Source organism: Lynx canadensis, chromosome C1, assembly GCF_007474595.2.
Source record: "Lynx canadensis isolate LIC74 chromosome C1, mLynCan4.pri.v2, whole genome shotgun sequence".
In the NCBI taxonomy this organism is placed as follows: Eukaryota; Metazoa; Chordata; class Mammalia; order Carnivora; family Felidae; genus Lynx; species Lynx canadensis.
In genome coordinates this window covers 92,964,791-93,106,464 of record NC_044310.1, presented here as the reverse complement: position 1 = coordinate 93,106,464, position 141,674 = coordinate 92,964,791, and the positions used below count along the sequence as shown (strand labels likewise).

General features: G+C 45.6%; 6 protein-coding genes and 2 long non-coding RNA genes across 12 annotated transcripts in view; 1 reads left to right on the top strand and 7 right to left on the bottom strand.

The window, feature by feature from the left end:
• Positions 1-36,431, bottom strand: part of GNAI3 (G protein subunit alpha i3) — a 40,913-nt gene extending 4,482 nt beyond the window's left edge. Inside the window, exons 1-7 of the mRNA XM_030323954.2 lie at positions 36,183-36,431; positions 15,242-15,284; positions 14,988-15,129; positions 9,746-9,903; positions 7,426-7,554; positions 3,973-4,102; positions 3,401-3,554 (exon numbers count right to left, since the gene is read on the bottom strand). Coding sequence (XP_030179814.1) covers positions 3,401-3,554; positions 3,973-4,102; positions 7,426-7,554; positions 9,746-9,903; positions 14,988-15,129; positions 15,242-15,284; positions 36,183-36,300 — 874 coding nt within the window. The 5' untranslated portion in view covers positions 36,301-36,431. The remainder of the gene's footprint in view (positions 1-3,400; positions 3,555-3,972; positions 4,103-7,425; positions 7,555-9,745; positions 9,904-14,987; positions 15,130-15,241; positions 15,285-36,182) is intronic.
• Positions 36,432-38,826: 2,395 nt separating this feature from the next.
• On the bottom strand, positions 38,827-42,347 carry GPR61 (G protein-coupled receptor 61). Its single transcript, XM_030323953.1, has 2 exons — positions 40,378-42,347; positions 38,827-39,701 (listed from the first exon to the last, which is right to left on the bottom strand). Exon 1 carries the CDS (start codon positions 41,986-41,988, stop codon positions 40,633-40,635), a length of 1,356 nt encoding a protein of 451 aa, XP_030179813.1. The 5' UTR covers positions 41,989-42,347; the 3' UTR covers positions 38,827-39,701; positions 40,378-40,632.
• A 92-nt stretch (positions 42,348-42,439) lies between these two features.
• On the bottom strand, positions 42,440-46,016 carry LOC115520015. Of its 2 annotated transcripts, none has more exons than XR_003970667.1 (3): positions 45,963-46,016; positions 43,077-43,266; positions 42,440-42,607 (listed from the first exon to the last, which is right to left on the bottom strand). It is a non-coding gene; the product is annotated as an uncharacterized LOC115520015 (long non-coding RNA). The 2 variants fall into 2 exon arrangements; XR_003970668.1 differs by having other exon boundaries at positions 45,912-45,970.
• Positions 46,017-72,629: 26,613 nt separating this feature from the next.
• AMIGO1 (adhesion molecule with Ig like domain 1) lies at positions 72,630-77,953 on the top strand. Of its 2 annotated transcripts, none has more exons than XM_030327070.1 (2): positions 72,630-72,691; positions 73,155-77,953. In XM_030327070.1, exon 2 carries the CDS (start codon positions 73,220-73,222, stop codon positions 74,699-74,701), a length of 1,482 nt encoding a protein of 493 aa, XP_030182930.1. In that variant the 5' UTR covers positions 72,630-72,691; positions 73,155-73,219; the 3' UTR covers positions 74,702-77,953. The 2 variants fall into 2 exon arrangements, with proteins under 2 accessions (XP_030182930.1, XP_030182931.1); XM_030327071.1 differs by having other exon boundaries at positions 72,640-72,757.
• A 3,523-nt stretch (positions 77,954-81,476) lies between these two features.
• On the bottom strand, positions 81,477-87,659 carry LOC115521083 (cytochrome b561 domain-containing protein 1). Of its 2 annotated transcripts, XM_030326044.2 has the most exons (3): positions 86,938-87,659; positions 86,365-86,402; positions 81,477-85,776 (listed from the first exon to the last, which is right to left on the bottom strand). In XM_030326044.2, the coding sequence occupies exons 1-3, from the start codon at positions 87,083-87,085 to the stop codon at positions 85,273-85,275; spliced, it is 690 nt and encodes a 229-aa protein (XP_030181904.1). In that variant the 5' UTR covers positions 87,086-87,659; the 3' UTR covers positions 81,477-85,272. The 2 variants fall into 2 exon arrangements, with proteins under 2 accessions (XP_030181904.1, XP_030181905.1); XM_030326045.1 differs by lacking the exon at positions 86,365-86,402 and having other exon boundaries at positions 87,071-87,659.
• A 638-nt stretch (positions 87,660-88,297) lies between these two features.
• Positions 88,298-97,089, bottom strand: ATXN7L2 (ataxin 7 like 2). 2 transcript variants are annotated; one of them, XM_030326043.1, is made up of 11 exons: positions 96,963-97,089; positions 94,983-95,048; positions 94,716-94,820; positions 94,103-94,310; positions 93,513-93,799; positions 92,838-92,920; positions 92,231-92,481; positions 91,231-91,429; positions 90,966-91,087; positions 89,680-90,475; positions 88,298-88,661 (listed from the first exon to the last, which is right to left on the bottom strand). In XM_030326043.1, the coding sequence occupies exons 1-11, from the start codon at positions 97,087-97,089 to the stop codon at positions 88,647-88,649; spliced, it is 2,259 nt and encodes a 752-aa protein (XP_030181903.1). In that variant the 3' UTR covers positions 88,298-88,646. The 2 variants fall into 2 exon arrangements, with proteins under 2 accessions (XP_030181903.1, XP_030181902.1); XM_030326042.1 differs by having other exon boundaries at positions 88,298-90,475.
• A 3,860-nt stretch (positions 97,090-100,949) lies between these two features.
• SYPL2 (synaptophysin like 2) lies at positions 100,950-112,794 on the bottom strand. The gene is made up of 6 exons (XM_030325984.1): positions 112,737-112,794; positions 112,502-112,576; positions 105,568-105,692; positions 104,286-104,487; positions 102,947-103,138; positions 100,950-101,586 (listed from the first exon to the last, which is right to left on the bottom strand). Exons 1-6 carry the CDS (start codon positions 112,788-112,790, stop codon positions 101,434-101,436), a joined length of 801 nt encoding a protein of 266 aa, XP_030181844.1. The 5' UTR covers positions 112,791-112,794; the 3' UTR covers positions 100,950-101,433.
• Positions 112,795-136,097: 23,303 nt separating this feature from the next.
• Positions 136,098-139,936, bottom strand: LOC115519773. The gene is made up of 2 exons (XR_004343987.1): positions 136,437-139,936; positions 136,098-136,334 (listed from the first exon to the last, which is right to left on the bottom strand). It is a non-coding gene; the product is annotated as an uncharacterized LOC115519773 (long non-coding RNA).
• Between the last annotated feature and the right edge of the window lie 1,738 nt (positions 139,937-141,674).

The following is a 141,674-nucleotide window of genomic DNA, read 5'->3' as shown; positions in this document are numbered from 1 at the left end:
GCCAGGGGGCTTATGCTACATCTCAACTTTTTAGCCCACCACCTCACTTAAAAAGTTACCTGTATCTCCACTTATTTATACCTTTGGTCTTAGAGAGGTCTCCCTTCTGGTTCAAAATTTAACTGCTCTACCAAGACTTTTTTTTTTTTTTTTAATTTTTTTTTTTTTCAACGTTTATTTATTTTTGGGACAGAAAGAGACAGCATGAACGGGGGAGGGTCAGAGAGAGAGGGAGACACAGAATCGGAAACAGGCTCCAGGCTCTGAGCCATCAGCCCAGAGCCTGACGCGGGGCTCGAACTCCCGGACCGCGAGATCGTGACCTGGCTGAAGTCGGACGCTTAACCGACTGCGCCACCCAGGCGCCCCTATACCAAGACTTTTAAGTTGAGGTGAAATTTACATAACATACAAGTGCACAATACAGTGGCATAATGTATTCACAATGTTATGCAACCACCTTCTCTCTCTAGTTTCAAAACGTCTTCACCAACCCAGAAAAACAACCCATTCCCAATAAGTAATCATTCCTAATTCTCCCCACAGTACCTCCCCCCATCTCCTGGTAACCACCAACCAATCTGCTGTCTCTATGGATTTGTCTATTTGGGGAATATCACACAAAACAATCACACAAATGTGAACTGTTGTGTTTGGTTCCTTTCACTTGGCATAATGTTTATGAGGTTCGTATAAGTTGTAGCATGTATCAGTACTTCATTCCTTTTTATGGCTGAATAATAATAATAATAATAATAATAATAATAATAATAATTCCATTGTATGGAATTCCTTGATTCCTTCCTTTCCCACCTGCTTACAAATCTTGCTTCATCAATTACATCCAATTTTTACAACTTCTCTTCTGCTATAAAATCTTACCTCCAAGCTTATGAACATTCTTAAATCTTTCCTTCCCCTGTAATCCAAGTTACAGTAGGCTATACCTATCTTTATTTCTCCACTTCCCACTCAGTAACTCACTGTCCTGGCTCTACTCTTACTGACACTGCTCTCAGTAACATTCACGATCTCCTGGACCGCTAACTCCAGAGGCCATTTTTCAATGTGTATCTTACTTTGTACACAACATTGTTGACCACCCCTCACTCACTTCTTAAACTCCTAGCTTTTGATACCTTGGCTCTCCTGGTTCTCGTCTTTATACCTAATACAAACCTTTCTTTCTCTCCTGCCAAAAAAGTCTGAAATTCTCTCTCATTCTATCCATGGTCCTTTTCTGTTTTCATTCTATATCATCACCCCATGTCATCTGATCCATTTCCATGCTGTATTTATACATGATCTCAAATCAACATATCTAACCCCCAATCTCTCCCAAAACTCCAAGGCCACATATACACCTGCCTATTAGATACCCCCATCTGGATGTTCTTCAGATACTTCAAAATCAATATTCCTAAATATCAATTAGAGACCACAGCACCAGCAGCCAATCAAGACAGAACTCTGGGAGTACCTCTGACTCTTCTGGCTTCTTTACCTTAGCTACCCTCTTCACTTTATTACAGAAAGCATTTACAGTGTCTGCTCAGCTAAAAAAAAAAAAGTTCTCCTTCTCTGAAAATATCCAATTCTGATCTAAAGGTTATAGCGGTGCAGCCCTGGCATTCGTGTTTGCATCCCTGACATTAACTGGGCTAAGTATTTTTACCTGGCTTAACCTTGGCCAGAATCTGTCCCCTAGGAATTTGAACATGGGGCCAACCATTATCAGTTTAGCCTGGTCTTTTATTTAAAAAAAAAATTGTTTTTAAGATTTTATTTCTAAGTAATCTCTCCACCCAACATGGGGTCAAACTTACAACCCTGAGATCAAAAGTCACATGCTCTACCAAATGAGCCAGCCGTGTGCCCGAGCCTTACCTTTTAAATGCAGGAGAGAAGGGTGCCTGGGTAGTAGTTCAGATGGTTAAGTGCCCGACTCCTGAAATTGGCTCAGGGCATGATCTTATGATGGTGGTGGGATCAAGCCCCATGTCGGCTCCACGCTGAGCATGGATCCTGCTTGGTATTCCTTCTCTCTTTCTGTGTGTGTCTCTCTCTCAAAATAAACATACATACATACATACATACATACCTAACTGCAGGAGAAAGACCATGGCAGGGCCATCTTATATCACATAAACTGAGTAGCACAGAAAGTTGGTAAGCAGAGAAAAATAAAGAAGATACACAGAAGGAGAGAAAAGATGGGGAAAGAAGTACTTCCAGGATCCCTGACACTTTTCTATTTCCTAGTTCTAAATGCATTCTTAAGATACGTCTGCGTTCTTGCCCTTGGCTTCTATGATATATCCCTGTATCTTCACCTAAAGTTTTTATTTGCATCCTAAGTGACTCCTTACTAATTCAACTCCCCTACTATCCATCTTTATTGCCATTTATTATATCATCTTTCTTTTCTTTTTCATATTTTTTATGCTTTATTCTTTTTAAATTAAAAAAAATTTTTTTTAATGTTTACTTTTGAGAGACAGAGTGAGAGTGGGGAGGGGCAGAGAGAGAGGGAGACACAGAATACAAAGCAGGCTCCAGGCTCCGAGTTGTCAGCACAGAGCCCGATGTGGGGCTCAAACCCACGAATCGTGAGATCATGACCTGAGCCGAAGTCAGATGCTTAACCAACTGAGCCATCCAAGCTCCCCTGTATCATCTTTCTAAAGCAGTTTCTCCTACATCATGTATCCGAATCAAAATCCTTGGACAGCTTGCCCCTATCTCAGTATGAAATACAAAGCCCTCCGTGAGCATCCCACCCATCACTTCAACAACTCCCTCCCACCACTTTAAGCTCTGACAATACCAAATTCCTTCTAGGTTCCAAAATGTATCATGTCTTTTTTTTTTTTTTTAAACCTCCATATTTTCCTACAGGTTATTCCTTCTTCCTAAAATGCTTTTATTCCTCAGTCTACCTCATCATTTCTAATCATCCTCTCGTTATTCTCACTCCAAGTGTCATTTCCTCTGGCAAAAAGAGGACACTGAACCCACAGCAGTAACCACGTCTTCTGTTAATGAGCATTTCATACTATAATGAAATTCTTTATGTGTGCCCCTCTCTCTACAACTACTGTGTCTTGAGTGCAATGACTGCATCTTCTCATATTTTTTTAACATACTTACACCAAATTTTGATTTTTATTTTTCTCTATTTTCCTCAAACAGTGAGGAAGACAGAAATATAAAATAAACACAGTAAACTCAATTATGTCAAGAACAGCACTTTAGACTTAACTGGTCTTAATCACATGCTTAATGTTAATACCACTACCAGTGAACACTCTCCATAAGGTTATACATGCATTGTTTAAAATAAAAAGGCAGGTATAGGAATGCCACTGAAGTGTGAACAAAATCGTTCATGATCTCTTACCCGTGTATTCTGGATAACAGATAGTTAATGGACTCCTCTTTATTTTTTCCTCAAAAAGATCTTTCTTGTTGAGAAAGAGAATGATTGAAGTGTCTGTAAACCATTTGTTGTTACAAATGCTGTCAAACAGTTTCATGCTTTCATGCATTCGGTTCTGAGGGGGGGAAAAAAAAGGATGTCAGTAACAGAAAGCAAAAGTGGATTAACTGTTAATGAAAAAACAGACCAACAAGTTTTAAAAGCACTGAATGGCATTCATGGAAATAAACCAGAGACTGACAACTCAAAAGTTAATCCAGTCCTCATGTTTGTAATTCTTGGAGGTTGGGAGATGGGAAGAAGAATGGCTACCAAGAGCACTTAATCCTGCCCACATACTCAGTGAGCTGTCATATCTCTTAAGAATTAATAGAGCATGGATCAGTATTTTAAAATTCTAAACCCACTGACAGGAAAAAAATTAAGGAATCAAGTTTTGGTCCAACGAGCAAATGTATGCACTGAATCTTCCTAAGTTATTTTCCATTTCCTGGCTGCATTAGACTGCCTTTTTACCAGAAGACCCAACATACCATCTCCTCATCCTCAGCCAGAACAAGGTCATAATCACTGAGGGCCACACAGAAGATAATTGCTGTCACTCCCTCAAAACAGTGAATCCACTTTTTGCGTTCTGATCTCTGGCCACCTACATCAAACATCCTGAAGTAAAGGGAAAGAAAGCACAAATTCAGCAAGGTCACAAACACACCTCTCCCTAAACTGAAATGGTTAGGGAACCTCCCACTATTGCGTGTGGAACACCCCATTTATAACAGAAAAGACAAACAAGCAGCAGATAAAATGTAGTCAAACTAATAATCCATGGTCAAAAGAGAATAACATGAGCAAATAAAATCTAGGGATAATCAAAATTCTCATTGTAAATAACTAGCTGAGCCTTCTCTATCAAAGCTTCTATCAGATGAAATTATATCTCAAAAATCAGCAGAATAAGCACTGAAATGGATTAAAGGAAGGCGGGGAAAAAAAGACAGGAAAAATGAAGAGCTGAATAATATAACTTAAGATAACAGCAAGAATAACTAATATTTACCATTTACCATGGTGCCAGATACAATCCTAAACATCTTAAGTGCATTAACTCATTTGACCCTCACAACACTCCTGTAAGTACAATTATTATCTCCAGTGCACAGATATGTTAAGTAATTTGCCCAAGGGCACACTACTAACAAATGGGGACTGGGGCTCTGAACCCAGGCACTCTAACTCCGGCGCCCTGGCTCTTACCCACACCACCACTCTACCTCTCGAAATGGTTTACTCTTTAGTTAAAGAGAACACTGAAAAACTAGAAATCTCCAACTTGCATTCTGCTTCCAAAATGTTTGTTTCCCTTACTTTGTAAAAAAAAATTCTTCCTTTTTTAAAGCCGAGGTTTAAAGCTGAGGTTTTTTAAAGCTGAGGTTCCTTATTTTAAGGAAAAAATATTTTAGAGATTAATTATGGAGAAGGTAAATTGTATTTCAGGGTAGGACTCTAAGAACCCAATATCTAAAAACCAAACTTATTTTTTTTTTTTTTTTTTACGTTTATTTATTTTTGGGACAGAGAGAGACAGAGCATGAACGGAGGAGGGGCAGAGAGAGAGGGAGACACAGAATCGGAAACAGGCTCCAGGCTCTGAGCCATCAGCCCAGAGCCTGACGCGGGGCTTGAACTCACGGACCGCGAGATCGTGACCTGGCTGAAGTCGGACGCTTAACCGACTGCGCCACCCAGGCGCCCCAAAACCAAACTTATTTAGCCAGTGTCTCCGAACTCTTAGGTCTCATCTAAAGCTAACTAAGCTGTTGACAAACTTTATGTTCCACTCCAGATGCATTTCATTCCATCACTCCCTTTTGGGGGGCTTACTTAATATCCTGGCTCAACTGCTGTACTTCTGTCAACAGCATCCTCATCTACTTCTTACAGTAAGGGGAACACCTGCAGTGCTTTGTCTGTTAGCTGGTACCAGTGTCTGAGGAGGTATGCAGGTAGGTTTAGTATGTCAAGATCGACAGTGGTGACGAGGGGTCTATTTCCAAAGAATTTTCCCCGAGAAATTGAGAGAAATAAGACATCACTGAGTAATTTCTCAATGTACGTTTGAAAAGAACAATCATATTATCTCTTCATGACTCAGCTTTTTCTTTTGGTTGATTTAGCACCTTTTTTTGTTCGTTTGTTTTTCCAGCCTTTGGTCATGACAACTGGAATGATACAATCACAAGCTGGCTTTGATACAGGGTCATATTATAGGTTTGAGGAAAGCGGACATCATATATATCACCATAAAAGTCTCTCAAGGGGAGACACACTGGTACACCAATAATTTCAGCTTACCCCTTCATTTTCTTCTACAAAGTCCATGAAACTGGAAGAATATTAAGATGTCCCCAAGGTGGGCTTTTAGCACATATTAACATTTACAATATAATTTACTAACAGATGAACATTTTATAAACATTACCTCATAACTGAGAGGCAAGTAAGCAATTACACAATGCCTTGCATATAGCAGATGCTCAATAAATGTTTGAATGAATGGATAGTGGTTTTGCCTAGAGAGAAGAGGAAAAGGAAGAAGTGATAGTACTTCATAACAAGATATCTACATGCCAACAATTAAGTGGGTACAGCACCTTAACGAAGCCTGGCTACTGATCCTGACATAAGAAGACCAACAGGATTTACCCAACTAAAGATCAATCCATGACATCAACAAGAATGTTTCCCGCACTAAAGTTCACCGCATTTAATTATAAATGGATTACTAATCTTACTGTACACAAAAGGCATCTCATTCTTATGGCTTCATGGGTGATAGATAAATCTATATGGTCTTTGCTACTCTAGTTAAATTCATCAGTGCTAAAGAGAAGTAGCTCTCCTATTCTACCAATATTCAGCTGAACTACTATTTTTTTGCACCATGTTTCAAACCTGTTTTGGTTTATTAAGATTTCAAGACCTCCACTGGAATCTAGTAATACCTAAACTCCGTGTGGATTTCACAAATCCTGCGAAGCAAATATTTTCAGAGAGAAAAAAACTGAGAAGCTCCTAGCTAGAAGTTACATTTGCGTTTGACACTGCTGAGTATCACAGGCTACATACAAGCATAATGAAGCAACTGGAAAGAACATCATATATTGAAGGGGAAAAGCTTACTCCTAATCTCAAAGGTCACAAAAGCAGAAAGTGGGAACCAAAAAGACAGTTCTAATATTTACAAAAGACCATTAACACACAGATAAGCTGAAGCCTATTTTAGAATAACTAATGCTAATGAGAAAGTCCTTTGTATTCATATCCTAGAATTCTCTCTCTCTAAAACAACCACTTTTTCTATATCATCATACTTCCCCAAAATACCTCTATCTCCAGATTGATTTTCCATTCTATACTACATTAAAAACTCAGTTGTGCATGATACTGTGCACAATGCAGTCCAAGAGCCATGACAGTATCAGCTCCATTCCATTAAACTTAAAGGGAAATGCACTCCAGTAAGGAAGGATTGACATGGGTGAGTAAAGCATTTCTATTTTAATATCAAAATGGCAGAACAAAGCCACACGACTAAGCCAAAAAACTAGTTTTCTAGCCTTAGTATTGTTGTTACCTTTCTAAACAAACGTTCAATACCTGTTTTGATGATTCCAACAAAAAAGCAGCTGAAAAGAATAAAAATAAAATAAACCGATAACCATATGATTACTTTTATTGATATTTACAATTTAATTTTGAATTTAAATTCCTCCAAATGGACAAAAATATTTGATGTTATCTGGACAAAGAAGAAAGGTTTGGGCCCCCATTCAGTTAAAACATTCAAATACTGGCTGACGAACATGACGGTAGGTTTTTAAAAGAAAGAATATTGCCTAGAGAAATTTTACCCTGATTAAGAGATTAACTAAAGGAAAGACATCTGTCTTTGGCACATCTAGCAAAAAGGCGAATTGAGGACTTACTTGAAGTATAGGTCTTTGAAGGTGAAGTGCGTTTCCACGATGCCTGTGGTCTTCACTCTTGTCCGCAGGACATCTTGCTGAGTTGGAATGTAGTTGGTTTGGGATATTCTATCCAAATCATTTAGGTAACTAAATAAAAAATACATTTATTTTTACCTGGTGAAGCCAACCACGTGCACAGCAAGTCAACAGACTAAACTATAAACTCGTTCCTTACCAAAAGTAGATTCTGAACTTGTCACTAAAGTAGCAGAACAAAATCAGACCTGCAGTATCACAGAAATCATCATGAGAAAAAGCATGAACCTAGCACAGAACAATTAAAGTTCTATACATACCACACAAAAGTGGTTTTAATTCTACCAAAACTAAACTATGAGGGCCAATTAAAAGCAACTATCGAGATGTTATTCTTATTAAAGAAAGATTCCTGAAATTTAATGCTAAATACTGAATCAACTGCGCATTGCACAGCACGAAAACAAAACCAAAACAAAAGCCCTCAGACATTTACAGTTAATGGGTCATTTGTAGGCTCTGATGTTTGATAGGACATTAGAGAATGGTGTCTACATTACTAAAATTAAAATGAGAACTATTTTCCATTTTTCCATATTTCCTGTTTTCATTCATGAAATGGAAAACTTGTGGTTTTCTTAAAAATCTAAGTCCAAAAACAAATTGTAAGTATTCAGTGAAATAATTAAAAGACTGCTTCAAAGCTAAATTAAAATTCTGGTAATTTCAGGGTTTCTAAAGATTTTTTGGCTAGGGGCGCCTGGGTGGCTCAGTTGGTTAAGCATCCGACTTCAGCTCAGGTCATGATCTCACACATGGCTCGTGAGTTCAAGCCCCACATCAAGGCTTGCTGCTGTCAGCACAGAGCCTGGAGCCTGCTTGGAATTCTCTCTCCCTCTCTCTCTGCCCTTCCCCAGCTCGCACACTGTCTCTCTGTCTCTCAAATAAAAATAAACGTTGAAAAAACATTTTAAGATTTTTTTGGCTAGAAAACTGAAGAACAGGTGGCACCATTATAAGTGAATCATTAACGAGCTTCTATAAAACTAAGTACTACTATTAATGTTAAGGAATTAGTCAAGCCTCAACCAAAACTCAGGGGGGAAAAAACTCTATAAATCACATGTTCTCTGGTGTAGTTGGATGATTCAGAGCTCAACGAAGTATGATTTTTTTTTAAAAAAGGTAATAATTACAATCTACCTTTCATGACTATTGGGAGAATTATTGAAACTACCAACATTTGCAACTAAAACATATTAAAAGATCCTTGTTTCTAAAGTTAAGTTTTCATTTAAATAATAACTAAGTTTTTCAAATATAATTTAACTTTTTCAGGGTGCCAGGGTGGCTCAGTCAGCTAAGGGTCCAACTTCAGCTCAGGTCATGATCTCAGCTCACAGCCTGGAGCCTGCTTCAGATTCTGTCTCCCTCTCTCTCTGTCCCTCCCCAACTCACACTCTGTGTCTCTCTCATTTTCTCAAAAATAAACATTAAAAAATTTTTAATTTAACTTCTTCCTAGAACAAATTAGAAGAATATGAAAATAGATTATTGAAGAAAATACCTTAATGCTCAGAAGTGCCTTCAATTAATACAGAAATGCATACAGGTACCAAGAACTCACCAAGCCCCCAAAAGGCACATTCAAAAAATACATCCTGGATACAGGTCGTATAAATAAACGTATTGTAAAAGAAGCAAAATAGGATAGCATGTAATAGCCTAGCACAAGTATCAATTACAAATTCTCCAAATATGTAACATTTAAGAGAATTTCCTTGACAAATAGATGCTTTGACTTCCTTCCAAGACTCAACATTCTCTTTCTGTACAAAGTCTACTATTGTGATCTGGCAAAAGATTTATAAGTGATGACTAGTACCAGAGAAATCCAAAGTGCAGCCCAGTCACAGAGCTGGGTGCATAAAAAGGGATATCACTATTCTAATTTCCCTCACTAGCTGGCAAAGTCCTTATGCAGAGGGAACTTAAACTGCATTGGAAGAGATCCCAGATCCAGCTGCAAAAGATTTCTCTATTTCATTTACTTATTATAAACTAACACGGAGTTACTTTTCATCGTGCCAATTCTCCCATTTACATTTCAAGAGGAAACATTTTTCTCCAAGTCATACAAAATGACCACGGGCTATATAGCCCTAAACTGAAACCATCTTTACAAGAGATACTATAGACTTCTAAGAGTGTCTGTTACTTAAATGTTTCCTTATGGACAATGAACTTTGTTAGGGTCACCAAATTATTTTCTGTTATAGTTTCACAGGGAAAAATTACTTACTATGAAGCAGAATCATTAAGCTGATACTCCCTGGATCTGCTGAAGCAAGCTTGCACCCCACCATCTCGCCATAACCGTTTAATCACTCCTGCTAGTTCTGGAGTCATGACTCCTTCTTCAGCACTGCCAGCCAAAACAAATAATTGCCGGGCATCATCCTGAAAAAAGCAATTAAGAAAGAGAGACAAATGATTCTCCATTTCTTAAAGATCTGACGAGAGTCTCTGTAAAACACACACATACACAGGGCTGCCTGGGTGGCCCAGCGGTTAAGCGTCTGATTCAGCTCAGGTCATGATCTCATGGTCTGTGAGTTCAAGCCCTCTTCAGATCCTCTGTCTCCCTCTCTCTCTGCCCCTTACCTGCTTACTCACTCTCTCTCAAAAATACACACACACACACACACACACACACACACACACACACACACACACACTGTATGTTATGTTATTTCAAGAGAGATATTAAAGAGACCTTTCCAGGCAGGGCAGTCTGAGAGAATTTACAATGAAGTCATTCCCCCTATTCACTCCATTATAGTCAGACGTGCAGAGCTAAGGTGAGGAATTATTTCAGTCCCTCTACCACATACCACCATCCCCTGAAAAGATCTCTTCTGACTACCCTACAAATCACCCTGGTTAATCATGATTTTTAACAGAAAAAACTGGTCTGTGAGATGGGCACATAGAACATATTCCCATTCTGTTAAAGGAAGCCTACAATAAAAACAGAAATGAATAAACTAACATGTAAGAGGTAAAGTCTAAACATGTCAGAGCAAGTAAAACATTAATTGTATTTAAGGAAAAAGTGTTCTCTTCCCCTCCGGCTCAGACAGAAGAACAGGAAGAAGAGGAAATTGAGATAGTTAAGAAGTCTGGAAGCCTAGTGGGGGAAATAAATCCCTCAGAGAAAAATTCAGTTTCTAGATTCCCCAAGGAGTAATAATCCTCTGAGAGAAAGGGGAAAAAAAAAGAGGAAAAAAAAAGTTACAAAGAGATCTGATCAAAACTCATGAGTCAAAGACAGAGCTTTGTAAGTAGTTATAGTTTTTTTTTTTTTAATTTTTTTTTTCAACGTTTATTTATTTTTGGGACAGAGAGAGACAGAGCATGAACGGGGGAGGGACAGAGAGAGAGGGAGACACAGAATCGGAAACAGGCTCCAGGCTCTGAGCCATCAGCCCAGAGCCCGACGCGGGGCTCGAACTCACGGACCGCGAGATCGTGACCTGGCTGAAGTCGGACGCTTAACCGACTGCGCCACCCAGGCGCCCCAAGTAGTTATAGTTTTTAAACCTGAAACATGTGAGCTGCAGAGAAGACAGAAAAGGGCTATGAGAACTCTTGATTGTTTTTGCTTTATTCTACCCACCCTTACTTGTTTAAAACTCAACTAAGTTTAACACTAAACTAAGGTCTCAATCTTAAAAAAAAAAAAAAGATTAAAAAGAAGAATTTGTGGAGTGCCTGGCTGGCTCCATCAGTAGACCATGCAACTCTTGATCTCGGGGTTGAGTTCAAGCCCCATATTGAGTGTAGAGTACTTAAGAAATAAAATTAAATCTTAAATAAATAAACCCAGGTCTCATGGGATGCTTTTCCACCTCAAATCTCACATTTATCTTCCTCAAGAGATTTCCAAATAACTATTAAAATCAGATACTAAAGAACACATATACTGGTTAAAGAAAAAATAAAGGGGGAAGAGGAGCAATCAATTGTATCAGTAAGTAGTCATTATGAAAATAAACTAGCAAGCAAAAAAGCATTTCAGACCACAGGTGAAATCACAACCCCAAACTCCTAAGACCTCTGTGTTCCCAAAACTCATGCACCCACCTAAGCAAAACAAAACTAACCATGCCAAATTTGGGGTCTTCAGCCTTAAAAACTTTTGCCAAGTAACAGCCCTCCTCTATAAGATGCTTTTCTGCATTCTTTCAAGTAATACTTTAGGCCCATCCCTAAGAAACTTCATCTAACATGTATATTACCCTCCTCTCTTTTCAAAGATAAAAATTTTATTTTCTTTTAGGTTGATTGATTTCTTTTTGAGAGAGAGAGGGAGCGAGCAGGGGAGGGGCAGAGAGAGGAGAGAGAGAATCCCAAGCACGCTCTGTGCTATCAGATAAATAAAGGCACCCCATTTATTTAAAATTTTTATTTTTGGGGAGCCTGGGTGGCTCAGTCAGTTAAGTGTCCAACTCTTGATTTCCACTCAGGTCAGGATCTCATGGTTCATGAGTTCAAGCCCCATTAGCCTGCTTGGGATTCTTTCTCCCTCTCTCTCTCTCTCTCTCTCTCTCCCTCCCTCCCTCCCTCCCTCTCTCCCTCCCCCTCTCTCTCTCTCTCCCCCTACCCCTCCCCTGCTTGTGCTCTGTCTCAAAATAAATAAACTTAGGAAAAAAATTTAAATAAAGAAACAAATGACTGAGGGAAGCTGAAAAAGTACACTGATTGGCAAACATAATACTGAGCATGTCCTTCTATGTATATATAGTATTGTGCTTTAACATGTGAAGACTTTATAGTCTATTCTGAAATTTGAACTATACTCATGCAGGTATTCAAAAACATCAATAAGCATTACTTTTTTTTAAAATACTACAATTCTAGCTTTAGAAACTTTACTAACAGAGAGAGAGCGAGCACTATAGCTACATATTTTTGCTGTCCTGACTTTGTAAACACTGCTTTAAGAAGCAACACTTTTTCCTTACCACTTAATCTCTTCCACTGACCTACTCTTGCTTCCCACAATAAACCCTCTTTACAGGCCTTTAAGGAGACCTCTCTTGGGGCACCTGGGTGGCTCAGTCGGTTGGGCATCCAACTTCAGCTCGGGTCATGATCTCACAGCTCCTGAGTTCGAGCCCCACATCAGGTTCTCTGCTGTCAGCATGTAGCCCACTTTGGTTCCTGTCTCCCTCTCTGCTCCTCCCCAGCTAAGGCTTTCTATCTCAAAAATAAATAAAAAGATCAAAAAAAAAATTTTTTTAAAAGAGGCCTCTCTTTACAATGAACTTCATATCTCTACCCTTAAGCAGATATGAAAAAGCAACCTACCCGCCATCCAGCTCTATTCTTGTCCATTCACTCTCTAACCAACCAAAGAAACTGGACAAGGATAAGTGAGGAGTTATAAATATAAACCTTTACATATGGAAGAAAAAGAGAAACTTCAAAAAAATTATGTAGGGTTGTAGATTAGGATGGGTGGATGCTGGAAAGCTAGGTGATTCAGGAAGCCTTAACAGGCATTAAGATGTCGACTACGTCTGGTGACACAGGAGTGTTAGGACCAAACGATTAATGACACAGATCTGACAAAGGAAAGAAATGAAAGGAGGTCATTTAAACTATGGTCTGAATGTCTGTGTCCCTCCAAAATTCATGTGTTGAAAACTTAACGCCCAATGTCATAGTATTAGGAGTTGGGGCCTTTGGGAGGTACCTCGGTCATGAGGGTGAAGGCCCCACGAATGGGATTAGTGTCCTTATTAAAGGGATGCCAAGGAGTTTCCTTCTCCTTCTGCCATGTGAGGACACAGTGAAAAGTCTGCAACTGAAGAGGGCCCTCACCTGACCACGCTGGCACTCTGATCTCACACCTCCAGCCTCCAGAAGTGTGTGTGATAAATATCTGTTGTCTATAAGCTACTCCGTCTGTATTTTGTTACAGCAGCGCAATTGAACTAAGACAGAAATCATCAACTGTATATGGTGACAAAGCAGTGTGAGGACACAAACGTTAATAACAGCTAATTTGACAATGGAAAGAAAAGAAAGGAGGAAGGATGATTAAGAGATATAAAGGACAGATGGTGATAGATAAAGGAAGAAACAAAGAGAAGGAGTAAATAACTGAGATGGAGTAAAAGCCAACAAAGAGAGGGAAGGGACTAAATACAGTAGTACTGACCGGTTATCGTATATGGCAAACATGACAGAGATGGAGAGTTAGGTGCCCGGAAGGGATGAGAAAAGGGAGGAAAAAAAATAAGAACACTGGGGAGAGCTGGGGGGGAAGAGGAAAGAAAGGAAAAGAAATGAAAAGCAGGAGGTAGAGAAGGGATGGAAAGATGTAAGACAAAAATGCTTTGTTTACTCTTGCATTCACTAGCATACTTTCCCCTCTCAGACGCTTAGAGAAACAAAGTCTTCAATTTTTGTGATATGGCAGCTTTTTACAAAACATAAAAGTCGTGCCTCACACATTTCCTCATCCCCTGTTTTGCTACTCTTGTCTCCAATCATTTTACAACCTTCTCCCTGGCTCCTCTTCCCTTACTCCACTTCTAAGATTCCTAGTCAAATACCATCGAATTATGACCATCCTTTTGTAATTTCTCCCATCAACAATTTCCCCACTTATTTACTGAATATTAATCTGCACTAATAACTTATTATTTGATAAGTTGAGAGTAGGTAAGAATTCCTAAGCTAGTTCACAGACACAGAGGCTTTGCTTTTCCAGGCAGAGCCTCCTTTTATTGTCCATAGCACCTAGGAATAACACTCTGAACACAGCGAATGTCTGCCTTAGGTCTAGGAAATCATTCTATACGTTACAAGCCTTCTCTTAGACAATACAGACTTGGACTATATAAAAGATCTCCCACCTTCATTTTAGCCCTCTTCCCACTGCACCAAACATTCTAATTGACAAACAAGAATTACACAGTGCACGAAGTGTTATAATTAATCAACATAACTTTTGAATATCTGACATGTGTAGTTATCATCCTAGGACATCGTATCATCCAATTCTATAGGCTGTAGTCCGATGCAGTATAGGGATATAGTACCATTGAATACCTAAAAATCGCCCCTAAAATTTTGACTTAGTGTCCATGTCCTTATCAAGTTTACTTTGGGAGACTGATTTTGTCTTTTATCTTTACACCTCAGGAGTCAGAGGCACCTCTTTTAGATTATTTCAACTTATTAGCATTTACTACTATAAAATAAAAGTAAACAGTGCTATAAAAGAAGTGAATAAAAGAATTATCACAGAAACCTACAGTATACCCACAGAATCCCATTTCCTTGACTCTTCTTTGTGGTGGTAATCTAATATCTTCTAAAGCTGGTTGCTAATACTTCTCAAATGAGCAACCGTATTTTGATACATCTTATCTTGTTGCTTACGTTCATTTCCCTAAAACATGAAGCAAATTTTGCCTAACTGCATCTACTCAAAGGGAGCAAGTGAAGAGGAAATGAGAAACACTTACTGCTCTGGCAGCTTCCCCAAAGTCAATCTTTAGCCGTCCCATGGCTCTTATGATTGCAATGATGGACTGTATGGTATTGCTGTAGACAACTACTTTATATTGTTTACATTCTTCCTCCGAATAGCCATCCTCATGAATGATTCTTTAAAAAGAAAACCATAGATCATTACCACGGACATAAAATAAAAAGATACTACAGACTTCCACGCATTATGAGGAAGTGTAGTTTTACAAAAGGCCATGTTCCAACTTACTTCATCTGTTTCACGATGGTGCTTTTACCAGATTCTCCGGCACCTGAAAGAAACAAAAACCAGACTTTGAATTCACTTGTAATTGAACAAAGTATGAAATCGACACGAGGGATAATTCTAGACTAATGGAAACCACAGGTCCTAGGGCAAACTTAGGTGAGGCTTTCTATCAAGAAAAACTACTAAACTGGGGTGCCTGGGTGGCTCAGTCAGTTAAGCCACTTCCACTCAGGTCATGATCTCCCGGCTCAAGGGTTCAAACCCCACGTCAGGCTCTATTAGAGCTGACAGCTTGTAGCCTAGAGCCTGTTTCAGATTCTGTGTCTCCCTCTCTCCCCTGCTCATGCTGTCTCTCTCTCTCAAAATAAACATTAAAAAAAAAAAGAAAAAGAAAACTACTAAACTTTCCTATTAGAGTTTTTTACTTTCTTAGCATAACTTAGCAACCAAATATAATCACTGAAAGTAATCCCAGGACCTATTTGATATCATTTGTGTAAAGTAGGCATGCTCAAGGAGATATGGCAACGTAAACACCTCTAGGAACTCATCCTCTACACAAAACATCATGATGTAGAAAATAAACACAGGTAAAAATGAAATGATTAGTTTTTGGCCTATTCGCTTTTATTAATTCCTCTGTCAACATCCATGGATCTGAGGAATGTTCCAAGAGCAATCCTCTCAGCCATGTGGCTAGAGTTCAAAATAGAAACACAGGAGCCGTTGCTTCCACTGCTTTTTTTCTCTATATATGCTCTCAAAACCACATTCCCCCCGTCTGCAAGCTGGAATCACTTTAATGATCACCAATGTCAGATGAGTCCTCCGAACGTGTTATTTCACCTGCATTTCCCACATTTTTTATTAATTAATTAATTAATTAATTCTCCCACCTTCCAAGATGCCTATATCATACCACCTCTTCTCTCTCTCAAACCTTACAAACTCTTTCCCACTTCTGACTCTCTGGTGATGATCTTTCCTCTCCCTTCTTGGAAAAATTAAAGCACTCAAGAAACTAGTTCATAACCAAATCCCATAACCAAATCCACCAATCTACCTGTACCCCTACTAATATTCTCTATCTTCATCAATGGATGAACGGTCTCTGCTAATGTCTAAGACTAATCCCTCCAATTGTACCCTAAACCACCTGATTTTACCTATTGACAGTCTTGGCTACTGCAATTATCCCACGTCACTCATATGTGAAGTTCTCTCTTCCCACTGGGACACTCTCATCAGTATACAAACTTGCTGTAGTATCTTCCATTTTAAATCAACACACACCCCCATTCCAGCCTTTCCTGGACTCTGCACATATTCCTCTAACTACTACTCCATATTCTCTTTTCCTGAGTTGTCTATACCCATGTTCTCCGGTTCTGTACTTCCAATTCTCTCCTTAAGCCACCCCAACCAGATGTTCATATCTACCACTCTACTGAAACCACTTCTCATGGTGTCTAACAGCTTCCATTTTAACAAACCCAATGGTCAATTCTAGGTCCTCATCTTACCCTACCTCTTGCACAGAATTTGTCCAATGATGACTTCTCCCCTTGAAATATTTTCTTCACTAGGCAGGCTTCCAGATCCCATATTCTCCTCGTTTGACCCCTACCCCACTCCTCAGTCTCCTCCCTCTGGTCTCTGAATCCGAAAGGTTATAGTGTTTCAGCACTTCTTCCTTGGGCCCTTTTCTCTACCTACATTCATTCTTTAGGTCATTTCATCAAATCCCCTGGTCTTAAACACCATTTATAAATTGATAGCAATAGTTAATATCTGGGGTACACTGCGTGCCAGACGCTGTTCTAAGCCCTTTGCTTTTATTAACTCGTTTAATCCTCACAATAACCCAGTGAGGCAGACACTTATTTTCTCCATTTCATAGATGAGGTAAATGAAGCAGAGAGATGCCAAGTTAACTTGTCCACAATTAAAGCCAGTAAGTGGCAAAGCTGAAATCTGTATTCACACAACTAGGCTCCAGTTGTTGGATACTGCTTCTATGCTAATGATTTCCAAATTTATATCTCTAACCTTGGTTCCAGAGTCATACATCTAAACCACCTACCTGATAAATCTCATTAAATTTTGAATAGGCACCTCAAACTTAAGATGCCCAAAAGTGAGTTCCTGCTTTCTTACCCTTACCCCCAAACAAACCCTGCTCCACCCTGTTCTCATCTTAGTAAATACTAGCACTCGCCCAGTTGCTCAGGCCAAAAATGGTAGGTCACATGGAACTAATACACAGATGGAATGTAGGTACCAGTACCAACATGTATATCAAATATTAGTAAAGCTTAATTTTTGAAAAATAAATATATAGTTGTAACAGTTTCTTCTTATACCACATAGATTATCATAAGCACATTGGAAACCACAAGCCTGGATCACTATAAAAGCTTCCTAAATGGTCCAATGCCTGAGACCTTGCCTTTCCTATGGTCAGTTTTCCACTCAGTAGCTGCAATGAACTTTCAAAAGGTAAATCAAATCATGTCGCAAATCTGCCCCAAAACTCCTATGGTCTCCACAATTACAGCTGACCCTTGAATAACACAGGTTTGGACTACATAGGTCCATTTATACACATTTTTTTTTCAATAAATGCAATACAGTACTGTAATATTTAAAAAAAATTTTAACGTTTATTTATTTTTGAGACAGAGAGAGAGCACGAATGGGAGAGGGTCAGAGAGAGGGAGACACAGAATCTGAAACAGGCTCCAGGCTCTGAGCTGTCAGCACAGAGCCCGACGTGGGGCTCAAACTCACGGACCGCGAGATCATGACCTGAACCGAAGTCGGCCACTTAACCGACTGAGCCACCCAGGCGCCCCAGTACTGTAATACTTTAATAACATTTTCTTTTCTCTAGTTTACTTTATTGTAAGAATACAGAAAATAATACACATAACACAAAAAATGTGTTTATTATTTGTTACTGGTAAGACTTCCAGTCAATCGTAGGCTACTAGGGAGTGCCTGGGTGGCTTGGTCAATTGAGTATGGGACTCTTGGTTTCAGCTCAGGTCATGATCTCACAGTTTGGGAGTTCAAGTCCCACATCAGGCTATGTGCTGACAGTGCAGAGCCTGCTTGGGATTCTCTGTATCCCTCTCTCCATATCCCTTCCCTGCTCTTGCTCTCTCTCAAGATAAATAAGTAAATAAATTTAAAAAAATAGTAGGCTTTTAGTAGTTAAGTTTTGGGGGAGTCAAAAAGTTATACACAGGTTTTTCAGTATGCAGGGTGGGGTGGGGGTATTAGTACCCCTATGCCATGTCATTCAAGGGTCAACTGTACACTCAAATTAAAATCCATGGGCAGGGGCACCTGGGTGGCTCAATCGGTTGAGCATGTGACTCTTGGTTTCAGCTCAGGTCATGATCTCAGGGTTTCGTGAGTTCAAGCCCCACATCAGGCTCCACGCTGTGGCATCACAGAGCCTGCTTGGGATTCTCTCTCTCTCTCTCTCTCTCTCTCTCTCTCTCTCTGCCCCTCCCCAATTTGTACTGTCTCTGTCTAAATAAATAAATAAATAACTTTAATTTTAAAAAAATCCATGGGCAAGAAGGTGAAACAAGCTCTGGTCCCTGCCTACCACTTTACCCTCAATTCCTATCATTCTCCACTTTGTTCTCTCTGCTCTTGTCAGACCAGCTTTCTTGCTCTTCTTCCAACATACCAAACTGGTCCTCAGTGAGCTAGATCCTGACTCATGCTCCCTGGCATTTACTATTCCCTCTGACTGGAAAGTCTTTGCAAGAGTTTCTTCTTCCCTCAGAACAGCCTTCCCTGATTAATCCATCTAAACAGTCCCCACCCCATCACTTTCTCTCTTACTCTAGGTTATATTTTTTCAAAGCACTGATCAGTTCTTCACATCACACATTTGTTCATTTCCTATCTCACTAGACTATAAACCCCATGAAGGTTTAGTCATCTCTGTATTCCCAGGGCCTAGAACTGGCCATGACATAAATTGGCTAGCAAATAAATATTCTGGAACAGATAAATTACTAATGCTTAATAAGCACAATCCTTTACTAAATATTTCTCCACTCTACCAACCAAAACTGTTAGTTAAAACAAAATTCAAATAATTTGAAAATTCCAGGAATCTACATTTTTACATACTCAAAAAGGACACTTCTGTCCGACTTTATCTCTGCTCTTATCATCTAACCAATAATTAGGGGTAGCACTAAATATTCATATAACACAAAGAATTTTTTTTAATTTTATTTTTTTAATTTACATCCAAATTAGTTAGCATACAGTCCAACAATGATTTCAGGAGTAGATTCCTTAGTGCCCCTTACCCATTTAGCCCATCTCCCCTCCCACAACCTCTCCAGTAACCCTCTGTTTGTTCTCCAATATTTAAGAGTCTCTCATGTTTTGTCCCCCTCCTTGTTTTTATATTATTTTTGCTTCCCTTCCCTTATGTTCATCTGTTCTGTATCTTTATTTTTTTTTTTAATTTTTTTTTCAACATTTATTTATTTTTTGGGACAGAGAGAGACAGAGCATGAACGGGGGAGGGGCAGAGAGAGGGAGACACAGAATCGGAAACAGGCTCCAGGCTCTGAGCCATCAGCCCAGAGCCTGACGCGGGGCTCGAACTCACGGACCACGAGATCGTGACCTGGCTGAAGTCGGACGCTTAACCGACTGCGCCACCCAGGCGCCCCTGTTCTGTATCTTTAATGACACTGTTAGAAAAAAGTGCTTTCTCCCATAGATATCTAAAAAAAAAAACCTGAGGCATCTGGGTGGCTCAGTCAATTAAGCATCCAACTCTTGACTTCTGCTCAGGTCATGATCTCATGGCTTCAGGACTTCGAACTCTTGTGTAAGAGCCTGGGATTGTCCCTCTCCCTGCCCCTCCCCTGCCTGAACTCTGTCTCTCTCAAAATAAATAAATGAACTTAAGAAAATTTAAAAAAATTTTTAAATGATTCAATTCTGGAGAAGAGAATACAAAAGCATACCAGGTATATTTTAAATACTAGTTTAAAACACAGAATTCCTAGATGACCCCATGTTAGCAACAGCTACTAAATTAACTAGGAAAAATAGAAATAAATGAAGTAACGTGCACATTTTTTAATATATTGAAAGCAGGATTTCTATCATTTATGTTGGACTGAATGAAATAATCAATGAGTCTATTATTCTCAGAACCAATTTCTACCCATTTCATTAAGTTCCACCCTATGAAGGTGGTGATTTTATTTATTTTTTAAAGCTTTATTTTATTTTTGAGAGAGACAGAGACAGCACAAGTAGGGGAGAGGCAGAGAGAGAGGAGAGAGAGAATCCCAAGCCAACTCTGCACTGCTAGCACAGAGCCCAATGGGGGGCTTGAACTCACAAACCCTGAGACCATGACCTGAGCCGAAACAAAGAGACGCTTAACCGACTGAATCCACGCGCCCCTGAAGGTGACGATTTTAAAAAAGTATGTTGCCCTGCTTCTCATGTTTCCAAGGTTCCCTGATAAAATGTCAGTTTGTCCTTCTCTTTACTATCACACTACATATATTCACCCAAGCTTTTACTAGGCATCCAGTTCCACCTCTTAAAGGCACCTCTTACTGACCACAGAACTAAACAGAGGATGTATTTTATTGGGTGTTCCAGGGCATTTTGTGCAAAGAATGAATTGCTTTATACCAAAAGTCTTTGACCATTCAGCTTCTAGATCAGCAAGAAAAGTGCCACCATCTTACCTGTCTTCCAAGTACGAAATCTAAGAATCATCTGGAACCCACTCACTCTTCTCTCCTTACATCAAGCTGTAACAAAATCTCTCTTCTTATGCATTTCTCAAATGAATCCTTTCTACTCCTCACAGGGCTGAGCCTGACAGTGTTTACTATTATGTTACTGCTGAAATTTCTCAAACTTCTAGCTCAAAGCCCCTCTTTCTTATCATTTCCAAATGGCACTAATAACTCTCTAAATTCTTCTAACATTTTCTATAACCCTTTCTTATTAGGTCTGAACTCTTAATTTTTTCCTCAATCCTCTTGTGTTCCATTGCTTTGGTAGTAAGTTTCCTCTCTAATAACATCTTGCTCTTAGGCCTTCCCAAAACTGCTTCCCATGTCTCATCTCCCTCCCCCAATACATATTACATGATGTTTGGAACTTTCCTAATTTTATTCACTTTTTTTTTTTTTTTTTTTAAATCTATCTTCCTTTAAAACTCATCACAAATTTGGAGCGCCTGGGTGGCTCAGACGGTTAAGCAGTTCACTTCGGCTCGGTCACAATCTCATGGTTCATGAGTTCAAGCCCCACATCAGGCTCTCTACTGTCAGAACAGAGCCCACTTTGGATCCTCTGTCCCCTTCTCGTTCTCTCTCTCTCTCTGTCCCTCAAAATAAATAAACTTAAAAAGAATTCACAAATTTAAGCAGATATTCATTTTCCCATCTTCAATCTACCACAATAAAAATATTAAGGAAACAAAGAATGGAATAGATACAAAGGAACTGCAAAGATACAACCTATAGCTTGGAGAGGGAGAAAGTAAAGAAGACTCTGTAGGCAGGAGGGATGGTAACGGTCAAGGTATAGGATACAGAGGGGAGAAAAGTCAGGAGGGAATGGAATCATTTCGACTTAGAAGACTCATCCTTAAAACAGTATGTATCTAAAGAACATCTCCTATAAAGAGGAAGAAAGGATTGGGGAGGGGAGGGGAGGGAAGTATGGAGATTTTTGAGAGAAAAAGGAGAAAAGGAGCCAAATTAGATGGTCTTATACAATAAAAGGAAGACAATCTGCAGAGGATAAAGGAGTAGAATTAATTTAGAAAATCTTATAAACAATCAAATAGAACAAGGTCAGATGAAAAACAATTCACCAGTATATACTCTACCATAAAATCATTATATTTACCTAAATACATCCCACATTTCATTCTTAAGGAGCTCCTGGTGAGGAGACACCATCACATGTTCCCCCTATTTCTTCCCATAACATAAATTATGGGCATGAAAAATGAGAGACAGTGACAATGTCTTTGCAAAACTTTTAAAGGCCAGTGAAGTGCTAATATAAGTAAATAATTATCATGAGCAAATACATTCAACTTACATACGCACTGATTTTAAAAAATTAATTAACCCTAGGGCACCTGGGTGGCTCAGTCAGTTGGGTATCTGACTTTGGCTCAGGTCATGATCTCAAAGTTTGTGGGTTCAGGCCCCACATCAGGCTCTGCGCTGGCAGCACAGGACCTGCTTGGGATTCTTTCTCTCTCTCTCTCTCTCTCTCTCTCCCTCTCCCTCTCCCTCTCCCTCTCCCTCTGTCCTTCCCCCACTCTCAATCTCTCTCAAAATAAACTTAAAAAAATTTTTAAAGAAATTAACCCTAAAAGATGGTTGATATTCAAAAACACAGTCACCCGATATCTTCTCTTTCTTCTTTCATTTTGACTAAAAGAAATCTTACAGCCAGTCCAAGCAAGGTACATGAGTATATTATGCTTTTTTATACTCCTGTGCCTTCAGGCACAATGAATTTCCTTATCTGTAAAACAAGGGTCAATAGGAGATGTTCAGAACAGTACCTGGTACATAGTAGGCATTCAATAAATGTTAACCAGCTATTATTCGTGAATGCTGTTTTCACTGTTTTGAATACTACCAAGTAATATTAAGTCCCCAAAAGTTTAATTTAATAAAAACTCCCTAGATAGTGTATGTTGGTTCAAAATCCAGCAGAAATGGTATAACTACTTAGCAGCTATTTCACAATAATAAAACCCTAGATGGAGGCTGGATTTTCACACTACAACCGAAACTTAGAGCCTAAATGCCACAGCAAACTGTGTCAAAGCATTAATCATTTTCTCCACCCTACCATGAGGAACAAAAACACTCTCTTCTTTAAATATATTTTCAGCCCTTAGATACTCCTAACTACCTCTCCTCCCACACTTCTCACCCATCTGCACTTCTTACAGCTTTTCTTTGAACGTTCCTCAAAGGTTTTTGTACCACTATCATGGGTACTAGCAGTTATTCCAACAGCAACCCAAACATCTCCTTTTCCTTTTTCCTTTGTGGAGAAATCTTGAACTCCTAAAAGTTCAGCATTTTAAGTAGGGCATAGCCCCCTTTCTAGAGGTCTGCATAGCTAAGTCCCAATATGGCACTATTTTTAGACAATCTTCTAGCCAGTGCTAAACCAAGATACTCTTCTTGGTCTTTCTACAGCCCACCCATGCCCTCCCTTCCACCCCTTCCAGACACATGGGAGCATATGACTAGATCATGCATAGACAGCCTCCCACCCACAATAGGCTGAAAGCCTGATCAGAAAATATATTTGATTTTTCTAACTTCACTTAAAAAGATTTTTTTAGTCAATGATACCATGTCGTAATAAATTCAGTGGAAAAGCAGATTTTAGTGCTAGCTCTACAATGACTAGCTGTGTGACCTTGGACAAGTCACCTAACTTCACAATGCCTGTCTGTCTCCTTATACATAAAATGTGAAGGGCTTTGGCCTAGATTGCACTCTAACATTCTATGATTACAATTATTATAATGCTAAAAGTAGATTAAAACTCTACTTCTGACACACAGAGGCTTCAGATCAAACCACAGATCCACATCTTCCTATTTAACCCAACCATTCAAAATAGCTGCCATAATACAGTGATCAGCATGCTCTCCAATCACCCACTCCTGCTCAAGACTGGACAAAAAGTACAAAGAATTAAAGAGTGCAGCAATGTAAAGAAGTAAGAGTTATCTGCAGCCAACCTTCTATATTTGTGTTTCAGGGTATTCTATAATTACACAGGCTCAAACTAACAGAACATTCAAGTTAGCAATTCAAGTTACATTGCTTTTCTTAAAAAAAAACACAAACAAAAAACAAAAACAAAAACAAAAAAATATGAGTACCTCTAACTAAAGATCACAGCAGCAGTCCATGCTGTTTCTAATAATAAACTTATCTACTGCTCCCATTGATTTCTTTTTATTAACAGGCATAAGTAACTAACAAAATGAAAATTCAGATTAAAGTTAAAAATGACATTCGTTCAAAATGCTTTTCGAAGTACCATACTTAATACAAAAACCAGTTGCTCCCGAATCAGTAAAAGAAAAGGTTAGCAGAATTACAGACGGGAAAAACATTATGTAGCAAATAAAGATTGTTATTCATTCTTTTTTTTTTTTTTTAAACAAACATTCTCTCAAATGTGCCTGGAACTGGTGGACACAGAGACTTCAAATACAAAAAAAGGAATGTGTGGTCTCATGGAAAAGTTAGATCTATTTTTCTTATGAAATTAGTAAGTTTCCATAGCCTAAAATATCAGAATAATCACTTCACCCAGCCCCCTGTCCCTCCAAGCAAGCCATGCCTCTACATATGAACACCCTTGAAAACCTACTCAATTCAAACTACAGCTCTCTGCTGAAGCCGTCTCCATTCCCTCTCCACGGAGTTACTACTCCCACTCTGATGGCTGACACAGATTCTACCCTTTCGGCATGAGTCCCAGAGGTTAATTTCCAAAACTAAGTCCCAAACTATCATTCTAAGCCACTTCACCTCATTATCTCTAGCCAAGTCTGTCTACTCTAAAAAAAATTATTTGCTTGTCTTTCCAACTCCTAATCTCCTTGCTTTTCATAAACTGCTAATTGGTTTTCTTGATTTTGATTAAAATGGTAATGAAACTCTTTCTAGTAGGATCTGAAAACCCTTCCACATCTGTGTACTTCTCCCTTAAGGGCACGCAACGACGCTCAACCTGGTCCTACAGCTTAGTGTCAAACACCATAACACTAATATTTGGTCAAACTACTGTAATTACTTGGGTTTGAACCTGTTTAGGACTCCATTAGTCCTAAACTCAAAAGCACACTCCTAGAAAGCACAAAACAGTGCCTTCCTTCTTTTTGTGTTTCTACTCCCCCACCCCATCTAGGACAGAGTAGGCACATAATAGCTGTGGGATGAATGGCTTGAGTTTCTGTGAGATTCAGTAGTTGCCTAATCACATTTTGTAAATGCCAGCTGCAATGGATGGAATTTTCAATGTGGGCAGTTAACAGAAGATTTCCATTCCTTTGCTATCTTTACTCAGCCCTACACCCATGCCTGGCTAGGCCTTCAACTCTCACCCCACAAGTATACCTGACAATAAATCTGGACTCACCCACAAGGCTTCTATTCTTCTTATTCCCCTCTAAGCCTTACTCTCAAATTCTACCCCAGCACCCTTGCACCCACCATCCGCTTCAGTGAAATAAACTGCTATGAATATGTCCTGAACATCCTGTGTCCCAACATCTAAAAGAGCGCATGAAACATAGTGAGTACTCAAATATTTGTTCAGTGAATGGATGAATGAATATCTTAAAGGTAAGAGATGACAGTAAGTTGTGACTGGGACAGAGATAATGGGTCTTGTCTGTGAAAAAGATTTTTCTAGGAAGCAATCACGTACCCACAACCAAAAAGGCTTAAAGCACATTTAAGAAGTTTCTGATAAAACTAAACTGACATAGTAGACATAATTTCAGAATATATGCCTGCCTATATCCCCTAGAGACATCCCCACCTAGCTTCCTCAGTGGGCAACTGCCTACAAGACCTAAGCCACTCCCCAATCTGTGATTGGATCAGGAGTAAATACCTGACACAGGAATCACCCAGTCACAGGCTGACAAATGGCCTACACCCTGTGTGACCTAGCTCCAAAAGATGAGTAGGACCAATGAGATTATCTGAGGAATCTGCACTAGAGGATACAGAAAAAAGTCATCCTAAACTATAAGATCATAATGTGTAAAATCCTAGATTAATGAGGGGGGGAAAAAAAAAGAGGCAGCTCAGTCACTTTAGAATAGGAAAATGGTAACTTGAGTGTTGCTAAACATCATGTGTCCCCTTTGGGCAGCTGGCCAATCAAGAGGGAGAAGTGGGGTTTCTTCTACACTTTTGTGGAATATAAAAAGAATGCTTAAGGGAGCAGTTATTTGTAAGCAAGGAGGGGAGGATTATCATGACTGCCTCAATGTTCTGATTTTGGACCTGGTGAGTAAATTTCCTTTTATTTCTTTAAAAGCAGAGCAACAGGGGCGCCTGGGTGTCTCAGTTGGTTGGGCGTCTGACTTCAGCTCAGGTCATGATCTCACAGTTCGTGAGTTCAAGCCCCGCATTGGGCTCTGTGCTGACGGTTTAGAGCCTGGAGCCTGCTTCAAATTCTATGTCTCCCTCTCTCTCTGCTCCTCCCCCACTCATGCTCTGTCTCTCTCTCTCCTTCAAAAAAATAAATAAAAACATTAAAAAAAATTTCAAAGCAGAGCAAAAATTATCATTTTAGTACTGATGCTAAATTATATGGTATGTATATCTGACATGATTGAAAACTATTTTTGCAAAGGTGTATTTCTTTCTAGCTCTGCCTCAAAACTTTTCTTGTGAGATAGAAATGTAAAATACTCATTTTTAACCCATACAAAAAACTTTTTATATATAGTGATGTCCTCCAAAGTTAACTGGAATATCACATCCATTCATCAAAACCCACATTTTACATTTAAAAATTTTACATTTAAAAACGTTAGAATCAGATCCCTACTTAAGTCTCCTAAACATTGATGGCACATACAGCACTTTTCTACACGTCTATTTAATCAAATATAAATGCCACATCTAAAAAATTCACAAACAGAGGGGTGCCTGGGTAGCTCAGTTGGTTAAGTGTCTGACTTCGGCTCAGGTCATGATCTCATGGTTCATGGGTTTGAGCCCCAATCGGCTCTGTGCTGACAGCTCAGAGCCTGAAGCCTGCTTCAGATTCTGTGTCTCCTTCTCTCTCTGCCCCTCCCCTGCTCACGCTCTGTCTCTCTCAAAAATAAATATTTAAAAAATTTTTTTTAATTCACAAACAGTAAAATACTATAAACTGAGTTGTCAGGTCACAAAGATGCCTACAATTCCAATTTCCTCTACCACATAAATGTTCACCAATACTGAAAGTCAAAACTCAGAAGTGTGGAGTTCATATACATATTTACTTTTACTAACCTTTTGCTACAGCATGAATAGCAGTGGAATGGCAAAAAAGGCAGCTAAGAGGGAGGAGAATGCAAAGTCCCTAGATGATTTACCTCCAAATTATATCTATATTCACCTCTATAAAATAAAAATATGGCTTAAAAGACAGCTACTAAAATTTAGAATCAACCTCTCCAAAGCCCTTGCACACCTTTCCAGCTTTTTCTCCCACATTCCTCCTATACCAACCCTTCATCCCAGGCAAATCTAACTAGTTGCTCACTCATGTTTCTGAGCCTTTGTATATACTAGTCCCTCTGTGTGGATGCACTTCCCTCTAGTCTTTGTCTTAAGAGTTCCTATTTATTCTTCAAGGTCCACCTCAAATGTCGCCTCCTCTAGGAAGACTTCCCTGGCATGTTTCTTTCTCCTCCTCCCAAAATTGGTTACTCCCTCTGTAACCACATTCCACATATATTACCATGGTTTACTTGTATATCTCTACAACTTTAGCTGCTTAAGAGTTCTATTTCTCATTTATCTCCAGGCTAAAAAAGTACCTGTGCACATAAAAGATGATCTCAGATACCTAATCATAAATAAGCTCATAAATGAGCCTCCTCTGGATAGTGCAACACTAAAAACCAAAAAGTTCAATAAAAAGCAGCCTTGACTAAACGCAATGCAGTGTCCTAGATTAGATCCTGGAGCAGAAAAAGAACATGAGTGGAAAAACTGATGTAATCTAAATAATTATGTAGTTAACGTTAATGCACCAATACTATGCACTATTGTGCACCAATATTATACATTGTTGACCAACATACCACAGCTATCTAAGATGTCAATATTAACAGGAACCAGGTAAAGAGTATACAAGAACTCTAGGTACTATCTCTGCAACTTTCCTATAAATGTGACATTATTCCGGGGCATCTGGGTGGCTCAATCGGTTAAGCAGTTTTCTTCAGTTCAGGTCATGATCTCGCAGTCTGTGAGTTCAAGCCCCGCATCAGGCTCTGTGCTGACAGCTCAGAGCCTGGAGCCTGCTTCAGATTCTGTGTCTCGTTCTCTCTCTGTCCCTCCCTCTCTCCCTCTCTCTCTCTCTCTCTCAAAAATAAACAAAAAAAATTTTTTTAAATAAAATGTGACATTATTCCAAAATAAAAAGTTTATTAAAAAAACTTTTAAGTAGTCTAGAAAAATCCAAAAAAGTACAAATATTAATGAGAATGTGAATGTGGATTTTAGTTATAACCACAATAAAAAAAATAAAAGGATGAGAAATATACTTCTCAGAAGCAGAGAGGGGAAGGACATTAGTTTTTAACAACCTGATATGAACCAAAATACGTGATTTAGTAATGCTGAAAAATGGTCTAAGAGATTGGTATTTTTAAACTGAAGTAATTCAGTGTTTAATTTCAAAAGTACATAACTCAACATTGAAATAACTTCCATGGAAAGTTTAAGACTGTACTATCCTAACACATACATCAGAACTACATTATCTATAAAAATCATGATAGTGATTATATTATTACATCAAACAGAACCTTGTTTTGAAGTTAATGATTCCGATGTTCTAACTTCAGGAAATAGAGGGGGAAATGTTCTATCAAAAGTGTGTCACTTTAAAACAATCCTTCTGTAATTTACAGTAATCTGTAAAACATAATTTCCAAGAGCCTGGGCAAAATTCATTTCCATACGACACTATCTATTTAACAAAAAAATATAAAAACTAGAGATACCAATATATGACTACAACAGAAATCCAAACATAGTGTAACATAGTAAGTTCTTAGAATTCAATGGAATACTATTTAATTTTAAAATCCAACCACTGGGGCACCTGGGTGGTTCAGTTAGTTAGGCGTCTGACTTTGGCTCAGGTCATGATCTCATGGCTTGTGGGTTTGAGCCCCATGTTGGGCTCTGTGCTGATAGCTCAGAGCCTGGAACCTGCTTCGGATTCTGTGTCTCTGTCTCTCTCTGCCCCTACTCCACTCATTCTCTCTCCCTCTCCCTCTCTCTCTCTCAAAAATAAATAAACATTAAAAAAAAAATTTTATATCCAACCAATACAGGAAATTAGAAGATAACAAGAATCAAACTACCTTGCTAATTAATTTTAAAGAAGTCTGGTTTAGGGGTACCTGGGTGGCTCAGTCGCTTAAGCGGCTGTCTTCAGTTCATATCACGTTCTCCCGGTCTGTGACTTTGAGCCCCACATTCATGAGTTCAAGCCCCCTATCAGCGCAAAGCCTGCTTCAGATGCTCTGTCTCCCTCTCTCTCTCTCTGACCCTCCCCTGCTCACTCTGTCGCACTCTCTCTCTCTCAAAAATAAACATTAAAAAAAAGTCTGATTTAAATGGTCCCTATATCACAAGAGTAATAAGTGTTAACAGCAGGCCACATAAATAAAAGTAGGAGATACAAGCACAATTTAAATGTAAGAGTGTATGTTTTAATCATGGTGAGACACCTGACTGTATAGCTGTAGATTTATATGAGCAACTAAAAAAATTTTTGAATAGTATCTACTTCAAAGTTAAGCAACAAAACTTTTTCAAGATATAAAACACTAACATCATCCAAAAAACTCAGTCTTTTTGTATTAATATTAAAAATATTTACCCATTTGTGAATTAGACTTGGTGACAAAAAGAGGCCCAAAACAGCAAAATAGTAACGGAACAATGAACACACGAACGTCTCTACTAGCCCTGAACAAATCTATTAAACTTTTAAGTATCTTCCAAGTCTAACTTGAAAATCAAAAGAAATCCATGTGTAAAGACTATACCCTTCTGAAGCTTGTTTCTAAGATCAACAAGGCCATTAGTCATATACAAGTCAAAACAAATTTGGTCTTTTTGGTCCTTCTTGTTTTGGTTCATATCAGATATATTCATTTCTGTTACAACTTAATAGTAGTAAGACATGAAAATAGGATAGTTCCCTTACATAGAGCACTGTATAAAAACTGGGACAATTAAACAGTGATCCTAACACAATGTTATACAGTTCAAGCAGCTTGAATTACAGACATGATACAGACGACTGCTAAGCAGGTAACAGGATAGCCCAGGTAGATAAAGGCTTAAAGATAACTCTAACTTGCTAAACACTGAAAAAGAATTTTACCAAAATGAAGACAATTAAAACTGGAGGGGAAATCAATCACTACAACGCTTTTCCTAATATTCTCTTGAAAATTTACATTATGGGCACTTTATGAATTTATGTCTTCCTAAACAGCTTTATTACATTAAACTAATTTCTTTTTTTTTTTTTTTTTTTTTTTTTTTTTAAATTTTTTTTTCAACGTTTATTTGTTTTTGGGACAGAGAGAGACAGAGCATGAACGGGGGAGGGGCAGAGAGAGAGGGAGACACAGAATCGGAAACAGGCTCCAGGCTCTGAGCCATCAGCCCAGAGCCCGACGCGGGGCTCGAACTCACGGACCGCGAGATCGTGACCTGGCTGAAGTCGGACGCTTAACCGACTGCGCCACCCAGGCGCCCCACATTAAACTAATTTCAGTCAAACTCAAGAATAAGAGAAATAACAACAAAAACAGCCCTCCTTATAACTCACTAAAATATTTTATCTGGCCGATAATATTAATATCACAGACAAGAAACCCCTAAGATTGGACCTCATTGTACAGAAAAAGTAAAATGAAGCTCAAAGATTAGGATGAATCCCCAATTTTCAGTATCTTTGTTCTTTAACCCTACACTACATGGGATCATCTATTTATGAACTCAGTTACCAGTTCAAAGAACTGTCTTTTATTAGTGCTAGTCTATTACATTCTGCTGACTAGAAAACAAGTTTTGAAACAAACTTCAGTTATCTGAACCAATTTAGTGTCTCCTGCTCTATACACTTCTTATGAGACCCATATTTCTATTTTTTGGACTTTACTGCTAATCTTCTAGTTCCTGAGTACTTAAAATATCTTTTCCTCTCTACTTTCCCTGACAAGCCCCATTCTCCAATAAAATAAAACTAAACTAAACATAAGAAGACAGCATGGACAGTTGCAGCAATGATTCAAAGGTTACATGCCTTGTCAAATCTATTAAGTACTAAGACCCTACTCTAAGGTTATCTCTGTACTTACTTGAGAATTAGCATACATAGGGAAGATTACAATATTGTAACTCCTGAAAAGGACCATAATTTCAGGCTGAAGAAGTGATAAATGCATTTAAATAAAAGACACAAGAGACACAAAAAAGTGCTTATAAAAAACTAACCTATTTTCGAAATGGGACTTTTTATTTTTTATGCCAGTTTCTTCTTCTTCTTTTTTTTTTTTCTTTTTGTACTGACACAAGATGCATCCTCACAAGAAATGAAATAACGGTCTATGAATCTTAGGCCAAAAAAATGGCAAACATTATAAAGAATATCATCCTATGAGAATCTAATGAAACTATGAAAGTATTACTGTTATTATTAAAGCAAAATGAATGCTACAGATTATAGGTACTATGGAAATTCAAATTAAGAAGCTAGTGTAAGCTAAATTAAAGGAAAAGTTCAGTATTATAACTCTCTAATCATCAAAAAACACTACTTTCAATAATAAGCATATTCAGCCAGTAAATGCAGGTATTTAAATGTGAATAAATTGTATAAGATTTAAGTGAATCAGATGATTCCAATCCTCTGCATGCAACTTAATTTTTGCCATACCACCCCCAGCAAAATCCTAAAGAACAAAGCATTAATCTCGTTTTGTATAAAACTATTTTCTCAAGATCCGCTAAGGGATCTTGATGTAAATGTAAATCTTTCTTTATATCAAGAAATATAAATCTAAAGATAACACAAAACTAAACAATAACTTACAAAACTAAATGATAATATTTAATTTCTTTTACCACAAGAGTGTTATTTATTAAAATTCCTTGAAGACCTCCGAAAACATAGTACTTGAAAAAATCAAATTAACTGTCTGAAACAGCCCTGAAAAAAGTAGCATTTTAAAATGATAAGCTTTCACAGACATTACCATAAAAAACAGAAGTTACCAATATCGAATACTTGCTTGCTAAGGATTTTACATACATTACCTTAGTGCATATTATGAAACAGGCATCATCATCCCCACTTTATATATGTGAAAAATAAGATTCATATAGTTAACTTATATGCTCTGGGTCTCACAACTAGGAAATGAAAGTGGGAATTGAATTCAGTTCTCTGTGACTCTGTAAGCAGTGCTCTTACCCATTCTTACACTAATGCTTCCCAACTTTTGTCACATGATGGCACACACTAAAAATTGTATTTGTAAGGCTTACTAAGGTAAACTGGTGGAGCTTGGTGAAAATAATATATATTTTCCTTAGATCAAACACTTATGACATGAAAAATAAAATGCCAAGTATTACAGATGATATTAAACACTAATTGGCATAATAAAATATTTTCATGTGCCGTGTTTCCAAAGTTTACAGAAGGAATCATACTAAAAATGTTCCAATATCATTTCAACTGTTGTGAAATTTTTAAGTTATGAAAATGACTTAAAGTTTCAAAACTATAAAAAAATTTACAAACAGCACACTTATATGCCATCCTATGCACTGCACTCTGGTTGGGAAGCTTTGCATAATATAATTTGTCTTTCCACAGAATATTATGATTAATTTGGCATTATCAAGATCTTCCCAATAACACACCTAAAGGAAATTCAAATCAAAGGTAATAAAAAAATTTTAACATTCAAGTATTCCTTCCATTGAAGTATAATTCTTCCATTGAAGTATTACTAATTTGGCCCACACCAGGTTCTTAATTTGAATTTCTATAGTACCTATAATCTGTAACATTCTTTTTGATTTAATAATAACAATAATAGCTAGGGGTGCCTGGGTGGCTCAGTTGGTTTAGTGTCTAACTCTTGATTTCGGCTCAGGTCATGATCTCAGTTTAAGGGATCCAGCCCCACGTTGGGCTCCAGGCTGAGCATGGAGCTCTCTTGAGACTCTCTCTCTCCCACTGCCCCTCTTCCGCACTCACACTCCTCTAAAAAAATTTTTTTAAATAAATAATAGCTAATATTCATTGAGCTAATCCTATGTGCCAGGCTGTGTTTCACTTCACATTATTATCATATTTAATGCTCATAGCAGTATGAAGTAGCTCTATTTTCTCCATCTTACAGATGAGGAAACAGAGGCAGAGAAACTGAGTAAGTAACTTCCTTACAATTAGTAAATGGGAACTAGAATTTGAAACAGTTTGGGGCGCCTGGGTGGCGCAGTCGGTTAAGCGTCCGACTTCAGCCAGGTCACGATCTCGTGGTCCGGGAGTTCGAGCCCCGCGTCAGGCTCTGGGCTGATGGCTCAGAGCCTGGAGCCTGTTTCCGATTCTGTGTCTCCCTCTCTCTCTGCCCCTCCCCTGTTCATGCTCTGTCTCTCTCTGTCCCAAAAATAAATAAACGTTGAAAAAAAAAAAAAATTGAAACAGTTTGACTTCATAGCCCTGGTTGTTAATCACTATACTAAACTACATTCCTCCAGATAGAAAATACAGTAATATTTAATGAACACATATTACATGCCAGGAGAAACAAAAGTAAATATATCTCAACTTAGATTAAGTTTGACAGTTTCACAGTGATGAAGTAAAAATGACTACATCAAAAGAGGTATTCTACAGAAAAAGGAAAAAAAAAGGTATCTGCATACTGTGATGAGTGCATTCTGCTTACAGAAAAGAAGGGAAAACTTTAACTTCTGCTCATAATGATATGGTTCAAGCAAGAGCATCTGTGTCTGCAACCTATTTGAATTTGTTGATTTAACTTGCTCAAGAATATAAAAAAATCTTACTTAAAACAATGAAATTGATAAAAATTAAAAGCAAATGTTTTAGTACTTTGATTTTTTACTTCCTGCTTTTGAAGTCCCTAAGTCATCATGTATTTAATGTTGTTTTTAATTAAATGCACTATTTATAAAGTTCTGAACAAAGATTTTTCCAGACATTTGCTTGCCTAAATTCTGCCTGCCAAATCCTGCCATTTGGAAGAAAGCCTCACAGTTTACAACTGTATTACACTAGGCTAATGTCCTAAGGGGATCTCTGATGGCCAATGTAAATCAAAACTTATAAAGACACCTTTAATTTCATAACCAATCAATCAATACAGACAACATTAATGCCTTGGGTATAATGGTTTATATTAAGTGTCTAAAAAAGCCCAAAGAGCCATGTCCAACATTAGCTGGTTCATGCTAGTTAATAGCAAATATTTAAGGAGCACCTACTATATGCCATGGACCATGCTCATCCACAAAAGATACCTGTTCTATAGAGAGTGGCAGTCTAGAACTACAATTCGAATTCACATGTTATGAAAGGTCAGATATTGAAACCAAAAAAAGCTCAAGCTCCAATGCATAACTTTCCCCCTAGATCCAAAGAGCTGTTCCCAGTCGTCTGCAATCTACAAACCACTAGATACATTAACATCAAGAGACTAGCATGGGCACCCAGCACATCCTGGAATACAAAATATGCCTTGGGTTATGGTGGTGCATTCTGCCCTCTGGAGCTTTACACCCTGAAAATCTGGCAATTCTCCTAAAGCGACTCATTTTCCTCAAAAACCAATTGTTTTAAAAAGTTCTTTTGCTTACAGAAACCAATACCCCTACTTACTCTTCTCTAAAAGAATTGTAGAAAATACTAATAGTAAAGGAATCGTGGCTTAACTTATCAGTAAGCTAATACCAGGGTCTATGACTTACTGAGTCTCTAAAAGCCAGTCTCCAAAATGTTTAAACTAATCGTGTGGAGCAAAATGCATCTGACTGTACCTAAAAACTGCTCAAAATGAATGTCGGGTAAAATAAACAGTAATTTTCTGAAGCCAGTATTTTTAGTTTAAAGAAACCAAAAAAGATTAAAAAGTTCACCAGAAGTTTGTCACAGCTTTTATACTGTGTCCAATTCCATAATTTATCCTAAGATAACTCCATTCCCACTGCAGTCACCCCTAGCAACTATTCAGCAGCTCCCAAGTATGTAATCTTTTGTCCGCTGTATCTTTTGCCACAAACCTCAAACAAGCCAGTCCTTAAATTTCCTCAGCTCACACCACCTCCCCCCTTTATAATAACAAAGGAAAGAGTTATAAAACCTTAAGGGAGTAAAAATGATAGAAAAAGGTGGAAAAGTATAGACAGCCTCTGTACCCAAGCTCTTTTCTTTTATATCTGAGAACTTACAATTTTATCTCAACCACACATCTTCAGGTTCCAGGATAATCCAGGGTTCCTTCACCCTACCAACAGTTCAAAATGTCCACTCGCTAATAAATGACAGGGCCCTTATGTGACCACTCTGTCCCTGCCCCTTTATTTACATTAATCATTCAAGCATCCCAACTACATCCTGTCAAAGTAAGTTATCACCACGCTCCAAACTCATAAGCCATTCTACAACCCCAACAAACTCTATCCCGTCTTCTTTGCTATGAACACACCCTAACCCTCTGCAAAACCTTCCCTAATACCAGCTCTTCCTTTATGAGCCTTTCCCATATTCCTAACATGGGCCTCAATGTCCCACTGCCCCACACTCCCAAGCTCTCTTCAGTAAACGCAATTCCAGCACGGAGTCACACCCTCCCTCCAGCTTAATTCCTACAACTCCAAACCCCACCCCCTCCCCTCATCACGCCCTCCAGAGCTTCAGCCACCAACGAACACCCCGCCCCACGGCCGTCACGCCTCCAGATCCCTTCGGGGTCCTTTCCGCCGACTGGGCCCGACCCTCCTCAGGGCTCCTGAGTGCCTAGGCCCTCCCGTTCACCCTGCCAGCTCCGCCCTCAGCCCCTCACCGAGTAGCAGCAGCTTCACTTCTTTGGCCGCTTTCTCCCCGTCCTCCCGCAAGTTGCGGTCGATCATCTTGCTCCGCTCCACCGCCGCCTTGTCCTCGGCGCTCAACGTGCAGCCCATGGCGGCGGCGGGAGAGGGGACAGAGCCCGGGCTCACTCACACACCGCGGAAACCGCGACTCGGCTCGCTGAGACAGCGTCTACTGCTGGGCGGCGGCCCTCTCCGTCAGCTCCCTGAGCGCCCGAAGGAACCGGATATCCGGCGTTTACGACACTTCCGGAAACGCCCCGCGACGGTTACTGCTCAAACCTGTCCAGCTGGGGTAGAGGAGGAGCAACGAAAAGCGGAAGTACGGGGAGAGGGCCGGTGAGGCAGAGCGGCGTTTCCGCGGAGTAGCCAGGTCTGCTCGAGCTTCTGTTACGCCGCTCGACCTTAGTGCCTCTTCTCCTTTTCGGCTGCCTTATTTGGATAAATGGAGGAAAACCAGGGACTGGCTTCTCCCGTTCGTGGCACCCTCCTGAGGTCACACAGCAGGCTTTGGATTGGAGGTGGGGGAGGGTCCCAAATTAAGAGGCCACAGCCCGCGCCGGAATTTCTGCTGGGGATTTCTCACTGGTCGGAAAGCCCCTTTGATCTCTGGCTATGGAGACCCGGAGCCCCTTCCCAAGTGTAGGAAACTTTCTCTGCCAGGGTTGTCTCAGCCCGATCTACGGGATGAGAACAAACTGCAGAGCCTGGGGCCCGGCCACGCTTCAAATCTGAGGTCTGTAAGACTGACCGTGCCTGGGACCTTAGCGATCCCTTTCTGCCCTCCTTTGGCCCACCGCTTCCTGCTCTCAAAATGTGCCTTGGTCCTTGTGCCGTTAGCTACGAGTTGCCAAGCGACTATGTTGGCAAAAGGCCACTTGAAATCGCCAAGATACTCTGTTACCTGAAAGGTAAGCGTGTAGTTCCTCCAAAAAATTTCCATGCCGCCTTTCTCCAATAAAAGCCAGTTTTAGTGCCGATAGATGATCCTGCGTTAAGGGGCTTCGGACTTCTACCAAAATCAGTTAGCCTCAGTCCCACACCCCGAAACAAACCAGTGCATCCTGCGAAACTCCTACTAAAATTTCCCGTTGAAGTATCACACAAAAAGGGAAGTTCTAGTAGATTTGTTTCTCAGCTCTCTCATCACCTGAAAATAAATCCACTGCAAAAGCTGGAGACTCAGCCCTTTCACTCCTAATTCTGGGTACTACCGTGAAAGTGGTCCTAACTCACCCTTACTACCAAATAGCTGCACAAATACTCTCATCATACATTCTAGAGACGAAAACTCTCGTAGTCCCCCAAACTTTCCCCTGGGATTAAAAACTATTTCCTTAATAGAATTTAAACCTTAGAAAATAAGGCCCCAACAGAAAGCTCTCTGTGGTGATGATTCATTAACTGGGGGGATTTCCTGAGAGCCACAATAAACAACTTCATCCACTATAATTTAGTAATGCAGGTTCTTCAAAGTTTAAAAAGCCTCCTACTCATTCCCAAATGACTGTTAGAATAAAAGGGATGGCTTTCTCATAATCAATACTTATGGGGAATAGGGCAAGAGGAAAGGGAAGAAAAACCAATATTTATTGAGTACCTATTTGCCAGGTATGGCTAGGTGCTTCCACATGGTCATCTCTTTTAATCCTCACAACAACCCTGTGAGGTAGGTAATGTTACCCCCATTTTACAGATGAAGAAATAGGCTCAGAGAAATTAAGCATCTTTCCCAAGGTCACACAGTGAGTAAGTAGATGTCTGCCTCCAAACTCACCCCTTTTCTACCATGCCACTATAAGATGTTACTTGGGGAGACCTGATGACACAAGGTTTTCATCTAGGCTTGAGGGTTACCCCAACGCCACTGGGGTGCAGGAAAAGTAACTGACAGGAAAGTTGTCTCAACCTGTTGATTCTTGAGCTGACTAGAGAAGTCAAATTTGGTCCAGGAACAGCTTGCACAGTCAAGGATTACATAGCCAACTTTACCAAGCGATCCTGGTAACTAGAAAACAACTGGAAGGTGGTCATGGCAGAAATTGTTGGGAGAATTCTCAGCATAATAGAAGAGAAATATTTGTTTCCTTCATGATCCACTCAAGCAGGGAAAAATAAATGGCAAATGAACCAGCATGTGTCAAATTCTGTAATAAATGCCAGTGAGATCACAGTGTCAGGAGATTTCAGCCTGAATTAGAGATATCCTTGCACTTAAAATTCTTTTTTGATATATTTGAAGGAAGGGTTGGAGGGCAAAGTCAAAGGAAAAGGAAAAATAAATTAACAAAATGGCTGCCAGGCAATGTTTAATGTCCTCCCCTGTCCCCATTCCCTCTCCCCACAGCCCCCCTCCCCAACGCACACCTTTCCTGTTTCCATTGGACTCACACTGCCACCTGCTGGCAATGCTTAGGGCCTACTAGCTGATCAATGATGTTTGAAGAGGTTTTTTCCTGTTATCTAGGAATGAGGTTCCTCCCTTAACAGGTTTATCTTAAAAGGGAGGAAAGCGAGGAGAACTTATTTTTCAGTCACAAAAGATTCTCCTTGGTATATATACTATCTAAGGGATTTCCTCAGTGTAATGGGTCCTAGACTAGAGTAAATCTGGTGGTAGGAAGACAGAAACCTGTAAATTTTCCTAGATCTAAAGGGAGATTTGCTCAGTCTCAGTAAGTAAATTATTTTCCTCAACTGGGGTTTCATTTACAACCCTCACACTTTCCACAGCCCACAGGAAGTTTCCATGTAAGTATCTTGCTGCAGTGGACTGAACTGCAATGTGTTCTTTAGTATATTTCTCCAACATTCTTTAGTGTTTTACCAGATATAAATGCTCTGTAAAAATACAAGGTGCCTGATCAAATTAGACTATGAACTCCTCAAAGGCAGTGACTCTGTGTGGGTCCCAGAGAATACTGGGTATTCAACTATTATGTACTGAATTGGACTAAAATAGGAAATGTTGATATCAGTATAACTTTTTATAATAAAAATTATTTATTGGCCATTCAAAGGGCCCACTCCCACCAGCCCATCTTACCCTTTAATGTTCAATGAGTCAAGAATTTGTTAAATACAGATCAAACCACCCTCTGGTCCTGCCTCAATCCTTTAGTGTTATTTGATTCAACAGAGGGAAGTGGATGGACAGGTAGTCCCAGATGAGTGTCCTGTCCAATTTTCAACTATTCCCCCTGCTTGAAAATACCACCACCAATACCAACCAACAAGTTCCTATAGTCTCAATCAGTAAACAGCTGAACCCAACTCTTGTGCCCTCTCTCCAACCCAGGGCTTCGGGTAGGAGAGAGATTTAAGTCTTTTGTCACTGAAGCTAATTTTGAGAGCGATGAATGGGAGAAGGGAGGCATTTAATGGACCATGGAAACCCCACCCTTCCCATTCCCAACCTTAGTCTCTTGTACCCGATTGTCCAGGGGGCTGGAGGTGGGTCACTGCCATGAGGAGAGAGATCAGGGAGGCCAATCCTAGAAAGGGAAAAAAAAAAAAAAAAAAGATTTACAGTTTTATTGGTCAAGGTGATTATCTGGACTCTCTGTATCCAACCATCTTAGCCATTCAAATGCTAACCCCCACCTTCAGCCATCCAACTCCCAATCTTTCCACTTCTTCATTCTAAAAAAATGAGGAGAAAGAGCCATCCTGTCATATCCTTGCCTTTGCTGAGATCAAGCCCCAAGCTTGATCTCCCATGTGAAGTAGAGCGACAGAAGAATAGAACAGAAGGGCTCTTCCTCGAGGGTGGGAGAGAGCTGCAGTCAGCTTTCCTGCCTTCTACTCTCTGTACCCTGGCTGCTATTTCCCCCTTGCTTCTGGCCAAACTCAGGAAAGGAATAAATCCAGCTGGCCCTCAGGTCTAAAACTAGAAAAAGAGCCATTAACTCAAATGGAAACATTTGGCTGTACTTTATTTCGTTCTTCTTAAACCTAGCAAGGAAAGGAGAAGACAAAGATCATTTTCTTACCTTGCCTGAGTGCAGTTACTGCCCTGGACAATTGCACTGAAAGATGAAATATCCTAAAGGACCCCCAGTTTAACTCCAAACCTGGCCTGCTGCTCTATACCCTCCAACTCCTACCCTTAGAGAGTTTCCCTGCTTCCCAAGGCTTGGAAAGTTCACTGGTTGAAAGGCATTATCTCACCTTGGTGACCGTTTATTCTCATTACCATCTCACCAGGTTCCCTCCCCCAGTAGTCAAGGATCAGAGCCATGTCCAAGGCTTTTGCCACACGTCCATCCTGTTGGCATTGTTCCTGACCCAGAAAAAGCTAAGCAAAAGCTGTGTGCAGAGACCCCAGCCCCAGCCCCTGCTAGCTGGGAAAAGGTGATCCCACAAGATGTTCCTTCAGTCGTCAATGGCCCCAGCCCCATCTCCCTCCAAGTGTCCAGAAGCCCATCAGGATTCCAGTCGAGGTGAGGGGGCGGGCCGGAGGTAGCTGTCCGACATGATGATGTCGCTGGTGAGTTGTTGCTCCAGGAACTCGGAGGTCTCCTCAGCTATCTGGCCTGGAATTCGAAAGTCAACGGCAGGTGGCTCCTGCTTGGGGCTGGGTACGGGTCGGGAAACCCAGGACTCGGAGGGACAGCCAGTACCCTGAAGGAACTGCAGGAAGTTCTCCTCAATGGAGCCCTCCCGGCTAGGTAGCCTCAGCTCCTCCTCCGGAGCCGGCTTGAAGAAGCAGACAAACTGCTTGCTGAGCTCGCCCCGGATCTGCCGGTTGAGACATCCATAGAAGAAAGGGTTGGAAGTGAAGCAGAAGTAGCCGATCCAGGTCACCACGTTCTCCACCTGCCCGGTCGAAATGGGCTGAGCACTCAGGGCCACGTAGAGGTGGAAAGAAAAGTAGGGCAACCAACAGAGCAGGAACTGTCCCCCCACAGCTAGGAGGACCACGGCAGCCTTCCCTCCCCCGAACGTCCGGTGCGGAGTGGTCTGGGGAGCCCCCGAGCTGGTGACCATGGTGGAGCGGCTGCTGAGAGACTCGGAGCGTTGCCGGGGCGTCTCCATCCACGTGGGCAGCGGTCCGTGCTGCATGGCAGCCACTCGAGCTACTCGGAACATGCTGCAGTAAACCACAAGGATAAGGAGCAGAGGCAACAAAAAGTAAAGGGCAGCAAAGACCACCACGAAAAGCTGGCAGTAGGCACTGTGGCTCCATTGGAGTGAGCAGCCTGGGGGGGTGCTGGGCGCTCCCTCCTCCCGGGAGACCCTTCCCAACACTGGCACAGAAGCCATGGCCAAGGCTTTCACCCACACACCCACCAGCACAGAGGCCACCAGCCCCAGCGTCATGCGCACCTCGTAGCGCATGGGGTGGACAACGTAATAGTAGCGCTCCACGTTGATGGCCGACACCGAGAGAATGGCCAGGCTTACGAAGCATATGCTCAGGAACAAGTAGAGGCGGCAGGCGACCTCCCCAAAGAGGTCATGGTCAAAGAGGGCAGAGCTGGAGAGCATGGCCAGGGGCATGAGGGTCAGGGCGGCCAACAGGTCCACCAGGCACAGGTGGAAGACGAAGACGAATTTTCGGAGGGCAGGTGTCTTGGCGATAACAGCCATCACAGCGGCGTTGCCAGCCACAGCGATCAAGTCCAGCAGGAGCATGAAGAAGAGGGCCACAGATTCTGAGGCCACGTCCCGCAGCCCCACCTCTGGGACCCCACTGGCAGTAGAGGGACCTGGCGTTTGAGGGACCCTCCCCAGAGTGGAAGAGTTCCCTGATGACTGGGGGATGGGAGAGGACTCCATGGGGCCGGAAGAGGACACCCAGGGCACCTCCCGTCACAGGCCCATCCCCCATCCTAGTCCAGTGACCCTGGGATGGCCAGCCCAGGCCCAGGCTTCCCAATTTGGTGTGTGGGGATAGGGGGGGAGGGCGCCTCCTGCTGGAGCCTCCTGGACAGGCTCTTACCGCCAGCCTCCCAGGTCAGACTGTGCATAGGGAACGGAGGGCTCAGAAGCTCATCTCTCCTTTCTGGAAGGTGGTGGCTCTGGTCCACCTTGGTGACATCGAAGAAGCAGGAGATGTGAGAGATGCTGGAGCCTCACTCACTCAACACTCCACCTTCTGAGTGGTCTCGGGCTCCTTGTTTCTTTTCCTTTCCTCTGTTCTCCATACCCTTCTCCCCTCTCAGGGATTGTTATCCAGAGATTCTAAATCCTCTTTCTCCCTCTCCCGGGGTCCCGCTGAGCTCCAGGATAGTGCCCCAGTTTCAAAGTTGCTTATGTAAATTTCCCGATTTCTTGACTCTCCAAATGGCAGGAGCTGTTGGGGAGTAGAAGGGACACAGGATCTGGTTTCCAGTTTCAGGTCTGGGAATTGCTAACTCTGTCACTCTTGTGAACTTCAGTTTCCTCACAAAGACATCTGTAAAATGAAGAGAATAATATCTACTTCACAACTGTGTTTGGAGGGTCCGGTGAGACTTCATAACAATACTACCAATAAGCATAACATTTACATGGTGCTTTCCACATGCCAAACCCTGTTTTAAGCACTGTACGTAAATAAACTCATTTTGGGGCGCCTGGGTGGCGCAGTCGGTTAAGCGTCCGACTTCAGCCAGGTCACGATCTCGCGGTCCGTGAGTTCGAGCCCCGCGTCGGGCTCTGGGCTGATGGCTCAGAGCCTGGAGCCTGTTTCCGATTCTGTGTCTCCCTCTCTCTCTGCCCCTCCCCCGTTCATGCTCTGTCTCTCTCTGTCCCAAAAATAAATAAACGTTGAAAAAAAAAAATTTTAAACTCATTTTAATCCTCACACAACCTATGAGGTAGATGTTATTCTTATCCCCATTTTGCAATTGATGAAACAGGCCTAGAGAGGGGAAATAACTTACCAAAAGTGGCAAGGTCTGCGTGTGTACCCGCAGCCCAAGTGCTCGGGCTCCAGGGCCAGTACTCTACCCACCAGACAGTGCCCCCCACAGCGGCTGGAACGCAGTAGGCATTCGATGAATAGTTGTTGAACTTGAACCATCTCTAAAAATGTCTGTCAGTGTTCTGGGGCTCCCATTTGGAAGAGATCACCTGAAAGGGGGAAGGACCTTGCTTTAGTCTCCTGTGACATCACCACCCCCCAAGACACAGAGTTGCCATTTGGGGAGTGTTGAAAAGGAACAGTGAAAACAAAATGTCCCAGCTGGAAGGAAGCTGGGATGTCAGCTCATCCAGCCTTCACTGCCCCCCAAGCCAGAAGGGGTAAGTCACTTGACAGCTGCCCTTCCTCACCCACTCATTAGCTTCTCAAGGCCACTGTGCCCCTGCAGATGGGAGAGGAAATGCTCCCAACCTCACACTCCCCAGGTCCCAGGTCTCTGATCACTGGAGCAGATCCCTGGCCCAGAGTCCTCCTGGTCCTGGACTGTTAGCAGAATCCAGAGTAAGGAGGGAAGAGTAGGTGTTTAAGAGGGGCACAGGGGTGAGAGAGGGTAGGTCACTGTTATCATGGAAATAGGGGAGCATAAAGCAGAGAAGGCAACTGAAGGAAATTGGGAGAGGACGAAGTCTGGGGTTTCAGCGTCCCTCATTTCTCCTGATCAAAGGGCAGATCAAATGTTTTATGTGTCTCGTTATCCATATTAAGTTTGCATATAATTGAAATAATAATGCAATTATAAATTATTTTCATTTCCATATCCTATTCTTACAGTCTCTCAGTATAATGTGTGAAGGTATGCAAATTAGAGGCAAACTATGGACATGCCAAGTCTGATGGGCTGTCTGTAGACAAGTCACAAGTTCCATGGATCACAGTTTCTTCATCCGTAAAATGGGAAGGTTGAACTGGACGACCACCAAGATTCCCATATCTGACAACACTTAATGACTCTGTGAGTTCCTGGGCTATAAAGGGCCTTGTGGTTGCTCAATTAAAAAACCCATCGTGGGGCATCTGGGTGGCTCAGTTGTGACTTCGGCTCAGGGCATGATCTCGTGGTTTGTAATTTCGAGCCCTGCATCAGGCTCTGCACTGATGGTGCAGAGCCTGCTTGGGATTCTCTCCCTCCCTCCCTCTCTCTCTCTCTCTCAAAATAAATAAACTTAAAAAAAAAACAACACACATCATTTCTCTGACTCTAATGAAGTGGACCATGTAAGGCAGACAGGCCCCATTCCCTCTCCGTAGTTACAGCCTTACAAGCACCCTTGGGTTTTGGCATTACCACCAACCTTGCACTAATGCATGCAATAAGTACTCAATATAACTTTGTCAATTATATCAAACTCAAACTTATCTGTTAAATCCCTGCCTCTGAGTACATACTCCCAAATACACTCAGTAGATCAACTATGTGCCAGCCAGGGGACTCTGCTTTGGAAAGGGTAACCTGGGCTCCTGGACTTGGGGCAGCCCTAACTTTGGACAATTGCCTAGAGAGATGCCTTTCCCCGGGGATAACAGAAAGCTCGTTTCACAATTAAAATGGCCACATAGGCTCAGGGTCTACAGAGAAGGTGAAGAGAGGGCTCAAAAGTGGAGACATCAGCTTCTCACAAGACAGTCTGACAGAAAAAAATGCAGAGAGCAACGCTAGGGGAGGTGTCCTTGCCCCTTACTCTCCAGGCCGTGACTTCTTCGTCCCTTCCACCTGGGAGTGGGGCCCAGAAGATGTGGCTCTGAGGCCCTGGGAGTTGAAGGATAGGCCTCCGTGTCTGCATGGACATCAAGAGTCTGCCAGCAAGGTGCACCCAGGGTCCCAGACTGAGGGAAGCAGACATGGTATCCACGTGGAGATGGAGGGGGTTCTGTGCAGCCATGATGGAGCCCTAGGCAAGAAGGTATTGGACGTTTCTCGTTTCCATAGCCCCCTCGGCCTTGCCGGTATCTCCACATTGACTCCTAAATACCAGGATTCCAATTTACCTCCTAACAGATGGACCAACATTCCTGCTCCCCAGCACCCTTCTCACTGATGGGGGGGGGGCGGCGTTGGGGATGAGAGGGTTGTGCATGACGGTGTCAGAGGGGAAGCCCAGAGAGCCTCACTCCACCCCTAGCTCACATCATCATGCCTTTTCACATGCTCTCGTCTTCCCACTGCTTCCTTCCAGCAAGCCCTCCCTCACCTCCAGCACCTCTCAGTACCTGGCAGGCTTTGCCACCACAGGGGCTAAAGTCTGGTCTCCCAGCAAGGGCATGGTCAAGTTACAAATATCCTTGTTTCAGGATGCAAGATGTGCATAAGTGCTGAGCCCAAGGCCACAGAGGTGTCGTTGGGATTCGCATGCACCTGTTTCCCAAATACAGAGCTTCCACCTCAAGAACCCGAGCCCAGCCTTTCTTCAGACAAGAGCATGCCCCCTCGTAAGCCAGGGGAGATTTCCAGGGGGCTACCACACCTCTCCCCAGCAGAGTTGCCCACGCCCAGGACACAGAGTTGCCCATGAGCGTAGATATCAAGGGACCCACTCCTAGGATGTGGGGTACCCATCTCTATGACATGGAGCAAGACAGATGGGGAACCCTGTCTGCCCGTGGGATGTGGGTACTCCCGCTGGCAGGAGATCAACCCCCATCTCTAGGCTTCAGACATGCCCACACCCCAGTACTGCCTTTGAGATACCTGGGAGCCCATCCCTTGACAAAACTGCCCACCATAAGGTAGGGTGGGCTGGGTGGGCTGGTCCCTGGGACACAGAGCTACCCTCCTGCAGAGTACCTGAGCACTCACCATCAGGCCATCGGACTGGCCCCCATTCCTGGCCTAGTCGGCAACTCCTACCTTTGCTGAGCAGCTCCCGGCTCCCATGTGATAGCTCCTCTCAGCTGATGCTTCTCCAAGGCTGCTGAAGCCTGAACCACTGCAGTGAGCAGTGAGAGGCAGCCGGCAGAGCAAGATGCTCCACGAGCTTCTGGGTCCTAATGGCCTCCTGCTTCCCACCCAGCCCCTTGGAGCCACTTCTGAAGCAAGGAGCCAGGCACCAGTGCCCCCAGGGAAGACACCCAGGGGTGGTTCCAATCCCCCTCACTTCTCTCAGGCTGCTGGACTGGCATCTCAAAACTCTAGTGGGACTAGGTGACCATAGGCAGGGGAGACACTCCTGGCCAGCTTGATGAAGTATAAAGGGTATTTAGCATCAGAAAAATCCATTTTGTATTTTTTTTAATACAATTTATTGTCAAGTTAGCTAACAGACAGCGTTTACAGTGTATTCTTGGCTTCAGGAGTTGATTCCCATGATTCATCGCTTGCATACAACACCCAGTGCTCATAGAAAATCCAGGTTTAAGGCCTGGCTCTGACACTTACTAGTTGTATGACCTTGGGCAAGTCACTTGCCATTCCCGGCCATAGATTTCTTATCTGTTCAAAGAGAATATAGGAGAGATGATCCTGAGGCTCCTGACAGCCGTGCCATTGCATGCTTCCGTGTAACATTAGAACAAAGATGCCCTTATAGCAGGCCAGTTAGTGCAGACACAGGGTGCCCGAGTTAGGCCTGGCAGCGGCCAAGACTTCAGGGTCTGGCTTCTTTGGCAGATACCAAATATGTACAAAGGATAGGTTTAGGAGTGACATTCAGTTTTGTTTTCAATTTTTTTTTTTTTTGAGAGAAAGAGAGAGAGAGACAGAGCAAGAGCAGGGGAGGGGCAGAGAGAGAGGGAGACACAGAATCAGAAGCAGGCTCCAGGCTCTGAGCCCTCAGCACAGAGCCCAATGCAGGGGCTCGAACTCATGGACCATGAGATCATGACCCAAGCTGAAGTCGGACGCTCAAACGACTGAGCCACCCAGGCGCCCCAGACATTCAGTTTTGAAGGGGAGCTAAAGGCCTTGTCCTAACCCTGCATTTGTCCCTCAAACAGGCAAATTACCATTGTTTTCTTAGATTGTAAATTTCTTTGGTGTGGGCTGTGAAAACTTATGGGGATGGGGGGGTGGGGTGGGATCCACAATGCTTCTCCCTGAAGATAAAGCGGGCACCAGGGACTAGGGAAGGCTCAGGTTAATCTGGATTTATAGGACTGGACTGAGCTGGGGTACATTATCCATGGAGGGTCCAAGGCCATGTTGTTAAGCCTTTGGAGGTGAGATGGAGAAGGATGGCTTCCCACTATGAAGAAGCGATCACTTCCCTTAGGTATATGACTGACACCCAAGGATAGGATCCTAATATTGCAGAGCTCTAAGACATCCTAGAGGACAAAGCATCCATGTTTCTGAGGCCCAGAGAGGTGAAGAGATTGTCCAAAGTCACACATGGCAGAGACATGAGATCGGACCAGGAATTCAGACAGGATAACCTACTCCAGAGCCCTCTGCCCAGAGACTTGCCTATCCAGAAAATCCTTTTTGTCCTCAAAAGGGAAGAAAGAGAGTTCTGGAATTGTTTACCAGACCTAACCCACAGAGCCATAAGAACAATGAATTAATTACCCAGAAAACCCAGAGAGAGCAAGGTGGCTGCCCCAGGCCCCAGGTCACCTGCAAAGAGGCCCCCGACCATCCCAGAGCTGGAGCAGTGATCGCCAGTATCCCCCCCACCATTTCTCGAGCTCTTACGAGTGCCAGGTCCTTTACATACAGTACCTCCACTCCCCACACAAGTTCTATGAGGCAGCCTTTATTCCCCTTACTTTATGGATGAGGAAAGGGCGCCAGAGGTTAAGTGACTTTCCGCAGATCATACACATAGGAAGTGCCAGAGCCAATATTTGAACCCAGGTCTGTTTGGAGCCAAGACATATACTCTTTCCTCCGTGCTCCCTCTGGAGACCTAACATGAGACTCTGGGCTGAAGCCCTAAAGCCTATTCCATAGAAGTGGCCACTGCCTTTCAAGCAACAGCCTAAAACAAAACTACATATACCCTAGTACAGGGAAATGAAGTTAAAATATCAAACGTAAACCTGTAGACAGCCAAATGATTTTTATCAAACCCTGTGCTGACATGTTGGCAGGATCATCTTGAGATCAGTCAAACCCTCTGGGATCAATCAGGTAAAACCTAATCAGCACCCACATGCTTCCTACAGGGTCCCAGCCAATGCCCCCTTCGAAGGATTGAGAAAGAACCAGGGCAGACTCAGGCTCATCAGAACAGGATTATAGAAAGAGCACTGGATTGGGAAGAAAACCTTGGTTCTAGCTGAGCTCTACTCTATTGGTTGGTGGTAAGACCTTGGCCTGTAAGTTGACCATCTGTGCCTTAGTTTTTCTATCTATAAAATGGGCAAAAATTGGGGCACCTGGGTGGCTCAGTTGGTTAAGCGTCCGACTTTGGCTCAGGTCACGATGTCACAGTTCATGAGTTCGAGCCCCGCATCAGGCTCTGTGCTGACAGCTCAGAGCCTGGATCCTGCTTCCGATTCTGTGTCTCCTTCTCTGTGCTGCTCCCCCACTCATGCTCTGTCTCTCTCTCTCTCTCTCAAAAATAAATAAGCATTAAAAAACATTGTTTAAAATGGGCACAAATTCTTAACACCCCCTCCCCAACCCCTAGTTTATCGAATAGGGATAGGAAGTCTGAAATACAAACACAGCCTTCTTTTCAGGCTTGGGGGAGCTAGCCAAACAACTGGTGTGGCAGCCAGCGGGTAGAGTCTCCAGGCCCTGAGGCCCCTCCCAGAGAGCTGTTAAGACAGGTGGTTCCAAGGAGGCAGTGGACCTTGGAGCATCCTCTCAGCTGCTGAAAGCCATTTTGGTTTGGGAGTACGGAGGGAGGGAAAACTTCCTGTCCTGGCCCTGGGGCAGCTGATGACAATAATAATAACAGGGATGATATGATGATGGTGATGGAGATACCACTTTTCGAGGGCCCGGCCTGCGGAGGCACTTCTTATGCTGTATCTCATTAAATGATCGAAATCAGCATTTGGAATAGCTATTGACATTACCTGCCACCATCCCATCCTGCCAATCCTTCTTTTTAGAGTTTAGCACAATGGAGGATGGGGCAGACCAAGGTGGAGAAACTGGGGTGGTCACACAGCCCACGTCAGAAATCCACTGCCCACCATGCCACATGCAGGCCCAGAAATGGGCTCCTGTTACACTGGGGGCAGCGGCACCCCTCTCCTCAGTATTGTGATGGGCTCCCTGGTCCTAAGGTCTAATTTCTCCATCCCAGACTTGCTCCTTGGGGCGGCCCTGTCCCACTCACCCTTGCCCACCAGCACTCCTTGACAGGGTCACATCTGCCCTATGCTCCCCGGCCTCCCCCAGCCCTTTCCTGCTCCCTCAGGAGGAGACCTGGAAGCGAACCAAGTGTACCTTTCATCTGTCCATCCACCTAGTCAATAAATATCTATCAAATACCTTTTATGTGCCTACAGCTCTCTCCCAGTAACTCCTCACCTGCTTAGTGGCACCCACGGCCCTCCTCCGTTCTCTCTGTCTCTGTTGAAACCTGCTTTCAGGAAAGAGGCTGATAAATCCACTCACGCTGATAGCAGCTAATGTGTTCCCTCTCCCAGGGATATTAACAATTTAACAGGGAACAAAGGGAAGAAGCTGAATGCTGGGATTCCAGCATCGACCAGGGGTGTCCCTGAGATCCCACAACGTGGACTGTCAGTTCAGCCGCCCACTCCCCAGCCTGGGCTTGCCCCCCAGGATGCCAGCATTGGATCTTCTCTGCACCCCCCACATCCACATGGACACCCAGCTCTCCCCACACAGACAGCAGGCTCACAGCTGGGACCTCCCCGCCGTGGCTCGTGGCTGGCTGTCCAGATCCCCTGTACCAGCACCAGCCATGCCTGTTCCCCGGGCACCCACCCCTGTGCCCACGATCTGGGGGCCAGGCTGAGGGGCTGAAGAGGAAAGCAGAGTGAGAGCCTTTCCATTCCCTTTATTCCCCCCACAGTCTGGCCTACACCCCCTGCCAGGAGCCAGGATCCAACGGTATATTCAGCCTGCAGCTGCCACTGGTCATGTGAGCCCATTGCTAGGTTACAGGGACCCAAAAATAAATCCTTCCCAACCAGATTAGAAACTGGGGGCCTTGGATGAACCAGGCTCAAAAGAGTGGCAGGAACACCCACAGTGCATGTGCAGGCCAGGCCTGCTAGGAGACAGGGGAGCCTTCCCCATACGGCCCACCCTTCTTCCATCAGTTGGGGCTCAAGGCTGGACCCCCAAAGAAAAACTACAGACAGTTCCTGGGTCCTTGACAGCTATACAATAAGTAGGTCTACAGGGGGAGTGGGTCTTCCTAACAGTCAGGGATTGCTTGGGCAATGCCCCTCTCCCTGTTCTTCCCATCCAACCTCCCCACCATCTGCCTACCCTCTGAAAGCCCCATCCCACCCCCAGTGCACCCACAGGGCACCATTAACCATTTTCCCTGTGGCCTGTGAAGCGATCTGTATCAACTGCCCTTTTCCAGGCTCAGGAAGGGAGATCCAGCAGGGACACAGTACTGGGCACTTTCACAGAGTTCCACAACAATCTTCTGAGTTAGATTTAAGTAACTCCATTCATAAATGTGGAAACTGAAGCTCAGAGAGGTTAACTGACTTTCTCAGAGCCACACAGTTGAGCAGCTGGGCTTCACATCCCAGATCTGTATCTACTGAGGATGGGGATGTGGCAAGGAAGAGGACAGGGAAGCATAACAAAGGAAGGGGAATCCTTGAAAACCCTTCCCTGTGGTCTGATAACTGGGCACTCGACTTGCTCGGAGCTGGGTACACCGTCTACTATTGCCACCCACCTCCATGCCCTCTAAGCCAGGCTACCACTTGGGCTCTGTCACCTTCTCTGAGAAACACTGTTCAGGACCTAGTTAGGGTCATTCCTGGTGCTCAGGCCTGGGGGGAGGGGGCATATACAACTCCCCACTGATCCAGAACCTTGACATGGAATCAGAATAGCAGAACTCAAAGGGTCATAGGTGGCCAGGTACCTATTTTATAGATGAATAGGCCCAGAGAGGGGAAGTAACTTGCCCAAGGCTACCCAGCTGACCAGTGAAGGAGATGAGAATCCAAGCCTCCAGATTCCTACCTCCCTTTTTGTTTTTGGCCTGTCATTAAGGATGCAGCCAGTTGGGGTCCATCAGACCTGATGCTGAGGTCAACCTGTGGTTCCCCTAACACCCGGTGCCCTTTTAACCCCACCCAGCCCCCTGTTCTCCCCAACAAGGTTTTGAGGATGCCTAGACTCCCCCTCCCCCCCACTCCCTTCCGCACTCAGGTCCTGGCCTCCCCATTCTGAACACACCTCTATAGTCTCCTAAATCTTTGGAGCACCCCCTCCCCACCCCCTTCAGCTCCCAACAGCCTAAACTACAAGCTCCTTTTCACCCAATACGAGAAGTGTTTATTGAGTACCTACTCTATGAAAATGTCTGTGTAGGGGGTGAGAGGGATGAAAGGAAAATGATGCAATGATGATGAAAATGATGAAAACAAAACTTGCCCTTCTGGTGCTTACCATCTAAGATAGGGATGAGGCAGGTTATAAGCTTCCAGAGAGAATCTGAGTGCTGTGGAGATTTAAAGGGAAAAAAAAAAGTGAACCACTCCCTCAGGAAATCTCGGCAGATTTCATGAAGGAAGTGGCATGGGTCTTAAAGGGGAGCATTGAATTTTCACTGGCAGTAAATGAAGGGGGTCAAGGAAGAGAAGAGTCAAGGAGAAAGGAGTTGGTCTAGAAAAAAAAACACATGGGGACAGGCAAGTTTAGGGAATATCAGGGCACTGTGACTTGTTCAGTTTGACTGAAAAATAATTCACATGAAGGGAAGAAGTGAGAATGGAGAGGTAGATTGGTCAGGCTGTGGGTAAGCCAGACTGAAAGGCCAACACAGCAAAATGTTTTGAACAGGGAAATGAAGGACCTCAGATGTGCTGTCTCCTGTCTTTTCAGTGAGTCAGTCAATAAGTATTTACTGAACTCACAAGTTCCAGAGTGAGGGGTTGAACTCAAGGCTGGGAATTTTCCTTGTCATTCAGGCCCAGAAGGAGGGAAAACATACAGGTCACCAAGGACATGGTGTCTTCGAACACACAACAGAGTCAACTCAGAGGAAAGGGGAGATCAGAGATGAAGCAATGAGACCATGTGACATTCATGGCCCCAGGTGGGGCTCTCAGAGTGACCTGTGTGTCCATTCCGTGCGGAGGAGGTAAAATGTGGAGCGGTAGGATAATTTGAGTGCCTGGAAATCCTCCCACCTAGATTGGCGGTGTCATAAGAAACTGCCTGACCTGATGTGCAGGGACACGGCACCCTGGACCTCCCACTGCTCATTCCTGTGCTGGACGGCCAGCTCACAGTTGGGTCCTCCGCTCTGGCCTAAGAACAAAGAGCTAGGCTGGGTTTCCCAACTTGGGCTCCACAGAGCACACTAGCAGTGCCTGCTTTCTGACTTGGGGGGGGGGGGCACCCTTACTCTACATTTCTGGGTCAGTCCCAGCTAAATGAGGGGCCCTGATCCCATCAGCCCCACTGAACCCTCAGGCAGCCTGACCCTTCCTTCTGCAGGCTGGATACTGCTAGGCACAGGGATACAGGCCCTGTGGCCTTTTTCCCAGACATTCTCCTTTTCTACAAAGTCCTCCCCATGGATTCCTGATCCACCAAAATACAGGACCCTCCCTAAATTCAATTCTTACGCCTTTCAGTCCAAGGAATTCCGGCCAGGGCTCCTCAGGGATTTGGAGAGATGGCCCCTCAGAGGGTGGCAATGGTCAGCCTGAGGGCCATAGTAGAGAATGGTAGGTGAAAGCTCGGTCTCTCAGATGGCCTAGCCTGGAAGGGTAGCCCTGCAGAGTCTAAATCAGCCCCACACTGGGGCAGGGGTCCTGGGATGGTGAGGACCTGGGCGGGAAGGAGGAAACTTCCCCCAGGCTGCCCTGATGGCCAATAGCCACAAGAGGGCAGTGTTGGCCACAGAGACTGAAGCCTCAAGGGGACAGGCTGCTGCTACCTTGGAAATAAATCCCCACCCGTTTTGTCTTTCTTGGGGGACTTGCTGTCCTGAGTCCTGACCTTTTCACCTCTTTGACTTCCCACAATCTCTGCTGGGGGTTCAGGCAAGAGGGCCAAGCCTCTAAGAGAAAACCCCCCCTGCTCCTAGGAGGTGCTTAGGAAGAGACGGACAGACTGGCATCCTGGAAGGAGCACTGAACTTGGAGTCCAGAGGCTGCATCTGCATAAGTGAGCAGTGCATTTGGGGCTACTCTCCTAATTCCTCTGAGCCTCAGTGTCGACTGAGGGCTTGGGATAGGCTTGTAGATGTCTCTAAGGTCCTTTGCAGCTTTAGAGTTTGAGTCTGAGTCAGCAGTTGTCCTTGAGTGGCTTCTCTCTCTAGGGCCCTGACAGCTTGAAAGATTCAGGGCCCCAGGGGCAGAGGGCAGGTGCAGGAAATAGCAGAGGGCACTTCTGCTCTGCAAACCGGTCATGCCTTTGGGAATCACAGGAAGAAATACAGTGCTAGGACTGGCAAGAGATGCAGGAAGGGCCTCCTAGGGTCCACTGGGCCTCAGAAAGACCCCTCTAAGGGCCTCCATCTGACTGACTTGTATATGACTGTGTGAACAGTAAGAAGGCTGGAGGCTGCCTGAAGGGTATCGCCCGCTAGACCCAGGCTACCCAAAAAGCCTCAGGGCCAGATTGGGCTGCCTAACATGGAGACTGCAGAAAGCCTAGATCCCCCCCCTCTCTGGCCTTTGCACGCCAGACTCTCCAGCAGCTGCCTCCTCTCCTCCCCGCCACATTACTCTGACCTCTGCTTCCAGTTCCCCACCGCGCCCTCGCCCCCAGAAAGCAGAGCTCACAGCCCGGATTCTAGGGGAAGATCCTTGCCCAACTCCAGATGAGCCCTGTTCCCTGTGCCTCTCTGACCCCAGCCATTCTCTCGATGCCTATAATTTCACACCAGGCTCCTGGACACACTGGCCAGCACCTACCCTGTTGGAGCATCTGATCTGGCACCTGGGGCCTGACCCCACCCAGCACACGGTGTATCCTACTTATTGTGTCCCATCCCCTCTTTCTTCCCCGTGGCCCCATTTCTCACTTTTCTGTCTCTTATTTGGCTTCCCTTCTTTGATCTCTCGAGAATTCACTGTCAGTTCTTAGGCTTCTCCATGCCCCAGGACCTCTTCACCATGGGCCTCTGCCTCCCACCTCTCTGTTTCTTTGCCTCAGTGAACACCTTTCCCTTTCCATCTCTCTCTCCACCCTCACTTCCTCCTCTGCAGTGAACACATTGAGAATCTGATCCATCCTTCCCTGGACTGAGGGTATAAATAGCAGAGGGAGGCCGGGCCAGGAGCCAAACTTGCTCCCAGCCTCTTCCTTACAGTCCCAGGGTTCGGCATCTGGGACCAGTGGTGGGGAGGGTCCTGGGCAGGGTCTCAGGGGCAGGGGGTTGCAGGGTTGGAATCCAAGGCCAGGCCCAGACTGAGACTGAGGTGTCACAGCAAGCTGGGTGTCACAGGAGCTTCCCTTGAAGGCCAGGATCTCCCCACCAGCCTATCCGCCCCCACCTGACATGGTTATGGAAGCCCTTCTGCTGTAGAGAAGGAGCTCTGGGTCAGAAGACTCCCCAGGGCCCTGCCCCCCCCCCCCCTTCAGGGCGCAGATGCGCGGGCCCAGGTGGCTGCCAGCAGACAGCAGCTGGGGACTGCGGTGGGAGTGGTGCCCTCAGGAAACAGGCCGCACTCTCACCCCAGCCGGCTCCCAGGCCTAATTAGACACCGGAACGGGCATTGATCGTCCCTGAGCTCATTATGTCACAGCTGGGGAACAGCTGGCCAGTTTTTTCCAGACCATTAGCTGCACCATGAAGTGAAGAGAGGGAGGGGGTGTGCAAGTAGGATCAATACCCCGTCTGTCTGTGGGGGAAGGAGCCCAGTGGCTGCCTCCTTTGGCACTCACAGGGCCGCGGCTCTCCGGGGCTGGGCTGCCAGGAGCTGAGCTCCTTGGAGTTCTCAAACAAAAGCTCAACTCCTTCCAGCCTGGAGGGACAGAATCAGGGTTCCTGGGCTGACCCTGACCTGGCCTTCTGAGTCTTCTCTCTCAGAGCATGAGCAGGGCAGGACAGAGGTTCAGGTTACCCACGCTGGTCTCAGAGGAGACCTTCAAAGTCCAACTCCTCTCCACCCCCACAGCAAGAGGACACCTCAGGCAGCTGCCTCTGCTGGCCCTGGGCCCACCTCTCTGTGCCCCTGGGCTCCGCCCGGCTTGGTTTCCTCTGGAGTGAGGAGATCGCAGGGGATGCTCTGCTCCTTGGGGGTTCCAGGTGGTAGAAGGAGGGAGGAAAGAGGTGATAGCTCTCATTCTCTTTCTCTCTCTACCTGGCCGGGAGGGAGGGGGTGGGGGGGGTGGAGGCAGGTCAGCTGGGGGGCACCCAAGCAGGAGGAAAACTACCCACACTGCCTGACCCCAGGAGGCCCACTGTCAGAGGAGAGTTCAGGGTGAAGGGAACCAGCCTTTTATTTATGGAGTCATAAAATGTCAAGGCTGGAAGAGACCTCCAAAATATCCCAAGCCATCCTCCAGAGGGGGCAAGCAAGCTCTAATATGCCTGAAGCTCTACTATGCCCGGCTGACTGCCATCAAGTGGCCCTAGTTTTCTCTGTTCCTGTCCTGTTTGTTCTATACTGAGTTCTAACATGCCCCATGATCTCTCTCAGGCACATGTCCTCAGGCCAATGGTGGAGGCTTCACTTACCAGGAGAGTTGTGAAGACTGATGGACCCTGGACTCCCCTCCACCCTGCCTCTACCCCTGTTCCTAGCCTCACCTTGGGGAACAGCACCAATTGGAGGAAGTCCTGTTGGGTACAGATGCTGAGCTCCTGGGCAGTTCCCCTGCCCTGCTGAACAGAAGCCAGGCAGTGCCCTCTGCTCCCTAAACTTCCCACCGTGGCCTTGGTTTCCAGAATCAGCAGTGAATATAGAGCATGAGAGTCAGAAGGTCTGGTTTCCAGACCTGGGTTCCTTCTGGCTGGGCTCCAGCCCTGAAGAGCCAGCAGACTGATAGTAACTAGAGGTACAGAAAGGGCAGAAAGGGCCTTTAAAATGTATTCCTCACATTACAGATGAGGAAACTGTGTCCCAGTGGGGAGAAGTGATTTGCTCAAGGACGCCTAGCTGGTTAAGGCAAATCTGAGACAGGTTTGCCAACTCCCAAACCATTCCTGACCGTGTTTTGGCCCATTCCACCACAGGACCTCGGCTACAAGTTCCAAAAGCCACTGACCAAGATCTAGTGGGTCACTCTTGACCCATCCGGCAGGTCCAAACAAAGCCAACAAATCGATCTCTAACAAACCCAGAGCACACCCTCTTTCTCACAGGGCTCTCAGAACACAGAGGGGACCTGGGGCCCATCAGAATGCTCCTTGGTCACACCACTGCCACCAGAAGTAGCCCCTTCTCCCACGAGCCTCCATCAGGTCGGCAACAGCTGCTACTCATGGGATCAAGCAAAGACCAGCTGGGCTCTGCTATGTCTGATGTTAATCTGTCTGCCTGTCTGTACAGGTGCAAAAGGTGCTTAGGGCAGAGGGAGCCTAGTGATAACGTGGCATTGCTTGAACTTCCTCCAGTGTGATTCACAGGGGTGGAGTGAATTAGAAGAAATCAAGTATTGCTCCTTCTGCTGGCACCGTGAGGAAAGAGATGTCTACATGGGCCAGAAGACGACCCAGCAGCTGGCCTGGGAATCAGGGAGGGCACTAGGTGAGGTCCCGGGGACCCAAAGCCACTGGCAGGACAGCCTCATCCTTATTCTCTTCTCTCTTGGCTCTAGACAGCAGGTGCAAAGACGCCGAATCCTTCTGGTTCTAGCAAAACCCGGGGGGGAGGGAGTGGCCAGACAGAAAGGACTTCTGGCATAGGTGGCTTTGCTATGGACCGTTGTATTAGAGAGCTCTGAGAAGCAGAGCAAGCAGGAAGCAGCGCCTCGAGGCAGGAAAGGGGTCATGAAAAGGGAGTGAGAGAGGTGCCAGCGACAGACCATCTCCAGTCAGAGTGTCATGGGAAGGAGTCCCAGCTGGATGTCCTATCAGTATCATTTATTAGCTCTGTGAACCGGGGCCGGTCCCGGCCTCTGGGACCGTCAGCCTTTCCTGACCTGTGAAAAGATACAGGGAGGAGTTTGCTGCACGGTTGCTGTAGCTCTAAGGCCCACATGAGGGAATATCAGTGAGAGGCTTTGGAAAGTGTACAAACAGGAACGATGATTTTTATTACCCCATGCTGCTGTCTGTCAGCTCATCAGCAATGTGTAGCATTAGGACTCTGAATCCTAAGCTGCCAGAGAATGGTTTGTATCATAACACCGCGCGCACAAGCATTTTTGTCAGGAGTGACAGAAGCAAAGGAGCTTTCCTTCTAGAAGGGACTTCCCAGGCCCCACTAGCAGATGTTTATGAATCTATAACAGCATTCATCAGTCCCCACAGGGTCTCTCTGCTTGCAGAGAAGGCACCTAAAATCCAGGCTTCCAGGATGTGTGTGGACACACACGGATACAGACACGTGCATCATGGCAATCCCTGGTGGCTTTGCCATCAGCTGCCCCCCTTCCAAGGTGCCAGACCTCCTCAGTTCTCAGACTATTAAAGGAGTAATGTTTTTGAGAATAACAACGTTGTGATAGTAACCAGATGAAGCCCTGAAAGAGATGTCAGTGAGGGACAGTTTTGCATTCATCAGCTGTAGTTTTCTGGGAGAAAGAAGATACCATTAATGATTATATTTGGGATCATTTTATGAATTTCAAAGGACTGTCACATATATTATTATTTAAGCCACATGGCATTCTTGTGAGACACACTATTTTCTGAGGCTTAGAGAGGTGAAGTGCCTTTTCCCAGATCACCTAACTACTAGGTGACAATCTGGGTCATTTATCCCAACTCCTGTCTGCTTTCCATGACTCTCCTGCTTCTCACCTCCCCTGAATATTCACCACTCACCAAATGTCTCTCCTGCCTGAGACCAAAGGTACACATGTTCCGTGTACTATACTCCTGCTATATACCACACACTATTATAGTCTATGATCCTTTTAACTTTTTTTTTTGAAATGTCAAACTTACAGAAAAGTTGCAAGAAAGGTACAAAAAACTCCCCTATACCTTTTGCTGAGTCTCCTGATTTGTTTTACTTTTACCACACTTGCTGCATTTTGAGTATGTCCTTTGCCCTCTCCCCTCCCCCTCTTTCATGTACATATATGTGTAATTTCTGACCCACTTGAGAGTGAGTTGCAGGCCTGGTGGCCCATTAATTCTTAACACTTCAGTGCATAGTACCTCAAAACAAAGATATTCTCCCACATGCCTACAGTACACATTATAATTAGGAAACTAACATCGATACAAAACTACCATCTAGGGGCGCCTGGGTGGCGCAGTCGGTTAAGCGTCCGACTTCAGCCAGGTCACAATCTCGCGGTCTGGGAGTTCGAGCCCCGCGTCGGGCTCTGGGCTGATGGCTCAGAGCCTGGAGCCTGTTTCCGATTCTGTGTCTCCCTCTCTCTCTGCCCCTCCCCCGTTCATGCTCTGTCTCTCTTTGTCCCAAAAATAAATAAACGTTGAAAAAAAAATTAAAAAAAAAAAAAAAACTACCATCTAATACAGAGACCCTGTTCCAATTTATCAGTTGGCAAAAAAAAAAAAAAATTATCAGTTGGCATTCTAACGTAAGTTAGCGCCTTCCCACAGGGGAGGTGCAGGGAGAAAGGGAGACAGAGGATCCAAAGAAGGCTCTGTGCTGACAGCAGCGAGCCCAATGTGGGGCTTAAACTCACAAACCATGAGATCATGACCTGAGCTGAAGTCGAAAGCTTAACTGACTGAGCCACCCAGGTACCCCTGTATATTTTTTTAATGTTTATTTATTTATTTGGAGAGAGAGAAAGAGTGGGAAAAGGGAGAGCACGAGTGCAGGGGGTGGGGGCAGAGAGAGAGAGAATCCTAAGCATCCTGTCAGCACAGAGCCTGACACAGGGCTCACGAACCCTGAGATCATGACTTGAGCCAAAATCAAGAGTAGGTTTCTTAACCAACTGAGCCACATAGGTACCCCAAAATGAGAATTCATGAAGGATTTTTTTAAAGTTTACTTATTTTTAAGAAAGAGAGTGTGAGTGGGGGAAGGGCAGAGAAAGAGAGAGAATCCCAAGCAGGCTCCATGCTGTCAGTGTGGAGTCCAACGTGGGGATCAACCCCATGACCCTGGGATCACGACTTGAGCCTAAATCAAGAGTCAGACACTTAACTGACTGAGCTACCCAAGTGCCCCATGGATTCTGTATATTGAAAAAAAAATTTTTAATGTTTATTTATTTTGAGAGAGAGAGCACAAGCAGGGGCAGGGCAGAGAGAGAGGGAGAGAGAGAATCCCAAGCAGGATCCATGCTGTCAGTGCAGAGCCCATCGTGGGGCTTGACCCCACAAACCATGGATAATGGCCTGAGCCAAAATCAAGAACGTCACTCAACTGACTAAGCCCAGGCACCTGGATTCTGTATATTTTTGACATGTTCCCATCATTCTTTGAGCCCTTCCTCACTTTACAGCATAACAAGATACTCCAGGCTCATCTAGTACTTTCAGGCTGATCAGTTCTGGTTCTTTTTAGTGGAAAATGATATTTAGAAACCAAGATCTGGGTGCTTGGTGTGCTTGCAGCTATTGGGTTATCATTGCTTTTAGGACCTCACATCAGACAGAGTTAGAAATATATATGTGTGTACACACACATGCACACACACACATCTATTTATATTAAAAACATGAGTTGAAACAAGGTACCCCAATTCTGATCTAATACCATGGGGTTTATTCCCTTTCCATAAATGTAACTCCTTTCACTAACCTCGACAAATATGGTGCCCATTATCCTCAATATATTATCTATTTTCTTAATTCCTTTACTTATAATCAATTTCCTAACCACACAGGCCATCTTCTCTAGCCCAGTTCACCAAACATGCCAGTTGACTCAGCCAAATCTTGGCCCCAACTCTGCTGACCATGTGGTCATCCATGTGGTCTCCATCCAGATCAAAGGGAAAGAGGACAGGAAGAGCACATTCCATAATTTTTTAAAGGATTAGATTTATTGAAGAGTTTGTTTTCATCACACAATGAAATCAATTTCACAGTCACTCAGATTTTCGTCATATAACCTAGAGACATCTGTTCCAATAGTAGAGCACTGTTTATGTGTCCAATAGAGTTATAGAGACAATATTTATGAAGTTTTTTCTAGATTAATCTGAAAAACAAATTATAATATGTATATATTCATTCATTCTGAATTTTTAAAGCTTTCTCATAATCTATTTTATATTCATGCTAACTTTTGAAGATGACAATGTAGAAGCCCCTTGCCCTTACCAATAAGTTTGGAAACAAAACTTCAAAGAAGATATATTGGAGACTGGTTGTTTACCAGACCATTTTCTTTTACTTCCTGTGTGCATAGCTTGACTACATTTCCCAGCCTCCCCTGCAGTCAGATGTGGTCACATGACAGAATTCTGGACAGTGGAATATGGGCAAAATTGATGAATGTCATTTCCAGACCTGGCCCATAAACCTTCCACACAATTCTGCAGGCTCCCTGTCTCTTCCCCCATCTGCTGACTGAATATAGGGGATACTGTAAAGGATTTCAAAGCCTCTAGCAGTTAGCAGAGCCACAAGATGGACAGTGCTGGGTACCTGATTCACCCCATCAACTGAAGGCCATCAACTGAGCATCAGTATTGAACTCTCATGTGAGTGAGAATGTCAACTTCTATTGTGACGAGCCATTGAGACTTGGGGGTTGTAAGTTACATCGATAGATCACCCTACCAATACAGAGAGTAAATGAATTGCCCAAATTTGTCCTTTAGAAGCAATGAAGTATCGGGTGCCTGGCTGGCTCAGTCTTAATGTGGGTGACTCTTGATCTCAGGGTTGTAAGTTCAAGCCCCACATTGGGTGTAGAGATTACTTAAAAATAAAAACTTAAAAGAAAAACGGGGCACCTGGGTGGCTCAATTGAGTGTCCAAATTTGGCTCAGGTCATGATCTTGCAGTTCAGTTCATGAGTTTGAGCCCCACACTGGGCTTGCTGCTGTCAGCATAGAGCCTGCTTCGGATTCTCTGTGCACTTGCACTCCCCCTGCTTGCTCACGCTCTCTCTTTCTCTCTCTCTCATATTCTCTCTCTCTCAAAAATAAATAAACATTTTTTTAAAAAAAAGCAATGAAGCATAATGTTGCATGAAATCTTCTGAGGTTGAATGAGCCCTACCTGAGGGCTCTTCCCATCAGATAAGACCATGTACATGCATTTGATACCTCAGGACACTGTAAAGTGACATTTTCCTCCTTTTCCCAGATATATATTAGTGCCTCCCCTTCTCCCTTTTCTTTTCCCAAGGGGACTGTGGCCCAGAGTTTGCTCTTTCATGGGCTTATCTTTATCAGATGGAAACATCGGGTTTGTCTAACACCTGATCTCTGGCAGAGAGAGACTTACCCAGCCTGTAGAGGTGAGTATCCCCAAGGAAAGAGGACAGTCCTACTTCCTACAAGTGGACTCTGTGGTTGGTGTGGAGGTGGTGACAAGGCCTGTAGTCTCAGGATAGACCTAAATCCCAGGGGTTCATGTTGATTTCTTCCTCTGAACACAATAGGCCAGCAGCAGTTACTGGTCACATACACATCTTGGCTTTTCATAAGCTGATAATTACTGGTTCAGCAAGTTAACACAGCCCAAGCTGCTAGAAATTTAAATCTTCCCAGAAAGGGTATTCCTCACCCTTCTCCCTCTAGGCAAGACAAGGTTTCAAGATTTGAGAGAGTGAGAGAAGTCAGGTATAGTGGGAGGAGAAGATGGAGAACAATGCAACTAAACGAGGGAAAGGAAAACTCAGTCTGGAAATGTGGACACGAAGCATCAGAAGCTTTCCTAATATCACAGTCCAAATTACAGAGTTAGAGTCACACAGTTATATTTAGAGCTAGGCAAAGCCCCAAGGGTCGCCTGACCTTCGTTTCATACGGAGGGAATCAAGGACCAGAGTGATTAAGAAGCAGGTCCAAGGTCACAGAAGTAGTCAAGGGTAGGACTAGAACCCAGACCTCTCAAGTCCCAGGCCAGTGCTCTTAGTACTTTCCTTCTCTGCTTGCAGGTCTGATGGGAGCCACTCAGTTCTAACAGTTGGAGCAGCAGATGTAATTAGGATACTAAGTGCTGGAGAGTGTGCTCCCTGAGGACCTATCTCTCCATGACCTTGGCCAACCCCCAAGCCTCCCTGAAAGCCTTTCTCTGCTTCTACCAGAAGCCAGCTCCCCTCACCCACCAGGGTCTGACACAAACAGTCTGTCTGGGGTGAGTCTCTCAATTCCAAGGTGAAGCAGGAGTGGGAACATCTCCATTTAGAATCCCAGAGTATCTGGGAAGGGAAAGTCTCCAGACTGGAAAGGCATGGAAATTTCCCTGAACCCAGAAGCATGCTTGGAATAGTATCAACTGCCGCATCACCACTCCAGCCCAGCCTTGTTAGTGAGGCAAGCCACAATCAGGAGATAATTAGCTTGCTGTTATTTATTCCCCACACTAATCAGCAGCCCACTGCTTGCACAGTGGAGAGGGCTCCCGCCCCCAGAGCTGTGGGGGTTCTCAGGGACCTTTAGTTACCAGCCAGGAAACAAGTAGCAGACAAAGGGCTGGGCAGAGGGGGAGAGGGAGGAGGAGACCACAGGACCTGGCGCCCGCGGGCTTCCCGCACAGCACAGCACGCAGCTCCCTGGGGAGAGGCAGCCCTGGGATCACCAGGAGCCCCAGGCAGTGCTACACTCCTCTGCGTTTTGTTCTTGGGGTTGGGCTCTGGTCGATAAAGGGCGGCCGGCCTTCAGCTCCTGTTCTGCCTCACTGCAGTCAAATTGCCTTTTTCCAAGGCGACTTTCAAAAAAAAAAATGACATTTATCAAAGCCTGCTGAGTGGTGACCTTGATGGGAGGGAGAGAGGGCGGGTATACTGTCTGTGGAAGCAGGCAAAGAAAATAAGAAAAACCCGGAGGGAAGGAAATGCTTTCAAACCTCAAAGTTTGGGGAACAATCGCAGATTGATGGCTGTAGGTTTGAGGACAGCCACTCCATGATCACCAGCACTCCCTCCTGCCTCCTTCCTCATCCTCACCAGCACATTCTTACTGGTCATCCCTGTCTTTCCAGCCCGAAGAGGAGACCAAAGGTGCTCCATTCAAATAGCAATCTCTGGGAAGGGCTCAGACCTGTGTCTTGATAACTTTGTGAAATACTGAACCTTCGATCAGTAGCAGCTCCAAAATTTCTCTATAGGACAGGCTAAGAGGCCGCCCATTTGGTTGGAAGGTGGGGAGTAAGGGAAGGTGAAAGGCTTGTCCTGAAGTTATGTTTGCATAGCAAGTACCCTGGGGTTGCTCCCATATATTGTACACCTGTTTGGAATAGTGTAGATAAAGCCCTCTCATGACACATCCTGGTGCCATTGCCACATAGGATACCCCAAAGAGGACTTAAGAGACATCTGGTCAATCTTTGTCCCTACACAGGATTCCCCACAAGTTTGCTCAAGTCTCTTTTCTGGCCTCCTAAGCCCTTTGTACCCTGGCTCATATATTATCTGTCATTAAGCACTGTGGCCACCTGTGTCTGTTTCCTTTGCCAAACCATGACAGTTGAGAACGGAGACTGTTTCTTATGTGTCTACCTTTGTATTTCACTTTTCTACTCCTTTTCTTTAAAAAAATTCTTTTTTATTTTGAGAGAGAGAGAGAGAGAGCACAAGCTGGGGAAGGGCAGAGAGAGAGGGAGCGAGGATCTAGAGCGGGGCTCTGTGCTGACAGCAGAGAGCCCAATGTGGGGCTTGAACTCACAAACCATGAGATCATGACCTGAGACAAAGTCAGATGCTTAGCCGACTGAGCCACCCAGGCACCCCTCTCTTTTCTATTCCTAAACACTCACAGGATTTCTTGCTATATGCTAATGAGGTGTGTGTGATAAAATGAATGAACAAACACATGAAAAGATATCCGTGCAAAGTAGTCATCTGGCCCCTGATTGAATGCTTTCTGTGATGGGGCGATCATTACCTCAAGATGGAAACAATCCATTATTGGACAATTGAAATGTCAGCAGATGTTTCTGTCCATGGGACAGAAATCTGCTTCTCTGACACTTCTCCCCAGTAGAACAGTTCTTTCCTTTAGAGGCCCTAAAGAACAGAAGTCCTCAACCTAGGATTCCATGCATGAGCCTTCTAAGATCCCTGTCCCTAAGAAATGTGTATAAAATTTTGTGTGTCTGCCCATGTGCTTAACTGAAGAGAATCCATTGGTTTCACAAAGGAGTCTGTATCACCAAATTTTAGAGCCACACTGCATTTGTTTACCCCCTCCTCCTCATGGAAATGTATACTAGACAAACCAAGGGGCCTCAAAATGCTTGCTTTTTTTGATTTTCCTTCCTTCCTTTTCCAAAGAAAGCAGATCCCAAAGTTGTCATGTGTCATGAGCAAAATTAGCTCTGCTACTCTAACTACAGATGATTGGATGGGGATTAATTCACATACTGAAGTTGACCACATATGGGTGGGACACACAGGAGGCTGAAGGAAATGGTTTGATAGGAATTCTGCTCGAAAGGGTTCTCCATGTTAGATGGCAGCAATTTGACTCATCGCAATTCTCTTACTGGGGAAGTAGACATCCTTGTGGTACCCACAGAAGGTGGGTACTTTGGGGGCTGCAAGCCTCTTTCTGCCATTTCAAACCACTGTTTCAGTTCTCCAAATGTAGGAAGCATTGGGTCCACAGTGACTACAGCTAATAAAGCAACTCCCTAGCTACAGTAAACCTCTGTGAGGTCCTGCAAGAAACCTCTCTTCTGAAAACTATGAGGTATGACTCTTCTTTTTGGTTCCAAACATTCTAATATGCAACCATTCAACTTTCCAAAGGGGTTATTATGACTTCCTCCCAAAGTAAAAGGTCTCATTGCTAAGTCATCCCTCATGTACGAGCTATGATAGTATTCACATATACTCTCATTTAATCCTCATGAAACTCTTCTGATAGTGGTTCTCCAGTTTGGGGGTACCAAGAATCACCAGGCTTCATCTTAAGTACAGATTCCCAAGCCCCCATCTCCAGAGGTTCTAAGCAAGTCTGAAGTGGGCCTTGAAATCATCTTTTCCTTTAAGTTCTTTGGAGATTCTGAGGCAAGCAGCCTGAGGCCCACCCAAGGAGAACACTGCCCTAACATGTAATGTTTCCCAACTTCCCTGATGATTAAAATCCTTCCCAGACTCCTCTCACGAAATTTCTGGGTCCGCAGATCAGGGGCTCTGGAATTTTTTCATAGAGCAGGTATCATAGCTCCCATTTTTGTATATGAGAAAACTGAGGCCCAGAGTAACTTATCCACAGCCACACAGCTAGTTCACGACAGGGGTGAGACTAGAACCCAGCTCTCTTGACACAGTCCAGTGCTCTTTCTACTGGGACACAAAGGCCATACCACCTACAGAGAGCCCTGAACATAACAGGAGATCGAGAGATGTTTGTGAAATTGAAAAGAATCCACATACGTACTTTCTAGGTCCTAGAGGGAAGAAACCATTTCTAAAGCATATTTTCATCTCACTCCATGCAGCCTCACCCCAAGGTACATAACACAGTGGTCTGCCCTAGGGGTTCAACGGATTCTTTTTTGTGAGAGAATGCATTATGATATGATTACTGGACTGTGGTAACATCCATCAGCTACCCCTGGCTGTGCTCCAGACTGTAAATGAGCTGTCCAGAGCTGAACTTGATACTCCAGCTATGGTTTGACCCTAAATGAGTGCAGGAGGAGCTCCTTTGCCCCAGGTTTTAAAGGCGCTGCTGCCTGTTCTGGGGAGCTGGAGCTTGCCCTTCCTGGTGGTCTGGTGTGTGCCCTCACAGAAAGAATAGGAACTGACTGCTCTATTGCTGACCCTGGGCTCTCCTCAGCAACTTCAGACTCTACCATGGCTTTCCAATCCTAGCCCCTCCACTCATTAACGCTTATAATTCTGCTAGGCCCAAAGTCTGGGCCTGAAACCCTTGGAGAACATAGGCCACAAATTCAGATTCTGCCCCACCCCACCCCCAGTTCTGTCTGCTTTGTATTATCCCTGGAAGTGTTACGATGCATCGAAAAGAACCCTGAACAAGAATGAAAGATGTAACCCACTCCTACCTCCTCACATTTGTAGAGCATCTACTGCACGTTAGAGGATCTGTTAGGTACATGAACTCATTGAATCCCCACAACCCCATTAGGCAGGTCTTCTGATTGTGCCCATTTTACAGGTTACGTAATAGCTCAAGTCACACAGTGAGTGGCAGAGCTAGAATATTACCTCAAGAAGCCTGGCTCCAGAGACTACGCTCTTAACCGCAAGGCCACACTCCCTCTTCAGGTTAACTCAGCTCTGCTGTGAACCGCCTTGTGAACTTGACTTCTAAGGTAGCTTCCAGCCCCGGTAGTCTAAACTTCTGTCATTATGGGTAAGGGTCAGACAGGCTAACATTATGATTAGCCTTAGAATCAGCTAAGAACAGTATAAGTGGTTGAAAAGCAGAAACTTCAGACATAAATGAATAGCTAAGGACTCAAAAAGCATCATTAGAGGAAAAAGATTAACTCAAAAAGTTAGTCCAATGGACTTAGATAAGGGAGAAAAATCCTTAACGGAAAGTTTAACATTCAGTTTAACCCTAATCCTCCCCCAAATCATAAAAGCACGGACTTCCTAAACAAGAATATTAACTTCCCAGATATAATACAAACTAATCAAGGATTCATAGATAAGAATTACTGATAAGTCTCACATGAGTTAGAATTTAATTTCAGATATAAAGCCTTTAGAAGTCAAAAGAGAGGACCGCATGTACAGGATGAGAAAATATTTCCAGACTGATGACAAAACTTCTTAACGAAAAAAGGCTAAACTCCTTTTGCAGGACCTCCTGGTTATCCAGGTTCACATGGCGGGAGCTCCAGAGAAGCCTTCTTTATAATAGTGCTTGGGAACAAACTCTTCCAATCTCTGGGATGTCTGCTCAGCTGCAGGGTGATTGTGGTCATAGAACCCCACCCCTAAAGGCTGAAATAACATTTTGTACCATGTATTTATTTGTCAGCAATATTTCAAAGACACATTTACCTGATGACTCAGTGCTGGGCTATTTTGAGACATCCATATGTGAGTGTCAAAAGTCAAGAAAGTTGTTCATGATTTAGCCATCAGGAGTGATTGCTCCCCTACAGGAGAAGAACCCTGACCAAGAGCACGAGCTGTAAATTGAAGAAGGTGCCCTCAGATCTATTTGACAAACCTGAAAAGCCCTGGACACTGACAGGTGTCTATGGCACCTCTCTACCAGTCATTCCTTCTCTGCCCATGGTTAACATCCATATCTTGGCAGTTTCTCCAGATCAAGTGGAACTTCTGAGGAAGTGGACAGGGTTGAGGTAGAAATGGGTAAGGAGTAGGAAAAAAAGGGAGAGTCAGATGTCACTTGAATCCCCAAAAAGAGGAAATGTTTGCCTCCTGGGCAGTAAATAATGGGTGGGCCTGCTACAGGGCAAGCTAAAAGGTCAAAAGGGTCAGTGAAATGAGTGATAGCTTAAGGAGGGGGGAGAGATGGGTGGCAACAGGAAGTCTCCAAGCTAAGGACCTTCAGGGACAAACCAAAAATGGTAACATGGGTGACCTGCTAGAGCTCAACCCAATGCTAAGGGCTTAAATTTTAGCCCTTTAAGCAATACTTAACAAAGGACTAATCTTTATTGCCACCCTTCCCAGAAATAGCTTCATTTTAGAGCCTCCTCTTTTTGGAGATACTCCAGGAACTACAAAAATGGTGCTGATATTAGTTACATACCGGGGTTTGCCACAAAATATAAGAATGTTTAGGGGCACCTAGGTGGCTCAGTCGGTTGAGCGTCCAACTTTGGCTCAGGTCATGATCTCTCACTCCGTGAGTTCGAGCCCCACATTGGGCTCTGTGCTCTGCAAGCAGCTTGGAGCCTGGAGCCTGCTTCCGATTCTGTGTCTCCCTCTCTCTCTGCCCCTCCCCTGCTCATGCTCTGTGTCTCTTGCTCTCAAAAATGAATAAATGCTAAAAAATTTTTTTTAATAAAAATCTAAAAAATGTAAGAATATTTAAAATTAAAAACTTTTTAAAATTTGAATTATTTAAATTTGTAAATATTTATAAGTTATAAAAGATAAACAGAGAAGGAGATCTTGTAAATCTGAATGAATGCTCCAAACAGGCAATACCCTAGAACATGGGAACAGGCAGGTAATTGGGCAAGGTAATCTACGCACATGTTGACAGCAAGACCGAAGGATCTCCTAACTTTTATGGAGAAAACTAGGAGTTTTTTTAAAAGATAACACTTATAAATGATAAATACCTTTCACAAACGTTAGCTCATTTGATCCCCAAAATAACCCAATGAAGTAGGCTCAAGTGCTTTTATTGTTCCCATTTTACAGATAATGGAATGAGATTTGGTAGAAGAAAGCAAAATACCCAAAGTCACACAGCCAGTATATAGCTACGACTTGTCCAAGCCCAAACCTTATGCTTATCCTTACTTCTACACAAGGCATTGAGACTAACATATAATAAATGTGCAAATTTAATGCAATTATTAATTAATTAATTCAACAAACATATTTTGAGTGCCTACTATTGGCCAGACCTAAGGCAAATCCCTGCTCTCAAGGAGCTTACAAACTAATGGGGAAGCAGACATGTAAACAGACAAAACAGTAGGTGAAAAGTTCTATAAGGACATATAGACGATGTGAAATGGAATCACAGAGGGGCGCCTGTGTGGCTCAGTCAGTTAAGCATCCAAGCATCCGACTTTGGCTCAGGTCATGATCTCACAGTCCATGGGTTTGAGCCCCACGTTGAGCTCTGTGCTGGCAGCTCAGAGTCTGGAGCCTGTTTTGGACTCTGTGTCTCCCTCTCTCTCTCTTTCTCTCTCTACCCCTCCCCCATTCACTCTCTGTCTCTCAAAAATGAATAAACGTTAACGAAAAAAATTTTTTAATGGAATCACAGAAAGGAACACCTAAGTGTGTCCAGAAAATTAGACCACATTGTCCTAAAGAAGGGTGGCCAGTCCGATGGAGTCTTTAAAGCGGAGTCAAACATAGCTTCTTAATAGGGTGTCTTCCTCCAGTCTTCTCCAGTTCTGATTCTGATGGCCAATACTAGCTATTGAGAAAAGAAAAAAAAAATACTTCTAGAATAGAGAAAACTAAGTTATCTAGTCTCATAAGCTGGTAGACATATCCAGCCTCTTTTGCTCAAATGCTGAACTGACCAAACAACCTTCAAAATTGTATTTAGGAACACTGGGTTGATCCATTCCAGCAAGAGGATATAAATACCCACTATAAATAACCTGTTTATCCTACCAAGGTCTCCTTTTTGTTGTGAATTAATAGTTATTCTGGTCTAGAAAGCAGCTGTGAGAGAGTTAGCATCAGTCAATTCCCCATGCCAGTGCCATCCAATGGAACTTTCCATGATTTTGTTCAATAGGGTTAGCTAGCCACATGTGGTATTGAAACTGAAGAGGCAATTTACGATGCTATTTAATTTTAATTAATTTAAATGACCACATGTAGCTAGTGGCTACCGATTTGGACAGCACAGCTCTAGACCCTTGCTACTCAAAGTGTGGTCTGTGACCTAGCAGGGTCTGCATCACCTTATTAGTTTGTTAGAAATACAGACTCTCAGGTTCTCCACCCTGGGCCTCTTGATTCAGAAATTGTATGTTAACAAGATCCCCAGATTATCCATATGCACATTAAAATTTGAAAATGGCATGGTTACTTCTGGATGAGCTGGGGGGAAAAAAAAAGGATTGACTGAGGTCCCTATCTGTGATGACCTCTCCAAATTGCGGACTCCCACACTTGAGACTGGTGTCCAGCATAAGGGGCCCTCTTTCTTTGTATCTGTCTCTCCTCCATTCCTTAAGCATAAAGGGGAAAAGCGAGAGAAAGAAAGAACCTGGAACATGGGGTCTAAGGAAAGTTAGTATAGGATATGGGGGATGGGGTGGGAAGAGTATGTGTTCCTCAGGGATACTTATACAAAGTAAAATGAGGGAATTCCCTGATAATTACTGAATATGGATGATGGGTATATGGGAGTTCATTATACTATTTTCCCTACTTTTGTGTATGTTTGAAATTTTTCAAAATTAAGAAATAGATGTGATTTCAAAGAAGATGTGTGTGATAGCTTCCAAGATGGCCCCCAATGATCCTCTCCTTCTGGTATCCATGCCTTTGTGTGGTCTTCTTTCATACTGAATCAAGCCTGGTCCATGTGACCAAGGTGGAGATAACAGGTGTGACCTTGGAGAGCCAGGTCATTGTGACTTCTGCCTTGCTCTCTCTTGGATCTCTAGCTCTAAAGGAAGTCAACTACCATGCTGTGAGGACACTCAAGCAGTCCTGTGGCAAGGCCTTTATGGAGAGGAGCCAAGGCCTCCTGCCATCAGTCAGCTGCAAGGGTGAGCCATGTAAGCAAGCCTCTGTGGAGTTGACTCTCTAGCCCCAATCAAGCCTTCCAGTGACTGTACCTCCACCTGACATATGATTACAACAGCATGGGAGACCTGCATGCCATCATTGCCCGCCAAGCAGTATCTGAATCTCTGACCAACAGAAGCCATGACAGACAATAAATGCATATTGTTGTAGTAAGCCACTGAGTTTTGGGGTAATTTGTTAAGTGGTAATAGAGTACTGATGCAATGTCATTTCAATACTTCCTCCTCCCTGAATACTCTCCCCACCTTATCACTGATGTCTCAAATGAACAGGGAAAGATCTTTCATGCTATGCATAAGGTTAACATGCTAATACCCCTTGAAGAGATAACACGTTCACTTAAATTCAACCTAAAACATATGTGACAGATATAAATTCTTTCTTTTTAAAACTCTTAGCAGGCTAATGTATTGAGACATTAATTTCAGTCTCGTTCCTGCTGTTGTAAGAAACTAGAAAGAATAAAAAGGTAATTTCCCCCTCAGGGTCTACCATCCCAAGAAACAGCTATAGTCTTGAGTTATAAAAGGTTTAAACTCTTCTGACATCTCCCTCACTCCACGCCCAACCCCCAACACCAAACACTGGTTAACAGCTTCTTGGTGTTTCAGGGACCATCCTAAAGAAGACCCCCCCACCCTCCTCACTGTCCCCACTCCCCCTCCCGGTTTTATCTTGAGGATTAGGTCACAGAGAAACGATGTTGGAATTGCTCCGTAAGAGGAGGGGAAAGAGCTGGTACTGGTTCAGGAAGAGGGCAAGTGGCCAGGCCTGAGGGATGAACGACTTCCCCCCAGGCGGGGAAAGGTTTTGGAGGTTCCAAAAGTGGAAACCTATTCCTGGCTTGTATGAAATCTGTGTGTGTGTGTGTGTGTGTGTGTGTGTGCGTGTGTGTGCGCGCGCGCGCGCCCATCAGGGGTGCAGTAGGGATCGCTTCATGGGTAGCCTGGGAAAGTGGGATCCCGGGGTCTGGACATACACCAAAGACCACCACTCCTTTACCTCCCTGGCTTGCAGGCTGTGGAAATGTATCCTTCAGTGGTTACCCCAAGAGTCGTGGAATAATAGTAGCAAGACTGAAACAAACACAAAAACAAGGCTCTTCCCCCCAAAGCTTCCCACCCCCAAATATTGAGACTTCACAGCCCTAGAGAGAGAAGTGGGGAACCTCAGAACGTGACTAATGAATTTCCCGCCAACACTGACAGGCGGGCGCTGAGCCAGATTTCTTTAATTTGTAGGATTAAAAGACATGTGACGCTTCCTGCCCCGGAGTCAGTTGCCGCGGATTCATTCCAGCTAGACCTAGTTTCCCTAGGAGAGATTTCGGTAGGTAGAAGCTTGGGGGCTGTGCAGAGAATGAAAGAAGGTGGAGGAAGTGAGAGAGGGGCTAGGGGCCAGAGTCCCTTCCTGACAGTTTCCGTCCTCAGGTCCCCGCCCGGACCCCCTTCCGAGAAAGAACGACCTGGCGCGCGGCCGCCTGTCCCGCTCCGACACAAACACACGCACGTGCGCCCCGCCCCCGCCGCGCGCACGCGCCCCGAGGCTCCGGCGACGGGCGCGCGCGCGGTGCTCGCTGCCCCCACGCTGCTCCCTCGGCTCGGATCGCGGCGTCTCCAGGTCCCCGCACCGCTCCACGCGGGACCCGCGGAGCCGGAGGCGGCGGCCGTGGTCGGTGGGCTCTGGCGGGCAAGGCGGTCGAGGCGGCGGCGCGGCGGAGCGGAGCCCGGCGAGTCCCCGGGAGGCGATGTGGCCGGGCGCGGGCGCCTGCGTAAGGCGGGCGCCGCGACAGGCCGGCCGGTGAGGCGCCGGGGGAGGCCGCGACGGAGCTCCCGGACCCGCCATGGGCTGAGACACGTCCTTGCCGAGCAGGTGCAGTGACCAGCGGTGCCGGGGGGAGCCCGCCCCCACAGGCCCCGGGAACCCTCAGCCCTGTCGGTAGGCGCCCTACCCAACCGGTGCCCTGTTGACCTTCCCTCGGCTCCTCCCCAGAGGCCCCGCTGACCCTGCTGTCAAACCCGCTGCAACCCCTGTGAAACCAACAGCTCCTAACAATCCCGGGCATACTCCCCATCCTATACTCCTGTGACCCCAGCCCGGTAGGCCCGTGTGCTCACCTCCTCCTCTGCCCAGTATTTTGAGCCCACTGCCTGCACAGCGCTTGGGAACTACCCAGCATCTCTTTCTCTCTTCTAGCCCAGCGTTGGGGTGGAGGGGAAGGAGGGGGGCAGGGAGGAGGAAGGGTCCTTCCCTTTAGAGGCTCTAGTGACCACAAACCCAGGCTGTCTCTCTGAAGCCTGTAGTCAAAGTGAGCCTTCCTTCCTTATCCCACCAGAACATGCCCGGGTGACTCCCTCCCAGATCTTGCTGGTGGCCTTCCTCGCCCTTCCCAGTGACACTATGCAACCCCAGCGTGACCCGCGAGGCCTCTGGCTCCTGCTGCTGTCCTTGTTCCTGCTCCTCTTTGAGGTGGCCAGGGCCGCCCGTCCTGTGGTTAGCTGCCCTGCTGCCTGCCTGTGCGCCAGCAACATCCTCAGTTGCTCCAAGCAGCAGCTGCCCAACGTGCCCCACTCCTTACCCAGCTACACCGCACTGTTAGACCTCAGCCACAACAACCTGAGCCGCCTGCGGGCGGAGTGGACGCCCACACGCCTGATCCACCTGCAGTCCCTGCTGCTGAGCCACAACCACCTGAACTTCATCTCCTCTGAGGCCTTTTCCCCAGTGCCCAACCTGCGCTACCTGGACCTCTCCTCCAACCAGCTCCGTACACTGGACGAGTTCCTGTTCAGTGAACTACAAGCGCTGGAGGTGCTGCTGCTCTACAATAACCATATTATGGCAGTGGACCGCTGCGCCTTCGACGACATGACCCAGCTGCAGAAACTCTACTTGAGCCAGAACCAGATTTCCCGCTTCCCTCTGGAGCTGGTTAAGGAAGGAGCCAAGCTACCCAAACTAACACTCCTGGATCTCTCCTCCAACAAGCTGAAGAACTTGCCATTGCCCGACCTGCAGAAGCTGCCGGCATGGGTCAAGAACGGGCTGTACCTGCACAACAACCCCCTGCACTGTGACTGTGAGCTCTACCAGCTCTTTTCGCACTGGCAGTACCGGCAGCTGAGCTCCGTGATGGACTTTCAGGAGGACCTGTACTGTATGAGCTCCAAAAAGCTGCACAATGTCTTCAACCTGAGTTTCCTCAACTGCAGCGAGTACAAGGAGCGTGCCTGGGAAGCCCACTTGGGTGACACCTTGACCATCAAGTGTGACACCAAGCAGCAGGGCATGACCAAGGTGTGGGTGACGCCAAGCAACGAACGGGTGCTAGATGAGGTGGCCAACAGCACAGTGACCGTGTCCAAGGACGGCAGTCTTCATTTCCAGCAGGTGCAGGTTGAGGATGGGGGTGTGTACACCTGCTACGCCATGGGGGAGGCTTTCAACGAGACACTGTCTGTGGAGTTGAAAGTGTATAATTTCACCTTGCACGGACACCACGACACCCTCAACACAGCCTATACCACCCTAGTGGGCTGTATCCTCAGTGTGGTCCTGGTCCTCATATACCTGTACCTAACCCCTTGCCGATGCTGGTGCCGGGGTGTCGAGAAACCATCCAGCCATCAAGGAGACAGCCTCAGCTCTTCCATGCTTAGTACCACACCCAATCACGATCCTATGGCCGGTGGGGACAAGGATGATGGTTTTGACCGGCGGGTGGCTTTCCTGGAGCCTGCTGGCCCCGGGCAGGGTCAAAATGGCAAGCTGAAGCCAGGCAACACCCTGCCAGTGCCCGAGGCAACAGGCAAGGGCCAGCGGAGGATGTCGGATCCAGAATCGGTCAGCTCGGTCTTCTCTGATACACCCATTGTGGTGTGAGCAGGATGGGTTGGTGGGGAGATTCTGCCCCAGGAGAGGTAATGCACCCCTGAAGGATATGAGGGGATGGAAGAGAGGGCTGGCTGCCCAAGGGAGTGGGTTCCCCCTGACCGTGAGGGAATTGGTCACGGGTACAATAGCTGGCATAGACCTCAACCAGGGTGTGGCTGCCACGATTTTCAAATATGGATATGTCAAATCCTTAGGCAAGTGCTACACCCTTACCCAAAGCCCTGGGAATTCTCAGTGCGGTGGAGGAAGAGGAGCATGTCTGAGTTGGGTGGGAATGAGGTAGGGGCGGGGGGAAGAGCAGATTCCCGAAACTTTTTTGAGGTCATCCCTAGCTCCTTAAAAGAGAATCATTTGGGGGAAAAAAATTTTTTTTTCTATCTCTGCCCACCCACACCTGCGGTGTTGTGTGTGCTGGGGGTTGGGGGGGATCTTCCATAGGAGCCACACTGGGGAAGAGCTGTAGTATCTTCTTTGGCCAGGAAGTCACACTTCACAGCTGGGGAAATTGGAAACCTTTGGGAAAGTGAGTCAGGAAAATGCTGAGGCCTCAATCAGTAATGCTCCCCAAAGCTATTGTGAGGTTTCCCACTAATGCCTCTCTTTCCCGATGAGTCCTGGATGGACGGATCTTTGCAGGAGCCTGGCCTGTTGCCTGTCAGATATGGCAACAACGTGAGAGGTGGTATCTGTCCCTTGTCCCGGAACCAGTGGCACAGAGGGATACAGCATGAACGGAGGGGGTCTGCGTCACAGCATACGTGCCATCACAAAACTTGTAGATGGGGGATAAGCTCCAGATTTGCTAATTCCCCGGTTGGTAAACCCTTGATTATCATTTGGTTCTCAGCACCTGTGTGTCAGACCAGGGTGGGGGCTGCCGGAGGCAGAGCTTTCATGGGTGCCTGCCACAGACGTGGGATATGGGGCTGCCTCACACTAGGCGGAGGAGGGTAAATCAGCCTCTATCATGTAGCATCCAGCTGGACGTACCTGATTTCGTGTTTGCCATCTCTTCTCTCAGGCTTCTTAGCAAGTTCAGATGGGATTGAGTTTTCCCTAATACGCTGCTCTGCAATGGGAGGAATCCTGGAAAGTCTGGCCCCAGCTGGGCTAGACTGTGCTTGGGCATGGAGGGAACCAGTTATGTATTTTCTCTGTGTTGACAAAGCAGCCTCTCTTAGATCTCACCCTGCTGCAGAGCCAAAGCACGGGATTTCATTATCCGAGGGGTTGGAATTCTGCCCCAGAATGGCAAGGCGGAGTGCAGCTTAGAGTTCTGCCCCTCTCCACAAGGTTCTAGGCAACCGTGTAACAGACAGTGGCACTGAACTCTCAGAAGGAAAGTTCTGCCACCTCCATCCCTCTCAGCCAGAGGTCTGTGCAGTTGTGGTGGTCAGGCCAGAGGAACTTAAGAACAGGCCCAACATTCCATTCCATCCAAGGCTGCAGAATACTTTGGGTCTGGAGATGACTGCGCCCCTTGACTATACTGCAGGCGCTGGGAGATGGGTGCTCTGAGCTTTGGCAAGGGGACCAGCAGGGCACAGGTGAAAATGTCCTCTGATGTTGGTCTTTTTCAGTGTCTTCCTTTCTCCCAACCAAGTCCCCTGTCCATTGGAAGTCCTCCAGATCTTCTAGCTTTCTGACCTGCTTTTTAGGTTCCAAGAGGTGTCATCGACCTGTGGGTGAGGGCTGCTTGCTAGGAGGGCCTGACTCCTGCTGCCTGTTGGGATTGGGAAAGGGGACCGGAACGCAACATCTTCCCCTTGTCTGTGCCTGGGATGTCAAGACTGCTGTCCGTCCTTTAATTAGTAACCTCGTTTGTTGGGAGAGGTGCAGCCTTTCCCTCAAGTACTTGCATGCTCCTAGGTATGCACGCTTATAGGTACGCATGCACACCAGCACCTTGACTTCCACCAGGACAGTGATTCTTCAGTCCCCACTAACGTCCCCTGTCAGAGTGGGTTCCGCCTATGCTCACAGCTTCATGCACACAGCTTTTGTATCCCATAGGAGAGACAGTGACTGCGCCAGGCTCCCCAAATACCAACTCTTGTACTTTTAATTTCTGAACTCCCTGAAGCTTTACCCACATCTCCCTGGCACCAAATAACTTCTCTGCAAAGGCTGGGGTTAGGAGAACCACAGGTCAGGGCACCTGGGGAGAAGGGCCCATGAGGAGCTAGCTGGGTCTTCAGACCCCTCCGAAACCTTCCTTGGATGAAAGTCCATGTATGTGAGAAATAAATGTATAACTAGGTCAATGACAGACCCAGAAGGAAACTGGCAGGGGAGCAAGCAGCTAGAAGTTGTTCTCCCTGTGTTAACTGCCCCGGAAAGACAGGCGCATGAAGGAAAACTTGTCTGGTTATGTTCCAGAGACTTCTGGGGATTTTGTTAATGGAGCTATAGGAACCAGGCATCCCTCCTCTGACTTATTAGGGAACCTGGGAAATTTTCATCTCCATGCTGCAATTTCCCGCTAGGCACCACCTAGGGCTCTGAAAATCTTTAAAAGTCAAATGAAAGTGGCCTTCTAGAGCATTCTGAGTTCCTGAGGACTAAGAGGGCCATTCTCTTCATAAGTCCTACCCAGTTTAGGGGCCAGGAAAAGGCCCCTCGTAAGGCCCTGTATCCCTACTGTATCCACTAGGTAGGCCCCTCATTTGAAAGACTGGTAGATGTGCCTAGCTGCCCCACCAAGAGACTGAACCGATTAGCCTCTTCCCATGGTTTCAGTTGATAGAACCCAAAGGCAGCTTTCTACTTGGGGGATTAGGTATTCAGTATATATGAGCTCACTAGAACCTTGTGTAGGAAACTGCCAGGTCTGGTTATAAGAAAAGGCTGAGAAATCACTTCCTCCCTTCCCCCCACCCTGCACCCATAAACGAGACATGTCTCCCAGGAAGCAGCTGTCCCTGGAGACAGAATATGACAGGGCTCTACAATCTGTCTATGTGATTATTTGTGATCTTTTTTCTTTGCTTGTATTTATGGGGCTCCTAGGAAGGGGCCAGGAGAGAGTACACTCAGCTGGGGACAGTAAAGCCGACTGATACCAATTTTCTGTGTGTTCTTTCCTCTGTACTTCCTTGTAGCCCTGCTGGCAAAGCAAGCAGGCCTCCCAGTCCGGGATCCTATCCCTCCCACTTATGTACAATCCAGGCTGGCAGACCTTGGAGCCTCTGGGCTCTGACACTAGACTATGATCATTAAACCTGGCTTGAGTCTCTGTTCTGGCATAGTCTGTGACTGCTTTATTTATCTTTTCAGCCTGTGGGTGGGGCTTTCTCTACCTCAGAAGTATGTGGCCTAAGTAAGGAGAGGTATTTAAATGCTATTATAAAGGCAAGGGTAGAATCCACATCCAGGCATGAAAATAGACCAGGGTCAACAAACTCCTTCTGTAAAGAGCCAGATAGTAATAAATACGTTAGGCTTTGCAGGCCATACACTCTCTGTTACAACTACTTAGTTGGGCCATTGTGATAGGAAGGCAGCCATAGACAGTACATAAACTAATGACTGTGGCTCTGTTCTAGTAAAAATTTATTTACAGACATTGAAATTTGAATTTCACATAATTTTAACATGGCTTTTGAGTTTTTTTCAGCCATTTAAAAATGTTAAAACTCTTATTAGCTCACAGACCATACAAAACCCAGCAGTGGCCTGATTTTGGCCAGCAGACCATAGTCTCCCAACCTGATAGGATTCTCAAAAGAAATGCCACTGACCAGCAGGAGAGAGTTTAGAAATTCCTTTACCTGAGACTACAGCCTATAGATAATGAAGTCTTCCTAGATCCCTGGGGAGGAGGGCTGCCTCCCCACAGAGTTTTCTTAAAAGTCTGGATGAAGCCTACTAACCATGCTATGGAAAACACTTGGACTAGATTAGAAGAATTGGTGGAAAGCAGCTCAGTTTCAGCATTTTGATTATTACCTGTATTTTTGCATGCTGTAAATGGTAACTAAGTTCGGCTAAAAGTATATTCATCGAATGGGCAAGTTAATATTCACAGATAGTTTAGCGTGTCCTGGGCATTGCATACAACAGAGAAATGCAACCCCCAGGTTCTTGGTACAGACACAATCTATCAGGATTCTACTGGACTGGATTCTACTAAACTCTGAACAGGCAAATTCTTTGGGTACTCTCTGGGTACTTCTGGAAGGGGATTGTCGGGGTAGATTCCAAAAGGGGAGAGGAGATGGTATAAAGAAGAAAGAAAGGAATTTGAATCATTACCTAATTTCCTACATTGATAAAATCTTGGCCAGAGGGCAGCCCTCCGCTGTCTGGAAAGTTGTCTTGTTTTCTTCATGAGGAACAACCAAAGTGGTGAAGAGATGGAGACACCTCACTCCAGCTACATCAGACAAATCAGCGCTGGCAGTCAGCGCAATGGCAGATGTTGATGCCAGAGTGCCCCCACAGTCTACATTTAAATAGCATTTTTTCATCTTTTCAAAGCAGCTTTTGCTGTGGCTGAGGTTGGCCAAGAAGGGGACGCTGGTGAAGAGAACAGGTCTGGGAAGACTGCTGGCAGTTCTCCCCTCTGTCATGGCCTGTGCCAAGCCCTGTCTCTGAGCCTGCAAAGTTGTGGTGCTCCCTTCTTCTACCTCCCAAGGCCATGGCTGCACCTCAGCCCCACACCGCCCATCCCCAAACCACAAGAAGTTCCCTAAGATTCTGGCCAAGATGTGCAATTTTGTCTACCATGTCTTGTAGGACTCAGCTCCTCTTAGGTGGCATTTCGGCGGAGTGGTGGAGGCTAACAGGACAGTTGCCTTGTGCAACACAAGTAGAAAGTTCGGTTGCGTTGGCCAGCCTACTCTCCTTTCCATTTGACCTCTCACCTCCTTCCCTTCTGCAGTTGTAGTTCTTGTAGCACTTACCGTGTCTCCCAGGAAGCCACCGTGAAGCTCCTTTCCTCATCCACAATGTAGAAAAGGCTCAGGCCTATGCAGTAGGAAGGTTGGCTTTTCTGGTCTGGCTACAGTGAGCCTGTGCCAGATGCGTCCTTTCCTGGGGCTTGAGAGAGGAAGGCTAATGCAGCCGCTTCATCAAGCCCCTTCATCAGGCTTATATGCTGTCAGGTAGGAAATACCAAGTGGCAAAGATACTTAGATCTGCCCTGAGGCCTTCTAGTCTGTGTCAGTGTGGTTACTGTCCCACACATAGAGGGCGGGGAACCACAGTCTGAGAACCATTTTTCTGTGAGCCAGGACACAGAGCCTTGCAGGGAGCCTTCCAGGCACCCTACAGCACTGGCATGCATAAGGTGAGAGTCATTGGCCCCTAAGTTAGGGGTGTGTATATGCACGTGTGTGTTTGTGTGTGTTTGTGTGTGTGTGTGTGTACATGCAAGTAGGCACACGGGGAGGGAGGGGGAAGCACTGTAGCTGGACAGAAGTAGGTGCTGCTTTTCCCTCATCTCCCACTGCTCCTTCACTTGGCCAGTTTGCTTTGGGTGGGGTCTAGCTAGAAAGGCCCAGCTCAGTCCTGAGTCCGGTGAGATAACTCACAACCTGCTTTAAAGAGAGGGGTGCTGGGGGCCCCTCATGTATACTCAGTGAGACAAAGAGCTGAATCCTCTGGTACCACAGAATGGCCTGAAGTAGCTATTTAATCTGCTTTTAGCAGAGGTTAAAAAAAAATCATCTGGGAAGTTCTGACAATAGCGGGTAGATTAAAAACTGGAACTCTTATTCCCTACACATTGGTGACTAGCCAAGCCTTCTGGGTGGATATCTAGGGGGAAGGCTTCTTACTGGATGTAATTTGGGTCTGCTTTAAGCTTAGCCCACTGCTGGGGACTGTCTACTTCAAAACACCCACCAGGGCAGTTCTGGGGCCCTGTCCTCCTGTATGTCACCTATATCTGCTCTGTGCCTGTGCTGGTGAGAACTGCTCAGGCTATGCCCACAACGCCTGACTAGTGTCTCACTGCTGGATCCCAGGATAGAAAAAAAACAATTGAGATAAAAAACTGAATACTGGAGCCTCTGCACTGCTGTTGTTCCTGCCTCTCTCTGTGCACTCCCAGCAGACTGCTGGCAGTTCTCAAATGGAATGGAAAGTATCCTTCCCCTAATTTGACATTTAAATAGAACTGCTGTCATGGTGTGTGTGTGTGTGTGTGTGTGTGTGTTTTAATTCCAATAAAGTCCTTTGAGGAGGGGACTGTGATCCTACTCCAAGAGCCTGTAACGAGGAAAGAGAAAAAACTGCGAACAAGCTAGGGGCCGCGTGTCAGCTCTACATCTCCAGTGCCGGGCATGAGGGCCTGAGGCAGGCCTTGCTCAGCCTGGGGCTACAGGGGAAACCAGAGAGTCAGGGTGGCGGTGTTGTGTCCGTTACTATTGCTCCTGCGTCCCTGGCTTGCCTGCTCCACTTTTCCCTCAGAAGTGCAGAATTAGGTAGGAGAGATTCAGACAGACCAGCTCCAGGAACTTCAGGTTGGATGAGGGAACAACTGCACTGATTTCCGGATTTACACCAGCCCCATGCCTTGAAACCAGCAGCACTTAGGGCTGGCTTTGCCAGGCTTGGTGGCTTTCCTGACAGGAGTGGATGAGAGCTGACCTTTCATCTAGAAGGAAGAAATGTGTGTGTGCTCTCGGGATGGCTGACGACACAAGCTGCCAGGGACTTGGGTCCTCTAAGCATCTTAGCTGTAACTGTTTATCGCCTCCCTATAAAAGAAGCATCAAACCCAGAGCCAGGCTGAATGAAAGAGTCAAGGACAAGAACATACTATCACCTGTTTACATTTAATACTTTGGACTTTCCAATGCCTGTTAACATGCATTTTCTCATCAAACCCTCACAACATCCCTGTGAGGTAGGTCAAACAGTAAGTGATTTGCCCACAGCCACACCAGTGTTAGGAGCTGAGCAAATGTAGACTGCAGCCCTCCTGGTTCCCAGGTCAGTGTGCTTTTTACTGCATGATACACAGGCTCTTAGGTCAACCGGATACAGGAAGAGTGGAGCACTACCCCAGAAGCCTCCCTGCTCCCTAAGGTTGCAAAGGGCCACCAGAAATGCTGAGATTGGGGCATCAGGACCAGGGGTGTCCTCTCGAAGTTAAGACAGATAACAGAAGGAAGGACAGGAGTACTGGAGGTTCAGGGTCAATGACGGCCACTGCCACTCTCAGCAGAGCCTACGCTGTGTTCCTGTCTTGATCTCTGTCAGGTGAAAAGGCCTTAGTAATATACCTAGAGGAAGCTCAAGGCCCACTCCCAAAGGAAAGCAGCCTCAAGCCATGGTTAGGAAGTGAGACTCTGACCACCCCCTCCCCATTCCATTACACTCTAGCTGCCCAGAAGGAGGGGGAAGGTGAGGGCTGGCTGACTCAGCCTGCAAGTGCCTAGAGCCCTGGAGCTGAAAGGCCCCAGCACTGTGCAGCTAATGATTATTGTTAACTCTGAACAGGCCTTGGCACAGCAGCCAGCTGGCTCAGGGAAGATGCCTAGATCTCCCACAGTGAGGTTTGAAAAACAAGACCCAGAGCAGCCATGCACGGGGGTGGAAGGGTGAAGACAATGAGAAAGAAGGGACAGGCCGGTGTCAGGGACTGGGATGGGCAGTCTGCCCTGTGAGATGCTAGGGAGAGGAGAAAACAGGCTGGCAAGGGGCGGCGGCCTACCTTTGATGCAGCTGAACAGCCAAGAAGGTGAGGCTGGAAGAATTAATTCCCCAAGACACAGGGCTCCTGCCGTTCAACACCAACCCCAGCTCTGGTGGGGCTCAAGGGGAGTGGTTACGGGAAAGATGGGGGCTGGGGGAGGGGTCTGAACCCAGACTGGTAATCCTGTTACCATTTGGATTTGGTTACAAAAAACATCTACATTTCTAATGTCCTCAAGGTTGAGTTTAAAATATCATATTTGGAATCAAGTCTTAGTGAGCCTGATATGCAAATTTGTGCAAATGACATGCTTTTTTTTTTTTTTTTTTTTTTTTTTTTTTTAAATTTGAGCACCCTGGCTTTTTTTAAAAAAGACAGTATAGGCTGACTACTAGCAGCTTTCCCTAGCCAGGGAACAAGGGCAAAAGGGTAGACATTTGCTTCTTCCCCCAAGGCCTCTGCCTCATTGCTGAGGAGCCCAGCTAATATCCCAGATGGGGAGATAAAGAGAGGTGGGGGTAACAGAGGGTGTAGGGAGGAGGAAACACACAAGCAGAAGGCATATGTAGCAGGCAGCTACCTCTTCCCAGCTGGAGGAAGAGTGCCCTGGCACTGAGGTCTAATGGTTGTCCAGCTGCTGGCCCAGGATGTGAGGGCAGGTGGTGATGGGATTCAGAGAAGGGGGGCGGAAGTCCCCCCCCCAACCTGGCCAACCGGGAAGAAGGGCTCCTCCTGGTGACCTACTCCCTATACTGCAGTCAGGCTAAGCAGAAGACCACCTGTGCCCTCCTCTCGGCCCTGTGCCCTTGCCCTCCAGGCCTCCTGGTCAGATAGGTGACAGCTGGCGCCCCTTCCTCCTGCAGAATATAAATGACTTCCCCCTTCCTCCGAGGGCTGGGAATAGACATCAGCTGGCACAGCCCACGCAAACTGCCGGCTGTCAGCCCGCCTGCCCGCCCGCCCACCAGCCCCCGCACCACCTGGGAGGAGGCAACACCTCAGGCAGGCTCAGGCTTTATGGCGCTGCCTGCTTGGCTCGCAGAAGCTGGTGAACCTCACCGGCCCTGTCACCCTGCTGTAGACAGGATGGGACTCCCAGCACTGGCTGTGACAGGGGGAGAGGAGATGGGAGTCCCTGATCCAAGTGACACTAGGGAAGAATGCCCCAGGAACCATCTTCTCCAAGTTCAGACCACATTGGGTAGTTTGAGAGAGAAGAGCAGACAATAAGACAGGTATAATCACCCTCTGAACAGCAGAGACCCCCTTTAGATGCTCTGGGTCTGGAGAGCTCCTGGAGATGCCATCTGACCCAATGAGATCCACTCAGAGGACGCTTGTGCCCTCGCAGTCCCAATTCCTGGACTGTTAAATCATACCAACCTCCTTGCTTCCGAGCCACCCAGACAGGAAGCTCTTACATCTTAGGAAGACCTGGGACATCTAAATTATTGCCATCTAGGAACGCCTGCCCTGCTCCTGGGACCTGGAGCTCCAGCCCCTATACCCAGACCTCCCAGAGTATCCCCTGAGCTGTCTTTACTTGCCTCAACATCAGCTTTTCTGGCTTAGCCATCTTCAGTCCTTGTCATGATCTATGAAGGTCCCATCTCTGAGACCAAGCCAGATCACAGTTAACCAGTCCGGCATCCAGCCCTCACCACTGAGAATGGTCTGGGGAACTAGATTCAGTTTGGAACAAGGAGGGGTCTCTGCAGGGAAGAGGACCCGGCCCTTTTTTGCCAACTGGCAACTAACTCAGCCCCCTCCTAGACCAAAGAGCTGGCAAGAGACCGCAACTGAGAAAAGCTTAGCTGAGAAAGGGACCAGGGAGACTTTGTTTTCCCTAGATCAGAAAAGCCCTACCCCTCTTCCTTAGCTCTTAGTGTGCTCTAAAAGTTTCAGAATACCTACATAAAGCTATGTGCTAAGGCAAGAATGTGAGCCCTAGGAAGGGCTGAACATGAGAAGCTCAGGACTACTTTGCCACTGAGAACACATGTCGGGGAAGGTGCGAACCCATGACATGCAGCCCTCAAGCCCAGATTCTGAGGTGGGCTGAAGGAAGTTCTTAACTGAGCTAAGACGCCCAGCCAGGAGCCATAGGCTTGGTTAGGCCAATGCCCTTCTGCTCCTTCAAAAGCTTTAAAGTGACTTTAGTGCCTTTACTGTCTTGGAGTTCAAAAGAGCCTCACATGGGACCCTTCTTTCCACAGTGCCCGACCTTCTGTGCCCTAGTCCAGGAGCCAAATTGGCACAGATTCCTGGAAGGCCACAAAGACAGACCTGTCCCTTCAGAGGGATAAGAGAATAACAAATGTATGAATCACATCCTGAGTCTGCTTAGTGGTCCAGCCACCATTCCAGAGCGGGGAGAGTGTTCTGTGACATCAACCTGACAGACACTGAATATTGGGAGATTGTTTAGAAACTCACCCATGACACAGATGTGGAAACTGAGGTCCTGAGGCATGTGACTTGCCTAAGGTTGTACATTAGAACCTACAGGAACCATAACCCATGGGCTCTCTCCACACTGCTGTCTCCAACAGACCCAAAGAGCCACTGTGCTCATTCATAAGTTACCGTAACCCAACTCTCCATCAGGAGCACAGGCAAGAAATGACTGCCAACACCATCACCACCGCCGCCCAACACTTCTGTGTCTCATCAAGAGTGGAGGCTTCAGGACCAAGCCCCCCCCCCCCATCACCTTCCACTTGCACCCAGTATATCTCCCCATTTGGGCCCCCTGAATCGTCGTCAGCAATAGCAGGTTGGGTTTCTGTGGCCCCTGGCCCAGCTAAGAAGTACAAAAATCCTACCACTTCTGAAGTGGATCCCTTGAAGGTCACCAGAGGAAACATTTAAGTCCAAGGCAAGTGTCCCACCTACATTCAAAGTTCAGAGGAACTTACATTTCCATTTTCTTCTTTGGCAAGTAGGAGCTGGAGATCTGGTGCATGATCACCAGGGCCGGATAGAGGGGCAGTGCTAGGCACAGGTACCAGGCTGCACCTTTGATCTGGGCCTGGAACCACACTGAGTGCATGCCTAGGAACACCGTTCCTGTAGCCATCAGGTAGACCACCAGTCCACAAGTCAGATGGTAGAGCTTGAGGCGAGCCACCCTTGAGACTCTTGCTGCTCGAGGACAGAGGAGGCAGAGCCCACATAGTGCCTGACCACTAGTGGCCAGCAGGGTCAGAGCGCCTACCCAGCTGTGCCAGGACACCAGGTGGGGCAGCTCACTGCGGGTCCTGCTGGAGATGATGAAGCCCAGGCCCAGGGCTGCACAGAGGATGGCTAGGGTCTGCCCTGCCCAGTGGAGTCGGATCCGAGCCTTTCGGGAGCAGAAGAAGAACGGGGAGTGCTCAGGCGAGAAGAGCAGGATGGCCTCAGCCATGCAGAGGCAGAACTGTGAACACAGGAGAGGGCCCGTGAGCCTCAGGCCAGCTTGGAGGCCTAAGAAAAAAGGGGTGCTCTCATACATCAAAACAGGGAGTACAAAGGGTGGAGGCCAAAGAACTCCCACCAGGACCTCCTGCATCACAGGTCAGGATTTCTGGGCACAATGGAGAATCAACACTCGAGTGGAAGTTTTATCACTCAGGCTGACATCCATGCCCTACCTCCTCCTCCTCCTCCACAGGCAATGATTCCCACTTCTTGACCAATATTAAGCAAATCTTTAGCAAGTTCCTGAACTTTGAGGGGGTAGGGGTGTTGGGGGGGTGATTGGACAACACCCCTTCTACTTCCTCCTTTCAGACCATAGGGGAGAAAGATACATCTTCCATACTCTCCCAACCCCCTTCAACCACTTGATACTAACTACAGCCCGGCCCTCCATGTCTCCCAATCATAGGTTGCAGGGAAAGATGGGGCCCTTGCTCTTTCCCCCACCTCTCTGAGCCTCAGAAAGGCTGCACGCCTTCGGAAGGCTGGATGCTTCCCTACGGGCATATTCTAACGAATCAGCTGCAGAAAAGAAGCCCAAACTCACCGCCAAGGCCATGAATACAGGGTGCCAGGAGAAAAGACCTAAGAATCAAAGAGAACAGACTGACGGCTGGGCACCATTGTTTCTGCCCCTGTGGCTGGCTGGAGCCCAAAAAATCTGGCTATAGGGGAAAGGTCAGTGTACTATCCCCAGCTCCAATCACGAATCAGGAGCTCCGTGCAAAGTGGAGCAGTCAAGGGGCCTTACGATGACCAACTAAGGGGACAAATATACATCAATTTGGCCTGTGTTCCCCATTCGGCACCTCGCAGCTGTCAGCCCAGTCCTAGAATGGACCTTGGTCTTCTTTGCTTGTATTCTCCATGAGGGTCTCTGCTTCTGATGAGCTGAGGTCAGTTCAGTGTCTGCCTCTCCACCCCAGCACCCAGAGTCGGATCCTTCCAGGACCCACCTCCCGGGGACCCGCCCCACCACGCCCTTACTACCCTTCCACAGTACGCCTCCCCCCACCACTGCGGGGGTCCCCACGCCAGTTCTCCGAGCGCTCCAGGCGCCTCTCCTCCAGCATCCCGGCTCCGCCCCCTTTCCTGGCCCCGCCCCGCCTTGCACACTCACTGGTTCCCGGCCGGGACAGCACAGTCAGAAAGATGGTGAAGCCCAAAGCCACCAGGTGCGCCAAGATCCCACTGCCTCTCCGCAGCCAGCGGGTCAGTCTCGGCTCCCTCGCTGGAGCGGGAACCAGACCTACCTCCAGGGGCTGCATGGCCGGGCCGGCGCACACTCACAGCTGCTAGAGCGCGTCTTCCGGGTTTGCGATCGCGGAGGCGGCCGCGATGGCGGGAGAGGCCCCTCCCCGGGCCGCCGCCGGCAGTACGGCGGACTCGCCCACAGCGCCCTCTGTGGGCTGGGGGGAAAGCGCGTCGGCCCTAGGGAGCCCTGGGGGCAGAAGGGGACCCGACAGCAGGCTACCAGCCTGGTTTCTTCGGTCAACCTCATTTGCACCTTTCTGTCCACAAGGACTTACGCCTCAAGTAGCCTGTGGAAATTACACGTATGGTAACTGATTCCACCCAAACCCCAATCACAAACTTCGTACGCTGAACCAAGAGCGTGAGACCAGTGGTTTGAACAGTCTTCTAGAAACACTGGATTTCTCCACCTGCCTACACCCTCCTGCCATCCCTTCTTCTGGCTTGTTAAGGGAATAAGAGTCTTTTCCGCCTAAAAGCAAAGAGACCGAAAGGACAACGCCAAAAAATAGTGCCCTGTGCCTGGTGAGTTCAGGTTTGAGGACCAAAGGAGGGACATGCACTAGTCTCCAGTGAGATAAAGGGAAGAACTAGGGCACACGCAGCCCTTCCCACCTCCACACCATCTGTTCAGTCCTGGGGAGCCAGGTGATCCTGAGGGACCAGGTCCTCCCACATTCCTGCTGCCTCCCACACCAGAAGTTCTGTAAGTGATCATACCCTTCCCCTTCTTGCCTCCAAAAAGGTGTGGTTCACCTTAAGGAGGCCTACCTGGGAGAGGCCCTATCCCTTCCTGAAGGGCAAACCCACAGGCTACGGACAGAGAGACCAAAACAGGCTGTCCCGCAGAAATCACGGACATCCTTAGAGCAGTTACCAACTCAATTCGAGCTCCCTGAGTGGTTGAGAAAATAAGGCTGCTAGTGAGAGGCGGGAAGGGCAGGAACAGCTGAAGAGACTGAGGCAATAATTCAGAGATGGGATGGAGGCCCAGGACTGGATGGAGGCTGAAAGACTGGAGAAGGGCCCTAGCTGACTCCTGCAGAGGTTCAGGGCAAAGACCTGAGAGTAGAGCCGGAGGTGTGGCTCCCCACCCCGTCAAGTTTCCCTTGATGACTGGAGTCATCTCTGGGGTAAAGACTCTGGCTAGCCTTGCTCACTCAGAGCGACATGCCTCATCATCTTATCTGAAGAGAAGACTGCCCCCATGACACAAACCCCAGCCATTTCCACATTGTTTAAAAGGACAAAAATATAAGAGCTAAGAGACATCTGCAGGCAAGAGATGGGAGCTGGAGTCTGGCTGCCCATCATCTTGGCCTCTTGGGGTGCGGATGGGGACAGCAAGGACACTCATTTTATTACATCTTTTTCCTTCCTTTTCTACGTTTCTGTTTTTACATTTTCTTAGCAGCAACAGAACAGGGAGACAGTCTTGAGGTATTTTAAAGAGTTTTTTTTTTTTTTTCTTAAAAAAAATAATATAAAGTTATAAAAAGCGGCAGCAGCCTGGGGCCCGGATCTGGAGGGGAGGAGGTGCTGGCGGCTCCATCGCAGTGGGCAGGCACTTTCTTGTTAATGGGCTTTAGACTGCAGGAAGACAAGAGGCAAGAGACACGGTCAGGCTGGGGGGCCTAGCAGGCCTCCTACCCGTGCACTGTGTGGACCATTGGAGCTAAAGCTTGCTTTTCTCCTGCTGGGCTGGTGAGGGAAGCCGGGTGAAGGGTGAAGGGAGAGATGAATGCCAGCCCAACAGGGACAGCCTGAAAACACCCATGTACACATGCACACACGTGTGGGGCACTGCCCCAAACCCTTTCATATGGGTGCCAGAGGATATGGTACACATCTGGCCCGTGCCTGAACTGGAAGGGCATCCCCTGTCTCACCGCCAGTAAGTCCCTCCTGGCTGAGATCAAATGGATAGCCCATATAATGCTACTCCAGGGCTGCCATCAGAAGAGGCACATAAACCTGGCTGCTGGCTTTACCAGAAACCCTGGAAAACTCGCCTAGCCCCTGAAAACCCGGAAGTGGGCACATGTGCAAGGTGGACACATATACGTATGTGGACCTTGGGTGGTGTTCCTGCCCTTGCATGCCCTGATGCCCAGAGGCAGAACCAAAGAACTGGACCAGCCTGCCCACCCTGCTGCCCAGCATGTCGGGCCACAGCTTGGCAACCCAGACTCCACCCCATTGCCCAAACCTTTCCCATCAGAGTTCATGGAGTCCAACTGCCTTTCCTTCAGGGGACAGAGGTAGCTCTAGTTCCTGGTGTGAAGGCCACAGCCAATTCAGAAAGTGGCCCTTTGATTAAAACAGAAGCAGGGGTCCGGGCAGGGGAGAGGCAGCATCTCTTTAGCTCAAGGGAGAGGGCTGGAGATAGAGGGAGGCCCATCAAACAAAAGCTAGGTTACCTTTCGAAGAGCTGACCTACCTCTCCCTAGAGAAGATGGCCCAGGAACTGTCTCAATTTCCTCTTTCATCCCTTCCCTACACAAACATTTACTTAGCACCTTCTCTGTGTCAGGTCCCCACTGTGTATTCTACCCTCGTCCATTCTGACTTTTCCCTGCCCATGCTCTTCAGGGAGCTGGGCTGGTACCTTCAGTGTAGAACACTTCTCCTCAAAGGCCATGGCTGGACCCGGCTTCTTGCGGCGCACAGAACAGGCCGCATCAGCAGGGGCGCCAGCCTGGCAGTGCTTGGCCTTCACTGGCCGGCAGTAAGTGGCCAGGTTTTTCCGCTTCTTGGCTACCTCCTCCTCAGAGAGGCAATTGGTTGGCAGGGCCTTGGCTGGGTGTCCAGCCGCTCCCCGGTTGTCCAGCTGAGAAGCCTTGACTGGAGTAGGGGGCTGATGAGGGGAACCCCGACAGTCCAGGGGCCCTGCCCGCTTCACTCTTGGCCCCACTGTCCCATTAAGCCCCATGCCCAGGGCAGTTTTAGTCTTGGCCGAAAGGCCCCGGCAGCCAGAGGGTTTGCCTTTTCCAGGGGGATCCAGGATGCAGGTCCGTTTGAAAGTAGTGGGGCCTGGTGATAACTTTCGCTTTCGAGAAGGGGCCTCCACCTCAGCCCCATCCTTGCCTTTGGATGACTTGCTGGCCTTCGAAGGTGGGAGTTTGCTGAAGGATGGGGATGGCGTGTTGGCAGGCAGTGGTGAGGTGATGGCCTGGCTCCCACCCATGCACTCCGCCTGGCTGCAGGCAGCTGCCACACTGGGGGAGCCTGCAGGGTAGCTGGGGACAAGGCCGTCCTTGGCGGGGGGCGTGGAGGCTGGGCAGGCAGGTCTGAGGGGTGGGCCTGGAAGGCGGGGGCAGCTGCCAGTAGAGGATGGGCTCAGGGGAGCAGCGAGTGCGGAGCTGACAAGGTGGGATGGAGGCTCAGCCGCCGGTGGGATCTTCCTGCAGCAGAGAGAGAGCTCCACTGAGATGCCAAGCAAACAAGAGGCCCTCCCTTCCGACATACACCAGTCTCTCCGCCCCACCTAGAGATGGCCCACAGAGCCCCGGCCTTGCTGCCATCTGCTGGGAGACACTGGAACTGAGGGTTAGGAAGACAGCACAGGGATAAGCAGGAATGAACTAGTATACACACCCATTAAGAACCTCGTTTCAAATTTCAGTTTGGACATCCCCTATCCCTAGTCACCCAAGAGGTACTGGAAGTGATGGCTAAGAGTCGGGATTCCCTCCCAGACCACCCACCCATGCCCTGCCTTAGCCCAGCTTCAGGCTGCCAAGTTTCCCCGCCTCCTGTTCGTTCTATCTGGGGTCTTCCCGACAAACGCCGAACCACATCCACAGGTATGTGAGAAGAATTAGGGCTTCTGAAGCTCACGTATGTCTGGGGCTTGAGGTCTAGGGAGGGAAGTTCTGGGCCTGAGAGACTCACTTCCACATGTGTGAGCTGAGGTGCCGCTCCAGCATGGAGCTCAGTGCTGAGCAGAACCGGTCCAGCCGGCGGCTAAACACGTAGCATCCTGGACTCACCAGCCGGCTCCCAAACGTGCAGAACTAGAGGCAGAAGGAAGGTCCGTGGTTAGCGGGGCCTGGGATGCAGGGAGGGCTCCTGTACAAAGGATCTGACCTCCTCCCCGCACTGTGGGCCAGGAGGGCTGGGCCACCCCCCACCCCAGGTCCCTGCCCCAGGTCCTTACCGCCTGTGGCCGCGGGGGCCGGGTTGCATAATGGCAGTCAGGGGGGAGGTGGAGGTCGTCAGATGTCCCCTCCTCCTCACTCTCCTCGCTGGAGGCCTGGGCCCCACCCCGGGGCAGGGGAAAGGGGAACAGGCCTGGGTCCCCATCACCACCACAGGGGCCTTCATCATCCAACTCACTCTCAGAGGAGGCCCGGGACCTGGAAGGGCCAAAGGGGATGTGAGGGCGATGAGACTGAGACAGGAGTGGGTCGGGGTGGGGGTGTCCCTGAACCGCCAGGGCAGACACCCTGCTGGGCAATCAGACAAAGAGGAAGGAGGACAGGAAGGGAGGGAACAACAGAGCTCACATTGTAAGAGCCGGAAAGGTCAGGGGCCACAGCTCCCAAGGGATCCTCTCCCCAGCCCCTTCACTTCCCAGGCCCTGCCTCCTGGGGGGTGGGGGTGGGGGGTGGGTGGGGAATCTGCTCCAGATTTGCCTCCTCCAGAAAATCTTCTGAGCTTAACTGCACCCAGCTCTGGTCAGCCCAGTCAATTCTCTCAACCCCCTTCTTGCATGAGCCTGTCTGTGAGCTGAGCCTGTTTCACGTCTGCCCCCTGTGTTACAGGCAGAGATGCATGTGTCTCCTTCCGGCAAGGCAGGCTCTCCCAGGGCTCCAGCGCAGCCTCTGCACACGAAGGGGCCAGTGAATGAATACAGTAAGACTGCCTCACCCAGGACCCTGACCCTTTCGGTTCCCCAGTTACAAGTTTTGGACTGTCAGAAGCAGCTGGGAAAATGTTTTTATCCCAGGTACTGTAACTGGCAAGCTACACAGAGGCTGAGGTACTACAGTATGCTTGGTTAGAAGCAGGTAGTCCCCTACTTCCACACCACTGCTGGGGGCCCCCAGGTATCCCCCCAACTCAGGGCAGAGTGAGACTCCCTGGGTCGATCTCCCGGGGTCCCTGATGGTTTCAGACCAAGTGTCCCCAGATGGGGGACTGGATCCTGGACTTACCTGGGCAGTGCACAGTATGGGTAGGTCTGCTTGGCGCGAGCAGAGAAGGTGCTGCTGGGGGCGGCCGCTGCCATAACCTGGACTGAAGAGGGGGGCTCCTGGGAGGGGCGCTCAAGAGTGGGCTCCTTGCGCCCTGGGCTCTTCTCCTTGGGAGACTCCCCTTTGCGAGAGTTGGCCTTCAGTTCTGCCACTAGCACATCAAAGTCCTTGGCTCGGCCCTGGACCTCCCGGCGCTGGTGCACTGAGTGGATCTAGAATAGGGTGAAGGGTGGGGAGGGGGTGTGAGCTGAGCAGGAGTAAGAGGCAGCAGTGTGCTCTAGCCTGGGCAAGTGGAGAAGGGGGCTGTGAGTATGTCTGTGGGTGTATTTGTGTGTCTTTGTTTCACTCCCCCAAAGGACCAGAACCTTCCATTGGAGTGGGGCAATCTGGAAGCCACCCCTACCTACTGTTCCACCGCGGGCCCACTGAGAACAGCCTCCTCTCCCCTTGCTTCACTGGGGCTTTACTCCCACCCCCTGAGCTGGATCTTGGCTAACGCTGTGGTTTCTCTCCTTGCCCAGGACCTGTGTGTGTGCTGTCCCTCACGGTACGGTGGGACTGGGATTACCTTGCAGGTTAGCAGGCGGGTACAGATCTTTTTGGTCTCTGGGTTTATTACCCCACACTGCCTGTTGAGGTCGCACTCCTTCCCTGTGGGGAAAACAGTTCCTGTGAACCCCATGGCCATTTCCCATGGAAAGGCCTAGGGAGAGCTGGGCCTGAGACACAAGAGCCTCTGGCGGTCAAGTCCAGGGCTGCGGCCTCCCAGAGAAACGCCTCCCAGCACCAGCAGCTCCCTGCTGGGCGAAAGAACTATCCCCATCCCCATGCCCAGCCCAGGCCCTCCTTTTAGCAATGCCAAGTCCAAAACAGGGCAATACATATCAAGAAACAAAAGCAGCCACAGATATGTGGGATGCCAGAGAAACCAGCTGTGGGAGCGATCGGGTGCCCTGGATCTAGGTGAGAAAAGAGCTAAAGGTCAACAGCCCAGGGTGATGCCCTGCTTGGGCATAAGCTCCCTTAGCCTTGATCAGGAAACCTGGGCTGGAGAGAGCCTTCCTAGAAAGCAAGGAGTTTAAGCACGTGTCCACATCAAGGGGTGACCATGGGCTCCCGTACCCTGCAACCAGTGATGGCCGGGCCCACTTGTTCCTGACCCCTTTCCGTCAGGTCCAAGGACAAAGTAGTCCAAAAGGGTTCCCACTCTACTTTCCTGACCCCCAAAATCATGACTACTTACGAGCCATCTTCCGGTGGGTTTTGGGGGGCAGTCTGGCCCCACCAGGCTCCTTTTCAGGGGGGCTGCCTTCAGCCCGGTGACTGGGGCCCTCGCTGGGGGTCATCTCGATGCTCTCTCTCCCAGGAGGTTCTTTAGAAGGGGTTGCCATGGGGGTTTTTCCAGGGGAGTCCTTGGTGAGGCCGCCAGGCTGGCTGAGGAAAGCAGAGGGCGGGGCCACCCTGATTCCGTGTCCATCGGGCTTCGGGAGACTGGACATCTTCTCCAGATTCACCACAGGCACGAAAAGGCTACATATGGAGAGAGGGTGTGGGCTGGGGGGTAGGGGGGCTGGGCCTGGGCCCTGGACTCTAGCCCAGAGCCATCTCCTTCCCAGCCCTGGAATTTGGGTGGGCTCCAGCAGGGGTGCAGAACATGGGAAAAGGGGACCCCATATTCCTTGGAACATATGGAAGGGAGCGGCAGAGAGAGCTGGCTGCCTCCTGCTGTGAGCAGTGCCCATGGCCCCACAGCTGCCTGCATTTGTGTTAATCCCTCCCTGGGCTAGGGTCAGGGTCATGGCTGGTCTCAGGGAGTCTCCAGCCTCTCCTTACCAGAGGTTGTCCTTCTGTGTCTTATCAGGAGGCTGGTGGCCACGGCTCCGGGACCCCTGGCCCTTCTCCCTGGAGGTTTTGGTGGAACCTGGGGCCCTACAAGCTGGGCCCTGCCCATTCACTACATGGCATTTCTGAGAGCTGGCAGGGGCTGGAGGTGGGGGTGGGGCCCGGGCGTAAAGCTTGCTGAGGGGCCCATGTCTTCTTTCTGTCACCAGGAGGTGGAGAGAGTAATCGAGGTGAGTGATATCCACTGCCTCCTTCCCCAACCTCCTAGCCCTGCTCATAGACTCACAATACAAACTCTGGACTTTCCCAAGACTAGATTTTAAATTTGCCATCTTCCCACCTGAATCTGAGCCTTCAAGACTCAAAAATTCTAGGATCCAGTTTCTTGAACCTTTTAGCTCTTCCTCTAATTCCACCAGATGCTAGAATTTTGCTCAAACAATCACTCTGACCTGCCACAATCCTCTGAAACCGCCCCCAGGACCTTCTGATCCCCAGCGCCTTCCCCTATTACCCACGTGACCTCCCAACTGACCCTGTCCTCAGAGTTCCGTGCTCCACCTTCCCCTGTTCCCTCTATCTCCTCCCTAGGGGCGCCCCTCACCGCAGTGCTTCTGGAAAGCTTGAGGCTTCACCACTTGGCTGCAGTGGTTACACACAACCAAATAGAAGTCGTCATGGGCAGGGCAGTGCCCGAAGATGGACATGTCTGCAATGACAGAAGTCCTTATCACTGGGGCTGGGGATGCCAGGGTTTCCCTGTAAGATCAGAGAGCACTCCTACCCCCACTCAGAAGATACCCTCCCCACCCCCACCCCCGCAGCCCCCCATCTGCCCCAGGTCCCAGCCCTAATGTGTGTCAACTCCCACCTTCTTTAATGAGGGTCATGGCATCCAACTTCTTTGTGTTTTTGTTACTCTCCTCCAACTCAGCCCCTGGAGGAGAAACACAGCTCAGAAGTCCCACCCCTACCCCAGAAGCCCCAACTCCTACCCAACCAGCACTGGCAGCCAAGCAGTAGGAAGCCCACACTCCCTAACAAGCTCCTGGTGCTCAGGACCACTTGGAGAAGCTTTCAGTGGGTCATTTTCAAGCGCCCATTCTTCCTTTACCTGCTACCTCTGCAATGAGCTAATTCCATTAGAAGGGATCCTGGCACCTTTCCTATGGACCCTTCACTCCAAGGTGCAAGTCAGGGTTCCACTGCTGACTAGCTGAGTGATTGTGGGTAAATATGATCTCCTTCTGGGCTTGCTTCCCCATTTAAATGAGAAACAATCCTTAGCATATTTTACTATACCCTTCTTGAGATTTCTTAGATGGGTCCTTTCTGCTACTCTGTGCCATACCAAACATATACTCTCCTAGGACTCCATCCCCATGAATGCAATTTTGTTCCACTTGGGTTACCATGGCACTGACAAAGTTACACCCAGCTTCTCAGGTCCTGCGTTGACAGGATGGTCACAGAGCACAGAAACTGCTGTATTGGGGGTCCTATGGCATCTTCAAAGTCCCCTTGGTCAGCTATGCAAGCCCCTCCCCTCTTTAGGAGGGCTTTGGGCAAGGGTTGCCCTTGTACCTCAGTTTCTGGGTTGATGACAAAAACATCTTAGCTGTGCAAAGCAGCTCTTTCCCCCATCCCCCTACCTCACTCCTCTCCCCTCCCCTCCTCTACGCCCCCTCCCTGTCCCTTGGAAAAAAAATCAATTCTGAGTCACCAAACCCGTCTGATTCCATTTCCGGTTCTCAAAGCACCCAGACCCTGACAATGGCCCCATCCTTGCCCACCCAGCATGGGGCAGTCCTGGGGTAGCCTGGGCTTCCACTTAGATGTGCTTCTAACGCCTACTAATAGATTTGCCCCTTTCTAGGATGAGAAGATCGCTGACAGTCTTACATAATCTCCACATATGAGGGGTAGTGGGTTAGGCATGCAAGAGACAAGGGGCAGCTCCCACTCTTAAGTCCGTTTAAATGCAGTGATGGGCAGAACTGAGCTGGGAGTCGGATGTCTCAGAGGAGAACAAGTGTCATCAGAGACCGCTCCATGCGGTCTCCTCCTCCACCTCTTCTCACTTGCAAACTTCTTCAGGGCTGTGATGCCTGCTGTCACCCCAAAGGCCACGAGGCCAGGTGCCCCCTGGGGCCCAGGAGACAAAGATCAGCAGAAGGGGCTGTCAGCCCCCTTACTAAAGGCACTCAGGGGCCTAGAGAAGGTGGGGGTCAGGGGAGAGAGCCAAGAGGGAGGGCAAGAGGCCCGGGAAAGGACTGAGGGTTGCAGGCAGAGAGGGATGGATGGACGAAAGGAGGGAGGAAGGGAGGATGGATTGATGGATGGACCGACGAACTAATGCGGAGGGGGCGGGGGGGGGGTGGTCCAGTAGCACTGTAACCGGCAGGCAAACGCCGAGGAGGAGCAGGAGGTGTGGGGCAGAAGGCGAAAGAACAAGGGGGGTTGGGAGGGGGGCACAGAAGTGGGGTGCGTGGGAAACACGTGGAGAGGACTGTTGCGGACGGGGAAAGCCCTAGGCAGGTGCAGGAGGGGCGGAAGCTAGAGGACAGCAGGCGAAGAGAAAGATAAAGGCAAGCAGATGTGGGGGCAGGTACTGGGCACCGGCAGAAGCAGAGGTGGGCAGGGTGGGCTGCGGGCTGTGAGCCGGCGCTAGGACCCGGAGGCGCGAAGGTGACGGAGCAGGCGGGCACTAGGACCCGGCGGGTCCTTTGTTTGGGGGGCCGGGGAGCCGGACGGCGGCTCCCGTCGGCGGCTCCCCTCTGCTGGCGGGGGCCCGGAGAGGGGGAGGGGAGACAGTGATGGGGTCCCCGGACTCTAGGGGAGCTTCACTCACCGTCGGCCGCGGGCAGGTCGGCCCGTTCCACCCACGAGCTCCAGCTCTGTCCCGCGAAGTCATCGAGACTCGGCACCCGCCGCTCCAGAGCGGCCATTGCTGCCGCCGCGCGTTCACGCACCGCCATCACCGCCGCGGACGCGCGCCCGCCCCGGCGCCACCGCCGCGCGGCCCCCTCCCCCCAAGCCCCGCCGCGGGCACGCCTCCCCTCTCCCTCCCACCTTTCCAGCTCACTCTTTGCGCAAGCGCAGCACAGGTTGCCTGCCCCTCACTCTCCCTCCCGCGTAGCCTTCTGGGAAATGTAGTCTTGGAGGGCGTGCTGTTGCCTACCGTGCTTGCTGCAAAAGCCCCTGCAAAATGCACAAATGCGGGGGGCAAAGAGACCAAAGCCCCAGGACCTCCTCTCCTAACCCTTGTGCATACATTCTTTGTGCTACCAGCCCACTCTTCCAAGCTCACTGCATACACACCTTAGCCCCAAACCTCTCTCTGCCCAAGACGCCCCTCTAAGCCGTGTCTCCGCCAGCTGGCTGGCGCCCCTTCCCGGGCTGGCGGTCAAGAAGCGACTTCGCTCCCCAGTAGATCGAATAGGGTAGGTGCAGGGAGGTGGGCGCTGTGAATCAGAAGGGCAAGGGGAGGGAGTCTGTAGGATGCGCTGAAGGACACAAGGGTTGGGGGGGGGGGGAGGGTCCTCGTCTACCGTGTTGTGCTTCATCTGTGGGAAACCCACGCTGCCCTGATGCAGGGCAGAGGGTTGGAGTGGCGTTGTCTGGGTTTGGAAGGACCTAGATGAGCTGATCAAGATCACCTGTCAGGATGACAGAAGGCTATCTCCGAGCCAGAGCCAGCCCCGGAACTGGGGTGGCCCCGAGGCTGCTGGTGTTTGCGGCATCTCTGCTGATCCTTCTCTCCTCCTGAGAACTGCGATCGATACCCTGTGCCGCCTCTTCCCAAACCCTGGCTGGACCCCGACTCCATCCATCACTTTGGCTTCTTTTTCTAATGAATATTTTCTCTGCTGGAAGGGCTGCTACCAGAGCCTCAGCATAGGGAGATTTCTCATCAGATCTGTCATTTTCCTTGCTATGGCCTGGAAAATACCTTAATCATTCTCTTTCTTCTTCTCAGCTGATAACATTTCTTCCCACCCTCACACAATCAAGAGACAAAAGCCTACCCCCCCCCGCATCACACCAGAAAAGAGATACTAGTTCTCTTTTCCCTCTTCAACTCCTCACACCTCACCCCATATTAATTTCTTAAGCTAAAGGGAAACCAAATTGGAGGCAAATAAGTCAAGGTCTGTGACCTCAAGACCTCAGACTTTCTTCTCATTTTCACCCAGGGAAGGTTTAAGTACCGCAAAGATAATCTCTGAGAGCAGAGATCCTTAACCTGAGAACGACAGATGATCCCTAGGGGGTCCAGGAACTTGGTGAAATTGAATGCAATATTGTGTCCAAGATATAGGGAATGCAAGGTAGCATGTCAGAAGGGGGATAGAGGTGCAAGTTTGTTCAGAAAGAACCTTTATAGTTAAGAGGACAAGGCATATGGCCTTCACCTCCTGACAGGAAGCTTGTCTGGGTCACAGAGCAAATGGAAACAGTATTGTGGAAGCCACTATCTCTTGCCTTTTGAGTTTACTGTAAATCTGCTAATGAGCCTCAGTTACTTTGGACAAATCGGTGCCACCAAAAGAGAAAATGCAGACTCTATTGCTTGGAGTGCAGCGTGGAAAGGAGTGGAATGATGTTTTGGTGGAAATACTGATATTTGTCCGATAACTTAAAGTAATGGGAGAAGAGGGGAAAAAAAAAAAATCTCTGGAAGGGTTCTAGGCTTGGCTCCTTCATGGCAAATGCTTTGAAGCACTGTTTATTCAAATGTGTAATAACAAGCACCAGAAAACAACATGCAACATTCTCCCCCCACCCCGATCTTCAATCCTGGAAGTAGGAGACCTATGACCATGATAGTGGGGAGAACTCAAGTTCAGAAAAAGTCCTTGGTGGGTACCCTGGCAGAGTCAGAATTTAGGAGGGCAAAGGGCAAATGCCCTGCCTGTTAGCCTCCTGCAGTCTGAAGAAACCAGACACGGTCTCCTACCTTAGGCCCTACTAGGCAAAGCAGTAGTGCCAGCCCTGATTAGAGGGGATGTGAGTCCTATGAGGACAGCTCTGCCCTCAGCACTTGGCTGGAGGTTATGAGGTGAAGTAGCCTTTCCTCTTAGGGCGGTCATGGAGAGGCCATAGCCTAAATCAAGGCCCTTCTGGATGAGAACAAGCTAGGCTCTTGAGGAAGAGAAAGAGCCTTCTCTGCTCTAGGGAGAGTTCTGGGCTAGGAGTCTTTGGCAGGAGTGAATATCCACCCCACTGCCCTTCCCCTAGCTCAAGGGCCAGTTGCTAACTTCAGCCCCCAAATGAGAACACTTTATCCATCACATTTCAAATAAATTATAAATACATACACAGAATCCAAACAAAGTTCCAGTAGAAGCTGCTCACAGACCCTCACAGGGGCCAGTTTAGAGAAAAATGGTCACCTCTTTGTTCTCTGTGTCTCTGGAGCTGCAGGCAAAACTGTTCCCCCCTTTTCCTTGAGTAACCATGGGGACAGCTCAGGACAGAGAGAGGTTCAGACTTAGAAACACTCTCATCCCCATCTCCTCTCCTCTCTCCTCAAATCCCTCCCCCAAAATCTAAAAAGAAAAATAAAACAAAAAATCTAATTATTTCACTGAAGGATTCTGGAGCATTTGAGGATGTAAATCTCACACTCCCCCTGTCAAGTAGGGAAACTCTGACCCAAAGAAATGACGGGCCCCAAATCAAAGGTCCTGTCTTCTGGGTACCCCAGGAAAGTGCACATTACTGGGGATGGTGTTTAGGGAGGTGAGAAGGTGGGAAGGGATGACTCAGTCCTGAGGAGAAATTGGCACAGGGCACATTCACCTTTGGGATGATAAGTGGGCTAATTGGCACTGGATCAGAAAATGGCTGGATTCTTCCTTCTTCATCCTTTCCTGAGCAGCCCTATGGCCAGGGCAGACTGAAGTGCTTTGAGCTGGGTAGGAGATGGATGGCCCTTTCCCAGTCAGCATTGACTCTTAGGCCCTGGGGTCCAGAGAGGGACTGAAGGAGGTGTCAGAAAGAGGAGACATATCAAAGACAAATATGGAACTGGGTCCCGAAGTGAAGAAGCACCAATAGCATTGGCCTGCCCTGGACTGGGGGTTTGGGTGGGGAGGGATAGAGCCTGGGAGAAATGAGGAAGCAGGGGAGGAACAGAGGGCAAACCGAGAGGGTGTGTCCTTTCGTAAAGGTGAGATAGGGGAGTATGAAAGAGGGGCCACAGAAGGAGTTGGGGGTTTGGGGGGAAATGAGCAGAGAATGAGGAAGAAATAGGCCCATCCATCCATGTCCTGGGGCTCTGGGGCAACTTAGCCTCATGGTGGTCCTCTGGGCCCTTCCAAAGCCCCTATATGGCCCCATAGGAATGAAAGGAAAGCCTGGACAGACATGGAAAAGGATCTTGAATGCCTCAGACCCAAGAGATTGGGGAAGGGAGATGGACAGAGAGGTTGGAGGCAGAGAGGGCTAAAAGGGAGTTGCTCCTAGACCCCTCATCTAGTGTCCCCTGTGTGAGACTAAGCCCAAGAAGGAGGACAGGGAAGAAGGTCAGGGGTTTCTAAGGCAAGTACGAGTTTACTATTGGTGGAAGGTGCACCAGCCTGGAGGGGTGGGAGGGCTAAGGGAATAGAAGAAACTGCTTCCCCAGCAAGTTTCCTGGCTTCAGTTTCTTGAAGTTGCAACCCAGTTGCAATATATCTGCTCCCCATTTAGTCTGGGCCTCATCAGGAGCCCCTACAGGGCTGTCTTCTAGACTAGTTGGCCTCCTGGGTTCCCACATGGTAGGCTCTGTGGGCAAGCAGATGCCAGAGGAAAAAGTGGGAAGCATACCAGGCTCAGGCTGACTGGAGATCAGGGCAGACACAAGGCTTAGATAACAACCATTGAAGAGGGGTCACTAAACCACTGGTGGGCCCTTCATGCAAGGGACCAGGAAGAAGGCTGCCAGCCAATTTCCCCTCCCCCCACTTTTATTGAAGCTGACAGGTTGATAGAAGTGGCTGCTAGGAACCAGTCTCCTGCCCCCAACCCTCTCCTGCAATGGGAGGCTGTAAGTGTACGAGGAAGACCCCAAGCAAAATGTTGGGGTCCAGGCCGTAGACAAGAAGCACTGAGCTCCTGCCATCCGAAGCTCCAGCAAGAGGAGAGATAGGAAGCCACTGGTAGGGCCGCTGGGGTTTCTGACAGCTGATGCCTGCCCATCCATCGACGACGTCTCAAAGCTCAAAGCCCAGAATGATGGAGGAGGGGAGTTGGAGAAGGAGGAAGAGGGAGGTCCTGGAAGCTGGAGGTGGTTGAAGAGGTGCTGTCCTGTTCAGGAGTAGCCAGGTGGGAGCTGCTTACTGCTTCTCCACCGCTCCCTGCTCAGCTGCGCTCTCCTGGCTGGGGCCCTGGCCCTGGTCCTGGTCCTGGCCCTGCCCATGCCACGGGGTCTCCTTGAACACAAACCAACAGTTCCCGGCCCACAGGAAGAAGTTGATAAAGCCGAAGAGCTGCAAAGACATCAGGGAAGTTTGTGAGAATAGTAAGGGGGGAACTGTGGGAACAGGGAGGAGGAGTTCCTGTGAGGGGTGAAGGAAGAGGCACAGGGGGCTCAGAAGACTAAAACACAGAGAACTGGAGATACAGGCAGGGTTCAATGCTGATACCCACTAAGGGGCTCTCTGGCAAAAGTCCCTAACTGTCCACAGCATGCACCCAGGTTGTAGCTTGGTTGCTAGGAGAGTCTGGCCCCTGGAGTGAAGCATCATGCAAAGCAGAGCAAGGAGCAGGGGCTCTGGTGGTGCTTTCCAAAGCACTGTTAGGAGTGCCTTTTTCAAGGGTGGGTGTGACCAGAGCTGTCCAAGGTGCTCCTTTCTTAAGACCAGGGACCCAGCCCGGGCTATATTCAACTATTTATTCAAAAATACTTAAAAACCTATCAGCAGGAAGTATTGGGGTGGGGGAGGTGAACTGATGTCAAAGCAATTAGCGTCGAAATGCATTAAAAATCAGATGGTTTGATGGATGAAGGGAGGCGGGTAGATGTGTGATAAAGCAAGTCTAGTAAAATGTTAATGGTGCAGTTTAGGCGATGAGTGTGTGGGTGTTCATTGTAAAATTCTTTCAACTTTGATGTGTGAAAATTTTTACAATAAGATGTTGGGGGCTAAAACTGATCAGCAGGGTTCCAGCAAGTTCTAGAAGGCTCCCTGGTGTGCCAGCGATTAAACCCTTCAGTTGCTGGGCCTTGAAGAGTTCCAGGCCATTTTCAGGGCAGGGCTAAGGTGACAGGGGGCATTTGAAAAGCTTCAGGCCTCAGCTATCTACCAATTGATATGGAAAGATTTCCCCATTCTAACAACTGGGATGGCCAAACATGTGCATACCTGCCGGACCCACACCTGCCCAAAACCCCTTTCCAGTGTAGAGGCCTGAGTGACAGTGAACCCCTTCTCACTCATTCTGGGTCTGCTCCCAGCCGTGAGCCCAGCCACAGCCTGTGCTCTCCTTCATATGCTCGCATGTGCACACATACACACACAAACACATATTGTAAAGGAGGAGTGGGAAGCAGTCACAAAGGGCATGCCTGGATGCGGGGAGAAGGGAAATGGGAAGACAGAGTACAGAAGGAGGAAAGAACAGGAGGCTAAATGGCTCTTGGGTTCCCCCCAAACCAAAATGTCTTCTCAGGGTCAGCCAGGGAGCAGCAGCCATCCTTAGGTGCTAGGGTCACCGGCTCCAGTTGTAAGGGATGCCAGCTGGAGAGACACCCTCTCTTTTTGTCCCAGAACCTGCTAGCCGGGACAGGCCTGGGCATCTGGGATAGCACTGCCTCCCCCGGTCCCCTTCAGTGGCCACAGGTCTCACCACAGAGATGTTGGCCAGTCCCATGGAGGGTGTGGCCCCAGCGCTGCACACTGCTTCCTCTCCATGGCACACAGACATGGCTGCGGTCAGGCTGGATGGCCGTGTGGCCCCCTTGATGTCTGTCAAGCCCTTGCCCCAGGCCGCTGCAGCTACCAGCCAGAAGAAGGTGAAGGAGACAGTCACGCAGAAGTCCTGAAAGGAGCAGAGGAACAAGAAATACACTCAGAAAGACCCCCGTGATTACTTCTTTTCCTCTTGCCAGAATGCATTGGGATCCTGGGGTCCCAGGACAGCCACCTCTTCCTATCCTACCCAATACTTAGAACCTCTGGGAGCCCAGATCATCTTAAGGAATCTGTTCAATGCCACCAAAGGAACCCTGCTACCCAGGGCCACCCCACCCCATGCCCTCAGAACTGAGGTCAGGCCACAATGTATCAAGGCACCTGCTGGTCAATGTTACCCCCACATCCAAGTGGCCTAAACTCCCCACTCTCCCCTTCAAGCTTTTCCTCTGGTCACCATTGTTCAGCTACAACTGGTGTCAGAGTGACAGCAGACTGCAAGAGACAAATGGGGTCCCCTGAAGCACCCCTTCCACCTTGCATGCCTGGGATAGGGAGACAGTAAAGGGGGAATAATATTAATGATAGCCAACACTTACTGAAGCTAACTATATACCCGATATTTTACATGCATTTTCACTTCATCTCCCCCAAACACTATGAAATGGGTATTATTTTTTTTATGTTTCTTTTTTTTTTTTTTTGAGAGAGAGAGAGAGAGAGAGAGAGAGAGAGAGAGAGAGAAAGAACACAAGTGGGGAAGGGGCAGAGAGAGAGGGAAACACAGTATCTGAAGCAGGCTCCAGGTTCAGAGTCATCAGCACAGAGGCTGACCCAGGGCTGGAACCCACAAACTGTGAGCCGAAGTGGGACACTTAACACCCCCTGAGCCACCCAGGCGCCACCGAGATGGGTATTATTTTATCCCCATTTTATATTGAGGAAACTGAGGTTTATAGAGGATAAGTGGCTTGTCCAAGAGCACAGAGCCAGTAAGGGACCGCCCTGGAATTTGAACCCAGGCAGCCCAACTCCAGAGCCCACTTCTTGATGCTGTTATGCCTCCTGTGAGCACAGCAAGTGACAGAAAGTTGGTAGAGGCAGAGTCATCGGAGCTGTGGGAACCACAGAACCCGAAGGGATCAACAAGGAAGAGCTGGCAGGGAGATTCAGGAGCTTCCACATATGGGTGTCCTCCCCTCTCACTCTGACATCAGTCTCAGAAAGCACATCTCTCAGTTTCTCCACCCCACTTCTGGCCTCTGCTTACTCACCACCAGGGGGAAACGCTTGTTCTCTGCGTAGAGGTTGTGGAAGCGCAGGTAGACAACTAGTGCAGCCATGGTGTAGAAGAAGGAAAAGATGCCCAGGGTCACAAAGAACTCAGCGGGAGCAGAGAAATCCCCCATCAGGTGCATAGTCTTGGAGGTGGAGTCATCGTCGCAGAGGGGCATCTCATACTGGACCCGGTTCAACCTGCAGGTGGCAGGGGATGCCATCCTAAGCTCGGGGCAATCCTCTTCCTGTGGAGGCAGAAGACTGTACCTGCCCTAGGGGTAGTCCTGTGCTCATTCTCACCCTGGGACTCTTACAGAGCCAAGAAAGGGGGTGTGTGGGGAGGAATGCTTCTGGAGGAAACCCTGCAGTCAAAACAGGAATCTCCCTGGAATTCTGGTCAAACTCTACCTCCCGTTCAGCCACTACCCCACACTCGTCTGCTTTGCCCAGATATGGTGACCGTGTAGTTCCAAGGATCTCCAGGGCCCTTCAGGTCACTACCACAATAATCCATCTATTTCTTATAGTCAAACCACCAGGGAGATCAGCTTCATTTTGCCCCTGGGAAAGGGGCACACAGGCCCACAGTGGCCAGGTTAGTTTGGACTTTCCCATTCCCAGGCCTTAGTCAGGCCCCCCAAATGAGACTATATGGGATAAAATAAGGAGAGAAAAACAAACACCCTGCAATATACAAGAGATAGTTAATCGTTGGTACTAAAAATTTCTGGAAAGACAAGTCCTATTCCCAGTTCTCCTCTGAACAGTTGGGACTCCCCTCCCTAAGCTCCCAAGTAGCCCAGAAAAAGTATTCTTTTCTGCCTCCTGGTCAAGGTGCACAACCTTGTACTCTAGTGGTACCAGGTGAGCACCCCATGTCAACTCTTTAGGATCTTAGTACTAACAAGTTCCCTAACCTTCAAGGCAAGGAGGAGGTTGCTGAAGGTCAGAAGGACCTGCCCAACTAGCTGAGACTCGTATAAGCCTCCATCCCCAATTGCATGGGTTTTTTCTGTAGGAACTATGTTATACCTGCTATTAGTTATCTATGGACTGGAACATTATTATGACAATGATCGATCTGAGGTTCCCCGATATTTTTCTATGGTTAGTCTGAAATTCCTAAAGGGTGGAAAGGACCCAAGTCCTGTAGTTCTATTTGAACCTGGAGCGGCACTCAACAAAAGGCCTTTAAGTTTCTGGAGAAGGAAGAGACCAAGCAGGTCCTGCCAAATAAGCGAGAGAGGCTGTGTGGGGTCAGAATCAATTCCTGCTCACCTGAAGGGATAGCCGAACAAAACAATGATGGAGCTCACATCCTTGGCTTCGTTGTTGCAGCGAACTGTTGCTCCTGTCTCCCCGCTGTAGGAGCCGCAGGACCCGAAGGCGAAAATAGCAAAGAGCTGAGGGAGAGGGAAGCCCCTTTGAGAGTCGGAAGGTATATCTCATCAGAACCACCTTCTGACTCTTAACAGGTGCAGATACGGTGGAGGGGACCAGGATTTCCTTTAATCAACTCCCTCCTGGGTAGGGACCCGTGGCTTCCATTGGTCTTCCAGCCTCAGGATGCTGTGTTCACTGCATCTGAGTCCTGGACCAAACGGTCAAATGAATGAGGTTGACTTTGAGTGGTGTCTGGGGGGAAGATAGAGAGAAAGAAGAAATGGACAGTTTCCACATCTCGCCATTGGATGTGACAGTGGAGAATATAGGTAGCCTCCTTAAGATGATAAGCAACACAGTTTAGGCTTTTGGAAACTTCTAGGATAAAGGTGGACTTGAATTCCACGCCCCCCCCCCCCCAAGGGAGAGGCATCCTAGAAATAGATTACTCTGTGATGAGATCAGGCAAGCTTTGGGATTCTTTCCATTTCTCCTTTGAAGCTGTCATTGAATCTTGTGGTTACCTTGTTGCTAACTTCCAGGGGCTTCCAGCCTCACTGGAGGTATAGCGAGAAGTGGCAACTTCCACTTCCACCAAGCCTTCAGAGGGGCCAAGCAGGGAAGAGCTATGCTCCTCTTCCTCCAAAGGTACTTTTCCTTGCAGCAACAATGCTGGCTGCGTCCATGCTGACAGTCCTGGCCCACGCCCAGAGCAAAGTACCTTCCACTTGCCTTATCAGCCTCCACTGTTCCCCCCGCAGTGTTTCCCCTTGTTATCTGTTGATGCTGCCATTGCTCAGTGTTAAGAACCAGAAGCATTTCAGGTCCCTTGAATTGTTTTCCTCTCCACCTTTCATCACATTTTACTAAACCTCCTGTCTTGAGTGAAATGAAATTTCCTCAACCTATGATTTTCTAATTTCTTTCTGGGGAAACACACTGGTTAGAAAAGGAGGTGAGAAACTGGAATCACTTATCCTCCCGCATCATCTGTTCAGGCCCCGTTTCCTGTGCACTTACCTTATACGGGCTTGTATATGATGTAATCATTCTTATTAAGCACAGAGCTTATTCTGTTAATGATTATTTTCTGTATGTTTCTCCATATCTTGGACATTAAGCACCTAGAAGACAGCTCATCTAGATCCCAGGCTTGCACCCAGAGTTTAGAATAGAGTTATGTGCACGTGATTTTGCTAACTCTTGATAGCGTTATGGAGTTTTGAAAAGAGACCTGGATTAGGAGTTTGGAAATCTGGATTCTAGTCCTGGCCCTGTCACTGACGAGCTGGGTGACCTCTAATAAATACCTCTGTTCTCGGAGTCTCCGTTTTCCCGTCTGTTGAACAAGGGGTTTCGAGCAGGCAATCGAGAGGCCTTTCTCCCACTGGATGGGGGTAATACTATCAGCGTGCTCTTGGCCGGGCTTGCCGGCAGCTGTGCTCTGCCCCTCAGCGGTGTCCGGTGCCACTGCCCCGCCTTGCATTGCCTGCCCTGGCAGATCTTCTCCATGCTGGAGCCATTGACCCATCTCTAAAGGTCACAATGAGCACCTCTGTTTCCAGGAGGTTTAGTTCAGACAACTGAGAATTGTCTCCATTGTAAAAAAAACATCCAGGGAAGGAGACAGTATAACTCTCTCCAATACCTGAATAGCCTCCTCATCTGGCTTAATTTACAGAGACTGCAGTAGAGCCCTGTTTGCTTATCTTGACAGAGCTGAAGAGAATTTGCCCAAAGCCTCTGCATCATTACCCTTTATATACTCCAAGCCTCCTCACTGGCATAACAATGATGCTTCTCTAGCTCTTCCTCATAGGAATTCTCTAACTTTTGTCAGCTCTATGAGCCTCTTGCAAGTAGCTTCTGGTGCTCAGAACTGGACACATAATTTAGAGCATCACATTCTAAGAAGGGCAGCATAGTTTTACCCAATAAAGTCCCCTAAGAAAATAGGTATTCCTAACTTGGGGCAACGGATGGTGAGTTATGGAGCCTTCTCTTCACTAGCACTTCCTTGACAGGCACTCCTGAACATCCACAGAAAGATGACACTTATGGAGCGCCTACCGTGTACTGGCACCGTCCTAAGCACTATCATTTAGTAGTGAATAAAAGAGAAAAAATCTCTGTCTTCATGGAGCCTGTACTCTAGAGCTGCACTATCCACAATGCTACGTAGCCACTAGCCAAGTGTGGCTATTTACATTCAACTTCATTAAAATTTAAAACAATTGGGGCGCCTGGGTGGCGCAGTCTGTTAAGCGTCCGGCTTCAGCCAGGTCACGATCTCGCGGTCCGGGAGTTCGAGCCCCGCGTCAGGCTCTGGGCTGATGGCTCAGAGCCTGGAGCCTGCTCCCGATTCTGTGTCTCCCTCTCTCTCTGCCCCTCCCCCGTTCATGCTCTGTCTCTCTCTGTCCCAAAAATAAATAAACGATGAAAAAAAAATTTTTTTTTTAAATAAAATTTAAAACAATTAAAAATTCACAGTGGCTCAGTCATGTTTAGCCACATTTCAGGTGCCACATTTCAATAGCCACACGTGACTAGCAGGTACCATATTGGACAACACAGATAATAGAACTTTTTCGTCACTGCCCAAAGTTCTGCTGTGTCTGGATGATCACCTTGAGGTTCTGAAAATCCTGAATCCTGCTCTCTGATTCCTCAGAGAGTAAAATATACCATGAATAACTTTAGCACTAGCTGCATCCTCTTCTATTCTGATTCTTTGAAAGTCAGGAATCCCTAAACACCTTACATAGCTCTTTATAAACCAGAATATATAATTAAATCTGAACATCACACAGTCACAAGATGACAAATCGCATAAAGGTTGTTATGTAAGTGGACAATGGGAAAAATCTGAGGGGAACTTCAAAGATTCACAGGACGGCAGAGCAAAAAAGATCTTAGAGATTATCAAGCCCCATGGTCTCATTTCACAGAGGTAGAAACTAAAGTCCCAAAAGATTAAGTGACTCCCCCAGGGTCACATTTAGCCATTGTGAGGGCCAGCCTTAGAATTCACATCTCTTGACTCCCTGTCCAGTGCTCTTTCTACTTAATCAACGAACAGTTATTAAGCATTATTGTGCCAAGTGCTGGAAACACAAAGATGAGTAAGACCCGGTACCTTCTTTTAAGAGTTTACATCCGGAAAAAGAAAAAAAAAAGTGTCATGCTCAAACAAATAAATAAAATAAAATTCTGCATCATAAAATTATTGAGGCTAAAAAAGGGGATCTCTCCTATGTTCAGGGAGGATTGTAAGGAGGCAGGGAGTAGCTCTGCACCTGGCATGCAGGAGCAGAGAAAGACACCCTGCCCGAGCCCATTCCACCTTTCTGTACCAGATTTGCTTTCTTCCCTAAATGTACCAGGTGACTGAACCACTGGGAAGAGCGGGAAAGAACTGAAACCATCCGTGTCACCAAGCATAAGGGTTTCTGAGTTGAGCAAACTGCTCAAAAAGAACAGGAGCCAAGGAGAGAGAGAGAGACAGAGACAGAGAGAGAGTCCCTGAGACAGGGAAGGGGTGGATCTCTGAAGTTCTGATGCCAACCTTCCACCTTCCTCCTCTTGGACCTATATTGCTAGGGACAGAGATGGTCCTATATTGCTCTCCACACCCTCCTCCTCCTGCCTCTGTATCTCTTTGGGAAAGATGTCAAAATAACCTTGCCAGTTAGGTGCTGACTTCCTTGATGGTGATGATTCTTTGTCAGCCTTGGGGGCACTACCATCCCTAGTTAGTGCAGAGCACAAGACAAGATCTCCCCTCCAATCTTACCCCTACAGTCATCTTATTGGTTTGATGGACTCTAATAGTATTCATTCTCATTTCCCCACACCAACTGAAATAGTTTATTTTCATTATAGAGACCCCAGAGCCAAGTAAGTGGCTCTGGCACCTCAAATTATTGATCAGGGGTACAGTTAATAATGATATGACTTACTATGGGAACAGTGACAGAGTAATCCAGGAGGTTCCTTTGTGCCTTACCCTCAAAGTGAGGATCTGGCAGTGATATTTGAATAATCCAACCAAAGGACAAGTCTAGCTGAGAGTATGCATAAAGAGGAGATTTGGGGAAAGGGGAGGTTTGGGAACAGGAGGAAAGGGAACCAACACTTGCTGACTATCTCCTGGACTGTCTGGGCTGAATGCTTGGATGCTTTACAGAAATTACTTCTTATAATCCTCCCAGTGAACCCATGAGATGGATCTTACCCTCATTTACAGATAAGAAACCGAGGCCCACAAAGATTTTGTTACTTACCCTAGGTACCTCAGATTCTACGGCTAGAAAGCAGAGGACGCTGCATTTAAACCAAAGCCCATTGGCCTAAAAATCTGCCTTTTTCCTTTTTTAAGGAAACCAGTTCTTTAATACTTGGTCTATACCCGTGTTATTTTGCTAGCTTTCTGTAGACTTAGTGAGACTCCAGAACTGGGAATTGAAGTGAGATTAATTTCTGAATTAAAAAAAAGCCAAGCTCTAAGCCAAGCTCCTGAATAATAAAAGACTAACATTGCTTTCTTCTTACTAGGATTCCAGCAAAATTGCTTTTTGATAACAATGACAACAAGTTTTCAAGTATCATTACGATAAACGCAAGATCTGTGTTTTCTTTTTCTTTTTCGTTTTTTTCCTTTTCCAGTCAGGGTCATTTGATCCCCTCCAATAAGGAAATGAGTGAAAATCCCAAATGACATTTTCACTGTCATTTCTGGTGCTGGTTCCTGTGTACTTTTATATTAGCTCATCCTGCAGAGACTCGGGCAAGTGAAACTCACGCTCTGAATTCAGGCTGCTTGGATGGCAGTAAAGCAAATCATGTCTCCCTTTGATGCCGCCCTTCGAATGAAGGCTGAGTTCAGAGTCTAGCCCTGGGCCCCTGGATTTAGCACTATGAGAGAAAGGCATCAACCCCCTCTAAGAAGCTGAGGATCATAAAAGTCAAATGGTTCTTAACTCTTAGGGATCAGTGCTGACCCTGGGAGGAGACTGGATCATTTTCCTAGGCATTGTTTTGTGCAGCCTTTACAGAAATGTGGGTATTGGAGAAGGAGGGCATTGAGAAAAGGATAGAAGGATTGAAGAGGGAAGCTTTACAGAATCCCCCCATGAAGGATGATTCCATGGTCTAATAACCTCATTGTTTCCCTCATCCCTTGACAGTCTTTCTCAAATTTCCCTTAGATCCATTTGTCTAGTTTAATGATAAAATTGTACTCTTATATTTCAGGTTCTGCTCCTCATAATGGTTCCCTAGTTCTGGATGGCAGTCACATGGAGGCTTAATAACATTCTTATATGGCCACCACTGGTACTCAAGTGGTGGGTCAGAACAGGGAAGTGGAGGAGGTGAAAGAGCTCAGTCAGCAGTCCATCCAACTGCTCTTGAGGCAGTAGGGAGAGTGGAAAGTCCCCATCAGATCCCAGAGTTTGCACTTGGGAGCTCCTTGCCTGGCCTGTAGCCCCAGTCAAGGTCTTAGATATCCACAGATAACCCCAAATGCACTATTGCCCCTGAATTCCAGATCTGATGATTCTCATCCAAATGATGATTCAGGCGGGACTCAGTGACACAGTGCTAACTCCTGTCTCCAGTGAGTTAAAAGCCCTTTAGAACTCAATCATCCTCAGTATTAACAGTAACTTATTCCCTAGCTGAATTCTGTGCTGAAAGCACATTAATTAAGTTATTCACACACCATTTGGTGTGTGGACTGTCTAACTTAAATCTCTTCAGTTATAGTGCACTAAATGCTCCCAACTAGTTTTCATGATTTGAAAGAATGACTGCACCTGTCCACATTCCTAACTTATACTCAGGAGGCCTTGGGCACTTATAAGGACAGAGAACATACCAATATCTCAAAGCACCAGTGAGGCAAGGAGATGGTATTTGCCCTGGACAGTTACAGAGGAAACTGAGGCCATGGGCAAGTGATTTCTTCAAGGTCACAGGGTGAGTCTAATGAAGGACAATATTCTAGCATACCAACCATTTAGAGCTGAAGGGGACCCTCGGGATGGTGTGATCAACATTTAACTAATGTTGAAAACTGAGGTCCAAAGAAGTGACTTGCCCTAGGTCACATAGCTGGAAAAGGCAGGACCACATCTGAAACCCAGAGCCCCAGCTTCCCAGCTCAATGTTTTATCTTATTCTACAAGCCACATTTTGGCCATAGTGTGATTTTTATTGTCTTGATATTTTTTCTTTTATTTAATCCTAGAGCCATAGGCTTCATTCATTCATTCATTCATTCATTCACTCTCTTACTCAGTTACAGGAACCCAGATTACTTCAGTGATCTCAGCAGGACAACCGCCAGCCAGGCAGGACCCTGTCTCCCGAGTCAACCTTCGGGATCAGTCAGGTCCTGGTGGGTTTGGAGGCCGGACGGTTTCCCTCGCCCGCCTCATTCCCTCCTCTGCCCTCCGTGGATTTCCTTCTCCTCCTTGTCCTCCCTCCCCCCTCCTGCCACCTAAGAGTGGTATGTGCAGGATCAGAGTTCTGGAAAGGTTACACCCGGGTCCTCTCGCTCGGGTGAAATGTGAGCGCCCTGGGCAAGGGCTCCTTGCACATAGAAGGACCGAATCCCGGACTCCAAATGCCTTGCTCCTCACCCTCCTGCCATCAAGTGCTGGAGAAGCACCCCGGCCGCCCCTCCCCCGCCCACCTGTCGCCGCCCCCCACCCTTCCGCCAGGGCCGGCCGCAGCACCTCCCCGCCCCCCACTCCGGCCACATTGCTTCGGGTCAGCGTCACAGTCCAGGCTCCCGAAATAGCCCGCGGCTGGAGCATCGACTCACCCACTGGAGAACTTTGATGAAGCCCAGAGGCTCCTCCAGCCGCCTCCAGCGCATGCCCACCAGCAGACGGTCCACCTGCGGACACGGGGCCGACGAGGGGTCAGGGCGGTGGGGGGCCCAGGAAAGCGCCGGTTTTCCTCCCACTCCCACTCGGGAGAGAGGACGGAACAAGGGTCCGGCCCAACCCTGAGGTGGAGAAGGGGTGGTAAGACAGCCTCGGGCGCGCGGGGAGTACCTGCTGGCGCGGTGACTTGTCCGCTGCGCGACTCGGGCCCTCCGTCGAAGACATGCTGGCGCAGCGGGTCCGGGGCGCAGCGCGGGGGCTCGGCTCCCTGGCCGGGAGGCTGTGGGCACCGCGGTCGGGCCGGCGACTGCTGGCCGGCGGCGGGGGCAGCGAGCGGTGCGGGAGCGCGGACGGCCGTCGGCGGCCCGGGCTCCAGGCTGGCGGGGCGGGTCGCGGGGGCGCTGCAGCTCGCGCTCGCGGAGGCCGGGACCGAGGCTCAGCCCCTCCGGCTGCAGAAAGCCTTCGAGTCCGATTCAAACTTCTGTCAAACTCGGGAGCGCACTTGGCAGCCGAGTCACGTGGCGTGCGCTCGCGAACCCTCCTCCCGCCCCCTCTGCTCCCCGTCGGCGGGCAGGGCGCCTTAAAGGGACCTGTGGCTTCTGCGGGCAGTTTGGCCGCGAGGGGGCTCAAGTTCGTTGCCAGAAGCCTCCAGGGCCAGTCCCAAGCCTGGTACACGACAGCCGCTCCAACTCATGGCCAAAGTCGGAACTAGCCTGGCGCTCTGGAACGCACGGGTTCTTGTTTTATCTTTTCCTATTTGCGTGGATTTGGAGCCGCTCTGTGCCGTTTTTCTCTTCTTCCACACCACAATATCCAGAACCGACAGGATTTTCATCAAGCATTATCAGTGTTGAGATAAGCTTCTAAACCTTAAGGTTAACAAACTGCTTGCTTTCAAAATCTCCAAGAGCCACTACAAGAGGGAATGGGCAACAGAACAGAAATTGCTCACTTTTTATTGTCTCGTTACGCTATTGTTTAATTTTTTAACAACAAAAGGTATTCATATATTAATGACTTAAAAGTTATTAATCATTAAAAAGTATAAACTCGATCTCCTTTAAAATGGAGAGTGAAAATAGTCTTTGAGGAATAGGGAATTTAGAGAATAATTTGCATTGAAAAGTTGACATTGTTGCATTATGATTGACCTTCAATCGGTGCCTAATTTTCAAAAAGTGTTAGGAGCCTCAAGTGAGCAATCATGAATATTACACATTCGGTTTACTGGATTGTAAGTAGTGTAAGTGTAAGTAGTGAAAGGTTAAGTGATTTGTCCAAGGTCACTGAGTGAGCCATGGGGCGGCAGCCAGGTGGAAAGAACCGGCCTGTTCTTCTGAAGAATTGACTTGTAAATATGGATCCCCCTCGTCACAAAGTCATTAATTGGAGTTCTCCTCTGGTAATTTAGAATGACTGCTTTTTGAACAAACATTTAGCTATTGTTAATACAATTCATTCCCTCATTGAGCAAATGCCTTCCCGAGGTTGGGTTAGAAGGGAGTGACTGGACTTGAAAGAAACTTCTCTAGCATATTTCCATTGCAAATCTAGAGGAAATAGGAAACAACTGAGTCCCCAATCCAATTTTTAACACATTGTTCTGCAGTTTGAGGTTCCTTTACTATAGAATAGGAATAATAGTGTCTGCCCTACTTATTGCATCAGGTCAGCATGAGGATTAAGTGGTGTAAGGTGTGTAAATGCCCACACTACACAAATATGAAATAATACTCATTACCAATGGTCTACAACAATATGCATACAACATATAACACAATCAGAAAAGAATTCAGAATAATACAACAAAAATCCCACACATCTAGGAACCAACCTTATTAAATTTTAACGCTTTTCCTGGTTTGTCTCAAATCCATTCTTTAGGGGCTCCTAGGTGGCTCAGCCGCCTCAGGTCATGGTCTCATATTGGGCTTGCTACAGTCACTGCAGAGCCTGCCTCAGATCCTCTGTCCCCTTCTCTCTTGGTCCCTCCTCCCCTTGCATGTGCGCACGCACGTGCGCGCTCCTTCTCTGTCTCAAAAAAAAATTCATTCTTTAACAAAATACAAAATTGCATATAAAACAAAACCTGTGCATACTGTGATATCATTCCCTCCCTCTCTCCTTCCTCCCCAGAAGTAACCACTATCCTACCCTGAATTTGTTTATTATTAGCTTCATGCATATTTTAATACTTTTACTGTATAATGACATATATCTATATACAATACATTAAATTTACCAGACTTACTATTGTTTCTCACACGGTTTTAAACTTTATCTAAATATTGTGCTTTAGGTAACCTTTAGCTCGTGGTTTTTTTGTTGTTTGTTGTTGTTTTTTACTTAACAGTGGGTTTATGAGAGTAGTCTAACCTGAGGCATACACCTTTTAGTCCCTTCGTTTTAACCATATAGAATTCCACAACATACATATACCACAGTGTATTATTCACATATTGATGGACATTTAGGTTATTTCCAAATATTTACTCGTCTAAACAGTGTTGCACTGAAAGTGTACACACAGCACTGAATTTCCAACTTTCTTTTTTTTTTTTTCCTCTCTCTCAAACACAAACCTTGGTAAGAGACAAATTCTTATGACATGACCATTATATAAACTGAAACAAACATTTCATAAAACATTCTCATTATTTTCTATTCCATTTCGTTAAAAAAAAAAAAAATCTGGCCATCCAAAAGCCAATGTAAGTTTTTCGAGGCCTAAAATTTATACAATTTGGGGGCCCCCTTTAGAAAAAGAATACAAAATTAGTAACCAGACCTTGGAAGAAGCTTTGCAAGTGAGGGAGCCTGAAGCTTAAGTATCATTAGTTTCAGGGTAAATATCTCTCTGAGGAGACATACTAGATTGATTTAATGATTCACTAATAATGAGTTTCTACCAACAGTTTGATATTGTTCTATACCTAAAAGTGAGCCAGCTAGGGCATATGATGTGAACATTTCAACTTTGAGTTTTGATAAATGTATATACCCATGCAACCACCACCATGATCAAGATATAGAATATTTCCATCATTCCAAAGAGCTCCTTCTTGCCCTTTTGTAGTCAATCCTCACGCAACTACTGATCTGCACTCTGTCATTATAATTTAGTTTTGCTTTTTTCTAGAATTGCAAATAAATGGAATTATGCAGTATGTACTGTTTTGTGTCTGGCTTTTTTTTCACTCTGCATAGTTTTTGAGATTAATGTATATTGTTGTGCTTATCATTAGATTGCTTCTTTTTGTGCTGAATAGTATTCCGTCCATATTATGAAATATGATCCATTGTAGTTTATCTATTCAATTGCCAAAGTACATTTGAGTTATTCCTTTTTTTTCTTTATTCTTTTTTTGCTGTTTTGAGTAGACCTGACATAAACATTCTTGTATAGGTTTTTGAGTGAATATAAGTATTTATTTCTAGGGTAAATACCCAGAAATGAGAATTCTAGGTCATGTGTAAATAAATGTTCTTAACTTTATATAAAACTATCAAACTGTTTTCAAGAGTGGCTGTACCATTTTGCTTTCCCACCAACAATGTATTCCAGGTGCTTTGCATCTTCTCCAGCGCTTGGTATTATTAGCTGTTTTTGGGGTTTGTTTTGGCTTTTTGTTTCTTTCTCTTTTTTTAGCCATTCTGATAGGCAAATGGTGGTATCTCTTTGTGGTTTTAATTTGCATTTCCCCAATGGCTAATAATGTAGAACATCTTTTAATGTGCTTATTGGCCATATGTGTATCTTTGGTGAAGTGTCTGTTCAATTCTTTTGCCCATTTTTAAATTGGGTTGTTTCTTTTTTACAAATGAATTTTGAGAATTCTTTATATATTCTGAATGTAAGTCTTTTGTTGGATATGAGATTGGCAAATATTTTCTCCCCTCTGTAGTTTGTCTTTTCATTCTTTAAACTGTCTTTTGCAGAGCAAAGTTTTACATTTTTGTAAGTCTATTTTACTATTTTTTAAATGGATCATGCTTTTGGCATTATGTTTAACCACTCTGCTTAACCTTAGGTCACAAATATTTTCTCAAATATTCTCAATGTTTTAATTCTAAATGTGTTTTATTCTAAATGTTTTAATAGTTTTATGCTTTACACTTAGATGTTTTTGAGTTATTTTTTGTGTAAGGTTTGGGATTTAGGTTCGGGTTATTATTATTATTATTTGGCATGTAGATATCCTATTGTTCTAACAACTGTTTCTGAAAACACCATTCTTTCTCCATTTAATTGCTTTTGCACTTTTATAAAAAAAATCAATTGGCCATATTTGTGTGAGTCTATTTCTGGCCTTTCTATTTAATCTAAGTGTCTGTACTTTTGCCAATACCATACTGGCTCAGATACTGTAGTTTTCTAGTAAATCTTAAAATAGGCTAAAATGATTCCTCCAACTTTGGTCTTCAAAATTGTTTTAGCTATCTAGTTCCTTTGCATTTCAGTATAAATTTTAAAATCAGATGGTGTATATCTACAAAAAATTCTGCTGGGATATTGATTAGAATTGCATTAAATCTATAGATCAATTTAGGCAAAATTGACATCATTACTATGTTGTATTTTCCAGTCCATGAACACAGAATGCCTCTCCACTTATTTAGGTCTTCTTTGATTTCTGTATCAGCACTAGCAGTTTTAAGCATACAGATCATGTCCATGTTTTTGGTAGATTTATACCTGAATATTTAAATTTTTTGGAGCCACTATAAATGGTATAATTTTAAGTTCAAGTTTCTATTTGACAATTGCTAGAAACTGATATTTTTCTGTTGATCTAGTATCCTGTGACATTTCTAAAACTTGCATTTTTGTTCCATGAAGTCTTTGTAGATTCTTTTGGGTTTTCTATATAGACAACTATGTTGTCTGCAAATTGGGACAGTTTTCTTTCTTTCTTTACAACATGAATGCCATTTATTTATTTTCCTTGCCTTACTTCACTGTCTAGGACTTGCAGTACAATGTTGAATATGTGTGGTGAGAGTGGACATCCTTGCCTCATACTTCTTCTTAGGAGAAACTGTTCAGCCTTTCACCATTTAGTATGATATTAGCTCTAAGTGTTTCATAGATTGCCCTTATCAGGTTAAAGGTGTTCCTCTCTATTCCCAGTTTGCTGAAAGTTTTTGTTATGAATGGACGTTGAATTTTGTCAAATGCTTTTTCTGTATCAATTAATGATGCTCATGAACATTTTCTTCTATGGACTATCAGTATGATAGATTACAGTGATATATTTTTTAGAATATTTAAAGATATATATTATAATTAAATAATATAATTATAATATGAAAATATATTTTTTAAAGATATATATATCTCCTGTCTCTGTCTCTCTGTCTCTCTGTCTGTATATATGTGTATACACACACACACACACACACACACACACACAACCACACTTTATTTTTAGGACAGTTTAAGGTTCATGGCAAAATTGGGCAGAGAGTACAGAAAATTCCCACCTCCCTCTCCCTCTCTCCACACACAACCTCTCCCATCATCAACATCTTGAATCAGTATAGTACATTTATTTATTATAATCAATGAGTCAGCACTGACACATTATTATCAACCAAAGGCCACAGTTTACATTGGAGTTTACTCTTTGTGTTATATATTCTGTGGATTTTGACAAATGTATAATGACAAGTATTCACCCATATAGTATCATACAGAATAATCTCATTGCCCTAAAAATCCCTTATGTTCTACCCATTCATCTCTTCCTCCCCCAACCCTCTGACAATCACTAATCTTCTTACTGCCTCCATAGTCTTGCCTTATCCAGAACACTATATAGTTGGAATCACCCAGTATGTAGCCTCTTCAGATTGGCTTCTTCACTTAGTAATATATCTTTAAGTTTCCTGTATGTCTTTTCATGGCTTAATAACTCATTTCTTTTTAGTGATGAATGATATCCCATTGTATGGATGTACCACCATTTATGTATCCATTCATCTACTGAAGGATATCTTGGTTGCTTCCAAGTTTTAACAATTATGGATAAAGCTGCTATAAATATCCATGGGCAAGTTTTTGTGTAGACATATGTTTTCAACTCATTTGAACAAATACCAAGGAGTATGAATGCTGGATTGTATGGAAGAGTATATTTAATTTTGCAAGAAACTGCCAAACTATATCCCAAACTGGCTGCACCATTTTGCATTTCCATCAACAATGAACGAGAGCTCCTGTTGCTCCACATCCTCATCAGCATTTGTTGTTGTCAGAGTTTTGGATCTTAGCCATTCTAATAGGTGTGCAGTGATATCCCCTTTTTTTAATTTGCAACTCCCTAATGAAGTATGATGTTGAGCATCTTTTCATATGCTTATTTGCCACCTGTAGTTCTTCTTTTTTATTTTTTTAAAGTTTATTTATTTTGAGAGAGCGTGTGCATGGAAGGGTCAGAGAGAGGGAGAGAGAGAGAATCCCAAGCAGGCTCTGCACCATTAACACATAGCCCGATGTAGGGCTCAAACTCACAATGGTGAGATCATGACCTGAGCCGAAGCCGTACACTTAACCAACTGAGCCACCCAGGAGCCCCTGTAGGTCCTTTTTGCTGAAGTGTCTGTTCAGATCTTTTCCCCATTTTAATTGGGTTGTCCATTTTCTTATTGTTGAGATTTAAGAGTTCTTTGTGTATTTTGGGTAACAGTCCTTTATCAGACATGTATTTTGCAAATATTTTCTCCAGTCTTTGGTTGGTCTACTTATCCTCTTGACAGTGTCTTTCTTATAGCAGAAGTTCATAACTTTAATAAAGTCAAACTTTTCAATTTTTTCTCTCATAGGTCATGGCTTTGGTGTTGTATTTAACGTTTATTTATTTTTTGGGACAGAGAGAGACAGAGCATGAACGGGGGAGGGGCAGAGAGAGAGGAAGACACAGAATCGGAAGCAGGCTCCAGGCTCTGAGCCATCAGCCCAGAGCCTGACGCGGGGCTTGAACTCACGGACCGCGAGATCGTGACCTGAGCTGAAGTCGGACGCTTAACCGACTGAGCCACCCAGGCGACCCTGGTGTTGTATCTAAAAAGTCACCACCAAACCTAAGGTCATTGAGATTTTTCTCCTATGTTATCTTCTAATAGTTTCATAATTTTGCGTTTTAGATTTAAGTCTAAAATCCACTTGAGTTAATTTTTGTGAAAAGTGTAAGGTCTGTGTCTAGCTTCTTTTTTTTTTTCTTTGCATATGGATATCCAGTTGTTCCAGTGTCATCTTTTGAAAAACCTATCCTTTCTCCATTGAATTGTCTTTGTTCTTTTGTCAAAGATCAGTTGACTATATATATATATATTTTTTTTTAACTATATTTTTGTGGATCTATTAACTGTTTAGTGAATATTGAGCCAGCCTTGAATTTTTGGTCATGATATGTTATCCTTTATGTTTTCCCTTATATATATTCTGTAATATATACTTATATATTATATATTACTGAATTCAGTTTTCTAATATCTGTTGAAGAACTTTGCATCTGTATTTGTGAGAGCTATTAGTTTGTAGTTTCCCTTTTTGGATTGTCTTTCTTTGGCTTTATTATCAAGGTAATGACAGCTACTGAAAGAGATGGAAAACATTCTCCTCTCTTATATTTTCGGGACAGCTACTGCCTTTTTTTTTTTTAATGTTTATTTTTGAGAGAGAGAGAGACAGAGCATGAGTGGGGGAGGGGTAGAGAGAGAGGGAGACACAGAATCTGAAGCAGGCTCCAGACTGTGAGCTGTCAGCACAGAACCCGATGCAGGGCTCAAACTCACGAGCTGAGAGATCATGACCTGAGCCAAAGTCAGATGCTTAACTGACTGAGCTACCCACGTGCCCTGGACTACTGCTTCTTAAAAAGCTGACACCATATTGTAATCAAACCAATTGCACAAAGTAATGCCACTCTCTCAACATTTTTTTTAATCCATGAAATTATTCAATAGCAGATATTTCATTTTTTGAAAATTCTGCCTGTTAGGAGTAGAGCCACCCTATAAAAGGAGATTTAGAGCTTGCTAAATTTCTGTCCTAATAGTTTTTGGTTTGTCTGTCTGTTTGTTTTACCTAATCTTGGGAGATGCTAAAAAATTCTTGGAGTTTGGTAAAATGACTTCTACTATCTGGAATCCTAATTCCATTGGATTGAGATTTATAAACAATTTGTAAAGGCCTAATACATCTCCAAAACCACTTAATCTTCATACATCCTTCTGAAGAAAACAGTTTAAGGGAAAATACATCATTGAGAGTAAATATCAATAGCTGTTATTATAATGAAAAATAAAATTCATGATGATTATTGTGTAAAAAATGACTTAAAGATTTTTTTTTGTGGAGCAAGTGACATAGGGAGGGAGAGCAATTTTACATAAATAAAGGCATAGAAGTGTGAACTATTGAGGGAAATTGGTAATCAGCAACATTACTTGCCCTGAAAATAGGAAGTATGAAGGGGAGTAGTAGAAAATAAAATTGGAATGGCAGTTAAAGAGCCTTGCATGATAAGCCTTTACAATTCACTGACTGCTTGCTCTTAGATTTTGAGCAGAAGAGGTAATATAGAAGTGGTTAAGGACCAAGCTCCACAGTCAGACAAATCTGAGTTCCACACCTAGTTCTGCCATGTAGTAGCTGTGTTTCTTTTTCAAGAGATTTAATTTCTCTAAGCTTTTGTTTTCTTATCTACAGAATAGGGTTAATGACAGTACCTACCACAAAGGGTTATTGTGAAGATTAGATAAGATGATGTATGATGAGCCTGGTGCCTGGCACATAGCAAATATTCAATAAATATTAGCGACTGCCTGATCAGAACTTCAGGAATATTAACCTGGCAGCAGTGTGCATAAATGGTATAAGCCTATGGCTTCCCTTTTTAAAACAGAACCAAGGCCTTTCAAGATCTGTGCCAAGAATATTTCACAAGTCAGACTCTCTAGGTGGAATTTCATGTCTCTGAAGTTGAATTAACAAGATTTAGAGGCTACTATGACTGAAGGTCAGAGGAGAAGGAGTCATGATTGCATTACTATTTTCTATATTCCAGTGTTCCAGTGTACTCTATTACTTTTTTTCATGTTTATTTATTTATTTTGAGAGAGAGAGCGAGAGAGTGGGGAAGTGGCAGAGACAGAGAGAGAGAGAGAGAGAGAGAGAGAGAGAGAATCCCAAGCAGGCTCCTTGCTGTCAGCACAGACCCTGACACTGGGCTCAATTCCATGAACTGTGAGATCACGACTTGAGCTGAAATCAAGAGTCAGACACTCAGGGGGCGCCTGGGTGGCGCAGTCAGTTAAGCGTCCGACATCAGCCAGGTCACGATCTCGCGTTCCGTGAGTTCGAGCCCCGCGTCGGGCTCTGGGCTGATGGCTCGGAGCCTGGAGCCTGTTTCCGATTCTGTGTCTCCCTCTCTCTCTGCCCCTCCCCCGTTCATGCTCTGTCTCTCTCTGTCCCAAAAATAAATAAAAAACGTTGAAAAAAAAAAAAAGAGTCAGACACTCAGGAGCACCTGGGTGGCTCAGTCAGTTGAGTGTTTGACTTCAGCTCATGATCTCACGGTTCGTGGGTTTGAGCCCTGTGTCATGCTCTGTACTGACAGCTCAGAGCCTGGAGCCTGCTTCAGATTCTGTCTCCCTCTCTCTTTGCCCCTCCCCCGCTCACACTCTGTCTCTCTCAAAATTAAATACACATTAAAAAGAAAAAAAGAGTTGGACACTCAACCGACTGAACCACCCAGGCGCCCCTGTACTGTTCTTTTTAAGAACCAAAATGGAGGTATTCTTGTTGGGGCAATACTATTATTTCAGACACTGGTCAGTAGCTTTACTCTTCTTAGCTCTTTTCAAATCCTCCTCCCTTCTGCTACTCCGGCTGGCTCCTCATCACTGCCACCACAAGCCACCCCATCCCCTCTTTACTACCCAATTCCAGCAACTCCCTTCTTCCAAATCCCCTCATCTTCCACCACACTCCCACAGGAAAAATGCTGAGCAAGGACTAGGAAGGAGGAGGCTGTGAAGTAGGAAATGTCCCCATAGGAGATGGGGAAGAGTCAGACCCAGTTAGGGTCATTTCTCTTGGGCTCACAGGGGAGAAGTAATTTTCAATAGAGGCAGTAGTCCTGAAAACTCCATGAGGAGCTAAACTGGGCAGGAAAGTCTTAAAGCTCTTCCAGACCAACACATCAGAGATGATGGATGTGTTTGGGAGGGAGTTGGGGAGAAGTGAAGTTGAAGAAAGCCAAAGAGACAGGAGTGGCCAAAAAGACATTTTGTAAGGTGTTTATAATTTTTGTTTTAAAATGTGTTAAATAATAGCTTCATTAATTTTTTAAAACTTTAATGAAATTTTAAGAAATTCAGAACATGTAAAAAGTAAAATCCAGCGTTTTGGTCTTGCAAGAAATTATAGTAGAAACATTAATAATACAATTTTGCCCTAGTATCATAACTACTTGCTGAGAGCAGAATCAAAGAAGTGTGAAAGACCATTGAGGGCAATTATAAAAATAAGGAATGTTATCAGGACTATAAACATTGTCCTGTACTGTAAGATATGATGTCATAATTAGAGTCCCAAATTGTTTTCCTCTCTCCCTACTCCTCTTTCTTTCTTTCTTTCTTTCTTTCTTTCTGAGAGAGAGAGGGAGGAAGATATCATAGTTTTCCTTTGCCTTTCCTTTGATATCAGCTCCAAGTACCAAAAACTGGACTTTATTTCATTAAGTGTTCAGAATTTGTAAGGTAAAAATAAAATTGCTAACAACAACAACAATACCAAAATTCTGCTAACTCACATGCCTCTAAGCAAAAACCCTCTTCTATTGTTGCTTCTGATTTGCTTGACCAGGACACCAGATGAATAGTTAAGACTCTTTTAGTGCAGACCCTGACTCAACTAGGCTTGCGGAAAAGGTAATTTATTGCCTCCTGTAACTGAAAAGTCCAAGTTTTAGTCATGACTGGTTCCAGGGTCCCAAATCATAACACCAGAACCTGGGTTCTTCCTTTCTCTGTCTCTCCATCTCTTTGTTCTTGTTTCCTTTACATTGGTTTCATTTTCTAGCTGGATTCTTCCCCATGATACCCCACATGAGTCTGGCCTTACACCTTTTTTTTTTTAAGTAACATTATCCTGTAAGATATAGTTCATGCAAAAATAGACAATTTAATGAAGTAAAAGATAAGTGTTAATACTAATGTTCAACCTTGCTAGAAATCTAAGATTTGCAATTTTTTTGGCATATGTATGAAAAAAGCTATTATTAAAGATAATTCTCAGTGTGTAAGAGATGTAGGGGGCTGGACACCCTCATTTACAGTGAGGAGCACATTTGGACATACTTTCAGAAAAGCTATAGCAAGATTTTGTTTGTTGTGACAGAAACTAAGTTTAAACTAGTTTAAGCAGAAAAAGGGGGGGGGGATTTTTTTTTTTTTTTTTTTTTTTTTTTTTTTGGCTCATGTGTGAAAAAGTCCAAGGAATGGAAGTGGCTTTATACAAAGTTGGATCCAGTAGTTCAAATGATTCATTCTGTCTCTACCTCTGTCTCTGCCTTTCATTGCTTGCCTCTGCGTGGCTATATTCTCAGGCTCTCTATGTATGCATGGTAAAGAGATAGCTGCTGTAGACCCAAGTTTACATTGTTCTTACTCCTTGCTGTCTGGGTCAAGGAGATGGAGTTCTCTTACTGGCTAGACCAGGTCACCATCTCAACTCTGGAGCCTGGGAGCTGGATCAGCTCCATCTGAGCCACATGTTTGGGGTAGGATTACTATAGAATGGGAAAGGATTTTCCAAAGGCAGGAGAGCTGGGAAGGCAAATCTGTGTCCATACCATGGACAATTTGGCACTATGTACCCAAAGTCTCTAGAATATACAGGTCTCTGAGCTTAGTAACTCCAATTTTAGGACTTAATTCTAATGAAAGGACCAGAAACAAATTTTTATTCCTGCTGTGCCTGTGGTGATGGGTAGGAAGCAGAGAAGGAGGCCACTCTGGCCTTACATCCTAACAACCTAGCAACCCCATTGGGGCTGTAGGCAAAGTTCTGGGTAGGGCTTTCAGTGGCCCACTTTGGGCCACATTTGCATTTCAGGATCAGTCACTGTGGCCAAGGACTGGCCAGATCTTGGCTATGTGCCCATTCTTAGACTTTGTGGGTAGTATTAGTCCTACCAAAACCACAAAACTGAAAGTTAGAGAGACCTAGTTTCCCCCAAAGCAAATCAGGGTGCTTCTGCCTAAAGAAGAAAGAATAGACAGTGACCAAGCAAAAACAATTGACGTTCACTACATCAGATAACTAAACCTGTTAGAACTGCATCTGGAATCATGGCGAATTTACTCTAAGTGAGGATCCAGGAAAGTTTCCCCAAAATAAAGTCTGTCAACTCTGGTATATAAACTTTGTGACAGATATTTTGGTAGTTCCAAGTGGTTTTGCAGAGCTGAGGGCAAAGAGACCTTCTTTTACAGAATCATCTTCCTCTCTGTCAGCTCTCTAAGTACAAGCATTTTTTAGGGTTTTATTCTCTGAATAATTAAGTTGTCACATAAATGATCTCTGGAGAAGATGAGTTGTACCATAATCTGACAAGCTGTATTTCTCTTTCCGAATTGCACCAGCAAGTCATTAGGTTTCCAAGAGAACCTCACAGGATACTTAAGCCACCGAGAATACAGATACAACAACTCCTAAGTGTAGTATTTAAGAACTAAAGGAATCTGCAATTGCTTTCCAGAATGCAGCTAATTTTCAAAATGAAGAGTCAATTCAATAAATATCAACTGAATACTTTCACTACTGATTGCTTCCACAGTATTCATATCTGCATTCTCCCAATGATTGTACCCACGTTTTGCTTAAGGAAAGCCATTCATGGCCAAATGGTTTGGGTGTGATAAATCCCACCTCTGGCTTTAGAGGTAGGGTCTAATTGACTTATGGCAATACTCCTGGTCATGATAATTCATTCAAGGGTAGAAATGCCCCAATTCAAGCCAATTATACTCAATTCTTGGACATCTATTTGAATGATAAGAATATCTCTTTCTCTCCCCTATCCTCTTTAATTGAATATAAATCCACAAGCATATAACTTCAGGAACTACCGGCAGCCATCCTGCATCAGGAAGGGACAGTTTGCCTGAGAATGAAGCCAGTCTCAAGAAAGACTAAAAGAGAAAAACCTGGTCACATTATTTGAGATGCTGGATTTGAGTTGTGCTGGTCACATTGAGTTGCTAGATCATGCCATGCCTGAAGCAACATACTTGTGGACTTTTCGGTAACATGCCCCAATAAATTCCCTTTACTTTTTAAAGTCTGAGTAGGATTCTCTGCTACCTGTAATTCTGACACCATCCCCAACTGCAAAACAATTCTGATGTTAACCACTCAGAGTTGGTGTCAGACTCTGCAGGTTTAAGGGCAGTTCTCAGCAAGACTGCCCTTACTTCAGACATCAGCCAAACTTTGGGGGCCTCCAGACCACTCACACTTTGGTCTAACTGGTGAAAATTCAGAGGTGCCCATGACCCCCTCATGTTAAAAAATTTACAAGAATTGCTCACAGAACTCAGGAAGGTGCTATATGTACAATTACAGCTTTACTTTAAAAATACAAATCTGGGTCAGCCAAATGAAGAAATGCACAGGGTGAGGTCTGGGAGGGTCTTAAACACAGAACTTCCATGCCTTCTCCCTGTTGAGTCCAGACACATCACCTTCTCAGCACACCTGTGTTCACTACCCAGGAACTTCTCTGAACCTCAGTGTCCAGAGATTTTACTGGGATTTCATTACATAGGCATGATTGTTTGGATTGTTGGCCACATGACTAAACTCAATTTCCAGCTATGTTAAAGATGCTTCCTCAAGCTCTCCCTCTTTTTTGTTGCCTGTGCCTCTTATTAGTTCAATGTCTCATCTTAGTTCTCACTCTTATTCCATGCCAGATTCCTACAGCTTTGGCCTCACTCTGCCAGCTTCCCTGCTTTGATTAAGCCCTGGGGGACGGGCTTAGTCTGGAACAGCAGGGGTAGAATTTCTTTGAGCCCATTTAACCTGCAAAGTCTGAAGACATTCTTGAAGATCCCCATTATCTGAAACAGAGTATATAGTTAAGGGGACATTTAAGTTGTTTCTCATCACTCCTTTTCCTTCTTATAAATTTTTTTGAGTTTCGTGCCATTCATCCACTCATCTTTTCTCCCCTCCCAATGCAATTATCTTCCAAACTCTTGGCCATTTTCCTCATTCTCTAAAAAGCACCTGGCTCACGGCCTTCCTCCCCCCTCAACTTCTGCCATTCTCTTGGGCAATTCTAAGGTCCATATGGCTTTCTCAGTTTCATGTTCTCATTATCTCCAATCCGATAAATTTCTTGTCAGCTCCACATCATCCATAATCTTCTTCTCTTTTCATGCTACAATCTCTCCCTAGGCTCTCTTATGGCTTTACACACAATCTGTGTGTGTTCGTGACTCCCAGTTATTTTTCTAGCCCAGACCTCTCTTCTGAAATCCATACCTCAATATTCAATTGCCTTTTTGGCATATCCCCTTACATATCTCATATTCATGCATCTCATATCTACCCTCTCAAAACTTATCTATTTTCTCCTGACTCTCCTCTGGCAAATCTCCTGCATTTCAGCAAATGATCCCACCAGCCATTTAGTTGTGCAATCTACCTTCTTCATCCCTTTGTTTATTCTATCACTAAGTCCTATCCATTTTACCTCTAAGATATATCTTGAATCTATTTATTTCTCACCATCCCCACACTATCACCCCAGCCCAAACAATCATCACCTTTTGCTTGGACTATTGCAATAATGTCCATTTGGTCTCTCTGCATTCATTCTTACATCCCTTCAATTCACTCTTTACACAGGAAGCATTATGACTCTTTTCTAATACAAATTTTATCTTGTTATTTTCCTACTTAAAACCTGTTAGAGGCTTCCTATTTTTCTTAGGATAATATTCCAGATCCTTTGAGTGTTCAACAGGGGCTTACATGATCTGGTTTCCACAGTCTTTTTCACATGTTCTTCTGCCACAACCTCTCCTCATTCACTGGGCCAGTCACACTGGCCTTCTGTCTTCTCTGAAGATGCCAAGCTCTCTTATGTCTCAGAGTATTCATGAACACAGTTCCTTCTACCTTGAACATTCTCCATGCCCTAGTTCCACCTCCGTATACCTGATACTGTGTGACAGGAGCTATGCCCCAAATAAGGAAACACCTCTCTTCTCTGAAGAAGTTCATAGTTTAGGGGTGCCTGGGTGGCTCAGTCGGTTAAGCATCTGACTTTGGCTCAGGTCATGATCCTGCAGTCTGTGAGTTTCAGCCCTGTGTCAGGCTCTGGGCTGACAGCTCAGAGCCTGAAGTCTGCTTTGGATTCTGTCTCCTGCTTTTTCTGCCCTTCCCTTGCTGGCACTTTGTCTCTTGTTCTCTCTCAAAAATAAACATTAACAAAAATAAATAGGTGTGCCTAGGTGGCTCAGTCAGTTAAGCGTCCGACTCGGTTCAGGTCATCATTTCACAGTCCATGGGTTCAAGCCCTGCACTGGGCTCTGTGCTGACAGCTGGAGCCTGTTTTGGATTGGGTGTCTCCCTCTCTCTCTCTGCCCCTCTCCTGCTCCCACTCTCTCTCTCAAAAATGTATAAATGCTTAAAAAAATTTTTTAATAATAAATGAGTTAAAAAAAAAAAGCTCACAGTTTAATAAGAGACATGCATAGGGGCACTTGGGTGGCTCAGTTGGTTGAGTGTCCGAGGATCAAGCCCCACGTCAGGCTCCAAGCTGAGTGTGGAGACTGCTTAAGATTCTCTCTCTCTCTCTCTCTCTCTCTCTCTCTCTCTGCTCTGCTCTCCTCTCCTCTCTCTCTCCTTGTGCCCCTATTCCCCACTCATGCACTCTCTTTCTAAAAGAAAAAAAAAAGAGACATGCATATATGCAAAAAAATTCACCACTTATAATAAATGCAATAGAAGTATGGCCACAGGAAGATATTTATCTGTCTCTCAGAGTTAGGAAAGGGCGCTTAAGTAAAAGAACCAGCATGTCTTAAAGACAGAGGCAAGGACATGAGGAGATATTACAAGTTTGGTACTACTGGAGGGTTATGATAAGAAGATGGTAGGAGACACCTTGGATGCTGTGTAAAGGGGCTTGAACTCCATCCAATATGCAAAGAAGGTGTTCCCTACAAAGAGTTTTATGAAGGAGAGACATGAATATCAAGTTGGTAGTACTTTGAAAGAAAGGCCTGGGTAAAAGAAGGTTAAAGTAAAAGTCAAGTAGGAGAATATTATAATAGTCCCAGCAACTGATGATGACAACTGAATAAAGGCAAAAGTAGTGGGAACAGAGAGAAGGTGGACTGAAGATATCTTTAAGAGGTAGAATTGATAGTACTTGATGACTGAACAAAACAGGTAAATTTCTTGTCCTTATAGAGCTTGCATTCTAGAATGAGAAGGTAGATAATGCCCAATAAACAAATACATACATGATAGGATCCTTGTAGTGTTACAAGCTGTGAAAGAAAATAAAGCAGAGTAAAAGCACAGCAAATGAAGGAGAGAGTTACAGATAGAGCAGTCCCTGTAAGGAGGTGACATTTGAACAGAAAGTAAATGAGCCACATGAACATCTGAAGAAAGACTATTTCGGGAAGAGAGAACAGCAAGTGCAAATGGCCAGAGATCGGATATGTTGGTCATATGTTTGAAGAATAACAACAAGACTAGTATGCTTAAAGCATGGAAAAAAGGAAAGGGAGAGTGGAAGGAGATAAGGTCAGAATACACCAACAGGTCAGATGTTGAGTGCCTCATAGATAATGAAAAAACTTTGGATTTTATTTCAGTGTAATGCGAATCACTGGAGGGATTTGAACAAGGGAGTGGCACGTTCCATCTTATACTGTTAACAGGATCACTCCCAGTAGACTGTAGTCAGGGAAGTGTGGAAGCTGGATAGCTGGTTAGGAGGAAGGGATCTAGGTGAAAGGTGATGGTGGTTTGGACTAGAGTAGAAGTGATCAAGGTGGTGAGAACTGGTCACAATTGGGATATGTTTTGAAGGCAGAGCTGACGTAATGTGTTGACAGATTGAATGAGGGTAGAGAAGAGTCAACAATGATCCCAATATTTCTGCCTTGAGCAACAGGCTGAATCATGGAGCCATTTACTGAGATGGAGAAGATTGAAGGGAATTAGGTTTGATAGACAGGGACTGAAGAATTTAGTTTCAGACATGTTTAGTTTGGAATACTGTTAGACATTCGAGTAGCTACTAGAGATAGGAGTCTGAAGTTGAGGGGAGAGGTTGAGCCTGTAGATTATAATTTTTGGAATCATTAGCATACAGATGACATTTAAGATGATAGAATTGGTTAAGACTTTCTAAGGTGAATATAAACAAAAATTGAGTAGAAGTCCAAGGATGGAACACTGGAATACTCCAATACTTAAAGGTTGAAAAAAGATGATCCAACAAAGAAACTTAGAAGGAGTGACTAGTGAGATGAGAAGAAAATAAGTAGAGGGTGGGAGCCAGGTAAAGACAACTTTTCAAGAAAAAGGAAATGATCACCTGGCCAAGCTGCTGTTGGGTCATGTAAATTGAGAATTGGATTTGGCAACATGAAGGTTATTGGTGACCTTAATAAGAGGTCTCAGAAGAGTTTATAAAAGATAAAACGTTTATAAAACGTTTATAAAAGATTTTATGTATCATAAAGGTTAAGATACACTAGAGAGAAAGAAAGTGAGAAGTTTCACCATATAAAGGGAACAGAGAGGTATTGTAGTAGCTGGAGAGACATGCTGTCAAGGCAGAGAGGTTTTTGTTTTTGTTTTTGCTTTTAAGAAGGGAGAGAAGATTGGTGATCCATGAGGCGGGGGGAATTAGTGTGGAGGCAAAGTCCTTGCATAGGTGAGTTCTCTAGACACTTTTATATTTAGGCCAAGAGCTCAAGAAAGAGGTGGAGACTGGAGATACATATTTTGAAGTGATTAACTTATATATGAAAGGGACAAAGGTGGGAGTGGATAAGTTGTTTGAAGAGAGGGAAAACAGAAGCCAAGGACAGAACCCTAAGGTATCAAAAAATTTAAGGGGCTCCTGGTGGCTCAGTCAGTTAAGCATCCAACTCTTTTCAGCTCAGGTTATGATCTCACAGTTCTTGGGTTTGAGCCCTGCACTGGGCTCTGCACTGGCAGTGCAGAGCCTGCTTGGGATCCTCTTTCTCTTTCTCCCTGACCCTCCCCTGCTCACACTCTCTATCTCAAAATAAATAAATAAACTTTAAAAATTAATTTAAAAAATTTAAAGGAATAAGGGGAGAAGGAATGTCCTCTATTTTCAATTATTTTTATGCACATAGCACATGGCACATTGTTTTATCTCTCATGCTTGGAAAGCCCTCCCTTCCCTGGATTCATACCCATCTCTCATAGTACTTTATGTGAATCTTTATTAGCACTTGTTTCACTGCATTTACATTATAGGTCTTCTTTTTCCATCATCCTGAATGCTCCCTCTGCCAAAAACTTTATTCATCTTTATATCTACAACTCTTAACATAATGCATAGTAAGTGCTAAATAAATGGTGCATGGAACAGAGGGAAGTTAATCCACAAATAGAATGTGAAATATATAAGTATTAGATAGTGTCAATATGCATTTTATGACTCTAAAAGAAATATACATGTTGGAAAGAATTCACCAGTGAAGCCATCTGGAGTTTCATTTGTAGAAGATTTTAAATGATGAATTCAGTTTCTTTAAAATATAAAATACAGGGGCGCCTGGGTGGCGCAGTCGGTTAAGCGTCCGACTTCAGCCAGGTCACGATCTCGCGGTCCGGGAGTTCGAGCCCCGCGTCGGGTTCTGGGCTGACCGCTCAGAGCCTGGAGCCTGTTTCCGATTCTGTGTCTCCCTCTCTCTCTGCCCCTCCCCCATTCATGCTCTGTCTCTCTCTGTCCCAAAAATAAACGTTGAAAAAAAAATTTTAAATATAAAATACGGAATTTTCTATTTATTATTGTTTTAGTCTTAGTAAGTCTGTTTCTCAATAAAATTTTCCATTTCATCTATATCGTCAAATTTATTGGTAAAAAGTTGTAACATCTTCTTATATTTTCAATGTCTATAGGACCTGTACTGATGTCCCCCTTTTTATTGCTGATATTGGTAATGTGTTTTTATGAACTCTTCCTTGATTAATCTTGCTAGGAGTTGATTAATTTTTTAGCTCTTTTGAAGATTATAAATTTTGGCTTTGTTGACTGTCGATTAAGAACTGTTGGCTCTTAAACTGAGAACAAACTGAGGGTTGATGGGGGGTGGGAGGGAGGGGAGGGTGTGTGATGGGTATTGAGGAGGGCACGTTTTGGGATGAGCACTGGGTGTTGTATGGAAACCAATTTGTCAATAAATTTCATATATATATATAAAAAAAAAAAGAAGTGTTGGCTCTTGTATGTCTGCTTTCTATTTCACTGATTTCTGATTTTATCTTTATTTCCTTTTACTTCCTTTTTCTTTTTACTTTCTTTGCATAAATTTGCTGTTTCTTTCTCTAAATTTCCCTGTGAGCTCTGAATCCTATGGGTAGTTCTCTAGCCAAAGTGGCCCATTAGTGGAATCCCAAGTCTCAAAGAAATGAGCCTGATTTATTACCCCAGATGCTCAGTCATTAGCTAGGACTAGGTTGTGAGAAGCATGGCCTCAGTTGTGAACATATTGGTGGATCAAGGTCAGTAGTTGGGGCCATTGATTAACTATGCTCTGCAAAGGGAATTCAGGGACCCATTTTCAGAACCACATTTCAACTCCTTTGCCCCAAAGATTTATTTCTTCATGCAGGTTTGGGGAGAAGCTCTTCCATGGTTCCCATGGGCTTCTCTTCCTGAAAGGAAACTTAGAAAAGGAAGGTTAGTAGGATGGACTACAGAAATTGATCTAGAGGTCACAAGTGATACTCATCCTCTCCTTTTCCACTATCCACTCTAAATTCCTCTCACTTGCAGTTATCATCTTAGCAGGTCTTCGTGGTTTTTGTGGTGGTATAATCCAAAGCTTTATTCCTGGTCTGAGATTTTGGTAACTATACTTTGTCAGGTCATGGTCGCTGCATATGTTCAGTTACAGTGGGGCAAGGGAGTGTCAGGAGATGTCCAAGGGAACCACATGAATTCTGCTAAAAACAAACAAACAAACAAAACCAAAAACAGTGCTACCTTTTCCTATTGATCAGGGTCAATTATCCTTGTCATGATTGTGACTCCTCTTTTTGCCTACTGGTCCCAGGAATAATGAGTCCAAAGTGCAGAAGTCATAGCTTGTGGTTCAAAGGGACCCTTGCTGTGTCCTTTAATAGGAGTGCAATCTCTTTGATGACCAGTACCACCAGCCCCAACCCTATCAATCCCAGATTTGTGGATATGGGAAACACAACATCCTCTAGTGGGTCATTGGCAGTAAAAGTAAATGGGGGTGTTCCTACATCCATTTCTTAGTGGATCCATGTATTTTTTCTATTGCGAGTCATGAAGACCTCTGATTTATTTGTATAACACATCCTGAATTATAACTCCCAATTTTTTTCAGAATGTTGTCCTTGAGTGGCTTTTCACCTGTGCCTTTAGAATGTCATTCTGGCTTTCTATGAGGTCAGCTTTTTCTGGATGGTATGGTATGTCCAGCGGATCCCATGGCCATGGGTCCACTCCCACACCTCTTTTACCATGAAGCAGGTACCCTGGTCAGATGCTATGTTACATAGGATTCTACATCTGTCGATCAGGCATTCCATAAGCCCCAATATAGTAATTTTGGCTAAGGATCTGTGGGTGGAAAGGAAAACCCATACCCAGAATAGCTATATATCTCTGTGAGAATGAACCACTGACTCCTTCAAGATGGAAGGGACCCAATGTAGTCAACTTGTCACCGAGTATCCAGTTGGTCTCCTTGAGTAATGGTGCCATACTGGGGACTCAGCATAAGTCTCTGTGATGACAGATTGGACATTACGGCATCAGTAGCTGTATCAGTCTTGGAAATTTGGAGTCCAAGCTTTTGGGCCTGTACATAGTCTCCATCCTGCCACAAAGGCCCCTCCATTTATGTGCCTGTATTAGTTTCTTAGCACTGCCTTAACAAAGCACTACACATTTGGTGGTTTAAACAACAGATATGTAATTATCTTACGGTTCTGAAAGCTAGAAGTCTGAGCTCAAGATGTCCATAGGCTTGGTTCCTTTTGAGGGCTGTGAAAGAAAATCTGTCCCATGCCTCTCCCCTAGCTTCTTGTGGTTTGCTGGCAATCTTTGGCATTCTTTGGCTTCTGCTACAACACCCTGATCTTGATCTGTCTTTATCTTCCCATGGCATTCTCTCTGTGTATCTCTGTCTTCACATGGCTATCTGCTTATAAGAACACCAGTCACATTGAATTAGGGGACCACCCTACTCCAGTATGATGTCATCTTAACTAATTACATCTGCAACAGCCCTATTTCCAAATAAAGTCACAATTTAAGGTATTGGGGGTTAGAATTTCAACATAAGAATTTGACTCTACTCAAGATCTCCTTGTCTTTGGTCTTCTAGTCCTTTTCCTTCCAGGTGCCCTACTAGGTCTTCTGACAGGCCATTGACACCTGCCCAAGAATCTATATATATTCTTACTTCAGTCTGCTTCTCCTTATACTAAAAGCAGACGATCAGGGATGATCTTTGTAATTCTACCAACTGGGAAGATTTTCCTTCTTTGCTGTTTTTCAAAGACTCTGAAGAATGTAACTATAATGCAGCCACTATCTAATTTTGGTTTGTACCCACATACTAAGCTGACTCATCCATAAACCAAACTTAGGCTTTACCCTTCTTCCTTCAGCTGGTCATGGTATTGGTGCAGCTGTGGTGGGTTATATGGGGATGTGGGCTACCTGGTCATGCAGCTTACAAGTGCCCCAGTTGTGTTTGAGCTCCATCCTGTATGTACCATTTCCATCTTATAACAGATGTTGCTGGGTCCATCTGAACCAAAAGAACTCAGTCCATAATAAGTAGTTCTGGACACATGGTTACCTGATGTCCTGTGGTTAAGTGTTCTGTCTCCATCAAGGCTCAGTATCTATCTGGTTCTCACTAGTAGCTGGTTCTTAAAATGTGTATAATTCTCAGTTGCAGATGGCATGGCCTTGCTCCAGAGTCCTAAGGACTGCACTGTGATGTTTTTACTGGGGCTTACCATAAGCTCTTTCTTAGTCAGCTTGGGCTTCCATGACAAAATACCATAGACTGGGTGGCTTAAACAACAGAAATTTATTTTCTCACAGTTCTAGAGGCCAGAAGTCCGAGATCAAGATGCCAGCATAATCAGGATCTGGTGAAAGCTCTCTTCCTGACTTGCAGACAGCTACCTTCTCACTGTATCCTTATAGGGCAGAGAAAGAGAGCTCTCTGGTGCCTCTTTGTCATCATGTTGGGGATTAGGGCTTCAATGTATGAATTTGGAGGGGGACACATTCAGTCTATAACATTCCACCTGTGGCCCCCTAAAATTCACATCATTATTGCACACAAAATACATTCATTTCATCCCCAAATCTCCAAAGCTCTTAATTTATTCCAGCATCTAAAGTCTCATTTGAATATCATCTAAATCAGATAGAGTGAGACTGGAGGTATGATTCATCCTGAGGCAAAATTCCTCTCCAGCTGTGAATCTGTGAAATCAGACAAGTTATATACTTTCAAAATACAATAGTGGGATAGTAATAGGATAGACATTCTCATTACAAAAGGGAGAAGAAAGGGGTGATGGTCCCAAGCAAGCTCAAAATTTAGCAAGGCAAAGTCCATCAGATTTTAAGCCTTTAAAATAATCCTCCTTGGTTCAATGCTCTGCCCTCCAGGTCCAGTAGGTGGCAGCATCACCCCCAAGGTCCTGTTGGGTAGTCCCCCACCAAAGGCTGTTGAAACTGAGGTAGTGTAGTGGCCCTGATGATCTCTTAATCACTGTCGGCATCATTTTCCCCTCTTCTTGCAGAATAGTGCATGTGTGCAGCTGAATAGCTCTATCATTCTGTCTTGTCAAATTCAATAAGCCCAACAGCCTTCCTTTGTTTGGTCCCATCTTCATCCCCTTCAGTTCAAATTGGCTGCATTTCTGCTCATATAATCCCATAAACTCTTTATCAAGTGATAATCAAGTTGTCCCATTGGTATTTTCTTTAGAACATGCTTTCTCATGTTTTTCAATATGGATAGGCTGAGAAATCTCTAAATCATCAAGTTCTGGTTCCTTTTTGCTTAACAATTCCTTCTTCATCTCTCTCCTTTCACATTTTACTATAAGCAATCAGGAGGAACCAAGCCCCTCCTTCAATACTTTGCTTAGAAATCTCCTCAGCTAAATATCCAATTTCATCACTCACAAATTCTACCTTGCACAAAACAGAACACAGTTCAGCCAAGTTATTCACCACTTTATAACAAGGGTCACTTTTCCCACAATTTCCATTAACGTCCTCCTCATTTCCATCTGACGTCTCAGCAGAATTGTCCTTAATGTCCATATTTGTAGCATGCACTTTAAAACTTTTCCAACTCCACTCATTATCCAGTTCCGAAGCAGCTTCCACATTTTTAGTTATTTGTTACAGCTACATTCCACGGCTGGTGTCAAGATCTGTATTAGCCAGGGATCTCCAGAGAAACAGAAACATTATAGTTATATAGATGTAGGTGTAAGTATAGATATAGATTGTATAGCTATAGCTATAGATTTATTATAAAGAATTGACTCACATGAGTATGGAGGCCAAGAAGTCCCAAGATCTGCAGTCATCAAGCTGGAGACCCAGGAGAGCTGATGTGTAGTTCCCAGTCTGAAGCCAACGGCCTGAGAACAAGGAAAGCCAATGGCGTGATTTCCAGTCTGAAAGTTGGCGGGTTCGAGATCCAAGAAGAGCTGATGTTTCAGACCAAGCCTAAAGGCTGGAAAAGACCAACATCCTAGCTATGCAATCAAGCAGGAGTTCCCTTCTACTCAATCTTTTAGTTCTACTCAGGTCTTCAACTGATTGAATGAGGCCCACTTACATTAGGGATGGCAATCTGCTTTACTCATTCTACCAATCCAATGTTAACTTCATCTGGAAACACACCCACAGACACACGCAGAATAATGTTTGGCCAAATACTGGACTACCCCATAGCCCAGCCAAGTTGACATAAAATTAACCATCACAAGCTCCAAACTGCTTCTTTCCCTAGTCTGATACCTCCAATACAAGATTTTACTGGAATATATGGCCAAAGTGACAAAGATGTCTGTACTGTAGCCTGGACTTCTGAAGAGCCTTTCACCTGCTCTGGGCCCCAAAGCTGGAAATCTTCAATGTCACCTGGTAAATGGGCTGGAGCAGTATTCCTAAGTGTGGTATATGTTGCTCCAGAACCTAAAGAGACATACCAAGCCCTGTGCATTCTTCTTTGTGGTAAGGGATGCAAGACTTTCACTTTGGAAAGATATAATGGTACACTCTGAAAACCTCACTGAAGTGGCAAGTCCTTGAATCTTTATAGCATTTTTCTTCTATTCTCTGGAGCATTAGTCTTACCAATGCCTCCAGCATACTAGCCACTCCACTTGTACAGTCTGACCGGCATATCATTGATGCAATGGGTCGGTGTGCTACTCTATGAGATGTTTAGGAGGTTCAGATTTCTTTGGACCTTATTACGACAGAGGGCAGAGTTAATCTATCCTTGAGGCAAAACTGTAAATGGTTATCTGTCCCACACGATCTTTCCTAATCAAAATGGAAAATAATTTGTTCAACAAACCACTGGCCACACGTCATGTCCTGATGCCTTATTAATCTGCACTAGCAGTAAGACTATATAAAGCACAGCAGGTGCTATTGGGGCTGTGACTTGCTATGGTGGTCTAGAGTCATTCTCCAGGACCCATCTAGTTTCTGCAGGGGCCTGACTGGCTAATTAAATGGAGATATGATAGGGACCATCCTCCCACATTTCTTAGGTCTTTAATGGTGGCACTAATTTCCACCATGCCCCCTGGTATGTGATATTTTCATTTGTTTATTTTTTAATTTACTATGTTAGCCAGGTCTGGAAGGTCATTTTCAGGTGTTTCCACTTGGCCTTCTCCACTATGATAGCTCTTCACACAGGTCAAGCATTTAAATGTTGGTATAACTGCAGCTGCTAAGTGTATCAACTCCAATTACAGACTCAAGAACTGAAGAAATGACCACTGGGTGGGTTCACAGACACAATGGACCTACCCTAACTAGACTTTAGTCAGAACTCCAATTATTACCCAGTCCCCATTTGCCTCCACTCTAACAAGAGGCTATGACAATGCTTTGGGTCTCAGGATATTGATGTCTGAGTTGACTGAGTCCAATAGTTCTTAAATTTCTGGTTATTCCTCTTTCCCACTGTGTACAATCACTGAAGTAAATGGCCATAGGTATCTTTAGCAAAGGACTGGGGAATCATAACACTTACATTTGCTGCAGTGCCGCAGGACCTGCCGCCCCTTAAGTCAACAAGTTTCAGATCTGAAAAGTGGCTCAGATCGGGATACTGAACAAGGGACGATGACTTTCTGGATGAAACCATCCTCAGTCTCCTGCTCCTCCGTTTTGGCCTTTTTTGGGTTGTAGATGTTAATAGGATTCCCACCTATTTTGCCCCTAGAGATACCAAGCTCTACATCCATCTCCACAACTCCCTGTGAGTCAAGCCCTCTTGGCTGCCACTTGTCAAATGTTGTTGGTCTTTTTAATTGTGGCCTCCTGGCTTCTAGTGACTAAGTGCCACTATCTGGCCTCTATTACTTGGGGAAGGGGAATATTTTTCCCATAATCATTAATGGGTCCTAACTCTGTGACTGCTGTTGTTAGCTCAGGAACGCAGAGAACTTCTTGGTGGTGGTGTCCCTTACCAGAGGATTTCTGATGGCCTTGGTGAATGGTGTATCTTCTGGGCCCTCCTGTGAAACAGAATCCTCTGATGGGTCTTCTGGCTTCACACATATCCATTCCAGCATGCCCACTTCCCCCAGTCTTTTAATTCATTCTTCTACCATGTGCCCGGGCAACTGAGACATTTCTACTTTGCTCAGCATTGGCCATCACTTTCTCTAGGTTTCTAAGAGATTCCCCCGCCCATCCCTCCCATGAGTTTGTTACATCCTCCGTAAGAGTCCATGCAGTGTTAAATCCCGAGAAGAAAGTGCTGTCAATGAATTCTTGATTATCTAGTCTAATATTCCAGCCCCCATGATCAAGCAACCTCAAAACTCCTCTGACTTGTTTGTATATGCTAATTTTTACAGCTCCTTTGTATGGGATCTCTTTCCTCCTTTATTAGGTCAGGCATGTTTTCAGCTTGGTTATGCTAGGATTTGATTCCATTTATTAGCATAGTAGCCAGTAGAGAAGGAGTGGCTCTGCAGTGTCTTTGAGCATGGAGGAAGTACTAGTTTTATTACGAAGAGGTAGACTATCTCTGCAAGCTTTCAAAGTTCACGAGGGCCTACAGAGCTAAGATCCTTACAGTTGTGCATCCAGATGTCCCATCCCTTGTTTCAGGCGTTCAGGCATTTTCAGCCAGGGCCCTGACTAGCTTTGGCTACATATTTAAATGTCTTTGGGGCTCTGTGCCTCTATCATGTCCCAAGTTTGTGGCATAACTGTGTCAGGTCTTCCACTATAGAGATAAAAGCCTTTTTGTAAGTTACTAAAGACGTCCTCTTGTCTCTCATACTTGGCTATTAATCAAGGGGGACCTTTGCTTTTTCGTTATCCCGCCTGAGTGTCTATACAACTTAGCAGTAACCGGCCAACTCCATTGTCCTTGTAGGCATTGCCCTCCCCGACCCCCATACATTTCAAATGCCTGAAATTATATTCTTTTCCTTCTCCTCCACTGGGATGTTTTCCCAGGCCACCACTGATGAAATCTTTAGCACCTGGTCACCACCTTGTGCTGGGAACTATCCATGTCCGTACACTACTCACGATAATATTGTCTTTGCCCACCAGATAGTGAGTGAGCCAGTCCTGAAACTTCATTTTATTTTCTAGCTTTCTTTTGTTTTTGTTTTTTTGTTTTTGGACCTCTCTTGGTACCACTTGTGTTAGTTTGGACCCTCTGAGCAGCTGCCAAGGTGGTATTTGGCATAGCTAGGGCCGCCATTACAAAATACAGTACCGCAGACTGGATAGCATAAACAACAGAAATGTATTTCTCACAGTTGTGGAGTGTAGAAGTCCAAGATCAAGATATCAGCAGGATTGGTTTCTTCTGAGGCATCTCCCTTGGATTGTAGATGGCCACCTTCTTGCTGTATCCTCACATGCCCTTCCTCTGCACACATGCCCTCAGCGTCTTTCTGGGTGTTCAAATTCCTCCTTACAAGGACACTAGTCAGATTGGATTAGGGTTCACCCTAACATCTTAATTGCCTTTATAAAGGACCTACATCCAAATACAGTCACATTCTGAGTTATGAAGGAGAGGGAAAAGAAAGGATAAGTAGGCATTATCTCAGACTGCAGCACAGTTCTGAGGGTTTCAGGTAGGCTGATGGATGTTCCTCAAGCCAAAGCTACCCATTAGAGGAGTCCCAAATATTTCTACAATGAAGCTGCATTGCTCAGTCAGTTGCGTTTCACTGCTCAATAAAGCTCCTGCCGTGCTTAGTCATTGGCCAGGACTGGCCAATTATTATTTCTTGGGGGACTTGCAATAATCAAAGCTAATTAAATCTGTCAATATCCTTGGCTCAAAATCTTTGCTTATTTTAAGATAGTCTTGCAAAATGACTGGAGTAAAAATAAATCATAAGGTGAAGCAGCCAAATCTAAACTGTCTCTTTATGTAAATAGCAACTCGTAGCTGCTAGAGATAAAAGTGGATAGATGGATTTGGGGAACAGGATATTTAAGAAGAGAAAGGGACCTAGATTATAGATTGATTTGAAATCACTTATGAAATTGTCCATGTAAGTATACCTTCTGCCATTCACCCAGGAATGCCTGACACAAAGTAATCATACAGGACATTTACTAACAAATCTGAGTATTTTCAATATTTGTTAGGCTAGTAGCTTTATGAAATTACTACCTTTACTTCTAGTGGAATGACAAGTCTTCTAATCTGTAGATACTTTATTGTAATATAGTTAAGAGCTCTGTGTTTCATCTCTTAAAGTGATTACAGCAGCTTTTAATTAGGGGGTCATATTTCTTTCTTTGCAAAAATATGCAAAAAGTACCAAAATATGTGAAAACTCCCATTCAGCAGGTGAATGCAGAACTTTCATTAATATCTAAATGATCTGCATTTCTCCAGGAAGAAACAGTCCTTTTCATCTCTCAGTATTTCACCTAAAAAGATTGTGACCAACAAACTTTCATCAATTTTATTTAAAAACACAAACCAACTAATAGGGGCGCCTGGGTGGCTCAGTCGATTGAGCGTCCGATTTCGGCTCAGGTCATGATCTCATTTTTCGTGAGTTCGCGCCCCATGTTGGGCTCTGTGCTTACAGCTCAGAGCCTGGAGCCTCCTTCGGATTCTGTGTCTCCCTCTCTCTGCCCCTCCTCCTCTCATGCTCTATCTCTCTCTGTCTCTCAAAAATAAATAAATGTTAAAAAAAAAAATTAAAAAACACAAACCAACCAATCAACCAACCAAACAAAAGCTCCACAAAGGAAATAAAAGAAAAAGAAATATTAGTGTTAAATTATATTTTAAGAGTGGCAATTTGAAATACTGAATTTTCTACTTAGTCTAATTCTGTAAGTGACACATACATTAATCTCTATATAACTAGTGTGTTTACAGCAACCAGTCAATAATTGTCTATTTACTCAACAAATATTCTAGAGCATCTACTATATGCGAGGTACTAGGCTGAATAAGATGTAATACTGGTCCTCAGAGAACTCACATTTCAACTACTTTCCTTTTAAAGAAAATATTTATTTTTACTGTGGTAAAAAT

Coding starts and splice junctions, on each gene's coding strand:
- GPR61 (XM_030323953.1), bottom strand. CDS start 41,988: ATGGAGTCCTCTCCCATCCCCCAGTCATCAGGGAACTCTTCCACTCTG.
- AMIGO1 (XM_030327070.1), top strand. CDS start 73,220: ATGCAACCCCAGCGTGACCCGCGAGGCCTCTGGCTCCTGCTGCTGTCC.
- LOC115521083 (XM_030326044.2), bottom strand. CDS start 87,085: ATGCAGCCCCTGGAGGTAGGTCTGGTTCCCGCTCCAGCGAGGGAGCCG. Junction 86,403..86,937: donor GCTGTCCCGGCCGGGAACCA/GTGAGTGTGCAA, acceptor TTTGATTCTTAG/GTCTTTTCTCCTGGCACCCT. Junction 85,777..86,364: donor CTGTATTCATGGCCTTGGCG/GTGAGTTTGGGC, acceptor CTGTGTTCACAG/TTCTGCCTCTGCATGGCTGA.
- ATXN7L2 (XM_030326042.1), bottom strand. CDS start 97,089: ATGGCGGTGCGTGAACGCGCGGCGGCAGCAATGGCCGCTCTGGAGCGG. Junction 91,088..91,230: donor GGCCCCCGCGGCCACAGGCG/GTAAGGACCTGG, acceptor TTCTGCCTCTAG/TTCTGCACGTTTGGGAGCCG. Junction 90,476..90,965: donor CTCAGCTCACACATGTGGAA/GTGAGTCTCTCA, acceptor TCTCTGCTGCAG/GAAGATCCCACCGGCGGCTG.
- SYPL2 (XM_030325984.1), bottom strand. CDS start 112,790: ATGTCTTCGACGGAGGGCCCGAGTCGCGCAGCGGACAAGTCACCGCGC. Junction 103,139..104,285: donor ACAAGCGTTTCCCCCTGGTG/GTGAGTAAGCAG, acceptor TGCTCCTTTCAG/GACTTCTGCGTGACTGTCTC. Junction 101,587..102,946: donor GACTGGCCAACATCTCTGTG/GTGAGACCTGTG, acceptor ATGTCTTTGCAG/CTCTTCGGCTTTATCAACTT.